Source organism: Carassius carassius, chromosome 45 (genome assembly GCF_963082965.1).
Source record: "Carassius carassius chromosome 45, fCarCar2.1, whole genome shotgun sequence".
In the NCBI taxonomy this organism is placed as follows: Eukaryota; Metazoa; Chordata; class Actinopteri; order Cypriniformes; family Cyprinidae; genus Carassius; species Carassius carassius.
In genome coordinates this window covers 15056818-15177246 of record NC_081799.1, presented here as the reverse complement: position 1 = coordinate 15177246, position 120429 = coordinate 15056818, and the positions used below count along the sequence as shown (strand labels likewise).

At 37.7% G+C, this 120429-nt stretch overlaps 2 protein-coding genes and 1 long non-coding RNA gene across 5 annotated transcripts; all 3 read left to right on the top strand.

The window, feature by feature from the left end:
* The first annotated feature begins 1072 nt into the window (after positions 1-1072).
* On the top strand, positions 1073-4234 carry LOC132127664 (uncharacterized). Its single transcript, XR_009427571.1, has 3 exons — positions 1073-1136; positions 2803-2898; positions 3659-4234. It is a non-coding gene; the product is annotated as an uncharacterized LOC132127664 (long non-coding RNA).
* A 16735-nt stretch (positions 4235-20969) lies between these two features.
* Positions 20970-93541, top strand: med13a (mediator complex subunit 13a). Its single transcript, XM_059539302.1, has 30 exons — positions 20970-21564; positions 30515-30749; positions 50828-50996; positions 61191-61336; positions 67206-67403; positions 67541-67735; positions 67827-67989; positions 69947-70060; positions 71924-72652; positions 75839-76055; positions 77870-77900; positions 78162-78283; positions 78578-78668; positions 79058-79260; positions 79525-79724; positions 80926-81839; positions 82562-82729; positions 82892-83115; positions 83408-83597; positions 83695-84106; positions 84295-84514; positions 85437-85628; positions 86479-86702; positions 87439-87581; positions 87860-88018; positions 88756-88941; positions 89078-89232; positions 90969-91133; positions 91804-91904; positions 91991-93541. The coding sequence occupies exons 1-30, from the start codon at positions 21499-21501 to the stop codon at positions 92121-92123; spliced, it is 6465 nt and encodes a 2154-aa protein (XP_059395285.1). The 5' UTR covers positions 20970-21498; the 3' UTR covers positions 92124-93541.
* An 850-nt stretch (positions 93542-94391) lies between these two features.
* Positions 94392-119487, top strand: ints2 (integrator complex subunit 2). 3 transcript variants are annotated; one of them, XM_059539310.1, is made up of 26 exons: positions 94392-94546; positions 94635-94791; positions 95419-95715; positions 95892-96030; positions 98658-98760; positions 98979-99092; positions 102612-102742; positions 102846-103016; positions 103103-103323; positions 103566-103691; positions 104626-104697; positions 105614-105728; positions 106999-107067; positions 107469-107603; positions 110908-111084; positions 111911-112019; positions 112855-112959; positions 113227-113391; positions 114185-114386; positions 114468-114593; positions 114702-114903; positions 114996-115277; positions 116204-116311; positions 116553-116658; positions 117061-117237; positions 118499-119487. In XM_059539310.1, exons 3-26 carry the CDS (start codon positions 95423-95425, stop codon positions 118669-118671), a joined length of 3621 nt encoding a protein of 1206 aa, XP_059395293.1. In that variant the 5' UTR covers positions 94392-94546; positions 94635-94791; positions 95419-95422; the 3' UTR covers positions 118672-119487. The 3 variants fall into 3 exon arrangements, with proteins under 3 accessions (XP_059395293.1, XP_059395292.1, XP_059395291.1); XM_059539309.1 differs by having other exon boundaries at positions 94392-94791; positions 95422-95715; XM_059539308.1 differs by having other exon boundaries at positions 94392-94791.
* The last annotated feature ends 942 nt before the right edge of the window (positions 119488-120429 follow it).

The following is a 120429-nucleotide window of genomic DNA, read 5'->3' as shown; positions in this document are numbered from 1 at the left end:
ACATTGAGAAGATTTTTGATCTTGGTGCAAGAAACCATTTAACTCACCTGTTCATGTAATAGTTGGTTGATTATGTCTCAAGGTGCCCTTATTCCATTGATTATTATGTTTCTTTTTTCCACTGTAGAGACACCAGCTGGATTCTTTTGCTTAACAGAGTCCATCTGCTTTCATTTTTGAATCATAATAGGCTATATATCATTTTCCTCTCTTGCCTATAGAAAAGCCATGTCTAGAAAATGTACTAGAGCCAATTTGAACACCTCCACTCATATCCACACCACAGCACGGTGTCTGTCCGTCTGCTCTGAATTTGAACATGTAGCATGCTTATGGGCTAACATCTTTCTCACTCCTTTTCAGGTTGTCACTTTGCTGTTTCTCAGTGTAGGTCTTTGTGATAGCTACTGTTTTTGTAAGTACTGTAAAAATAAGCCTAAATTAAAGTATTCATTTCAAAGTGGTTAAATGAGTTCAATAACAAGTGTTATTTACAGTATTTGTAGCATAATGTTGTTTACAACAAAAATTAACTTAAACTTGTTTCAACTTGTAAAAAGGTAAAAGAAATACTCTGACAAGTATTGAAACAAGAGTATCCCTTTAAATGTTTGATCTGACCTCTAGACATGACCTTTGTGTTACAGGAAAATTGGATATCAATTTTCCTGGCATTTTCTTTCCATGAAGCTATACAGTGGGGTCCAAATTCAGAGAACATATTGAATATCTGAGACTGTAAATCAAATTTAAACCCAGAACGTAGGATTTACATTTTTTTTATGTAATCATATCACTTTAGTACTAACATTCACATCTACACACATAGGTTCGTGATCAGTTGTCTAATCACCATCTACCCCAGACAGTGTTACAGACACTGTGTCCAGACATAGATATAAACATGCAATTTTAAAACCCGTAACAGCCTCATTCTAATCTAAATGTATGGGTCATTCAGTGTAACTGAGCATGTTAAATTATGCTTTAGGATAATGCAGTTTAATTTGTGGAGGAATGAATTTAATTACCTTGTTGTACATTTAAAAGATGATAATGTGATCTTGTTTTTCAGGGGCTGCTTATTGAACTGTCAGATATTTTTCAGCACTACAGATACCAACAGGTCTTTTAAGGTATGTATTTCTCTGTGATATATTGATAAATAAATAACCAGCAAGATCAATTGAACTGAAATGATAATTCCCATAAACACATTTAAGGCCTTTAAATCTGAGCAAATAATGTCATGAAATGAAATCTTGCAAAATATAAATATCTTCCACTGTATTTTTGTTTTAAAATACAAATATCTAACATCCTTAAATAAAGATATTTTTTAAAAAAAAGTTTACTTGAGATGCAAAAGACAGAAATGTAAGTATTTTTTCCGAGAACTTGAACAAAATGTATTAAGCGGCTTTATGCCTAAACAAATATAGACAGTGCAGAAAACTAGCTTTCCCTTTAAATGAAGTTGATTTTTCTGAACCCATTGGCAGATATTTGTTCTTATTATAATCTAAACTCACTTCATTTGGATTCCTTTCACAGAAAACAAGACCTTTTATCTTATGTCAATTTGATTAGTCAGTAAATGTGTCTTGATTTAAGAATCATTAGACATTTTCACTGGTAAACAAGACAAAAATACTAAGGAAGATTATCATTTATTTTTGCAGTGCGATCAGAAGATACAGTAAAAGTTATTGCCATTCTGATATTTGAGAGCCAAGTTGTTCAAACCTTAAGCAAATGTATTATTTTTTTTTAAATAATGAATTAAAAAGTAATGGAGATTTCTAATACAAATGCTCCCTGTACATTTAAATTTAGATGATATATTGACATATTGTGTTCCTTTAAATTTTTCTTTTTTACTTGGTCTTAAAAAAAGGTCTTAAATCTTACATTTACCTTCATAAAACCTGCAGAAGTTCTGTAGTATAGCGTTATCAGGTTTCATATAATGGATATATCAAGAGTAGTATTTGGATATAGTGAGGAGTAACAGACAAACTCACTCTCTCTCATATTTTATATCTCCTCTTATTTCAATAAAAATATACAATGAGCACATAAATTATCTATTTGAATTTTACCGTACTGCATTTGCGATTCCAAAAAACTCCTCTAAACGAGTATGGTCCTTTCTCTAACAGCAGATGGCGCTTCATAGCAAGGAGTGATTTGAACAAAGGACTCAGAGGAAATTTCTATATTGTTTATAAGAAAAAAGTACAGTTATAAATACAGAGAGGTTACATAATGCGAGTGATTTTTGTATATATATTTTTGAATTTTCAACTTTTTTTTTGAGAGAAGGTTATTTATTTTTCTATTCAAAAAATTAGCTTTTAACGCTTTTTTACCCACTATAACATTTTTAACATCTAATCGTTTTATTTACAAATTTATGTTTAAAATGTGTGTTTTTTTCAGGCTGTAAAGATAAAATAGATTGGGCCATAAGCATATATTTGTAAGCTAGACATGAACTAACAATAACAATTTTTGCATCCCCTGTTAAGCTGAGAGGCACAGGCAAAAATATACAGTAGTCCGATCAGTCCAACTGAAGTGAATATAACCTTGAGTTACAAGCTGAATATGATTTTCCTTCCTTTAAATATCTAATCAGGTTTGCCGGTTAGCCATTCAAGGTGTGAACTGATGATCTGTGATTGCAATTCAGCTGCAATTTCCAGCCATTTAAAAAAGCAGAAGACGTGTTTGATGTGGTTCTTTGTCTGAGTGTAATGTCTCATTTTCACCACCGTACACTCACACTCTCTCTATCAGAGCTCCCTTAATCAGCTTGTAGGTCAGTTACCATGACAACCTGATCTCTCGTGGACATGGTGCTTCATGGAGAGGAAGATGATCACCTGCCCTCAGGTGTGTGTGTGTGTGTGTGTGGTTACATTTTGCCAGACCCCCACTGACAGCCCCTCTTTTCACATTTATGATTTCCTCTCATCTGAAATGGAGATTATGTGCATCTGCCCTTCAATGAGGTTACTAAATAGCTTTTAGCTGCATGAAAACATGCTTACATAAATGTCACATAAATACATCTCAATCATCCCCATATTTGATTGATGGCTCTCTTGTAGTTGTTATGTTTAGCTGATATCCCCTTCTGCCTTACAAAACAGCAATATAATAATGATTGTTTTAGATAAATGATTATTTTGTGCAGTGTAATTTGTAGAAAGTATAAAGTGCAGATGGATGGATGAGCAGGTTGATGGCTGTATAGATATAAGAAAGATAAATGGATAGATGAGAAGTAGTAGTTTGATCATTCAGAACAGATAGATAGACAATGATATAGATGAGTAGGTTAATGGTTATATATTGGATGGATGGATGGACAGATGGATGGATAAGGAGGTTAATAGATCGATCGATCGATAGATAGATAGATAGATATACAGATAGATAGATTGATACATACATTGGTGTGCTTTTTATAAGGATGTACATTTGTTTGCTGTGTACTGTTTGTCCTCGTGATATGTGGACAGATGTCTTTTATGCTCTGTCTTTTTGTCCTCAGGGAGTTCGTCTTACACTCCCATTACTCTCAGTGCTTGATCAATGGCTCCACCTTCACACTGCAGTTATTAAGCAGAGACTTTCAATTATTTTACAGCGGGTCGTCAACACATCTCTCAGAGATACACAGTACAGCAAAGCACCTTTGTGTGTACATCATTATGCCTTAATTAATGTCAGCTTCCTGTACTTTAAATGTACATACATTAGCATATATCACACATGCTGAGCTGAATGCACAAGGTCGACTCCTATTGCCTACTATCGACTGACTTCCCTCCAGAAGGATTCTTTGATGAAAAGGGAGCGGGCAGCATGTCACAGCTGCTGCTTGACCTTTGGATTGTGGCAACACCGAGCCAGCATTCCAAACACGAAATATGAACATTCTCATGTCTGGAATTAGAAGTCAGACGTTAGACTAGTAGGCACTTTCCATGAATAGGGTACAAACACAGTGCCTGAAATGCTTGGAAAAATGTGAAAGTCATTGTTCAGGAGGTACTTAACCTTGAGAAGATGATGATTGTCAACCTCAGGAGGTCAAACCAAATTTTATATGAGCTGTTTTATTTTATATTCATCTTGCATGACATTTGCGGTTTGTGCAATCCTGTTACTAAACCCTAATTTGTTTGATTTCAGTTTTAAATAAAATAAGAAATAAATGAAACGAAGTCAATGGCTACCAACATTCTTCAAAATAAAGTCTTTTGTACTTTAAAGAAGAAACTAACTCAGCTGTCTGGAACAACTTGAAGGTGAGTAAATGATGACATAATCTTCGTTTTTGGCTAAAGTATCCCTTTAATAATTTTGAACATTAAAAAGGCAAATAAATAAACGAATAAACAAACAAATAAATTATAGTATATTATATAATATAAAATATCAAATTATATACTATTATTTTTTTACAGTGTCTCTTTACCACATTGAAGTGAATATCAGTTTTGTGTATATATATATATATATATATATATATATATAGTACAGACCAAAATTTGGACACACCTTCTAATTCAAAGAGTTTTCTTTATTTTCATGACTATGAAAATTGTAGAGTCACACTGAAGGCATCAAGGGTTATTTGACCAAGAAGGAGAGTGATGGGGTGCTGCGCCAGATGACCTGGCCTCCAGTCACCGGACCTGAACCCAGTCGAGATGGTTTAGGGGTGAGCTGGACCGCAGACAGGAGGCAAAAGGGCCAACAAGTGCTAAGCATCTCTGGGAACTCCTTCAAGACTGTTGGAAGACCATTTCAGGTGACTACCTCTTGAAGCTCAAGAGAATACCAAGAGTGTGCAAAGCAGTAATCAAAGCAAAAGGTGGCTACTTTGAAGAACCTACAATATGACATATTTTCAGTTGTTTCACACTTTTTTGTTATGTATATAATTCCATATATAATTCCACATGTGTTAATTCATAGTTTTGATGCCTTCAGTGTGAATCTACAATTTTCATAGTCATGAAAATAAAGAAAACTCTTAGAATGAGAAGGTGTGTCCAAACTTTTGGTCTGTACTGTATATATATATATATATAAATAGCTTTATTTTATTTTAATTACTTTTCTAACTGATTACTATTCTAACTGGACAGGACAGAATCACAATTTAAAAATGACATTTAAATCTAGATAACTTTCAAGCTATTTGAGTTGTATGTTAGATAACAGGTTATCAAAAATTTCGAATAGTTCTCGCAGTAAAAATATGTTGTTGTTGTTTTACCTCTAATGCTTAAAAAGTTGCAAAATCAGCAGAATCCATTTAGGATGGGATTGAAAATTGCCCTAAATATACAGTATCAGTAAACATACTGAACTCTGCTTTCTCCCTCTAAACAGGCCAAATTAATTTAATTACCATGTGTGTGTGAACAGAGCCATGGGAAAAACAAGACTGTAATTGCAAACACTACAGTCTGTGTAACAGGGAACATTGTGTAACAAGTGCGGCAGGTGATTTGTATTACTCTCTATGCACAACATCATGCGTGTAATGTCTCTCTTAGAAGTCACAAATCACAGAGCATTTGAGTCAAGGGTCGACCTAGAGCATCTTCATACCTTAATGTAAAAGCTCAGCTTCATAGCTGACAAACTGCCTTATACGTCAGGCTATAAATGACTCACTAAAGTTATTTATTTATTTATTTTGAGCATTTTATCTCACACTTTAATGAGCAATAACTCATTGTGATATGATATTTGCCACTGCTTAATTGCACATGAATAATTCAAACATACTGATGACAACATTGCTGTCTTCCTTCATTTTATAGCACCTGCTGATAATGCAGATGAGGTCTTTGGAAGCATAACGCTTATGAATCTTATGAATGTAAAAGAATCTGCTTTGGCTCTATCAGCATGGATTGAAATCCAGAACCCCCCCGATCAAGCCTTCGCTGTCATAAAGAGCTGCTCTCCCTCAGTCTGGCTTTGCGCAATGGCTGTGTGGGGAAGATAATCTCATTTAAACCATATCATCGTGAAGACTTCTCATTTCAGAACACTTACGGTCTACAGCGTGTGTGTGTGTGTGTGTGTGTGAGAGAGAGAGAGAGAGCAGTCAGCCCCTTCTCCTCCAGTCTAATAGGTGTGATTGCTCTACAAGACTGGCTTAGAAAATGTACTAGAACCAGTTCTCTTTCTTCCCTGTAAAAATGCATCTTTCCTTTCCTGAAGTGAGCAATTTCCTCCTCAGTATCCTTTACTGTTCTGGTCAAAGTGCTTTCCGAAGATCTTAAAATAAACTGCTTTTCACAGCCAGTGACGTCAACTCAATCTGGAAATATTGTGTCTTGATAAAAATGATAATTCCAGCTGTAATTTATAATGTATAAATTGACAAACATCTCTATTGTGTATTCTTTGCATTTTTATACCCATAATTGCCTCTGGCCAGTAACTTGTGTAATCAGACTGTAGCTGTGGTCGTATGGGTTTGCGGATCAGTGTGTGTGTGTGTGTGTGTGTGTGTGAGGGTTCAGGAGGGTTAGTGTGTTTCTCTGTAACTGTAAACCTTCTTTCAGCTGCTGCGAACTGTCATGCTGCTATTCAAGGGGTCTGTTGATGTGCATGCACCTGTGTGTGTGTGTGTGTGTGTGTGTGTGTGTGTGTGTGTGTGTGTGTGTATCTGAGAAATGATACAATGAGGTCAAACTGAGGTTGATACAACAAATAGTTCTTGGTTTCACTCTTAATGTCACTGGCTACAAATCAGCACAAGCTTTACAGGTGCCATCAGACACCGTTGATATTTCTGCAGTTTGCTTAATTGTCTCTTAATTTAATAGATTACAGTGAAATAACTGAACATTGCTTTCCATCTTAACTGACTGACTAAAAAACAATGTAACAGCATTTTTATTGATGACATACTGATATTTACCACATGACAATGAAAAGTTATTCAATTATAATTGTTACACATTGAAAAAATAGCCTGAATAATAACTATTATTACCAAATTTGCAGTCTTCCATGTACCAAACATAAAAAATATTGATGACTCTTTTTTTTTTTTTTTTACTGTGAAAACATGTAAAATATTTTAATAAAACAACAATAACAATAGCAAAATAATAATGTAATTATTGTTATTTACTATGTTGTTGTCTTTCCTAATGAAACCGCAAGTAAAAAAGGAAATACATCAACTTATTGATTGTGGTCTGTCGTATTAAATGTTCTTATATCACTTCCACTGGGTTTGTATATGAACACAATCATGATGAAGAGAGACTTATTTTGAAGCAATAAACAAAAGAGTGTTTCCTGCCACAAGCCACAAAAAGAGCCAACTCCTTGAGCGCTCTCTCTCTCTCTCTCTCTCTCTCTCTGTCTTTCTCTCTCTCACACACACACACACACACTCTTACTTTCTCCTCTCTTTTCACAACCCATTTCTGTCAGAAGGTACCCTGGCATTCAGTCCTGTGTGTGTGTGCGTTGAGTGTGCGTGTGCGAGCGTGACTCCAGAGACATGCCACGAGTGTGTATCCAGAGAGTAATCAGGTAATTGATCATACAGACAGGTAATCATTTGTGTGCCAGACTCTCTGGCTGCGACTGGTCGGCCAGCATTAGGGAAACGTCCTCAAACACAGTACACAGAGAAAAACAGTCAGGGAGGCCGGCGGAGAATTAGATCGAGGACATATTACAGAAATAGAATCCCTAGAATGTTGCCAATGATTTGCAAGGCCACAACAATTCTAAGAAATCTACATGTAGAAGTTACAGTCAAGCTAAGCATTTTTAATGATGAGAATGATTCATAAAGCGTCTTTGACACCTTTTCTGTGTAATGTACTGAGCAGATGGCTGGTGAACCTAAAAAAACATCTTCATTTGACTAAGCTAATATTTGTTCCATGAGATGTCATGCACTTCTTTAAAACATTTGCTTGGATGAACTAGAACAGAAGGCAAGGTTTTATATGAGTAACTGCGGAAGAGATCTTTAGAGAGCTGCTTAGACCCAACAGTGATTTACATCGATCGATATTCCAGCGTCAAACATTCCCATGGATGATAATGCTTTATGTTGTGGTATCTTGACAGTCATTAAATATTATATGTTTTACTCCTTGAGCAGGAGAGGACTGTAATGGAAAATGATCTCACCTGCTTTTACTTGTGGAGTGATATTCAACACACCCCAGTGACTATGATATGCCAATGTGAAATTTGTTATGTGCAGAAAAAATATGTAAATAATATATGCTGTATTACTGCAGAACCTGATATTTACCCAGGCCTGTACTCTTCCTCTCCATCAGTTCTTTCAATAATAATAATAATAATAATAATAATGTAATTAAGGATTATTATTATTATTTTATATATATATATATATATATATATATATATATATATATATATATTTAATTTAATATTAATCCTGACTGGTAAAAAATGTAGTAATATTATTTCAATAAAGAAATTTTTTTAGCATTTAGGCAGTCATTTAGGAGATAATAACAATAAAACTATGTGATAAAAATAAAAATGCATAATACTTGTATTACTATTAGTAGTAGTAATTGTGTCATTTAAGATTTTTTTTCACAAAACATAATAATAATAAAAATACAATAGGTATTATTTCTTAAAAACAATATTTAATTTTTACATTTATTATTTAATGATTCATAAGTAAAATTGTTTAAAAAAATTTATATTTAATAGTTACATTTAATATTGAAATTGATTGATTAAAAATGTTTTATTTTTTAGTAATTTTATTTCAGTAATAAATAACTTTTAAGATTAAAGCAAGTGTTTGTGAGATTAAAGACAATAATAATAAAAAATCATGTAATTTTAAATCTTTTTAAATATTACATTTTTACATTTATTATTTTATGTTTCATAATAAATTAGTTTTTTTTACATTTTTAATATTTATTCATTTAATTTAATATTTAAATATATAATTTAAATATATATTTTTGAAAATAATGTTTATTTAGTAATTTTATTTACAAATAATTATTTATTTAAATAATAATACACATAACAAATAGTTTAAGATTAAGGCAGCTGTTTAGGTTATTAATAATAATATTGTTTTATTATTAGTTATAAAACATTTGTGATAAACATACTAATATATAATAGGTGAATTATTATTGCTATTGTATTTTTTTATTATATACTGTAAGTTTTATAAATAAAATGTTATGTAAAAATTTAGTATTTAATATTATTAATATACATTATATATATACATATTTAAATTGAATGTTTAAAAACTCAATTAATAATAAATAACTTTAAGATTTAGGTAGTCATATTCATATGACTAAGATTTAGGTAGTCATAGATATTTATATTCAAAGGTGTATTTTATGGCCTGTAAGTGTACTTTAAAAGCATCCTCACACTGACATTTCCCCTGTGGCCTTAAGCATTAAAGAAGAGATCCACTGGTTCCTCCATCAACCCACATTTGCCCTGCATTTTTCTAAAGGTAAGTGACAGAAGCAATCTCAGCACATACAGTATATTCAGCCTGCTGTATGCCTTATTTACGAGCTGCACGAGTGCAGCACCGCGTCCCATTTGTTTCTTGTCATTTCACTGTCTGTATAGTTCAGATGCCATTATGTTCTTTTAGGAGTGATTCAGCTCCTGGCAAAGGGCTTTTACTCTTACTGTCCGAGGTGAGGATGTATTGTGCGCACCATAAAAGACATAGTATGAATTTATAGTGTATTCTAGCTACTAGTTGCAAATCTTCTGCACTCATCTTCACAATAGTGCAACACAATGTTCGAATGGAAGAAGCTAGTTTGTTCCAGTTCTATTAATGGATATTTGTATATCCGAAGACTATTTGTTCTGTGGCATTTCTCATCTTATGAGAGTTTTTCCTCATTCTGTCTCTCTCTCTCTCTCTCTCTCTCTTCTGGCACTGATTCCCACCAGGAGCATGTTCTTACAATATTTGACTGCAGGATAAGATCACTGTCTGCCAAACAGAATTGCCAAGTCTAGCATGAAACCAGGGCTATGGACTAATCACAAAGTTGAAAAGCAACAAAAGAAAATAAAGAAAGAAAGCAGCGCCGGCAAATTAATTTAGCCACAGCATGCCGCCACTGCGCACAGGAGAGAGTAAGACTTTAGGGGTTCGATAGGAGGAGGAATATGGGCGAGAGAAAGAAAAGGAGCTAGGGAGAGGGTGAGAGAATGGAAGATATTGAAAAGAAGGCAGAGAGAGAGAGAGAGAGAGTTGCTCCCTTTGTGTCTGTTAGGCGTGAGACGGGGGGAGAGGGCACCGGGGGGTCGTGCTTGTGTGTGTTTGTGTGTCATGAGAACCCTGCAGACGCTGCCCGCTGGGGGTCTGAGACAAAGTTGAAAGGAGTGATTCCCTGTGTGTTCAGAGAAATAGCACACTCTTCATTAATTATGTATTTCTCCCATAGAAAGCCTGGCAAACTCACTCAGACACCCAGCACTAAGCCGGCTTCCTGTAGCCATAAAGGACAAGCAGGAAGAGAAAAGAGGAAAGAATCGGAATGCAGAGAAAGTGACTTTTGTGACATGTTAAATGTGTGGAAAGCGACAGGTGATTGTAGTACAATACAATTTGCCATACTTTCACACTAATCTTTATAGTATTAATTCAGTTTATTGCAATTAATAGACAGCTGTACATTGTGAAAACCATAATTACTAATTAAAAATATTTAATTAACAACAATTCATTAAAAAATAATTGTATTATTATGTCTTCTAAATAAAATAGAATAGATCCTTTAAATTGTAAATTAATTCATTTTATTTAAATTTTATTAATGTTTCTCACAACTAGGACTTTATGTCTTGCGTGTAGACCTTTATAGCTAAAATCTATTATTTATAAAAAATGGCTTTTATTCTCACAGTGTGACAATTTCACTTTTATCTAATACTGTTATTTTTTTCATTTAAATTAATTTAAATATTTTATTTCATTTTTAGCCACAGAAAATGACCTGGTCTGCACTGATATTTTTTCAACAACAACAATAATAATTATTATTATTAGATTATGTTACAGATTATGTTACTGATAATAAAGTTGTTTAAGATTTTAGAATGCAATATTTGAGATATTATTACTAAACTGTATCTTATCATTATATATATTTTGCTATATGTTTCATAAATAATTTATTTGAAATATTTCATATTTAGTTTGATAGTTATCAATTATATTAATACTTAACTGTTAAAAGTGTAGTAATGTTGTTTTAATGATAAATACCTTTTTTTAGGCATAGAAAATGACCTAGACTGAATTAATTTCACTAGAAAAATACACTTTTGTTGTAAGAAATTGCTTTGAAAATCTTAATTTTTACAGTATAATGAAAAATAAACAATATCCTATGACCTAATAAAAAAAAAATTAAAAAAAAATAATCAGGTTCTCATGACAGAAAGACATAAACCTCAGTGCACCACCAACTAGCTTGAAAACAAAATGCTGTGAAGATGAGTTGTGCCCACAGAGGACATGTTTCACCATATCCCTGACATCTTATTAGAGGTTAGACTATTCAAGGAAACCTGTGTGTGATTGTGCTGGCCATAGCTGAAATATGGGTTGACTGCTGTTCCCGTATCTCTGAGCTGCTCTTCATGCTGGAATGTGTGTGTGGAAGAGCCCTCAAGCAAAAATATCGTTATGTAATCAGTCTGTGCAATTGAAATCACCAGACCCACATTAATGGTTTGAACACGATCTGGTGGACTCGTGTTCAGAAGATAGACTGAACACTTCAACTGTTCATCTAAACTCTTCCAGACTGTTGCTGGTTCAATCACACACTGATTACACAGTGCTTTTGCTTGAGGGCTCTCAGACTCACAACTTTCGCAGAGCTGGAGTTTACGAGTATGTTTTGTGTGAAAATGCATTTGAAGGAACTATCAAAACATGATAAACATGTTGATGATGCAAATAGGAGAGACTGTTTTATAAATAACCCCAAAATACAAGATAAAAGTTTTTGCACCTGCTTAAACAACAGAAACAATATTATTATTGTTGTTGTTGTTGTATAATTAATATTTATAAATGATTAGTTATTAACATTATTATTGTTTTTATTATTACTACTAATATTAGTCAAATATTATTCATTCAAATAACAGTTATTATTATTATTCTAAATATTAATTATATTAATAATTATAAAAATATTATTATTATAGTATAATAGTATTATTATTGCTGTAGTTATTATTGTTGTAATATTATAATAATAATAGTAATACAACTAATAGTTATTATTATTCTAAATATTGCTTACTATTAATTATTATTATTACTATTATTATATTATTATTAATACATATTTTTTGTTATTAGCATTATTATTATTACTGTTTTTATTATTACTATTATTATTAGTAGTAGTAGTAGAAGTAATAAATAAAAGTTGTTGTTGTTATTGTTGTTGTAATACTTTAATAAATAATAATATTAATACAAAGAACAGTTATAATTATCCTAAATATTAATTATATTGATATTGTTAATCATATTATTATTATTATTTGTTAACAGTAATTATACATATGTATTACTATAGTGTTTATTTAAAGTAATAATAATAAAAATAATAGTTATTCTAAAGACTGAATTCATAATACATATTAATTATTATGAATTATTATTATTAGTATTAATATTACAGATATAATGCAAATATAAATAATGATCACGATTGTTATTTTTAATGTAAGTGGGTAAAGTCCATTATAAATGATCAGTTAGTAGTAGTAGTAGTAGTAGTAGTATTATTACCTATTAGCGTTTTACATTTTTTCTTGTTTGTCTTGTTTAGACATATTGCAAATATAAATAAAATGATTATGATAATTGCTTTTATTATGTAAGCAGGTAAAGTTCATAAAATAACTAGAATAAGACAGTAGAGTGATATTTAATATCATAAAGATAAACTCGTATAAGATGGACACACACTTCCATATATCTATCAAGTTAGACTGAATTAGTAACAAAGGTGACTTTACTCGTGCAGTTATTAAAGCAGCTTACAGTACAGGGCTCTGCAGCAGCACTGATATGAGCATGCATTATTCATAAGCACTGAGCAAGTGTGTAAATTGCTTTGCCAGGGAGCATGTATAACAGTTTATGGTATATCTCTCCATGGCTAATTCTATAATACCATATTGATTCCAACCGTTTTCAATTTAACACACGTGCACACACACAGCGTCATATTGCACATTCTTGCCATTTCCTCCACTGAGCATATTACTATTTATCATCAGTGTTTATCGCATACTTGTCACACTTTATAGCTCTTTGTGTTAACACCCGTTAAATTGTGCCTTTTGCTATTGTGGTTTCACTCTTTCCAGGAGCCATCCACATGACAAGTGTTTCACTGATAGTGTGTGTCCACATTCAGATAAGAGTCAGTCTGTCACACACAAGTTATCCCTTCACCCAGTTACTGTTCAAAACTCCAATGTAATCTCTTTTACATTAAATCTACCATATTTCTGCAGCAATTTATTGTGTTTCACTGAAAAAAAGAAAGAAAAGTGTGAAATTAACAGTAAAAAGTAGAATCTGTGGTTGCCAGAACTTTACTGTTTTACAGATTAAAATTACATTTACAGTAAAAATAATATATTTATTTAATGTTAATGTTTAATGTTAATTTGCCCAATTACAAAAACCGGTTATTACCTTTATTACATACAATAGCCACCTTATAACATACTGAAACATTTTTCACTCAAATTGCTAAATTACACAAACAGTAACAAAGAAACAGCCTTTTTATGAACACATTTGTAATAAAAAAACTAAAGAAAACTAAAAAAAAAATATATATATATACATTTTATTTATTTATTTATTTATTTTTTGTTAAATTTACTCTAAATATGCATTTTTTTTAATTAAAAATGTAAAAAATTAAAAATGTGTTTCTTTGAATGCTTTTATTGTGTGGTTATAAATGGTACATATGTTTATTTTATCTATTTTTATTTATTTATTTATTTATTTTTCTGTACAGCACTTTGGTCAACTTTGGTTTTTGTAAAGTGCTTAACAAATAAAGTTGGTATGGTATGGTAAAACAAAAAAATCTGAAGTGCAAGGGTTTCAAAAGCATCTTTTCTACTCAGTTTTTCTACTTCTAAATGTCATGTTTAATTCAGTGTATTCTTTTTTGCTGTTTCTTTGTTATTAATTGTGAAATTTACTATCAATTTCTAAAGTGGAAAAAAAAACTCTAAACCATTTTTTTTTTCAGTGTACACGAAATATCCCATTAAATCTATAACAGTTTTTCAGCATATAGAATGAGAGCTTCGCTTTCATTTTTTATATTTCTTTTACGTTGAAATGACAATCATTTTTAGTTGGATGTTGGGGTTCCCATCGTATTGGCTGTAAATACCTACATCATCCTTCCGCATGTAACTCATGGTGAAATACCGTATCACTGTGGTCAGATGGCCAACCTGTGGCCATGTCCTCTGTGGCAGCATCCCCCTCCTCCTCTGACACCTGTCCTTGAGGATATCCTGGCAAGGACACGGCTACCCACTGCTTCATGTCTAATTGGCAGCCCCTGTACCCAGACACAAGGTGGAAAGTGCAGCGTGTGCATGCTTTGATTTAGGAGCGGACCGTGGTTTTAATTTGTCATTGATTCAGTCCTTTGAGACGAGCGGAGGGAAAGCAGGGCCAGATTGTGTGGGTGGCTGATTACTCAGTGTCTTGTTGGTTGTGGACGTCTCAGCATGTTTGGACTCCTGCAGGCTTGCTGAGGTGATGCTCACGGGTGTTATTTCTGGATTCCACTGAATGCTTGATGCGTATTTGTTCCCCTCGAGAGACACTTGTTAAAAATGTCAACAACAAAAAAAAAATCTACATTTGAGGTTGTGCTATTTTAATCTTTTTTATTTGACATCTTTCAGTGCTTTTACTTTGTTATATCTGTCATGTGCGCCGCTGATTTGACTGAATGTCAAAAGGATTTTAATCTTGGGGCTCTGTCCTCCACCTGAACATCTGCTGATGGAGCTCGGAGGAATATGTCTTACCTTCCGTGTAAAAGGTGATAGCTTTTTTCAAAAAGTCACACATTACATGTGTTTGTGTATGTGCACCGTCATTTAAAAGTTTGGGTTTAACTCTTCGGGAAAAAAAGGCTCTTATGCTCACCAAGGTCTTTATTTGATAGTACAGTAACACAGTAATATTGTGAAATATTATGACAATTGAACTTATTTCTATTTGAATATATTTTAAAATGCTATTTATTAGATAGATAGATAATGCCCTAGAAAATCTTAGTGAGAGGGCTTGGGGAAACATTCCCAGTTGTTTCCCCCTTATAATACAATGAATTAACTTTACAGTGAATTCATGTAGGCCTTCAACTGTCTGTCCTTTGACTGCAAAAATGCCTTTTTGTGCCCATATTGTGTCAGAAGTAAGTGGTGATGTGTTTATTGGTAGGAACTGCAGAGGAATGACAGAGTGAGCTGCCACAGAAGAATCTGCAGAGGTCAAAGTCGCTCTGCGATCCAGGGGCTGTTTCTGCTGACTCCTGCTTTTCAGTGGTGCTACTTACAGCTCTTCAGACGGCAGAAAACACAGCTGAAAGGAGGGCAGAGGCTCCTTTCATTAACTCTCCATTCATATTGAATTTATTAATCTCATGCTGTCTCTGCAGCTTAACTAAAAGAAGCCGTGATACTGCCGCTTTTCATCCATCTGCTCGTGGAGAGAGGGGAAGGGAGCGGGTACGAGAGGGAGAGAGGCGACATGATTTCTAACAGTGCTGAAACGGCAATAGACTACAGAGAGAGAGAAAGTGTGTCAGATTATTTAGCGTCAGGGATGTTCAGTTGTAGTTGTGTGTCTCTGGGAGAGGCAGCAGCCCTGCAGAACACCCCTCCCAACGCCAGGTGCACAACAAAAGCATCTGTCTTGTCTTCATTTGTGTACAGGGGAATGTTCCTGCTAATCTCCTGTGTGTTCAACAGTGTTTTCCAGACTTGCAGCCCTCTACTGTATATCACAGCAGCATCACACAAGCAATCCTGGCTCCTAATGCCACGTGATAGATCCAGAGGAGCAAATCTGTGGAATTCTACAGAACATGGTGTCAAAGAGAGCTGATCACACTGCACTCTAATTTGTAACTGTAAGCAGACAGCCATCGAAATGAGCCTCATCTTGTGCCCCTTCCACGCAATAGTTCACCATAAAATTAATATTTGATCAAATTTACTTACACTCAGGACATCCAAAATGTAGATGAGTTAGTTTCTTCATCAGATCAGTTTGGAGAAATTTAGCATCACTTATTCACCAATGGATCCTGTGCAGTGAATGGGTGCCGTCAGAATGAGAGTCCAAACAACTGATAAAAACATCACAATAATCCATGAGTAACTTACGACTCCAGTCCATCGTCCTGTGAAGTGGAAAGATGCATGTTTGTTGAATCGAATCCATCCTTAAGGTGTTTTCAGCTAATATTTATTTTATATCCTTTAATTTAAAAAATACAATAAAGAAATATAATTCATACATAACACAAATTGTGTGATCTATGAGCATATTTTAAATTTCTGAATTAAAATTAATTTAGGTGTACATAAAGTCAAAAATTTATGTGTGATGCATTTGTTCTAATATCATAATATATATATATATATATATATATATATATATATATATATATATATATATATATATATATATATATATATATATATATATATATATATATATATATATATATATATATATATATATATATATATATATATATATTTATTTATCAAAACTGTATACAGGTTCTGTTTTGGTTATAAATTGTGTGTGACTCTGCGAAAGCTTATATGAATTACTAATTCATGATATTAGCATTATCATGCATTTTTTAAATATTATTATTATTATTTTTTGTCTCTTATGGTTACCAAGGCTGTATCTAATTAATAAAACCATACAGTGAAAACACCAGTATTTGATGCTCAAGAAATATTATTATTAATCAATGTTACAGTGCTGCTTAATGTGTGTGTGTGTGTGTGTAAACCCTGCTACTTTTTTCAAGAAAATACTAAATAAAAGTATTCGTTACATTTAAAAAAAATTATCTTATTGACTCCAAAATTTTGAATAGTATTACACACACACACACACACACACACACACACACACACACACACGGAGTTTAAGGTGTATATGCTAACATGTATTTAAGGTGTAAGAAAAGTATGTTGTCTTTTATATGATTTTTAAAAAAAAATTTTTTATTGTAGACATACTGAATGAAAAACCAAGGAGCTAAAAGAGTGTTTAAAATGTTGCTGGTGTTCTGATATTGATAGACAGACCAAATAGTGACCAGTTTTCCTCCTGCTAACAACCTGCTGAAAACTCCCAGTGTGAGTAAGTGAGATTGTGCTATATATTTTTCTCTTAGAACGACAAAAGAGAAGGCTTTCCCAGAGTTCAGCTGAAAAGGTATTGACTGACACAATCTTCCACGGTTCAGGGGAGGTTTATGGTCGGAGGCAGCTTCCGTCTGTGGTCAGCAGGTCCTCTGTGCAAACAGATCCAGCACTGGGCATTTTCAGAGATGAGAGGGGCAGAGATGCTTGTTCAATCCTTCAGTGTTTCTAAACAAGGACATCCAGCGGAGAACTCAGCCAGGGCCACAATTACCCTCTAAATGACCCATTCAGTGGTTTGGAGCTCTTACCAAAATCAGCGTGGACCCTTACTGTGTACTCTGGTTCAGCTTGAAGAGATAACAGGGTATTAGGCTGATTGAGCAGAGAGGTCCTCACAGACCCCTCGTACAGGGTGTCTCCGCGGACTGATCCACACCTGCGATGATGGGAATGAGAGCAGCTGACATCTGGAACCGAGAAACTTCTGGAGAAATAATAACTCAAATGATGCAAGTTACTTAAATTCATTATAGTTAGACTTATTTAAAAGGTAAACTTATTTCAAGGGATTTTCGCACACGTACACTACCGAAAAGTTCGGGAAATTAAATAATTTTGTAGTGTTTTTGAAAGAAGCCTCCTGTTCTCACCAAAGCTGCATTTATATAGTCAAAAATATTGTAAAAATAAAATAATGAAATGAGTCTTCAGTGATCCTTCAGAAATCATAATGTGCTGGTGTGATGCTCAAGAAACATTTATTTTTACTGTCAGTGTTGAAAACTCTTTTCACTGCTAATTTTTTTTTTTTTTGGAACGTTTGGAGTAAGATTTTTTTGGGAACGTTTGGAGTAAGTAAGATTTTAAATATATTCAATATGTACTTCTATAATGAAATGCTTTCAAATAAATGCTTTTCGTTTAAACTTTTCAACTTAAAAATCCTGTAAAAAATGAATCACAGTTTTAAAAATATTTATATATATATATATATATATATATATATATATATATTAATCAGCAATGCTTTTAACACTGAAAATGATTCTGAAGAATCATGCATGTCTGCATATATTCTTATGTGTGCACTGAAAGAAGAGTCAGACTGCTCCTGTATTTACACGCATTACCCTTTTTGAACCTCTGAATCCCTCCTTGACTCCACTTGTGCTGAAAGGAGCAGGAAGGATATCACCACTTAGCCTGTGTAAACAGCAGGTCTGTTGTTGAACTGTGGACCTGCAACTCCTAGACACACATTCCACTGACCACTGATGAGTCCCGGGTCTGATGGCGCGTGTCTTATGTGCCCCGTGTGACAACATGAGAAAGTGTGTGTGTGTGTGTGTGGATATCAGACAAACTTTAAAAGGAACTCGTCAAGAAGGTGGTGAATCAGCTTTGCAGGCAGGACAGTCATAAATGCATCAGTCTACTAATTGATTGATTGATTGATAAAAATTAGATGAAAATTGACATTAAAACAATACATGTATTATTGTTAAAAATGACAATAAAAATTAACATGAATAAATGAATTTAAACGGCCTAAAATTTGATATGTCAATTTTTAAATAATTATACATACATTGTTACAAAATAGTTATGTAATGGACAAACAATGGGAATATGTGAGTGTGTGAGGGAGAGGTGTGCATGCTATTCTTTGACAGATATGTGTAGATATGATCTTGTAAATTAATGCAGCCATCAATCCACTAAAATTTTTCTTTGGATCCATCCTTCCCCTTCACATCAAAAGCCCTTTTAATTTCACATCTGACAAATATGTATTATCTAAAGTAAAATAATTTTATTTAGTGGACTCATTATTTGTATATTTGTACAAATCTATAGACCTAAAGTAATTTATTGTGAAGCACCAATGTGGCTAATAGGTTGTGTGCTCGTCAATGAAGTTTTCATTCTCTAAATGCACTTCAGCCAGACAAGCCCCACTAGCATTAGAAGAGCAGTGAATGAAGCTGGCATCTGATTATTACGTCCATGGGAATACATCTCACTTAAACTCTCGATTGAAAGTAATCTCATTCAGCCAGCTGCGTGTCTAACTATGTCTATAACACTTTGTGAATTTTTATATATATATATATATATATATATATATATATATATATATATATATATATGTACACACACACACAACACACACATATATATATATATATATATATATATATATATATATATATATATATTTAAATATTTCTTGTAATGGAACCACATAAAATGCAAGGACACGTTCAAGACCCTGAACCACAAACCAGTTTTAAGTCGCTGGGGTATATTGTAGCAATAGCACCCTCAGATTCCAGATTTTCAAATAGTTGAAGCTCAACCAAATATTGTCCTATCCTAACAAACATCAATATCCTAACATACGCATCAATGGAAAGCATATTTATTCAGGTTTCAGATGATGTATAAATATTAGTTTTAAAAAAAATGACCTTAGGACAGGGTCACGTGTCCAGGGTCACATATAGGCTATGGTGCAAAACATTTCTCACATTATCAGTTTGTTCACTATAGTTTAGAAAATGGCAATAAAATATGTTAAACTGTGTCAGAACAAATTCATCTGGATTATGTCAGATAACTTTGATAGAAAGGCATGTAATGAATTAGTCTGAATATCTGTCAGCTGTTAAATTTAAGTACACAATAAGATAATAACAAGTTAGGTCAACCAATTAGCAATGCTTAATTTTGTTCAGTCAGTGAAGTAAAAAAGTTTGCATTAGCAATTAAAGAAAAAGATCTTAAGCATAACATTGTCGGGCCAAAGTGTTTGGTCCCTGTATGTAGAATTTTTGGGCATATATGTCACAGTTTACTTTAATTTTGCAATCATCACTTACATAAATTAAATATAGTGTCCTACACCCACTAGTAAAAAAATATCAAAGACTATATCTGGTGTTTGAATAATTTTTGGTTTGACTATATATATATATATATATATATATATATATATATATATATATATATATATAATATTTTAATATCTAAACTTTAGCATTTTAATATCTAAAATGAATGCATTATTACCACTTATCTGTCTAAATATATAAATGTATAATAATATATAAAGCCTTGTATATCTGTATATATATCTGTAAAATATATTTGTATATATGTATTGAGGGATTTACATTTCTTTTAAAAAGGTTAAACAAAAGGGAAATATGCATTGGTTTTCCATTGAGTAAAACAAGTGCCCGACATACATAGCCAGGGAATAATTTGGTATTTAATAGGTTAAATGACCACTAGGTGGCGCAGGGTTAAAGCGTGCTAGTCGTAGTTGTGTTTGCTCAGCGGCGCCCCTAACGGCAGCGCCCGTCACTTACAGTGTTGTTCCGCCCCTCATGACCGCCGAGCAGCCAATGGGCTCCGGGAGGCAGAGTTCTCCCTGTGGCCGCCATTAGAGAAAGGAATCCATGAATTCAAATGGAAACGAGAAGGAACACAGACCGATTATACGTTTTTAAATGAAAATGAGCCATTTCATGTAGTTTCTAGTCACCTTTCGACGTTTCTAACGCGGAATGTTTTTCGTTTTTAAACCGCTTTCGGTGGGGATGGAGGTAAAATAGAGTCGTTTTTAAGCTAAAACCGATTTTAAGCCAAGGGGGAGGGGGGAGAGTTGCTTCTTTTTGCTCTCATTTTTTCTATTTTAATAACACATTCCTCTATTTTACATGTAATCTATCCCTCACAGCCTCGTCGACGGTTGAGGCCGTTCTTTTTTTATTCTAATTCGGGCTGAACGCGGGAGGCGCGAGCGATCGAATGGGGCTGTTGAATTCCATTCCCCCACCGATTGTTTAAAAATAATTCCGTTCACATTCGACTCGAATTCGGAGAAACGTTCTTTTTCTTTTTCCATGGAAAGCCCGGTGATGGGATGTACGAGCGCGCAGTAAAAGGATGAGTTCTTGTTTCGTACCGAACGGGGCCAGCTTGGAGGACTGCCATTCCAATCTATTCTATCTGGTAAGAGATTTAAAAACTAAAAGGAAAAAGCAGCCATTTTTAGCCGCCTAGCATGCTAACACCAGCCCCAGTGGAGAGAGAGAGAGTGCGAGTGAGCGAACAGGATCAGGGCCCAGTGTATGTGTGTAATTCAAACACACGCTGCTTGTTTATTTGCTTATTTGTAAGCTTTTCTAAAGAGATTACATGTTTGTAGTGTTTTGCACCAGATGGCTTAACGCAAACCGACTGTTTGTTTTGAGTTCATGTATTTGTAAATTGCACGTAACGAAGAGTGTTGGCAGAATGAAAGTTAAAATGTCCTTTTAGCAGCACTTTGTGCAGGTATAAATTACTCCGCTCATTTTTAAAAACGTTATTTTAGGAGTTGTGTAAAACAAAGCGTTTTATGCTTCAGTATAAACTGCATGTTCTTATGCACGGGGGTGTTTATATGTTTACACGCTGCTCTGCAGGCTTATTTCGGGTCATTCCATGAAAAGGTGCATTTCGTGTCTCTCTAATGAAGTTTAGCAAATTAAAAACGCTTCTTTAAGCATATTTTAAAAACAAACATTATTATTATTTTTACATTTTAATCTTTTCCTGGGAATGGCCTGTGTTTTTCAACTGATTGCTTTATTGTTAAATATGTATTATTAATTTAAATTTAGTTTTATACTTAATGTATAATAATAAAATAAAATCGTTGATACGTCGTCTATTTATTAAAATACTGTCTAAAAGTTGTATCCCATGCTTTACTGTTTCCATCTTAACTTTACCTTACTAAAATGATGTGAATTTCCATAATTCAGATTTTTTTTTGTCAATGACATTTTTCTTTCATTTTGTTTTTCAGTAGTCATCGTAATTTAATTTGTGCACTAAGCAGCCAATTATTGGAAACTTTATATTTGTAAACACATCTGCATTAAATTGCCATTTACATTTATAAACATTTTGCAGTGTCATGACCTTGAGCCAAACTCTAGAAAAAGCCAAATTAACCTGAAAAAACTTTGCATTAAAGGCATAACTGTATTCCTTTTTTTTAATTATTGTTTTTTTTATTGAGGTGAAACAATACAGTCTGTTTATGCTTAAAAAGGATGCTTAAAATCTTCCAGAAATTACACTTGGAATCACCCTTTTAGCTGATAGTTTTGAAAGATTTGATGCATTTGCATTAATCGCATGAGCCATGCATCAGTTGTTGGGCTTAAAATAACCAGTGCTGGGTTTGGGGTTTACCTCATGTGCAATAAGATACATGGAGTTTGAAATAGATGAGGCATTCCTGGAGCCTGCAGGGTTGTTTACAGCACTTTTCTGCTCCCTAAAACACACACACACGTTTACACACATGCTGACGTCCCATTGACTTCTATTGTTTTTTGATTAAGTTAATTATATTTCCTGTGGACCAGCCCTGCATTTTTAGCTTTGTAAACAGGCGTTATTTGTTTGGTGTATGCATGTTTTGCTATATTTTACTTTTTCAGAAACGTGTCCTTCACAGCAAAACAAGTACATAGACACACTCACGTGAACAGTGTCAAGGCCTTGTGGTGAATTATATAACTTCAGCTTATCCACTTTAATGCCTGCTGTGTTTTATTACTGCCACAGCACAATCTCTGATATTGTCTGAAGATGGATGGCTCCACTGAGAGCTTGTTTGCACACTTTGTTTGAATGTATTGCTTGATGATTTGAATATGAATAGTTGCAGTTTTACAGAAACTCGTTTGGACTCTCAGTCTCGGAAGAGGCTGTTTTTTTGTTATTTAGTTACAGGTGTGCCAACTAGAGGTCAACCGATATATCGCTCGGCCGATATTTGTCATTATTTAATATATCGGCATCGGCCGATATCTGTGTTTAGTAGCGTCAATTTAAAGTCAGGCACGTCGGCGGGCAGCCCCGTGTTATTGTTGCAGTGGAAAGTGCTGCTGCGCATGTGAAGGACCCCAAGCCAAAACTTTTGGAAGATTCAACAACAGTCCTTGGGAGAAAAAGGTAGTCAGAGAATCTCACTCTGTAAATGGTGTGGAGAAGTTGTCAGCTCTTACAAACACTGCAGCGTGATTGAGGGCTCCGTTACTCCGCCCCGCTCACAGACAGCACCGTGCTCGGAGAGACAGCTGTCCTGGAGCTGCCCAGAACGGTGAATGACATTTGTTCGGAAGCATGGTTTGATGCAGACAATAGCCAAGTTTCCATCCAACTCATTTGTATTTAGGGATGTCAGTATTTGATAATTTCCATGTAATGTTGTCACGATACCAAAATTATTGTTTCGATTTCGATACCTAGTCAAGAATTGCGATTTCGTAATTTTTGATACTTTTCCTGAAAGGGGAAAATAAACTCTCAAATATCATTGCTATGCTTTATTTTAAAACCGGAACAACATTCTAATCATATAACACACTAATAAATGAACAGCAGCATTTAGCAGCATTATCTCAGTTATCATGAGAAACATAAGAGTAATAAATTCATCTTGATTCTGAACTTTGAATAAAAATATGAACAGTGATTATATTAAACAATGTTTCTGAACTCAGAAGATTAAATGTCAAAAGATAAATAATATCAATTTAAGCAATGGCATTCAAGTTAAATATCAAACAGCAATATCTCAGATATTGTAACTTATTCTGTCAGTTGTGCAGCCTTTTCTTTCAGAGGAGAAAACTCAGCCAGTGAGCTTTAATGAGCGTCATCTTTAATAAGTGTCATCTTTTTCTGCCAGTTGTGGACAGGCGGCCACAGTATCACTTGTGCTCGCAGCCTAGTGATGTGCGGGTCTGGTTTTTTTCCAACCCGTGGGTCCCGCTTTTATGAAATGATTTGGCCCGCCCCAGCCCGCAAATAAAGTAAAATTTCTTTACTCACCCTGACCCACGCATCGGGACATCACGGAAGATACGTTGCTACTTAGACCTTCATATTGTAACCTTATCAAAGAACCTAATAAAATATGAAAATATATATTCCAAATATTTAATATAGGCTATATGATATTGCACTAGTGATCATTCGTCCGTGAATGAATCTTTTAGGTGAACAAATCGTTCTCGTTCAGGTAATCCACTGACTCATATTTCTCGTTCACTGAAGTTCCTCCCTCCACAGCAGCGCGCGAGCATGACGCTATTAGCAGCACATGCGCAGCTCGTGAACAGCTCTGTGAACTGTTTCATCTTGTCAAAGAGTTACTCAAGATGTGACAGAGCATGTGATTTGTTGAATGTAGTGAACGAATCCACCCTTCACTGAACGAGATCGAGAGATCTTCTCATTCGTAAATGAGTTTAATGAACTGATCTCGTTTATGAACGAAATGAATGAGTATACAGGGTCAGTGAGCCAAGCATGTAAATCTCGATCAGCAATCAGCAGATACAAAGCGTAGTTATAGATGCTGTGCAGATACGCTCGTTTTCATATTTAGCATACAGAGCATAACTACACGTTTAATCCCCGATTAATGTGAATATTATATATGAACTGTCTGACCAAACAATTAAAATGTTAATTATGCAAGAAAACCTCGTGCTTTGTTCATCTGAACAACTTATTTTAACTATTTAATGCGATTATGCACACATTTTAGTAAAGCCAAATCAGTTTATTAAAGCCACTAATGCAGCCATCTCGCTGTAGTGCTTTTTTGCTGCTTGCGTGAGGAGAAAAAACACAGACGTCCATAGGGAGGCACTGGAAGCGTGCGTTGCACACACCAACATGAAATACGTCTCTTACAAATGTGGAACGCAGTCATTCTTTGAAGTATCGATACTAATACATTTAGGAATCGTGACGTTTTTAATTTCCGAGAATCGCGATACTTTTGAAGCATCGGTGCACCGTGCAACACTATTTCCATGATCGATCGACGTTTAAATGAACGATCAATTAATAACCTTAATACTGCAAAATGGGTCTGCAGTGGTATTATTATTATGTGCAAAGTAGGGCTGTAGTCAACCAAAGAAATGCTTAGTCGACCAAGGTCCTCTCCTGTGCAACGATCAGTCGACTTAAAAAAAAAATGTTTTTGCATTTTGATTGAACATTTATTAAACAATTGTCATAGAGTATTAATAAAACAACAACGAAAAAACATCAATAATACATAAAACTATAATAATAATAATAATAATAATACAATTCTTTGAAAATTAAGTGATTTTTTTTAACTGCAAAGTGAGGAGCTCACGTCTGGCCACTGACTGGATCCCTTCAGTAATTCCACCGAGAGCATGTTGACAGCGTTGTCCGTTACCACTGACACCCGCTTCTCTGGTGGAATGTGGTAAGCGTCCGCGACTTCAGTGACATTTTCTCCCGTGTGCGCTGCTTTGTTTCTAACACAACGCTATTCATTTTACAGTCCGCATCGATAATATGGGCTTTAACTGTCATGTATGCCTCCATTCTAAGCGAAGATCACAAATCAGATGCGAGACCTACAGCCAGGGAGGATTGGAGTAACGGTCTTGTCTTGTTTTTTTTTTTTTTTTTAAATGCAGCCAGACAAAAGATTTAAATTCCTTGGACATTTTGTCGACAAAAGCCAAAACAAGTATCGTTCTAACTGAATGAATACAGCAAACCTACCTATATTCCTTACTGAGCGCGAAGCAGCAGTGCAGCCAGCCACAGGTACGGTTCCCGACTGTTCACGTGGTGCGCTAAACTCTGGCGCTGTTATGTCTAAATTAAAGCATTTAAAGTTTGTGATAAAACATAGGCTAATTATATTTAGAATGCAGTAATATATAACTGGTAATAAAAGGAATAAATATCAAGGAGTAAATCAATGAAAATTTCTTCATTGGTGAAAAAAAATAAGAAAAAAAATACAACAGGTCAACCAGTATAAATGTCAGTCGACCAAGACGTCATCGACCGATTAGTCGACTAAACAACTAAAGTTGACAGCCCTAGTGCAAAGCCACTTGGAAAAAAGTTTTCTCACCCGAATTAAAGGGGTTTTAGTCTGAATAAAATGCTAGTAGCAGGACTGTAAAATGAATAGATGTGATTATGATCATTTGATAAAATGAAGAGAGTGCGCCATACGTTTTAGATCATGTTACTTTGTTTTCCCGTCAAGGAGACCGCTGAATGCAGACATCCCAAGTCTCCCGGAAGTTCCGGGAGTCTCCCGCATATTGAAAGCGGCTCCCTGAGACCCGCAAATTAGTTAAAATCTCCCTGAATCTATACCGAGCGAGCAAAAGCGCGCATGCCTCTCTGAAATGACTTTTTGCAGGTTGGGATGTCTGTGAATGCGTCTCTTTAAATGGTTTCGTGGTGCTCGTTGTTGACACTAGTATTAAAAATAAAATGATTCCAAACGTAACTGTGGCGCTTGGGGCTGTGCTGCGCAGTCAGTGAACCGCTTTTTCACATCAAACATTTTATGCAAGTATTATGACCTGTACTTTTTTTGTTTGATCCTGTTCTGCTAAATATTCGATTTAGAATTTTTGCGTTCCGCTAGGCCTATTTGTTTAAAAAAATCCTGCATTTACAGAGCATTCGATCGAGACGCATGAGTGCGTGCGTGCGTGCATATGAGGATGAGCGAGCGCGGGTTTGACTAGATGTATTTGGAGGATTGCTCAGGTCTCGTTCTGCGCATATCCAAATGTTTCCACATTCGCAATGTATCTGAATGTTAAACTATAATATATATATTTTTTAAATTTTTTTATGTAAACTAGATGGAAAAGATCATCCTCTTCACATGAGCAAAAACGTCCTTGGCATAACAGCAAAGTGGACCGGTATACTACGGTCTATTTAAACTGACCAGTGTAACCTTTTATATGTTTGGTTGACTGTACTTTATTTTAATAATGAACATACTGCGATGTAAGTTTGAAATTAGAATGCACTTTAGATGTTCTGTGTCATTTATACCAAACACAAATGTTGCTGGTTGCTAGTGTGTTTGCAGCACTACTGTTATTTTTTTTATATGTATTTTATTTTTTATATTTCAGTTTAAATTATTTTTATTTATAACATTTTATTTTTTTTATTTAAATGTATATTTAAGTTTACATTTATGTTCCAACAAACTTGAAAAATTCTGCTTGATAAATGCTCTAAAACATATCGGCCATCGGCTATAGAAAAACCCATATCGGTCGATCTCTAGTGCCAACTTTTTCCCCCCCAATATCAATTACTTTTTTTTTTTTTGTTTTGTTTTTTTGTTAGTTGTGTGAAATGTTCAGATAATAAAAGCCTCACTGTATGATCACACAGAACAGTCCATCTGCATATTTCTCTGTACATGTAAGCTCTTAAAGTGTTTGACCCCGTTTTGTTTTGCATGGTGTAAATTTAGCACAACACTGTAAGGCTCAGCTCATGGGAAACTCTGTCTCACCTCAGCACACATTTGCTGCCTTATAACACAAACTTGTTTTTAAGTTTTAGTGCATAATATTAGCCAAGCAGGTGGAGTAAATATGATTTGAAATTGAGCAAGGAACTTTAATAAGCCTCAGCCAACATCTTTTTAGCCAACGGGATTTTATTAAATGTTGGTTTATTTTCTCTCTCTCTCTCTCTCTCTCTCTCTCTCTCTGTGTACACACACATATATATATATATTTATATATTTATTTTATCTAGCATAGCGATAAAAAAAATGTTAGAGGTGAGGATTAGCGAGATAAGTTTTTGGGATGCACCGATATATCATTCCTATATATTATTTTAAAGCCATAAAGCTTCTATCTGTATGACCATAAATTAACCATAACAATGGAGTGATCGCGTTGGTGCCTCACATGCACATACAACAAATTTTTGCTAATTTGTCATCACAGTCTGTTCATTATCAAAGTAAAATACAGTTAAAGAAACATAAAGTACCACTGCTCAATTTAAATAATCGGTATTACAGTCTGTGCCAGTGAGACCAGCGCACGCCTCACTGCTGATATAGCCTATATGTGAATGGTTATGTTTTACTTCGATAATGTGAGTGATGAACAAAGCCTAGTTTAGCATTCAGATACGTTACGAATATGGAAACATTTGGAGTTGTGCAGAATGAGAGAGGTAGGCTTCAGTGTCGTTTTTAAATGAATAATAATAAAATGCAACTACAGCCTAATTTTGAAGTAGCCTTTTTTTATCCATGCTGAATTTTTTTTAAATATCTTAAAATACTTTTGGACTTTAGTAAATCTAGAAAAGATGATGCTATATTTGCTATGAGGGAGATCAAGATTCTTTATTTTTTTTTTGTGTGTGTGTAAATAAAACGTGGTGCTTTATGCAAGTGACTAATATCGGTATCGGCCGAAAAACAAAAATCCTATCGGTGCATCCCTAGTCATTTTGCTTGTGAAAATCTTTTGAAGATTAAATCTTTCAGTTAAATGGATTGAAAACATTCACAGTTTTTATCTTGAGTGCATGTGAAGCTATTTTCCTGTCATTGGACGGTCTCCAGGGGCCACTGGTCTTTGAGCGCTGATTGACTTTTTTGAGTGGCTGAAGCTATGTGAGACAGACACTATTGATAAGCATCTCTCAGGAGTGAGAGCAACAGAGAAAGCGTCTGATAGTTTCGGGCCGTGCGATGGAGTGCGTCTCCAGGAGGTGGTTGGTTTGACTTCACCTGTAGCTCAGCTGTTTGCTTTGATTCTCATCTGCATCTGCTGTCATTCCTGGCAGTGCTTGGAAGACTTCTTGTAAAACTTCTGTGTAAATGGGAGAGAGAGGAAGGAGAGATGTTGTGACAAAGGATGAAGTTATGTGGAAGGCCATGACCCAACAAACCACTCAAGTTTATGTGGAAGTCAAAGGAGCCAGATTTTTAAGCCAAACGTGACTCCTGCCCTTAAAACAGACACTCTTTCCACTCTTTTTTTTACACTCTTTTTTTGTTGTTGTTTCTAATTTTAGACTATATTGAATTCCATCAAAAAAAAAAGAAAAAAACCTTTTTGGAAAACAAGAATGTTGTGCTGGAAAAGTGGAGTGCTTCATGAGGCTGTTTACTTTCCTCTTACATTTCAGCCAATTTCTTCTTTATGCCTTTAAGGCTATTCTGACTTTTCCCCCCTCATCAGCTGTCAACAGTCTAAAACTTCGACCTCTAGATTTGTCCCATTTTTAGTTTCAATTAACACGTGTGTAACAGCTTTTACTGCTGTATACTTTTTTTCTGTACATCCTCTGCAGATGTTCTCTTTGCATATTTTGCAGGTGTTTGATCTGCACTCCTAAGTCAGATGAAAATATTTTCCAACAGCTGCAACAAGTTTCACTTTGCAACAAATGAACATTATTGTGAACATGACTGTAGTGTAAATAACTGTCGTTTTCCATCTCTGGTTTTAACTGCCAGTGCATATGAGAAAAACACAATTTTTAAGCTTGCCATTAGTAAGGTTTATAGATTATAACAATTAATGGTTGTTTTTGTCCTGATCTCTTTATAAATGCAGCCGTCCAGTTTATGAAAGCGGAGGTCTGCATGAACTGTTCTGCCAAGTCAATTAAGGATATGCATAACATAACATAACATCACATCATTTTATTTGTTAATTTGCCCTCATGAAGTGGTTGTTTTTATTCCCTTCAATATTTGTTCCCATTTTCCTTGCTTTTTGAATTTATTTAAAGTCTTTCTTTTCTATGCCTCTCTCATTGTTTTTCTGATCTCTCATATCTGTTTCGAGTATGGCTGATCTTACAGCGGATCGTTAAGGCAGGATTAACTCCTGGGCCGGGGTCCATTAAGTATTTCATAGCTCGAGTGCTGCTGTTCCAGGGTCTGTTCCATCACATCAGTGCCGTTTATCTTCGGGCTTAAAACCAGATAATAGATCAGCACTAAGACTTTTAGGTGCTGCCGAATGCGTGTCTTTTCGCAGTTGGTGAATTGCCCGACAGAAGCTAATGTAGTCTCTCTTTCTCACAGGCTGATTTGACAGGGATAAAATGGAAGAGGTACGTGTGGCAGGGTCCGACCTCAGCGCCTATCCTGTTCCCAGTCACAGAGGAGGACCCCATCCTCTGCAGCTTCAGCCGTTGTCTGAAGGCGGATGTGCTGAGCGTGTGGAGGCGGAGCCAGAGGCAGGGACGACGAGAGCTCTGGCTCTTCTGGTGGGGTGACGATCCCAACTTCTCTGAGCTCATCCACCACGAACTGACAGGTAAGCTTTTAAGTGCAACTTTGAGAACCTAGGGAGCTGCCCACAAAGATAGCATCTTTGAGCATTGTCGATTGGTGCTTTTATATCAAGTTAATATACACATAAAAAAGATGGTTCAAAGGACTTCTCATTGGAGCCAGTGAAACACCGTGAGCTGCCTACCTAGATCCTGTATAGGCAGCTCAATGTGTTTCACTGGCTCTAACGAAAAGTCCTTTGTTTTGTGTTTTTCAGTTTCCTTTTACCTTTTCGCCCACTTTATCTCTCTATCGACTGTGGTCTCTCTGAAATTCTTCCTCCTTCCTCTCTCACACCCACACACTCTTTGCGTGTGCATTTTAGTTACTTGTCATCAAAAAGTGCCGTAGGCCAAAGCAAAGATCTTCGGTTATTGTTTCTATAGTCCCAGTTTAGCAGTCAGCGCCTGTTGCTTGCGGATAAACCTAAAAAGTATGCCATTAAGTTTATACAAGCTACAATATTTTAAATGGTTACAAGAAGTGTTAGAGTGATAAAAGTGGATCAAGAGTCTTCTGTTGTGTTTGAACCGACTGGTCTGAAGGTGTTTGATTCATCTCTGTTGAAGTGATCACCTGTATATCTGTGTGACAGAAATGATGTGAAATGCCTTTATAATTGTGTTTTCTTTTAAGATCAGTTCTCGCTCTGCTAACCCAGACCTGAGGGTTATTGTTGGGTTAGTGTTGCATTGAATGAAACAGAGCAGCAGTCTGTGTGACTGTGTCACATCTCATCCGTTGTATGTGAGTGCAAATCTCTTGGTTTGATAAAAGACAAAAGAAAGGAATAGGAAATATACAAGAAGTTTGGCTTCATTTTTATTTCTTAAGCTCTTTGAAGGATGGAATAATGAAGAGCATCGAAGCATGAACGAGCAGAAAGCATCATGGATGTCTGTGGAAAATATATTTTCCACCTTTCTGTCCCCGTTTTTTTTATTCTTTCCTTTATGGACATGTCCCATCATTATTCATGCCTTCTTTTACAGTGAGGAAGAGAAGGAAAGAAAAATAGGATGATATCAAGAAATAGGAAGAGGCGATTAATTTTTTTCCTTTTGTCCATTGACCCTCCCTCGTTACCATTCATTGTGCCTGAGGAAGGACAGAAATGGAGCCTCATGGGGAAAAGAATGACCAATTCACCCATTCCATAATATCCCTCTCCACGAGAGATATTGCTGTATTTTTCATTCGTTTGTTGAGATGCCATTGCTATAATGGCTGCATCCCAGTTGTGCTTCATGACTCTCAAGAGGAAAAGTCAAGACACGTGCTTCTCTCTTCCTCTTGACACCTCTTGTTTATTTCTTCACTTGTTGGTCTCCAGAGCTGTGGGAACCCTGTAATATTAAGGAATTTTCAAAATGGTGATTTTTGAGGTTTGGAAAAGTAGTTTTTAGTATGAATTTTTTTTCAAGTTAAACCCTGCTCTAAAATATTTATTTGTAAAGAGATTGCTGATCTTAAATAGCCAGAAAAGTCAAGGAAGACTTTTAATTACTCATAAGGTAGGGCTGGACGGTTATGGCCTAAAATCAAAACCTCGATTAATTGAACATTTTACCTCGATTACGATTAATGAATGATTATTTAGTTTCTGTTTTGTTTTTTTGCCCTCATAGTTCACTGACAAGGTTTGTACTGTAAATATGATTGACTATTAGCAGTTATTTTATCTATGTTCGTTACATTTCTTATTAGGGTTGGGTATCATTTGAATTTTATCGATTCCGATTCTGCTTATCGATTCCGATTCTTATCGATTCCTATTTTCGATTCCAATAAGATAAAAAATTAATTAAAATTAAAATTAAGTCAAATATTAAGATGTAAAACATTTTTACAAAGTATTCTGTTGCAGCTGAATAATGAGCAAAAATCAGCAGCCTACAAAACACTGCAAGAGGAATTTTGCCTGTGCTTTAAAAAATACCATAGCAAAAACAACTAGATTGATATAAATTTCAAATATTAAAGTGTTAAAGACAAGTAAACAGTCAGTAATAAGATAGGAACAAACAAATCAATTAGCAATCTCATAAATACAACTAAACAAAATTTCAGGTACAGAAACTGTAATTAAAAGTTTAAAAATACTGCATAGTTTTCTTTTTATAAATAAAATAAAGATTAATCAAGTAAAGTTATTAAATATATTCAGTCAAGATCAGTGAATGATTTTCTTTTGTTCTTTGATTAACAGTAATGACAGGCAACGTGATTATTAGGCTGTTGTCTCTTTAAGCAAAAACACTGTACATGTGTGTTTTCTTTCTCATCTGTTTGTTCACGTAAAACAAAAACGGCTACGTTTATGATGATATACTGATGTAGTTTTCTGTATCGTAGTTTCGACTCGGAACAACCTTTTCTACAGTTAAAATACACAGAACAGTCCGAGAACGGACACAAACCGGGAACCCGCAGTGCGACCGCCGACCGCTGCTCTCTGTGCACGCGCTTGTGCTTCATGTGCGCTGCACACAAACATGCTATAATAAGTTTTGAGATTCTAAGCTACTTTAATGATAAATCACAGGACAGCGCTGACAACTAGTTTCTGTGTTCCTCTGTGCGTGCGATCTTCACATCTACTGTTTATATGAGTGTTTGTGCCACAATGCAGCTGCGCGAACATGGTAGCTCGAAATAATAATACACATCCGACCGTCTAATCGCTTTAATGTCCAAACCATAAAACAAATACAACTGCCAAAGTTTAGTGAAGACGCAAGGCTCACAGCTCGCGCGCGATCACTATGTGTTGAACCAGCATTCAGCTCCGTGTTTTGCTTATATGCCACTAACTGGAGAGCAGAGTGGCTACACACGCCAAGGGGGAAGTGTTAACAGGATTAAAAACCAAAATAACCGACATGGGAAAATTGTCGGTTAGAGGTTATGAATTTCGGTTTTGATTACTTTTCGATTAATCTTCCAGCCCTATCATAAGGTGTTGGCAAAAACTGTCAGAAGAGCATTGATTTTATTGCAGTTTTATTTGATCTCCGTGCTAATCCAGATTTTCAAATGTTGCATTAAGATGTGTACTTAAAATTTGTTCCTCTTGTAGGCATCTGTGGTTCTCTGTTTATCTAATTCAGGATCAGATAGTGTCAAACAGCCTGTGTTTCAGGACTAAATGTTATGCCTGCGGTCGTCTTGAGATCAGCAGGGTCATAGCCACTTGACCTTCTCTCCTTGCTACAGACGTGTGAACCTGCTGCTTGTTCAGCATCTATTGACACACACTTCTTGATGTCTTTTTCACAATCACACATGCAGTCGTCTTTCTGCCTGGCCCTTGTACAAACACAGCGGAGGCCCACGGGATGCAATAAAGATTAAGCTCTTAAGACATACACACGCGTAAATATATTCGCCTGTGCTGGAGTACAGAGCACCTGATTTAGATCCCTACTGGCACCCTGGCAGTGAAGGTGTGAATCAGTGAACAGCAGGTCCTGTGAGACTTTCAAGGGAATAGAGAGAGAATGAGAGATGGCACTACCACGTCTCTTTTTCGCTTCACTTGAGGAACACGTGTCTCAGAAGGTTTCAAGAACCAAATGAACGGGCCGGAAGTGTCTTGCTGTAACTAAGCCTTGTGCCAAAAATTCAGCACAGGGGACTGTTTTTTTATTTTATTTTAAAACTGTTCATACGTGGTGTTAACTTGCATCTCAAATACATCTCTTGTGAACACTTATCACATATTTTGGCAGTGTTACTTGATGCTGATAGTCCAAACATACGCTATTGTTCAAATGTTTTGGTGTCGGTAATATTTTTTAAATGTTTTTGATGTCTCTTATGCTCACTAAAGCTGCAATTATTTTAAATAAAAAATACAGTAGTATCTTTTTAGCACCATGATTAATTTACAGTTAGCAGGCGATCTGACCAGTCATAACGCTGAATCTGCTATCTTGTCCGACAAACAAATCAGACAGGAGAGTAGATTAACAAGGGCTGACTTAAACTTGAAAAATGTTGTGTATTGACGTCTTTACATGGTTGGAATAAAATACATTCTGATGTTCATTAAAGTTTATTTCATTAGCATAAATAAATTAAACTGAACCAAATTTCAGGTACAGAAACTGTAATTAAAAGTTTAAGTGGAAATGCACAGAACAGTGTGAGAAGGGACATAAAACCCGGAAATCGGCACTGAGACTTCTGCTCTGTGTGCTTGCACTTGCGCTTCAGATGTGTGCGCTGCATGCAAACAGGGCGCAAGTTCTTTCTGTTCCTGCAACTAAATCGTTTTGAATCACATTAAAATGTGATTGCAGGAATTGTTAAGCAGAATCAAAATGCATGCGTCTGGAAATTTGGAACTGGTTTTTGATACTCAACCCTAACAGTTACTAAGGGTGGCGGAATGCATTAGCATTTACATTACAAATACAGTGTGGTCACATGATTTTTTGACTTGAGTGTTGTAGTGTTGTCAAAAGACCCGGTACTTCGGTACCAAGTCGGTACTAAAAAAATGAAAATGTCACGGTACCGGTAGTACCGAGGTCCCGTTCAAACCCGGTTCTGGATGCATACAGCGATATTATTTCCGCGAAGCAGAAAACGCGGACGGAATCTCAAAATCCAGTCATGAAAATGAAACTTACATTTTAATATGGACAGTCACGGAATTTGTCAAAGTTAGCATAAATTAATCAAATCAAATCTCCATATGGACCAGTATCTGTAAATGTTAAGCCGCAAAAGTTGGTTGAAATCTGCATCCTGCATGTTCTGCATGCATGTCTGTGAATGAATGAATGGTTTGTTTAGTACATAGACTGAAGCGCATGACGCTTGCAATAATGAGGACATACAACATCACCAGAACTGTTCTGAGTCACTTCACAAGCATTTTACCGTTTCATTTGAGTAAAACCAGTGTCAATTTAAAGGTATTCACGGAAAACCGTCAAAACAGCCTCAACATTGCAAGTAAATCACTCGCATATGTGAATAAATTTTACTCAGGGCGAGTAAATTATGTCTATTGTTAGCCATTGGCTAATAAGTTCTTAGATTTTACTCGCCAGTGTGTGTGTGTGTTCGAGGCTATTATAAGATTGGCGCAGATATATTTTCACTCGCTGAACACTGACTGAGCGCTTCAGAGTTCTCTCTCCATCAAGCGATCTGTACTTTTCAATTCATCTCAATGGACGCACAGTACACCTGTATTTGCCTCTTTTACTGTCTATGGTATTTGCCGAACTGTAAACTCTGTGTGAAGGAGCACGACTCGCCGTCGCTTTGCTGATAGCTCTGTTTCTCACACATGCAAAGAGAGAGAGTCTTACCACGCTGAATCGACATGCTACATGTAAACTATATTCTTGTCTTCTCCTGTCAAAATAATGGAGTTCATTTAGAATTATTCATATTTTCGAACAAGCAGAAGATATGCCGGTTTCTCCGGTAGTGGGCGGAGCTAATGCGCAAATGCAATTTCATTGGCTGGTGCTGATCCCTGTTTTGATTTCAGCAAATCAGTTCGACCGAACGCAGACAACTTGATTAATATTCATGAACCCAGCAGGTCATCAATCCATAGTGCATTGTATATTGTCAGTATGGTAGAATTAGTAGTATTATTATCTTTTAATAATAATTATGATCTATTACTTTTTTTTTTTTTTTTTTTACAGAAACACTCAATGAACAAAAATATCTTAAGCATCACCACCAGTCTTAATTTCAGATAAATGACAAATATGCATTCATTACAAATTCATTTTTAGATAAAGGCATTGTGCTAGAAATATTATTATTATTTTGTAAAATGTATGTGATACTGCTACTACTTTTAATTAAAAATTAATCACACAATATTTCTTCCATGTTTTAATTTTAATAGCAAATCCCCTTTATTTACAAAAAAATAAAATGTGTTTAAATTTCATAAATTAAAGACAAATTAAATTTGGGTGAAACTTGTTTACTGTTTTTCATAATTATATTACTTGTAGAAGAACTTTAAACACAATTGTAAATAAGTATAAAGAATGGCATTGGTTTTATGTTTTGCTTTGGTACCGAAATTGGTACCGAGAACCGTGGATTTTCACTGGTATCGGTACCGAATACTGAAATTTTGGTACCGTGACAACACTAGAGTGTTGTTTGTTAAGCATTTACTCCTGTAATCAGCTTTGCCCACTTGTGATTGGATGTTGATACAATAGTGTTACTTAGAGGCTTTGTCTGGGTCTGTTTCAGCTGTTTCAGTTTCAAATGTTGGTGTCTCTGCATGTTTATGCATCCATGTTTGTTCCTTCTCCCCTCGTGACAGCTTGTTAAAGTCTTAAAATTTTGCTGCAAGTGCCATTCCTGTCTCTTAACTAATCACTCCCGTCCCAAGGGAAGAGCAAGTGAAGGAAGAACTTGACGGATCTTCTGAAGCCTCATATTTAATCACCGAGCGAGTGGAAGAAAACATGGAGTGCTGTTTCGGAGATGTAATGAGACAGGAGGCCATTTGGCTGTTTGAGAGGCAACTTTACCCGACTCTGAATGGAACGGGGGAGAGAGCCAATCCTAGTGCTCCGCTTGCTATGTGATGGAATGATCTGGAATAACTGAACTGCCATTGGAGTAAATGAGCATCTCTTCTGCAGACCACGGCCCTCTATTTTTATGTAAATGTCCGATCGCCTCCCCTCCCCCCTGCTGCTCTCTGTTCCCGTCGGTGGCGCTTGCTGATGTCGGTTCTATCCAGGGGCATCCACAGAACGAGACATGAATAAGGTCCTTTTTCCCTCCTCCTTTCTGTCTTTCTCTCTCCTTCCCCTCTGCTTTTCCTCTCTCTCCCTTTTGCCTCCCTTCTCTTTTTTCCCTTTCCTCTCTCTCTGATCTTTTTTGCATAGAAATTAAGGAGCTGTAGTCTGTCTGTAAGGGTAATTGCTGTAGGGCTCATTTCTTCCTCATTTTTCCTCCTCTGACACTCGTCTGCTACACTCTCTCACTCCCTCCCCCGTTTGCCAGTCTCCCTGTGGTGCGAGTTGTGCTGGCAGCTTCTTTCTCCCTCTCTTTTTCTTCCTGTTCTCTCCCCTCATCTCTCTCTCCCTCCTCTGGGTTTTTTCACGAGGGCTACCTTTACCTGAGGGCTTTACCGCATAGCTCAAAGACAGCTGCTGGTGATACCCATTATGCTGGCTTACAGGCTATAAAATTAAGCTCATAGTCATTCCGACATTTATTTTGTTTAAATGACATGTTTAAATTTATGATTTGAGAAAAAAAAAGAACTTTCCTAAGAGTATAATCTTTAATATATTGTCTTACAGTATAAGACCATATACAAACATTTGTTAAAGATGAAATGTGTGATTTGAGACAAAAGTGTCTCTTAAAACAATTTTTGGAAAGGGGTTTCCTGCTAATTTATTTACTACTACTACTAATTAGGGGTGTGCACGGATAGTCGAACATTCGAATATTCGTTCTGCTCTAATTACTCGGTAAAAAAAAAGGTTCACAATAAAACCTAATTTGGTCACTTTCTGTGATTTCTCCATGGCATATTTGAAGATGTATGCAAGCAAAAAGAATTATTAATGAATGAATTAGGGGCCGTTCACATATCACGCCTAAAAACGCGTGGAAAACGCTAGGCGCGCCGCTTTCTCCTTCTTTCCAAAGCGCTCGGGCAGAAGCGCTCCTGAGGCGTCTGCTGTTGCTAAGCAACAATGACGCGCTCTCTCCACGAAGACGTGGAAATTTCAGAAAAGGATAAATGGATTTGCAGCACTAAAAATCGCTTGCAGTACTCTGCTACTTGATTTATTTCAAAATGGCAATCCATATACAGCTATGATCAACTGTTCCTTCATCTTGGCTGAGCTTTCAACATTGTTATGGGAAAGGATGAAGCTGAATGTTTAGTTTTTGTCGAATGACCTGCGGTGCGCTTGCGGCATTCTGAAAAGTTGAGATGTTTTTAACTCGATGCGCTGCGGACGCGCCTGGAAAAAACGTGCGCGTCGCGGCCGCATTTCTTCCATTATGAGCGCGCATACCGCGCGCCTACATTGGAAATAACGAACTTGAGCGCGCAAAAGACGCGATATGTGAACGACCCTTAAGAAGTGCGTTCTTCTACAGTACTTTAAATATGCCGTGGAGAATCACAGAAAGTGACCAAATTCAAGAACATTGTTGCGGCATCTCTCAAGCAACGAATAAACACCGCTAACTTGGAGAATGCAGTGAAAACTCCTCTTCTCACGTCTGCCCTAGACCCTCGGCACAAACATCTCAGGTTTCTCGTTGAAAACATGAGAAGTAAGAAAACAACACTTTTTTTGAACATTATCGGAACATTTTCCTTGATGCGAGTGGTGCAGATGCAGCCGCCGAAGAGGATGCAATGCCCACTCGTCAGAAAAGGCTGAGCCAGTTCTTCAGTGATGATTACAGAGAGTCCAGCCGAGACGAGTGGGAACAGTTCTTGCTGGAGCCATGTATTCCACCAGATGAGGATCCCATTCAGTGGTGAAACGAAAACACAAAGCGCTTCACAAAACATATTCGCTTAGCACACCGTTATTTGTGAGGTCCGCCAACGTCTGTGCCGTCAGAGCGCGTTTTCTCCACGGCCGGCCTTATTGTTACCAGACTAAGGAGCCGACTTTCCCCCGATCATGTTTACATGCCTGTGTTTCTTAACAAGAACATGTAAAACATAGAAAAAATAGAAAAAAAGATTTGCTGACAGTTTAAAGTTTCAAAGTGTAGCTATACGTTCTACAGTAGCCTAATTGCTGCAGGCTGCTTTACGTTTTTTCTTTGTTCACCACTATTTTTAAAAAAAAATTTTATCTGTACTTTTGTTTGTTTGAACGCATTGTTAAAGGTTTTCAGCTACAAAACACAATGTGTAATGTTCAAGCTTATTGTGTGTAAGCTTGTTCAAAATGACGGAAACAATTAATGTTGCTGAAAAATAACGTCTGTCTCATTAAACTTAATTTAAATAAACAAATATTCGAATATTCGTTTTTTGTGAGCTCAAATATTCGAATGTGATATTTGTGGAAAACGCCCATCCCTACTACTAATTATTACTATTATCATAATTGTTTTTCATTCACAACCAAATTTTATATATTTACTTTTTCCTTTTACAGCCTGATTTTATTTATTTATTCCCTGTTTGACAACCAACTAACCAATCATTCATTAATAACAGTCAAAAATATTGGCGAAACCTATTTTGGGTCAGTCTTAAGTTTTTGATTTGTGGGCCACTATAAAACTAACTGCTCCATGTAGTATAGAAATTACACACTGCACCTATAATATGTGTGCGAGTGTTAGTTGGCACAGTAAGTCGAGTGCACAGGGAGCCTGTCAGTCGCAGTAATTACAGATTGGCCTCAGAGAGTCCCCCACCAACATAATGACAAAAGGTGGTGAAGAAAACACTTTACTTAGTGTTTGTCCGGGTGTCACGTAGGCCATGACTCTTATGCATACTGGTGGTGTGCTTGCGGCTTGACTGGAACTGTTTGTCAGACACATGAGCCGTGCATTTAAGAGCAAGAATCTTCTATTGGCAAGCTGTGTGTAGCGTGAACCCTCGGGCCACAGAGCTGAGTCGCTCAGAGAAAAGGTTCTTTGAAAACATGTTGGATCCCATCGACACAGAGAGAACTGAGTGCACTGGAGGAGATGATGTCTGTTGTTGCCTTTCCCTGACATCACTGCATGTCTGAATACCGTAGGGATGTTCGAAAGTGAGATCATCCCAGGAAGGCCATTTGTAAACCCTCGGCTTGCTTCGACCTTTGACCCATGACTGGAGAGCTCTGCCTCCAACAGGAAATGATGTCAGTGCAAAAGGAAATAATACAAGTTCCTTTGCTTCAGAAGGTGTGTTGTTATCATTCTCAATTCCCCCCGGCCTTACGCCGTTTCCTCCGTTTTAAACAGACTTTGGATACCATAACAGTCAAGCAACGTGATCAGACAAACAGACATTGTGCCAGATGCCTACCAGAAAAGAGCATGGGTCTTGTACAAACACATTCTGTTTAGTGATAAAAAGACATTTCTAGGTCACCTGAAATTGGTGTTATTTCATTTGTTTTATTGAAGGAGAAAGATTTGGGTTGATTTACACTGCTGGTGGTTTGCTGCTCGCAATAACACGTAAAGCTCCTCTTTGTTCTTCTCTCCGCGTGTGTGAGGTCTGATTTGTATTTTTCCCCCTGTTAATCTTGTTGTGCCGTTTGACAGGTTAAGGGCTTTGTGCTGCAAGACTGTGTGTTATTTCTGTAATGCAGGGCTTTGGTTGTTTCTGTTGAAATGTGCAACTGCTGTTGTCAATAACAATCTATTTTATGCTCTTACCGGTAATGATTGCAAACATCAGTTTACATTGTGCTTGAAAGTTGCATGTTTTTGGCTTAATGGTCAAGACCTGCAGACATGTGAAATAGATCAATGACTATCTGTCCCTTTTAGCGGGAAGGAACCTGGTTTAAACCTATTCATGAAGGTAGTTGGAATGTCAATGAGGAGCATATTCAGTAGGGATACACTGGTACAGAATTTTTGGGAATAGATCATTTTTAAACCTTTTTTCCAGGATTCTTTAAAAACAAAGTTGAAAAGAAGAGCATTTATTTGAAAAATATATATTTTTTATAACAACAAAAAAATCTGCTTTCACTTTAGATAAAATGAATAAATTTTATTGGCATAAAAGTATTAATTTATTTTAAAAAACTGTCAGAAATGTTGGTGACAAATAAGCTTTAGTTTCATAATTTATGAAATATGGTCATAATATAAGAACTGGTAAAAGTGTCATAAATGGTATTGGCTTTAATCAGTATTGATTATTGTTCCCATTAATCCGTCTCTGAAATAAACTTACAATTTTCTGTGGTCAGACTTGTTCACACTGTCTTGATGATGCATTAACTTTTGTATTTAATTCTCCAAACCAAAGAAAAAGGGAGCCTTGCCTTCTCTTCCCTCCATCTTTATGCTTTTCTCTTCTCAGCATTTCTCTCTTCCTTGCTGTGCTCTCCTGTCATCTTTGGAAATAGTCATTAATTAGGAATTGAAGCTCTCTGGTCCTTGTAAGTCTCCGCTCTCATATTCAGAGAAAAAGAATAAACAAGAGCAAGAGAGAAAGAAAGGAAAGCCAAGGGCACAAGGAGAAGAGAAAGGGATGGATGTGTTTGTGTGTATGTGTGTATATATATATATATATATATATATATATATATATATACATATATATATATATATATATACATATATATATATATATACATATATATATATATATACATACATACATATATACATACATACATACATATATATATATATATATATATATATATATATATATATATATATATATATATATATATATATATATATACATATATATATACATATATACATATATATATATATATATATATATACATATATATATATATATATATATATATATATACATATATATACATACACACACACACACACACACACACAGAGAGAGAGAGAGAGAGAGAGAGAGAGAGAGAGAGGGAAGACCAATTACAGTAGAGGATGAAGATGAGCTAGAGAGAAATAAAGAAAGATAGGGGGAAGAGACAACAGAGAATAAAAGCAGGAAGAAAGAGAAGAGGCTCCTGTAGCGCACGGTCCTGGCTCTTCCCTGGTCTGGCTCAATCCCTGGGGGCCAATGGTTGAGCAGACATTAATCTCTCTGTTTAATGACCCTACAGCTGATCTAATGACTCCTGCATAGGAACCTGTGGCTGTGGGGAGCAGCTCTACACTAAGGGGCAGGGCTCACTGTCCTGCTATTATGAGCCCGTGTGTCTGAGGGATGATAATATGGTGCTACTGCAAGTGATCTGAATAATACAGGGGACTGCTGAAAAGACCAGCATGTTGTGGTCAGGTTAGGGTAAAGCTCTGTATTTCTCACTCACTCTGCACATTTGCAATAGTTATGTTTTTGTATATGTGTATAAACCAGGGATGGAAATTAACTTTTTTGTCCACCGGCCACTGTGGCTGGTGGATTTCAAAATCTACCAGCCACACAATGTTTTTACCAGCCACTTTCTTGTTTTTAACCAACAATGTGTAAATGCATGTGAAAATGAATACAAGATCTACAATACTTAAGCAGTTTATTTAATCTCAAGTCTCAATGAAATACTGACATTTTCTCTTTCAGTGATGCTCAAAAATGCTGCCTATCTAGGCAGCTTAATAGGTTTTGAAACAGCCGACTCTTGCTGAAGCAGCTCATTCTCTCAACTCCGTAGCCCAACCGGATGATACACTGCACTGTTTTTGTACGCATTAATAATGTTGTATTTAATTCCAAAGGAAAGGATTCAAACATGTGTAGTGATACAATGTTGTTTCTACATAACTTACAACATTCTACGGACACCTTGGCAATTGAATCGCCATTGGCTAGTCATTATTTTAGTTTACTTGCCAGTCAATCAAGCTTTATAATAATCAAGTATCACTTAAGAATAGAACTTTAGTAATTAGAAGTAAACTTGATAACCATGTTTGAATGCTTATTAGTCGTTTTAACTGAACATTTTAACTGGACTGGTGGTGGTGCTTTTTTGGTCATTCAGTGTTTCTGTAAAAAAAAGAAAAGAAAAAAATATATATATATATACTGATAAGATAATAATAATACGATTCCTATAAAAAAACTATAAAACACAATAAGGATTACTAAGGATTAATGAGCTGCTGGGTTAATGAATATTAATCAGGTTTTGTGTGTTCGCTCGAACTGATTTGCTGAAATCAAAACAGGGACGATAATAGGTGAGCGCCAGCCAATGAGATTGCCATTCGCGCATTAACTCCACCCACTACCGGAAAACCCAGCTGTTCTTAAAAGCTGACGCCTTTCATAGGAACTCCGTTATTTTGACAGGAAAATACAACAAATAATATTGTTTAAATGTAGCACGTCAATCCCCTCTTTCTCTCTTTCTCTGTGTGAGTGTGAGAGCGAGCGCTGGCGATTTGTGCTCCTTAACATTAGAGTTTACGGTACATTATACAGGTGCGTTGCAGATCCATTGAGGGAAAAAAGCACAGATCGTCTGACAGAGAGTGTTCGCGAGTGAAAATATCTGTGCTAAACTTATCCTCCTACTAACACACAGGCGAGTAAAATCAGAGAATTTATTAGCCATTGGCTAATATGAGACATCATTTAGTAGCCAGAATTAAGATTTAGTCGCATATTCGAGTGATTTACTCACAATGTAAAGGGTTGACTTACTAGCCACAGAGATTATTCTGAAAAAGTACTTGAAGACTGGAAATAAAATGCATCCCCCGGACAGCAGTTATTAGACACGCGCGATAAACACAAACTGTCCATATAATCCAAAATATTGCATAATGCTGGAGGAAAATGAACTTACCGGGGTTTGACAGAGACGTGACATTATGCGGAAACTTGTGCGCGATAACAAATTCAACTTCACGCGATCTTGTATATCAATGCGATGTCCGTTTTTTACGTCTCCCTTCATTATGTCTAATGTGACCACGCCCCCGCGCTATTCAGATTCAAACTGAAGCGCGGCTTGAATACACCCACACAGAAGAAAAAGCAGCGAGACTGTTCAAGTTTTTTTATTTTACTGTTTGCTTCGCGATGAGAGGAAGAAGACATAATTCACCCCAAAAAGATGCGAGGATTTGAGAAATGGATTTCCTCAGAAAAAAAAAATGAAGCACTTTATTCAGCAGAGATCATAAACATGAGTAAGTTTCTTTTTGTTTATTTATATACTTGTACTAGTTTTCACGTAACGTGTAAACATTTTACTAGTTAGACTTTTTCCAAACTATTAATTCCTGACTAAATGTATAATCAAGTGAAACATTATGTAGTTTCAATAACAATATACAATACTATACCATTCAAAAGCTTGATGTAAATAATATAAATGTAACAAATAAATTTAACTGTAACAAATGTAACAAATTTTTTTATTTTTTATTTATCCCCCCTAAAAAACCTGAAACATATTCTCAGCACTTTTCAACATTAATAATAATAATGATAATAATAATAATAATAACAATAAATGTTTTTTTTTGTTGTAGAAAATAAGATTATTAAAAGGATTGTGTGACTGGAGTAATGATGCAAAAAATTAGTTTGAAAGTCAGCTTTGATTGTTCCTAATAAACTGTTTAACTGCTCCCCCAAGTGGATATAAAATTATGTTGTTGGATAATTAAATATATTCTAAATAAACTACAAACATAAAATTATATAGATTTATTTTGTCCTCACATTCTTTCTTGTAACTCTTCCCTCTCAGTGACACAGCTGACTGAGAGGCTCATTATGCAGCTCATTATGCAGGCCTTTGTCTTCTCAGGTGTAAATCACAATTATATTCATGATAGTTGACGCCTACTCGCATATGACTTTTACCAACAAAAAGTGTCTTAGAAAATTTAAATCAATATATTGTTTTCTGTAAGTGAGTAAACAAGATGATTTTCACATAATTTGGAAAGAAAAATTTTAGGCTACAAGCTCCAGTTCTCAAAAATCCCGGGAACCATTGTTTCAAGTGTTTTAACATTTTTAGTTTTTCACTAACCCGCATAACATTTTTTTTCTCAAAAACCCAATCATGTACATACATGCATTTAACATATTATTATAGCCCAGTTTGTGCTGATTACAGTGAGATTAGACTTTAACCATTTAGATATTTATAAGAAACTGAAAAAAGCACAAATGTCAGGGCATGACAAAACTTCTCCAGGCCCCAAAAATACCCTTAGACTCCAGAAGGTTAATGACATTGTTTGATTAAAAATGTGTGTTTGTGTGTGTTTCACTCACTTTCCTGATGGGTGTGACTGATGCGCTGCAAACAGAGAGCTGTGTATCTCATTTCTGTTCGCCTTCAGAATTTCTTTAGAGAATTGGCAGTACATTCATATGACAGACGTAAGTGCCGTTATGTACCAAAGCCTTGTAAACAAAACGAACGGTTCAAAAATGTAAATATATAAAAGTGCAGAGAGCAATGTGATGCATTTGCCGCCTTCTCCTGCAACGTTGTTACTAAGCAATGGGGTAAACAGCTGCTGTCTTGATGATGCAAATGAACCGCAGTTCAGTCCCAAATAATATAATATGAACACAGTGAAAGTACCCTTAATGTGCACTCTTAATGTAAATTCAGTTTGAATATGCGTTTCTCAAAATGTAAAATGTACCTTAAGAGGCAGCACTGTTTATGCATTTATTATGAATTACTCCTTAATAATGTTTTGCTCTTCAAGCTTAATATGTTTATTTCAAGGGTGTTTGTGCCATTTGTGCCCTGCAGTCTTTTGAGCGCTTGTTTCTTTGTAAGTCAGCTATCTTCCTCTCTTTGTGTCTAGCGCTCTGTGGGCAGTGGTTAGACCATACGAGACAAGGTCATAGGGAACGCTTGATAAAAACCAGGTGCCTCCTCCCCACAGTAGAAAAAGTGAACACCATGGTTAGGATTAAAGGAATGAGTTGCCATTGACACTCAAAACAGCAGATTTTTTACGGCAGCTATTTACATTAAAATGTGAGTTGCATGATTTGCCGTTATCGAAAGTGGAAGTGACAGTGATGCCTTCATCGGTTTTCCATCATCTTGGGAAAACACTTATTAACTAAAGCTGAGATTTCATACTAAATCATACAGTTTAAAATCAAGGTTGTCATCCAAAAGCAGTAGTGTCATTTTTATGCCATTTCTGCATCATTAAACATAATGTGGTTTTAGATGGGTTTCCCAAATACCTTCTTTTGCATATTTAACTGGGTTTTATGAAATTATCATCTTCAAATCATAGGCGTGATTTTTTTTTTTTCTTTTTTTTTTTGATGTTACATGAATAGGAGACTTTTATGGACTCTGAGGTTAACTCTTCTTACCATGAATGATCCGGTCAAGAGTGTGTGTCTGTGTACAGCTGAAAAGTAGCTGGGCCTGTACTTAGAGTATTATAAAGATGCATATGACAGCCAAAACCACCTCATTTTCTCTCTCAATCTCTGCATCTCTTTCTGATTTGACAAAAGGCAAGGTGTTTCATTGTTGCCAAGCTGTTAGTCAAATCAATGACATCCTTTAAAAGTGAATTGTGGTACTTGCTGCCTTTTCAGAAGACATCAACGAATTATAGATTTGCCTTCTGGCCTGATTCCAGGTCTTCAGCTGCGTTCAGTCTGCGCTTTTTTCACCATATGCAGACACACTCTGACTGAATGACCTTATGATGTGGACCACAATGTATCCTCTGTGTCGGAATGATCTGAATGTACTGTGCTTTTACTGATGGTTGATCAGAGTTCGCCACGAGTTACATTAGTTTTTATTTAAACATTTATATCAAAAAGCAATCATAAGGAAAAACATTTAGAGAGTTGTCAGCTGCAACTAGTACAGTATGATTGGTTAGGAAGATGTGTATGTAAATTCAGCTTCTTTTTGCATGCAAATAATCAAGTGTGTTTTTGTTGTCACATAAAACTAAATGTTTCTGATTTAGGACACTGTGGCAGCAAATATGTTGTCAGACGTCTGCGGTGTGGGGGAATCCTATCTAGTTTTTTGTTACTGTTTTATCAAGTGGATTTTCTGTGTTTCCATCTGCAGACCAGTGGGCGGTCAAGTGTGGGTGGGTGGGTGGTGTAATGCGTGCAGCCCCTGGGTGCTCATGGGAGCTGTGCTGCACAGAGACATGTTTGAAAGGAGCTTAAGAGCTGCCAGATTTAAGCAGTGACTCCTAATGAGATTACTGAAGCATGGAGGCCACAGCCGAACGTGATCCAGAAACAAACCAGCGGTCGGATTTACGGCCCCGTTGGACACTGTACCTGCAAGACTAGTCTGTGCAAGGCAAGATGGCATTTGTTAGAATCAGTGCATCAGATTAATTAAAACTTGTCAAATCAAATCATTTTCTTTTTTTAAACTGCATGAACAGAGGCCACTTTTAAATTCAATTAATAGCCCAAGCTTTTAATTGATTTAAATTCAGCAGGACCTCCTGGATTGTTTAAAATTTGAGTGATTAGGAGCATTTAGTTGCATTGCTTGCCACATTTAGGTTATTTAGACTTAAAGGGATACCGTATTTTTTTGGACTATAAGTCGCACCTGAGTATAAGTCGCACCTGAGTATAAATCTCATCAGTCCAAAAATACGTCATGATGAGGAAAAAACATATAAGTCGCACTGGACTATAAGTCGCATTTATGTAGAACCAAGAACCAAGAGAAAACATTACCGTCTCCAGCCGTGAGAGGGCGCTCTATGTCTTCAGTGTAGACTACAGGAGCACTGAGCAGTATAGAGCGCCCTCTCGCGGCTGTAGACGGTAATGTTTTCTCTTGGTTCATGTCTCTTAGTTCATTTCTCTTGGTTCATGTCAAATTAATTTTGATAAGTCGCACCTGACTAGAAGTCGCAGGACCAGCCAAACTATGAAAAAAAGTGCGACTTATAGTCCGGAAAATACGGTAGTTCACTAGGGGTGTCAAAATGAATCATTACGATGCGGACGTGGACGATTCTGCATCGATGCAGTAATAGACCATAATCAATTATAGCCTATGATGTCATTTGCATATGCGCTTGTCACACGGGTATTAAAAATGCACTCTCTATTTTTTTTATTGGCATTTTCCCCACATATGGCACGTGTGTGCACTAGAGACAAACACAGCGGACTGCACAGAATATGCACTGTGAGATGTGCACATTGCTTGACCGTGCTTCCATTCCCTGTTATTTTAGTCTTTTACTTTAGATATGCTTTCATTTCTGCCATTTGGAGTGCAGTGCGTATTAGATGAGCGAAACTCATGCACTGTTAGATAGGGCTGTAGCTATCAAATATTTTAGTAATCGAGTATTCTACCAAAAATTCCATCGATTAATCGAGTAATCGGATAAAATGTGTTTTTGCTTAAAGTGCAATATTAATTATGCAAGATAAAATAAGACTCGGAGGGACCGGACGTTCAACATGGACGTTAATACGCACACATACACACACACCGAGACTGTTTGGTGATACAAGAGTTTATTGTAATTATTGATCAGAGAGTGAATGAAATGTCATCCAAACGTATTAACGTCCATGTTGAACGTGCGGTCCCTCCGTGACCGTCACAGGCCTCTTAAAATGAACAACTTAGTTTCCTTTTTTAGAAAATTTTTATTTTTTAAATGCATAGAATGCAATGCATACATCAAAAATAAACATTTAATTAGTACCCATTGTTTCTCTGTCTGTACTTGTACTGTGAACAATGACAAGAAAGTTGACAGATGAATTAAGTGCATTCAAGTGCCATTCAGTTGGGGTTTTAAATAAAGCATTTTCTGAGATGCACATTAAACATTAAACACATAAAACATTAATTTAATTTATCTTTTAATTATTGAAAATTAACAACTTTTTGGTAAACAAAGGGGATTTACTATTAAAAATAAAACATGGAAGAAATGTTGTGATTTAAACCTTTAAAAAAAAAATTTTTTTTAGTGGTAGGCTATGTACATTCTGCTGAACAATAGTCTTTAACCGGACTTTTATTTTGACGGGTTGACGTACCTTTACAGTTCTGTGTATGTGATGTGACGCTAGTTTTACTCAAATCAAACGGTCAAATGCTCATGAAGTGACTGTCAGAGCAGTTCTGGAGATGTTGTTCATGTGTTCAAGTCCTAGTGAGACAGCAGACGCTGTCCGCTTTTAACTGTAAAATCCGTTTTGATGACTGGATTCCACAATTCCCTCCGCGTTTTCTGCATCGCGGAAATCATAGCGCCCTAGTTGTGGTATGCCAGCTCTATCTTGCAATGGACACACGCCACTACGTTCTCTTTACGTTTGCCCGCGCCCTCAAATCAAAACACTGCTGACACCTTGCAATATCTCCTTCCGCTTTGTGGGTGGCGTAAACGCGTTGTCACATTAAAAAAATCATTGTGAAAGAACCTGACGTGAGATTTAAAATAAATTAAAAGAGGCTTCGAGGCAGAGGAATTTGCCTCTATCAATTTTTGTAATCGAGTTACTCGAGGAATCGTTTCAGCCCTACTGATAGACTTTCATGTGTGCCTTGAGTTAGTTTGTCCTGAAGCTTGTGACTACGGTTAAATGCACTTGCATCTACTTTTATGATACAAAATTGATGTAAACACAGTCAGTTATGTTTTCAGAACAGTACAAAATATCCGATATGTGGAAATAGATATGTACGTTAGTTTGAATGCAGTCTATTAAAGCTGCCAGAGTATATGATCTCATCAGTAATAATCAAATGGCAATAATGCTGAGAAAAAAACAAAACAAAAACTAGGATCATCTATGATATTGTTGCCACATTTTTTGTTAACATCTTCTATTTAAAGCTGTCTCATTTGTATTTGGCCAGTTTGGAGAAAGTCTCACCAAACCTGAACAGCCAGGGAACTTGACGACATTTGTACAAATGCGGATGGGTCAAATGAATGGAGATGGCTCCAGATTGGTGATGTAGTAGTTGGTTTCCCAACAAGGTCCATTGGCCAACACAAAATTAATTTGCTGAATGCAGAATTAACTATTTTCCTGCGCTCAAGCCTGCCAATCTAAAGGAAACGCGGTGTATGGCGTTTGAGGTAATTTGTGAATTAGCCTACCATAGACTTAGTCTAAATAAAATTTGTATTATGGTTGTTATAGAGTGTGACGTCACATCAACTGTCACAGCTCTGTTTGTCTGTATGAGTTACAATTAATACATTTGTTGTTGTATTTTTTTGTGTGTAAAAAAAAATCATGTAAATCAGTTTTTGCAATCAAATCTGCAATCAAATTTTTTTTGTGTGTGTTCTGTCACTCACTTCTGCAAATTGCATTCCTGTACGAACGGCAGATCAGCTGTTTATAGACCGCAGCGGGTTGGTGACCGGGTCTCTGTGTGTTTGTTCTCTCCACAGGCGAGGATGACGGTGTGTGGGAAAGCGGTCTGTCCTACGAATGTCGAACTCTTCTCTTCAAGGCCATTCACAACCTGCTGGAGCGCTGTCTGATGAACCGTAATTTTGTGCGCATCGGAAAATGGTTTGTCAAACCCTACGAAAAGGACGAGAAGCCCATTAACAAGAGGTAAGACTTCTATTTCATTGACTTGCATTAGAGAAAAGCTTGTTTATGAAGCTCAGGTTTCTATACAGAGTAAGATCTAGACCAGGTGGCTTCAAATCAGCCAAACTTCCTTCACAGTCTGATACCAGAACGTGAATAATATTGCTGTCAAAGAATATTTACATACTATCTCAGTGGGGATTGGAATACAGACCTGGTTGCTTATCCAGAGATTGGCTACTTGCGCTATGGTGCATTAACATATATATTTTTTAAATGCTGTTCTCAGGCTGCAATACACTCTTGTGTGTTTGTGTACATTAGCTTCTTCCAGCCGTGCAAGCGCTCTGTCTCCAGCTCTGGATTTCTCCCTGTCAGCATCTGTGCTCTTTGATAAGAAACTGAGACGACGTGTGTAGAGGTGGAAAAAAAAGAGCAGCTTGGCTTTTCTCTGCCCTCTGCCACAGTTCTCTCCTCACAGCAACATTTATTTGCGCTCTTCTCTTCTCTTGCTCAAGGTCATTTATACACTCTATTAGCACAGCCAGACAGCTTTCAAGTAGGTTCATAATATTTTTTTTCTTTTTGTCGCACTACAAATCACAGTAAAGGTTGAACGTCTTCAAATGCAAAGCAAGATATATATTTGAGGCCTTGTTTATTACTGAAATTAATATTTTAATCCTAGAGTCTTTGAATTTGAAGGATCAGAGGCTGTTTGTTAAACATGGTTAAAACACACATTCCTTTGAGGTCTGTTAACAAGGCTCCAACTGTGAGTCTGTGTGTTTTATAGTCTGCAAATCACTGCAAAATGACACAAATAAGGAACTACAGTATTTCCTCCTTCAGTTCACCCTCTTTCACTCACACACAGGCACTTTCTTTCCCTCCCTCTTTCTGTTTGTAGTGTGTGATGAAGAATCAGCAGTCATAGAGATCCAGTGTATTTTTTTTTTTTCCTAATATACTTTTTTTTTTTGCCACTAGCATTTGAAACCAAATAACCACAGCATACAGACTAAATTATTAATTGCATACTTGCATATTTAATACATACTTTCAACTCTTTGTCCCTTTCTTCTATTGTAAACTGCTAAAACGTATAGACTACTCCTTAAATTATCGTTCAAATGTTTGGGGTTTTTAATGTTTAAAAAAATCCTATGCTTACCAAGGCTGCATTTATGTATTCGGAAAATATAGTTAAAACAATAATATTGTGAAAAATTACAATTGGTGTAGTCTTCTATTTTAATGTTTTAAAATTGTATTTATTCCTGTGATGGCAAAGTTGATTTTCAGCAAACATTACTCCAGTCTCCAGTGTCACATGATCCTTCAGAAATCACTCTAATATGCTGATTTAGAGCTCAAAAACATTTCTTATTATTTCTTATTATAATGTAAAAATGAAAGATTAAAGTAATGCTTAAAAAAAATCCACAAATGTTTGAACGAAAGTGTATATTTAGGCATAACCCTTAATGTCAAAGCACCACATTTAGAGTGACATGAAAAACAGCCAAGTATGGTGACCCATACTCAGAATTCGTGCTCTGCATTTAACCCATCCAAAGTGCACAAACACAGCAGTAAACACACACACACCTTGAAATCTGAATCCTCATTTTGTCATTAAGAGACAGACTATGTGGTAAAACATCTTCATGTGTGTCAGTGGTCTTTTTGTATGAGTTTTCACTCCCTACATCCCTATGACAAGATAATATGAACTGAAGGGATCTGATTCTCAATCGGTGTTCACCGAGCCTTTTAAATAACAGACTCAGTGGCAGAGGAGCAGAGAACATGGTGTAGTAATGGGCTGTATGGTGATTACTATTTCTGCCTGCTACACTGATTCCCAAAGCCTTCTTACGTTTCTCTTAGTGCCAAATCCCTCAGTGATGGCCTGTGTGTTCAAGTCTTAAGCGTGTGTGGGGTTTTTTTTCCACCAAGGAGGTGTTTAATTTTGTCTCCAAAGAGCCACCGTAGCAGAACACACACACACGTGTCCCTTAGTGAATATCACCTGTCACAAATATGGCAGTGGGTTCCTGCATGCCAAAGAAACTCAAAACACCTCTGATTCCTCACAGGACTTCATTCATAAACTGGCAGGGCCATCTTAACGGAGCGGCTACCACTTATCCTTTTTGAAACTAGATATTATAATCTTGTGATGCCTACATTAATTTGTAAGCATTTTCTTTTGTTCAAAAGTTTGGGGGAAAAAATGAATACTTTTTTTTGCAAGGGCACATTAAAATGATTAAAATTGACGGTAAAGACTTTAATTTTACCAAAAAAAAAAAAAAAAAAAAAAAATCAAATAGATGCTGTTCTTCTGAATTGAAAAATTTGTTGAAATGGACAACAGTTATTATAAGTTGTAATATTTCAGTGTTATTGTTTTAACTGTATTTTTATTTAAATACAGGCTTAATGAGCAAAAGAGATGACTTTTAGTATTTGTAAACATCTTATCGTGTACATGTTTTATGATTGTTTTTCATTCATTTACTCAAACAGTAAACTGACTGAACTGCTGTGAAGATAGAACTCAAGCTGAACACCGAGCCGAGCCAGATAATGAACAAAAGATTGAATGACTCGTTCAAGAGTCAAGAACCGGTTGCATCGGTTCTCAGATCACCAGTAGTTCTTTCGGACAGTTCGATTCAATAAACCGGTTGAAGAAAACGGTTCACCGGTTCTTTTGCGCTCGACGTAATGACGTCATTGGCGATGATTGCCCTTCATTCAAGCCTTCGGTTTACCCGCGCTCATAACATTAGCACAGAATCAGTTCAGAATCAATCACCAAAAGAATCAGTTTGTTTCAGACGCTCTGTGTGTCGGTCTGCTTCACACTGAATCACACAACACGTGCAGTATCATCAGCTCCTCAGTTCTCGAATCGGACACTTCTGACAGAAACGGTTCTTGACTCGAGAACGAGTCAGTCTTTTTGTTCATTATCTTGCTCGGCTCTGTGTTCATCTTCAGTTCTCTCTTCACAGCAGTTCAGTCAGTGTACTGTTTGAGTAAATGAATTACTCCGGGATATTGGTTTGTTTGAACTCAGTGGGAGTGTCAGCCACATTAAAAAAGTTAACAGCTTAAGTCATTTGTGGATTGATGCGTATTGGAGACGCAGACAGTTTAAAATGATTCAGTTCGATTTGGTGAACTGGTTCAGAAAGATCCGGTTACATCGAATGATTCGTTCACGAACCGGATATCACAAACTGCTGTGTTTTGAACTCTCTAACAACAGACACGGAAGAGAAGACAATGCTGAATAAAGACGTAGTTTTTGCTATTTTTGGACCAAAATGTATTTTCGATGCTTCTATATATTCTAACTGACCCTCTGATGTCACATGGACTACTTTGATGTTTTTCTTACCTTTCTGGACATGGACAGTATACCGTATACACAGTTTCAATGGAGGAACTAAGAGCTCTCGAACTGAATCTAAAATATCTTAAACTGTGTTCCGAAGATGATCGGTGAGTTATGAGGGCGAGTTATTAATGACATAATTTAGATTTTTGGTGAACTAACCCTTTAACCTGTGTGGACTGTTTGGATTAGGAAGGTGTGTGTAAAGAGTGGAGCCCTACTTGCAGTGCAGACATACAAGCTTGTGTTCTCTTTTGAGGGATTACCTTAGTAAACCTGTTAGACTTCAGGTCTGTGTTGTCCCCACCTTTGCTTGTCCTGACACCCGCCCTCCAGATCCTTCTGCACGGAAAACACAGATAGCCTCTGCAGCGCCGCTGGCTTCCTCTCTCTCTTTCTTTCCCTGCAGGTTTTTTTCAGAATTTCAGCTCGTGAGTAAACCCAAACCCTTCCTGTTCTGTTCTGCGCTGTGTTGTCTTGCGTATGAGCACAAAGTGTCTTGTGGTTTTGCTATAATTAGAGGATCTGTGGGGTAGGGAGCTTGGAAGCCAGGCTCCAAGGAATGCCAGAGAGTTTGTTTTGTTGTATTAGATCTTTTATTTATTTATTTTGAAATGGTTAGCACACTCCAGCCATATGTAGAGCTGTTTAGTTTGTGTGTGTTTGTTGTAACTATGCTCAGTCACTAGGCAGTTCTATCATTGGTTGGCTGTACTGTCACATGGCGATGCTCTGTAACCAAACCCCAATGTGTTTTAGCTGCTTACATCATCCTTCATACAGGTCAGAGCTGTGATCGTGCGCATTCTCTCTCTCTCTCTCATGGTGGGTGTGAGCATCAGATCTGTTACCATGGCTAATCCACAGATCCAGTGTGTTCTTTTATGGGCAGTGTTCACGGGGGAGCTGGGTGATGCGTGAGCCAGTGCAGAACATGATGCATCCCTTGCACGTCACTGCACATTACTCAACAATTATTGTGGTGTAGTGTCGCAGTCATACTGTAAAGGACTGGTAAGATGCATCTGTGATTTTTCTGTTTGTTTAGTAGGGTGGCGGAGGAGATCGACTGCGGCTGCAGCACTGAATACAGCCATCAGGATACCTGCCTGCGTGAAACCTCATACATTTCTGCACATCTGTAGATACCCACAGCAATCTCACGTAATAAAATCATGCACTTGCGTAGGCACAAAATCATTTGCATGGGGAAATGCATGCACGGTCTCCCTTGACATGCACACCTATGACAAACTACAAGCTAGGATGCTTTTATAGGGGTTTGCACACAACTGTCACAAACGCGTTCACACACCAGTAGATGCAACATCTTTTCAGCAATGCAATTCTGCAGAGAATGAAGTGGCATGTGATCTGCTGTGTTTATCTATTATGAATGAACTTGCTGTAGCTATACTGCTAAAAGGATGAATTTGTCCACAGCAGCTTTCTTTGTCTCTTGGTCACAACCAGGCCCATCTTTGCGTCCATGTGACGTCTATAATTTGCAAAGTAAAAAAAAATCCAATCTCTCAATAAATGCATGTTCAATAGTGAAGCAGTAAAGGAAGATTCTGGATGCACTTGGCAGAAACTGAAACCAATTAATTAATCAAATATTTTTAATCAACACTCAAATAAAACAGAATTGTGTAAACATTTAAACTGAACTTCATACCATCAGAATTTTGTCTCTACTCCAATTTGTTATTTAAATGTAAAACTTTAAATGGTGGCTGTAATTTTGTTTTCATGAAGTACGTTAAATAATGAAGACAACTGGTTAATTAAAAATATAATGATTTTTTTAATAGAGTGCATATATTTGAAGTGTTTTTGGTCATCTTTATTTTACAAATTTACAAACCTTTAACTATGACCTCAAACCCCTAATTTGCTGCTTATTAATATTTAGTAAGGTAGTTGTTTAGTTTAGCTATTGGGTAGGATTAGGGATGAAGAATATGGTCCTGCAGAATATTTCCTTTAAGTACTAATAAACAGCCAATATGTTAATAAAATAAATGCTAAAAAGCAACTAGTTAGTAGTGTGAATCGGTCCATATACTGAAGTGTTACCATTTTTTTCTTGTTGTTTTCTAGACTAAGTTTATGTGGACTACCTGTCACCAGAGAGTTGTTAATTTTTATGAAAAATTTCAAACTTTAAATAATAAATATGGATGGATGAATCATTCACAATAACATCTAGCATTTAGAAAATAGGATGAATTTTCAATTCATGATGTCATTCTAGTCAGAGTTTGGTGCTTTGTTTCTCAAATGTTTAAATACTTTAAATGTAGTAAAACGGGGACTTTTCTACATCATTGCAGTTTGGATGGGAAACAAACAGTAGATCCAGCATGTGTGTGTGCAGAATTGATTCATGCTGAAACTTCAGAGGCATGTCCAGATTATATCATTTATTGTCTAATAACCATTTTTCTACCCATCATTTCTGGACTGGTTCAGATAAACTCACGCTATAGTAAATCTGGGCTGGTGTAAATATAGCTCCTCTCCTCTGCTTTCTGAGCTCAGACTTATGTGAGATTCCTGACATTCCAGAACTCCTACTCTCTCACTTCCCATTCCTGTTCCCCACTCATGAACACACACACTATACACTGATTATAGATTTTGGTCAATGCTAAAGTGTCAACTCCCTTTCTCCAATTTGATCAGTTTCTCTCGCATGGTTTCGTCTCCTCCTCAGATGTTCACTACACTCTGGCCTTGACTGAAGTTCCTGTCTTTGCTTTAAGGGAGTGTGTTTGTGCAGAGTGTCCTTTGTGGATAGATTTACAATCCGTGGCGATGTTCCAGGGTCTCCGGTCTGGCACCTCCCCTTATTTTCAAAATGAATGTTGATTAAAATAGTCCTTTTTTCCTGTAAAGTTTAATTTCGAGGTTGAAAATTTATGGGTGGTGCATTGAGAAAGTCAGAGTGGAATGGACTGCTTTAGAGGGGAGTGTTGGCTCAGAGATCATTATAGAGTAAATCTACATCCACTTGAATGCAAAAAGAAAGAAAATTCAGTCTAGCTGTCAAATTTTTGTGGCTCAGAAATTACAACTTTAAAAGCCAAATAGGTATTAGGAAGTGTCAGTATTGATTGTTTTTTTTGTTTATTAGTTTTAAAAACTAATTTCTTATAAAGTGTTCAAAACCTATCCATGTGCAGCTGTTGTGATAATCTTTGTAAAGATTGAGAGTCTCCAAGGCTTGCAGCCAATCAGGTCCTCTTTTAGTTCAAACGTTGGCTTTGTATTTAGTGAAAGCCTTTTATATAAGATCAATAAACAATTAATTAGCATAAGTGACTGTTGACTAACAAACGTTTTGTTTGAGAAAAGTCTCGCCGGGTTTGTTCAGCTGTTATGACGAGGCAAACAGCTAAAGCACGCAGAATACGAGCTCTAGTCATCGAGTCTAGAGGCTTTTTAAGTTCTCTTATTGACTCTAAGCGCTTGGTTTAAAGGCCACGCTTTATAATTGAGTGAGAGGATGTCCTCTTCTGTGTGTATAAAGGCTTTGTTTGGAGAATCTTTTGATGGATGCAGTAAACCGTGTATGTTTGTGTGTGTTAACTGCCGTTACTCTGTGGTCGACTGCTTTAATTTAAAGGTATTTCGGATAGTCTCAGTTCTCTATTTGTGGTAAACATGCTGCTGTTAGTAATGCACTTCAGTACTTTGGCTGACGTCTTCCAGGGCTTTGGTTTGGAGAGAGAGGGTGTGTAACGGCATGTTCTACAGTTGACCACCTGATCTAGCTGCTGCTATTGGTCAGGTGATGGAAGACGGACAGTTTGTCATGTGGTTTAAAACCCATGTGGTGTGTTAAAGGGGTAGTTCGCTCAAAAGTAAAAATGACGTGAAGAATAAATGACAGAATTTCTGATGTTTGTCCTGACTGTTACCACATAATTGATCGTTTAACATTAACAAACGGCCATTTTTTTTGTGTTATTTATATACCATTACAGTATTTGTTAAAATTTGAATTAGCGTTGATTTTCTGGTTTAATTTGAAGTGAAATTTACAAATTGATTTATTATAGCTTTTTTCCTAGTTTTCATAACACCACATAACACACTCATAAGACTAAAGCGGGATTCTTCCAGTAGCTCTTTGAGCGCTCAACATGACAAGACAGTTAAAAGCAAGACAATTAGATGTAAAGTATTTTGGATGCTTTTCAGACAACTCTGCCAAGGGGCCACAGACACCACCTGTTTTGTGTGCCTGGGTGTGCTGTGTGTCTAAAGTCGTTGAGTTGAGATGTGAGGTGTGTTTGTGGGTTTGTAGTAGGGGTTTGCAACGCCCTGACCAGAGCCACTGCTTTCAGGAAGTCAGTAACAGCCCAATACAACAGCTGTAGAATGTAACCTCGCTTTTTCTCTTACTTTCTCATGAGGTTTTTCTCACCACAAGCTGTTTTTAATTTTGTTAATGCTCTTTTTCTTTAGTCTGGTCTTTTTTCCCTATAAACCTTCCAAATAGGTTCATGTTACCCATTTGTGACCTCTTGACCTTTCTTTTCTATCTTTTTAGCTGGAAATGCAATGGATTAGCTTGTGTCTTCAGGAGTAGAGATGTCCAGAGCTCTACTTTTGGCCCTCTGTTTAGTAGTGCGGGGAGCATAAAACCGTTTTGCAGTTGCATTTGTTAGAAATACAGTACCGTTTAAAAGTCTTTACTCCAGTCTTCAGTGTCATGATCCTTCAGAAATCATTTTAGTATGCTAATTAACTGCTCAGAAAACATTTCTTATCAATGTTGAAATTAGTTGTGCTTAATATTTTGTGGAAACCTTTTAAATGATTTTAAATTTTTAAAATTAAAATCATTTAAAATTTAAATCATTTTAAATGATGATTTAAGGTATTTATTATTGAAAAGTTCAAAAGAACAGCATTTATTTGAAACATGAATCTTGTGTAACAGTCTTTGTCTATTTTCACCAATTTATTAACTCTACTGAAAAGGAGTGTTAATTTCTTAAAATATACAGAACCTAATCTTTTTAATAATAGTGTATGTTTAAGTATTTTTATTATGCTATATTTGTCTTTGCTTATATGTGACAAACAGCACAGCTGAAGATGACATTGAATTCATCTTTGGTAACTTTGTGATGATGAGTTGCGCAGGGATAAGGTGTCACAAGTTGCACAATTTGTGATAAGTTTTGCTCTTTTTACTTTCTCTTTTTAGTATATTGTTTTATTTGGTGAGTGTTAATTGTGGATCCTGGTTTATCATGAACTCATGAATGTCATGTTTTTGTTTTGGGGTTGGTCAGTGTAGCACACACTGATTGCTCTATCTGCCGCTGAATAGAGAAATTCAGGAGCATGCTGTTATTGAGCTCAGTGTGTGTGTAGACCATGTGATCAAATGTGATGGTGCAGCAGAATTTAGCTCGCCCAGAGAGCCTCCTTTTGTGTGTGTTGTTGTTGAGAAAGTTTAAGACAGGTCTGTGACTGAAAGCAATGGCATTAGACCGCAGTTGCAATACTACCTCTACAGGGGGCAGTCTACTGTAAAACATTAGGCCCTAGCAAAGTCAGAGAGCTGTAGAAATCCAAGGGGTCAGTGTGGTGTGTTCACTCGGTTTAGATGTGACGTAGTTGCAAATCAGTGTCTGTCTCTGTGGGTTAGTGGCTGAACCTCGTTTATGGTTCTCACTCTAAATGCAGATGTTTGGCTAGTTTCCATACTGATGGCATGCTGCCTATACTTTGTTTTTGGAGAGACTTTCTTTGGGTTTATGACCATCATTATAAATGAGTTGGAGCAAATAACATTGTACTGCACAATGGCCAGTGATGCATATTCAGAGTAAGTGTTGTGGTAGTTGCTAAGGTGTTATGAGTGTCTGCTATAGTCAGAAAAGCAAGTCTTTGTTATTCTTATCCCTAGATAAGAATAGATAGTGTGCTTTCCTCCTTCAGTGCAAGTTGTTGTCATTTTAACATGTTCAGGGATAAAGTCTAATTGCTTAGAAAATTAATAGCATACTTCTTAACAAACCACATATTTGAACAAACTTTGTGTGATATGAAGTTTAATACTTGGGTTTAGGGGGCTTGTTCAGATGTCTAACCTTAAGTATGAGCAATAGTAAATGTGGAAATTGTAATTATAAGTGTAATTAATTCATTCAGGGACTTGCCTTTATTTCGCAAATGTTTCCTTTTGAAGCTTAATGCAATGACATTTCATGGAAATACAAGAGAGTAATTTTGCCAATGGACTAGTTTTGCTTTAAGATGCTTTAATACCTGCAATGATTCCAGATCAGCAGAGCAACTCTAATGCACCGTGGAACGAAGGATTTTAAGCACATATTAGAAAGCTGGCGTAGTTTGGACTGATTTTCACAGAGCTCAGGCTTTACAGAGCCCAGAGTGTGACTAATTTAGAATAAGTTTTATTGTCCTGTTACATATATTAAAGGTCCTCATGCATATTCATGAGGAGAAGGCCCAAACACAGTGTAATCCTTGAGGTCAAAGAGCAGACACTTGCATCTCAATGGCATGTGATGTTTCTCACGCGTTTGAGATATTGACAGTACTGTTCTTAGAGTTACAAATGAATCAGATTCTTTCTTAGGTATTGAATGATCAAATCAGATGGTGATTAAATGATTCACAAGAGTTCAGTGACGCTGATTATATGACTCATAAAGTATGTTGGCTGTTTATGATTAATCCATGTTTTCTTTTTCTTTTTGAGGCACATGTGCTACTGTTTAACTTAAACACCTGTCGCTATCTCTTTTTCTCAGAGAACACCTGTCTTGCTCTTTCACGTTCTTCCTGCATGGAGACAGTAATGTGTGCACCAGCGTGGAGATCAACCAGCACCAGCCCGTGTACCACCTGAACGAGGAGCACCTGACACTGGCGCAGCAGGCCTCCAGCCCATTCCAAGGTGATAGAACACACTTTTTTATTTAATGCTTTTAAAATCATTTTTTCCTCTCTGTCCCCTTCTTTTGTTTCTCCTTTGCCTCTTTCTCTTTCCAGCATTTCCTTTCTGATCAGAAACATGAGGTTCATAATTAGGAAAGCCCAGTGGCATCCTGTCCTAGCTTAAAAAAGAAAAGAAAATGGTGTTAAGAGACCGTTTCCTGTTTTAGGTGCTTGGGGAAGAGGAAAGTGTTCTTCATTACCGGTAACATGAGCAGTGCTCAACGTACTAATGGTATATGCACATCTGTAAATCTTTAAAATGTTTAAACTAGGGCACAGAGACATGTAAAAATTGTAATCAGTAATGTTTTTTTTTGTCATTTTTGCCCCGATATTGTTTAGAATCATTTGTTAAATGGCTGTTGATATTGACATATACAATAATAATAACCAAACCCCAGCCTAAACTGAAACAAAACTACCGGTATATGACTTTTTTTTTTGTAACAAAGTATTAAAGGGATAGTTCACCCAAAAATGTCATAAGTTACTCACCATCATGTCGTTCTGAACTTGTAAGACCTTTGTTCATCTTCGGAACACAAATTAAGATATTTTTGATGAAATCTGAGAGCTTTCTGTCCCTGCATAGACAGCCACACATCTAACACGTTCAAGGCCAGAAAGGTAATAAGGACATTGTTAAAATGGTCCATTTGAAATCGGTGGTTTCATCTTAATTTTTATGAAGCTACTAAATACTTCTTGTATGCAAAGAAAACAAAAATAACAACATAAAGTCGAATAGTAAAGTTAAGTGGAATTTCCAAAGGGATGTTAGTGATAGTCATGTCTGGGCTTCTTCGCCCGAAAACGGGCGAAAACTTGAACGTTTTGAAATGTTTAATTTTTTTGCTTCATCGGATGGGGATGAAACTTGGTGACTTTTGTTGTATTACCTATATGAACACACAAAAAAATCAAGGAGATTATTCTGATATGTTAAAGGGTCGTAAAAAAAAAGTCACACTTAGCTTCCTCCCGCTGAAAACGGCCGACATAGGAAATGAATGGGAAATACGAAAAAATAGGAAAACTCAGAGAAACTTTTGGTGGTACAAGCTACAGATCAGCAACTGTGCTGAAAAAAAGTGTACAGCAATGAAGGGGTGACACTCTAGAACATCAAGAGTGCAAATAAGACCCCCCCTCCACACACACACACACACACACACACACACACACACACACACACCCACGCACACAAACACACACACACACACACACACAGATAAACTGGCGACTGCAACAGCAAATTTGTAGAATATTCCACATAAAATCAATAAATGAAAAAAAAAAAACTTGCTCAAATGCACACACACACACACACACACACACACACACACACACAGAGAGAGAGAGAGAGAGAGAGAAAGAGAGAGACTGGTAAGACTGCAACAGCAAATTTTGAGAATATGCAAAAAATAAATAAATAAAAAATACAAAAGAGACTCTCGCTCAAATGCAACACACACACACACACACACACACACACACACACACAGAGAGAGAGAGAAAGAGAGAGACTGGTAAGACTGCAACAGCAAATTTTGAGAATATGCAAAAAATAAATAAATAAAAAATACAAAAGAGACTCTCGCTCAAATGCAACACACACACACACACACACACACACACACACACACACACACATTCACTCACACACACACACACACACACACACACACTGTGTTCCCTTTCAAACCAAATGCTATAGTTTAATGGTAATCATAATGCAAAACCTGATACTTATCTAAACATTTTTGTTAAAAAAATAAAGTAATCATCTTTTAGAATATCTAAATGTATATCTAAATAAAAAAAAAACGAATAAGATAGAGAAATCATATCTAAAACAACAAAAGGAATCAAAAAGCCTTTCTATATAGGATATATAGGAAGCTATAGGCAGCCTACAGGCTGGTACAGGACATTACACAAAAGTGGCTATTTTTTAAAGCCACTAGATAAAGTTCTTCTCCTGGAACATTTTTTTTTTTTAGGCTGGCACTCTATTTTTTTTTAGGCTGGCACTCTATGTGAAATGCTGCACTTATTGAATTTTTTTTTAAATAAATATAAAATAAAAAATGATATATTAATTCTAATGGAAAAAATAGCTCATAAAAATTATATAATTAATGCAAAGTATCATAAAAATTCTAAATAATAATCAGAAAACATTATAGAACAAAAATATATTTGATTGGTTATCCTGGGAAAAAGTAAAGTACAATTTTAAGGCTTCGCCCTTTTTCGGGCGGGAGGAAGCCAAGTGTGACCCATTTACGAAGAAGCCCAGAGGGTTAAGGAAGACGTTTTGCCATTTCTGATGATGTGTACCTGGGTGGGAAATCCTTGCATTTTAGGAGATTTTAGGCCTTTTCAAAGTCACCATTATTTTCTCAATCACATTTCCCTCCAGCAGTCTGTCACTCACATGAGATCGCAGCAATTAGCAAACAACAACAGTCCAGTCAATTCCTAATGGACAAAATCAAGTCCCACCCTCCTTTTTTCCCCTTCTTTATTTGTTTGGAAAGCCATTTTACTTGGATTTATGTCACTTTAGGGAGGAAAAGACGATTGCAATTTCCGTTTCATGCTGACTTTAAGACCGTACCTGGGATTTCAAAGCCCTCAGTTGCTCTTAAGCACCCAAGAACTGTCAGTGGGAAATATTCCTTAGTTTTTATTTTGTGTCGCTCACTTTTGAATGAATTTCATCCAGTATCATTCATTTTAGCTTGGCTGGTACGCTGTATTGACCAGTCTACATCATCCACAGCCGTGCACTAGATCACATCTTCCATTGTTTCGCATAATTGAGATTGTTTACAGTTCCTGCGAATTAACATTTTAAAAACATAATTCATCCTTTTGATGGGGAAATAACCTTTGCAGTGCATCAGGAATGTGTGATGTGTCAATTGGAACCAGCTGACCTTTTTCTCTCTCGATCTCCTTTGGTCTTCTGCTCACCGTTTCTGACAGTCTTGGATTAGTGAGTGTGCGAGTGTTGCGACTATGACCTCATAAAGAGCAGTGAAAGGGCTGTAATGAACTCATAGCTCACTTAACCGAGCAGAAGAGAGAGGGGGAGAGAGACTGGTAGTGCACAGATTGCTTGACAGAATAAATGTGAGGTGAACAGTGTGATATTGGAATACATCTGTTTGCCTGTTTGTCTGAAAACGGCTTTATATCTGTGTGATGCCCCCGATCAAATGCGGACCAGAGCAGCAGACCTCTCTCTAATGATAGCCAACGTTTGGATAACTCTTTAGTGGATTCAATGCTTCAAGCTCCCCTGCCATGCAAATTATGATCTTCTGCCTGACCACCTCTCTGAAGAGCTCAACGTGGGGCTTGCTTTCTGTAAATATTTTGCTTATCAGCAGAGACTTTTTTGATGTGTTGTGACAAGAATTCCAGCCCTCACCTTGGCTCGATCAGTGATCTGCCAGATATTAAAAGAGCCGTTTCTGCCGAGCCGCGTATGTTTTATTACATCTGGTTACAGCTTGTTTTTTTTTTTTTTTTTTTTTTTTATAATGCATTTTGGAGGCTTATTTTTTTGAAGCAAGGATAACGATCTCTGTTAGAGCGTTTATATTTAAGCCGCCTTAACCCATTAAAGATAAATCGTGCCTCCTTTCCATTTGTATAGTATCCCCCTTCCCCCATTCCCTCTTCCCATACCTCTTCCGGATGGACGGAGGTGTCCTCTGTCATTGTGGCTTTTATGGATTTGTGTGATGAAGGCCATGGAATGAGCCGGCTAATGGAAGGACACGGGATGGATTCTTCCGCTCCCTCCTCCTTTTTCTCCCTGGAAGCTCCTTCCTCCTCCTAACCCCTAATACGTGGATCAATATATCAAGGCAGTTAAAGAAACATACAAGTACAGAATGAGATTTCCTTGGGAAAATTTGTGACTACCTACCTCAGTGTTTAGTTGATTTTTTAGGCATGAAAGCAGCATGTAACAGAGCCACTCTTGAGAAAATTAAGTGTTTTGGTAAGATACCAATAGAGTGAAAACTGATGCTGTTGCTTCCACATTTGTGCTTCACCTTGTCTTGCACACTTTCCTTGTCTTTTTTCACCCTATTTCTGTCTCTCTCCTTTTGAACGACCTGTTTATTTAAGTTGGTTTCTGGGCTCAGAATGAGCACTGCTTGGCAGTAACTGGAGGCTGTGTTGATATGAAAGGCTTTCGGAAAGTGTCTGAGAGAAAGGAGGAAGTAAAGAGACCCGGCTGCAGTGGAGGAGTCATTTAAGACCACAGTTAATGAGGAACAGAAGTGGAGGGAGTGGTTGAGAGAAAGCCAGGCAGGAGTGTTTGTTCAGCGTTCCTCGCTTCATAGACTCATTTGCTTTGGCCCTGTTCTGATTACACGCTCTTTAGTCTTCATGTGTTTCTGCTAAATATGCAGGGCTTTCTACATTGTAAGAATCTGTTTAGGGTACTTTCCAATTACAACTCCAGATAAATGGCACTTGATTGTGTTTTGTAGGTTCTTTAGCTACTATCATGTTAATACAAGTACCGTATTTTTCGGACTATAAGTCGCACCTAAGTATAAGTCACATCAGTCCAAAAATACGTCATGACGAGGAAAAAAACATATATAAGTTGCACTGGACTATGTCGCATTTATTTAGAACCAAGAACCAAGAGAATTGAAGAACCAAGAGAATTTCTTTCGGTCCATGTCAAATTAATTTTGATAAGTCGCACCTGACTATAAGTCGCAGGACCAGCCAAACTATGAAAAAAAGTGCGACTTATAGTCAGGAAAATACGGTACTTGCATGCGTAAACAACTAATAAGGATGCTAGGATAGGTGATTTACTCAATATGGTTATTCAGCAATGCATTTTACATAGTCTTGCTAACCCATTTTGTGTACCAGCTAGTGCTGTCACAATCATGAGTTTATTAAATATCATACAACTAATTTGTAGCTAACAATTTAATAGCTTTTTTGCTTTTGTTGTTCACAGTGTAAGGATAAGGCACGAACCTTTACATTTTTTTTCTTCTCGATTGTACATTGAGAACATCGAATTGAGCACTCAAAAAAACTCAAAAGCATGTACAAATAATACATTCCGTAATCTGTCGTCAGCATGTTTCACATTTAAATATTTGCGGGAATTTCGCACGTTACAAACTCGGAAACTGCGGGGAATTATGAATAATGTGCAATCCCACGCCGAAATTCAAGTCCTGTTGTATTTAAAGACAAACATGCATGTGTATATTTCAGAAAAAGTTTATCTTTGTATATTAAATATATTTATATATAATATAAATTATATAAATATATACATTTAAATGCATGTAAATATTTTCAAAATAGGCCTATATACTGTATGTATGTGTAATAATATATACATAATAAATAGACATAGTACACACGCATATTATGTAAATGAAAGCTTTTATTTTGGATGCGATTTAATAGTTTGACCGAACTCTATATATATATATAATTTTTTTTTTTTCTTGTGTGTGATAGCTTTTTCCATTAACACTGTAAAAAAAAAATAACAACAATAATTGTTATATTGTTAGAGTAAAAATAAAAGAAACTAATTATAACAAAATGATAATAAAATTCCCTTGGTTGAACTGCAGTCGGTGATTGAGATTAAAAGCGCACATTATTATCTCAAATAATCTCTATTAGATCAGATAATCGTGACAGGCCTCTGTCCCAGATTCTTGACATTTATGCCAATGCTGCCCAATATCTCTTGTGTTCTGTGCTGTAGGTAGTGTGTATGACTAAATTAACTTTTCTTATTCTCGCTGTAGTGATTCTTAGTCCATTTGGACTGAACGGGACATTGACCGGTCAGTCCTTCAAGCTGTCCGACCCTCCGACACAGAAGCTCATTGAAGAATGGAACCAGTTCTATCCCATCAGCCCGACCTCCAAGGAGAGCACAGAGGACAAAATGGAGGACATCGAATGGGAGGATGACTCCCTGGCAGCAGTGGAAGTGCTTGTTGGTGGGTTGAAATAAAATATATTTTACTTAGAAGGCTAAATGAACCAGTTGCATTGTTTTGCAATGTTTGCTGAATGTTTGTTTTTTTACCCCCAAAGTGTGCATTCATAAGGTGTTCATGTGTGGCCGTTTCTCCAGGTGGTGTGCGCATGGTGTATCCTGCATGTCTGGTGTTAGTCCCACAGTCAGACATCCCCACTGTAACACCTACTGGGTCCTCGCACTGCACAGCTGTCTATTCAAATGGCCATCAAGTCCCTGCCTCAAACCGTGACCCCGCAATTTCTTCAGTGACCCTGACTCCTCCCACCTCACCTGAGGAGGCTCAGACAGGTGAACACGCCTCAAACTTTTGACTCTATCCCATGCCCCTCTCATTTCCGTTACACTCTCAAACTTCTTGTCCTTTTCTTTCTTTCTCTAGTTCACTCTCACTCAGCACAGAAGTGGATGCGGCTGCCGGTGGCGATGGATGGATTCAGTGTTGACAGCACCAGTCATCACGGTGGCAAGATTCCACGCAGGATGGCAAGTCAGGTGGTTGAGAGCGTTTGGCAGGAGTGCAACATCAACCGAGCTCAGAACAAGTAAGTGTGCTCAGAGTAAATCTGAGATCAGATAATCTCATTTCATAGACATGATAAATCAAGCATAGACCAGCAATGCCCTATTAAAACTGGTGCAAAGCATATTTGAGCCACATAATGTTTTATTAGTGATTATGGCTAACATTTAACAAAAACCCACCAATTCACTATCTCAACAAATTAGAATATGGTGACATGCCAATCAGCTAATCAACTCGAAACACCTGCAAAGGTTTCCTGAGCCTTCAAAATGGTCTCTCAGTTTGGTTCACTAGGCTACACAATCATGGGCAAGACTGCTGATCTGACAGTTGTCCAGAAGACAATCATTGACACCCTTCACAAGGAGCTGACCAAACCACATCCACTTCAGAAGGAGCCACTAACATTCATTGCCAAAGAAGCTGGGGTCAAGGCATACAGACGTGTCAAGGAATTTGGCTACAGTTGTATTCCTCTTGTTAAGCCACTCCAGAACCACAGACAACATCGGAGGCGTCTTACCTGGGCTAAGGAGAAGAAAGTGACGTGACATACAGCCAAGTATGGTGACCCATACTCAGAATTCATGCTCTGCATTTTACCCATCCAAACTGCACACACACAGCAGTGAACACGCACACCGTGAACACACATCCGGAGCAGTGGGCAGCCATATATGCTGCAGTGCCTGGGGCTTCAGTGCCTTGCAGGGCACCCCAGTCAAGGTATTGCTGGCCCGAGACTTGAACCCACAACCTTAGTGTTAGGAGTCAAACTCTCTAACCATTAGGCCAAGACTTCCCCCAACTGTTGCCCAGTGTTCCAAAGTCCTCTTTTCAGATGAGAGCAAGTTTTGCATTTTATTTGGAAACCAAGGTCCTAGAGTGTGGAGGAAGGGTAGAGAAGCTCATAGCCCAAGTTGCTTGAAGTCCATTGGTAAGTTTCCACAGTCTGTGATGATTTTTGGGTTGCAATGTCATCTGCTGGTGTTGGTCCATTGTGTTTTTTGAAAACCAAAGTCACTGCACCCATTTACCAAGAATTTTTGGAGCAGCTTTTTGAAGATGTTGATTTCATTTTCCAGCATGATTTGGCACCTGCTCACACTGCCAAAAGCACCAAAAGTTTGTTAAATGACCATGGTGTTGGTGTGCTTGACTGGCCAGCAAACTCACCAGACCTGAACCCCAGAGAGAATCTATGGGATATTGTCAAGAGGAAAATGAGAAACAAGAGACCAAAAAATGCAGATGAGCTGAAGGCCACTGTCAAAGAATCCTGGGCTTCCAGACCACCTCAGCAGGGCCACAAACTGATCACGTCCATGCCATGCTGAACTGAGGCAGTAATTAAAGCAAAAGGAGCCCCTACCAAGTATTGAGTACATGTACAGTAAATGAACATACTTTCCAGAAGGCCAACAATTCACTAGAATGTTTTTTTTTAATTGGTTTTATGAAGTATTCTAATTTGTTGAGATGAATTGGTGGGTTTTTGTTAAATGTGAGCCAAAATCATCACAATTAAAATAACCAAAGGCTTCAACTACTTCAGTCTGTAGTCATTGTATTTAATACACAAGTTTCACAATTTGAGTTGAATTACTGAAATGAACTTTTCCACAACATTCTAATTTATTGAGATGCACCTGTATACTGTTAATGTTTGTCATTTCATTAATTAAGCTGATAATCCTACCTGTACTGTACTACCTATAATGACATGTCTTTTCTCAAAGAGGTCGATGTGCGTTCAATAAAATTGTTGAAATGGCAGTCAAAAATATTTATAAACTTTTGTGTAACCACAACTTAGCACTATGTACACAGAATTTGACTTTCAAAAATAAACTTACACTGGGAGATATTTACTGGACTAAAACGTACAACTAGCCTCAACAAAGTACCATAGATCTTGTGATTTAGAAGCCATTCAGAGAGTTTAATTCCAATCTTTTTTCAATGTGTTTTTGCAGACGGAAATTCTCTGCCACAGTCTCAAATGGGACCAGCGAGGAGACGACGCTGATGAAAGTGGGCACCTGGGACTTTGTCGACTCCACACAGAGATCAAGCTGCAAGTGTTCGAGGTACAAACATGAACATTCACTCAGTCCTGTATTCTCATGGCTGTCGTTGTTTAACCATGCTGCTGCTGCTGCCACTAATCACTTTTCAGTTCTTGTAGTGTCCTCTGTCACTCTGTAAAATGACAGGCAGTACATTTGTCACAGAGTATTAAATAAACTTTTTGTGAAAACCGGAAAAAATGATTTCAGAGTGATGGTGACATAAGTCCTGCTCTGATTCTTTTATTTGCTTCTCTGATAGGGAGTAGAAATTAATTTAATATTCAGTGTCTGCATGTGTTGGATGTATATCTATATATAATGTATCAGGCTAGACTTGCAGCTCAGTTGGTCCTTCCACTTGCATGTAATTGCATGGTTTTGTGGCTCCATTGTTGAGTTTTTCTTGTAATCATCTCATATTCAGATTTAGAAGTATCTAGAAACTTTTAAAGAAAAATGAAATCATATGTCAAATATATTGCAACTTGGCTTTGCAGCATAACAGTTAAAATACAATTTTGATTTAGATTTTGACACCAAGCATCATTACAGAGCTCCGAGTATGAGTTTCATAATTAAAGAGGGCAATATCACCTTTTAATTAATGTTTGTATGTATTATTATTGTTCTCGGACCTAATGTCACATAGTGCTGTGTGGTCATGCTGTTAGCGGTCTTCTCTTTTTCTTCATTGAGTAGCTGTTCAGTTTAGGCCAAGAGAAGGCCAGGCACCATGGGACTGTTGTCATTTGCCAAATATGTTTTTTGGAAGAGACCCAGCATGAGAGGTGTGATGAAACTCGGAGTCCCCCAGTGAAGTGAAAATAACCATGCGTCGACTAAAAGCCTTTCTGCTTGTTTAGCATTCTGCTTGTGTGTGAGTGTGAGTTGTGTGTTATTGTTTTGCGTACATGTGAAATGCTTTTGACTGTGTGAATAAGAAAGGGTATAATTTTACCCTTGACTCACCTGTGTTCTGGATGTAACTCTTTTTAGCTCTTAAATTTGTGCAGTTTGTTTAAATTTGTCAGTTTGTGTAGGTATACTTATGTTTCTATATAAATCTACTGCTCTATGTATGTACTATATATCTTATTGACTCTAAACTGTCACATAGGTCTAAATATTCACACCATCTCAGTTCCAACCTAAGAGTAGCCTTTGGATTCTTTGTTTACATAGGCAGGCTAAATTACCCAAACTCCTCACACTACACGTGAACTACACGCTTTAGACTCTTTCAAATACTAACATGCATACATGTAAAACACTCTAAAATATCTGAAGGGGACTGATTTTTTTCTGGCTTTGTGACGAGTTGTTGTGAAAGGCTTGCATTTTAAAGGGATGGATGAAAGCAGTGTATTTAAAGCTTTCGTTTGTAGCTACAGGCTTGTGTGTTGAGATACTGTAAAGCTTGAGATGGTGACTGCCTCTCAAGAATTAAACGAGAGACACTGTACAAGGAAACCCACAGGGAATCTCTGGCAGCTGCTGGGCTTTACATATCTCTGAGAAAGCGTGGACATACGTTATCAGGTCAGACAGTCTCTGATAGGAGTGGAGTGCTTGTTGTTAAAAGGGTGGTTTCTTAAACCTGTCCTTAGACTCGACAAGCAGAGAATCTTTACTCAGTGTTTTTTCACAGATCCAATAATAGTTAGGAAATTCTAAATAATGAGCTAATTAAGAAACTGTTACATTTCTCTGTTACAAGTCTCAAGGGCCTATTAAATCTGAAAATAAATTTTGTGAACTCTCAGAGTGAAAAGAAATGAATAAAAAACATGATTTCTGGTAATAGTGCTTCTTGTTAATGATGTCATCAGTTCATAATTCATCACGTGTCCGTTGTCTTAAAATATTTCTTTATCTTATCAGGCACAAAACCCTGAAGCAGAGAGCAAGCAGCACGCCTGGTCAGCCGCCCACCGCTGGTCAGACGCAGCAGCAGCCCATCAAGCACAAAGCTGGGGAGAAGCCCGAAAAAGGTGACAAGCAGCAGAAACGGCCGCAGACGCCCTTTCACCATCGCAACTCAGTCTGTGAAGATGTTTCAATGGAAACCGACACTTCTGCGGGTCAGCACTTGGCTCTTAGAGGCCAAGAGGGTGGAAGGTTTTCTGGGCTTCGCCCATCTGATGTGAGCTCTGGCACAAAACCTCCACAACTGCACAGCGGGGGCGGAGCTACTGTGGCCAACAGTGGCCAGACAGAGATGGTCGGCTCTCCTCAGCCACCGCCGCTGAGCCCTCACCCTTGCGAACGTGGCGAGGAAGCCTCAGACACCATTAAAAACCCCTCCACACCACACAGCCAACATTTTTACCCTCCTTCCTCAGAGCCATGCCTCCTGCCCCAAAAGGGCCCAGATGATGCCCGTTTGGAGCCCCTCACCCAACCTTTTCCCCCTGCGTACCCCGAGCCCCTGGAGCCCACTCCGTACATCAGTGCAGCAGTAAACCTGGATGACGATGGGAGCCACGTGCCATGGAGATTCTTCAACCTGCCCCGTAGGAAAGATGCAGAGTTTCCCACGCCGTCACTACCGGGAGATAAACTCAGAGAGGAGGCGTCAATCGGAGCTGAAGGGATTATGTCTGTTACTGAGTGAGTATCACATATATTTTCATACAACACACAATTTCATGCGCACACTTGAAAGTACATTTCTAAGCCACCAAGCAAATATAATAGAGAAAACGCTTCCCTCTATCATTTCATGGATTGAATAAACAGACAACTATATGTAAATTATCCATTATGATTAGATATTGTCCAACAGGGTGGACCAGTTTACTGAATTCCAAACAGATGTTGATATGCAAATTTGGGTCGTCATACTCATTGATCTGATAAACTGGTTTCTGAACAACCCATTTTTGCAGGCTAGTTTAAATGAGCTTTTTGATTGGGAGAGACCTTTTGCAATCTTTGATTTTTGGCTGCAGTGTTTTCAAAGGAAACGGGGGCGAGGACCGTAATCCTGTTTTCTTCCATATATGTTCCCTTTAAGACATATTTTGTTTCCATTCTCTTTTAAAACCTCCCTGAAGTCTCAAATAATGCAGTGAACTGAAAGTACATATCTTTAGGATTTAGAGCTCCCCATAACCTGTAAACAGCCAGGAGGATTGCATTGTGCATTTGTGTTGTGTTATAATGGCTTAAGTGACTGTGATCCTAAAGTGAGAACGGGACCACCCTGTGGACCCCGTTAATCCCCTCCGTTCACAGCTTTTTATTTCCAGCAGCCAGAGTTTGTTAGTGAGAGTCCCCAGTACTGAACTGCAAACGTCCCTGTCTGTTTGTGAGCCGTGTTTTGAAATAGCTGTGATGTAGCCTCATGCACCACTCACTCAAACACACACACACACACACACACACACACACATATAAACACACTCTTGTTCTGTGTCGAACGTTCTTTCTCTTAGTGCACACACCATGTTAATCTCTCGTGATGCACCCTTTTGACATCACACTTCACTAATGTGCAGGCCCAGCACTGTTGTGAACTGGGAGATTAATGGGTCCATCTTATACGTCCATACAAACACTCATGTTTAAGTGAGGATTTAGACTAGAAATGGACATGATATACCTTTAAACAACAGCTTGTGGACCTTAAGGATTTATACACGAAAGAGACTTTAGGATACTACTATTCTTTACTCTCTGTAAGATGAAGGGGTTTCTGCTTAGCATATATAACGCACACTAATGTTCAAAAGTTTGGAGTTGGTAAGATTTTAGTTTTTTTAATGAAGTATGCCATGTTCACCAAGGCTGCATTTATTTGATCAAAACTAGAGTTAAAGCAGTAATATTGTCAAATATTATATTTTTATATATTTTAAAATTTGATTTTATTCCGGTGTTGGCATTTGGCACTGATACATATTCTGCAGCTATTATGCCCGGCTTCAGTGTCACATGTTCCTTAAGAAATTATTATAATATGCACATGCGGATTTGGTGCTCAAGAAAAAGAAATTGTATAATTTTGAAAACTGTTGTGCTGCTTAATATTTTTGTGGGAACTTTTTTTTTCCTGACTCTTTAATAAATTGGAATTTTAAAAGAAAATATTTTTGTAACATGATAAATGTATTTAATGTCACTTTTGATCAATGTAAAACATACTTGCTGACAAAATTTATTTCTTCAAAAAAATAAATAAATAAATAAATTACTGATCCTTAACTTTTGAATGGTAGTGTATGTAACCTGATAAGAGAGTGCAATTGTCATAAAAATTAAAACCTTTTTTTTTTATGTTTTTTGTTTTGAATGACATTCACTTTTGATTTTTTTAAAATGGGATTGACGTCAAAAGTCTTTCTTTTTCCTACAATAAATAATAAACGTGAAATGAGGTTGTGTTCATATCCACACAAGCTCAGCACTTGACACTCTTGTAACATGCACCAACCCTTCAGACTTCCAAGAAAAGCACCAAGGGAACTTGCCTCCCATGTGGTTACCTTGATTTAAAAGCACAGTCATTTGACACTGGTGCCAGTGCTGTTTGATGACATTCTCCAACTAAGTCGTGACATGTTTACTTGTGTGAAGAATATCTGCTACTGTACATCTTATCTGCTTTCTCCAGAAACGTAATTCAACAAACGGTTACCCTCACTGCTTTCAATAGACTCAAAGTTGTTTTAATCCAGTTAGCTCCATATTTTTGCTAATACATGCTGAATAAAATTCTCATGCCTATACTGTGAGGAATGCACATTCATCGCATTTTCCCACTTTGTATTTTAAAAAAAGAAAGCATTTGGTTTTTCGTATAGTCACATCTATTAACATGAAATGGCGTTTGTTGAATCTGTTGAAAGGGTAACATTTGTTGGTCGTTTTGATATTTGGCAATGTGTGAGAATGTTTGGACACGTTTGTGTGAATAATTTTCATGTAGTATGAACCTTTCCTCTAAACTGTTGCGGATGAAAAGCAACGACTTTATGCCCCTCATAAATTCATGAAGCAGCAGTGTTATGACAAAATGAAGTGTACACATCGCTCAGCCGTGCCCTTGTCTTCCGGGAAGAATGTTTGTTGATAATATTAAGTTAAAAAATATGTGCCCCCAATCCCTCACTAGAAACAAAAAATGGCTGTTTTGAAAATGTTGTTTTAGTGTGGGTCCTTCACAGATATTTGATGTTTTAAATAACGCCGTTTCCTTCAGCAATTTTAGACATACAACATTCCTGTACATTGCATCTATATTGTTTCCACTGTACGATCGTTGTTTGCCTACACTTGCCCAAGATTAGGAAAGCGTGGTTTAGAAAGCTGTCTCTGTTGGCCACAGCGAGATGTAATGGTATGCAGTGCAATCCCAGTATTCACTTTGCTGGTGTCCTCTTGTGTCTATTCTGCTGTTAAGGCCAAGTGTAATCCCTGTGCTCTCTGGGGTCTCAAAATGGGTTTAATCTCTGGCCAGTGCCTCGGTCACCCCCCATCAGAGCTACAGCGGTCCGATCTGTGTGAAAAGGACAGTGGCTGGTACATACCATTTAAATAACACAGAGGGATTTTACATAAGTAAAGATTTGAGAAACATTGATTAGAACTTCAATAGCATTATCATTTATTGTCAACTAGCATAGGTTTTCTGTTGTGCTATGAATGTGTTAATTTCACTCGATATGATCTTTTAATATGAAATTATTGCCCACTTGATTGGTCTGGGAGATCTAATTGTGTCTGTGCAGTATGAGGGTACCAAGCAGTGTATTATAATTCAGTCGCGGTTTGACCTATTTTTCTTTTGTCCAGGTTAATGGTTGCCTCCAAAAGGCCGCTCAAGGTCTCAGATGAACGGATCCAGACGTACCTGCAGCGACAGAACCAGTACCTGGCTGCAGCCATCACAGACGGGGACCACGAGCCTGAGGTCGACCCCTATGCTTTTGTTGACGGAGATGTTAAGTTCACCTTCTCGGATAAGAAAGACAAAGCTGGGGGAGAGAGAGAACCAGGGAAGAAACACAAGGTGATACATTTTTTTGCAAGAGATGTCCCATAATTCAGTACTCTCTGTGATGAATTGATAAACTGAGATAAACAGTTTGGGGTCAAGTAGTTTTTTTTTTTTCACTCTTATACTCACAGAGGCTACATTTATTTGATGAAAAATACAGTAAAACAGTAATATTGTCAATATAATACAATTACAATTCATGTTTTTTTTTCATGAATTTTCAGCAGCCATTACTCCAATCTTCATTGTCACATGAGCCATCAGATATCATTGCTAATACGCTGATTTGGTGCTCAAGAAATATTATAATTGTTGTGCTGTTTAAAATTTCTGTGAAATCCAGGAAGCCATTTAAAAGAATAGCATATTTTTTTATGCAGCATTATAATTGTTTGTACTAGCACTTTTAATACATCCTTACTGAATAAAGGAATTAATTTATTTTAAAAAGCTTATTGACTCCAAACATTTGACTGATAATGTAAGGGTGCTCTTCACTTTTCATAAGCTAGTTTCATTTTCACTTTGAATTATGCAACATTAACGGAAGTAAAAAGGGCGAGTACAGTTTCACATGGACTTCTGTTCCATGTGAGAAGGAATTTTAGACAGATTCTCTATTGGCAGTGTAGCGTGTAATATGCTGGCATCATGTCTGCTGTCTTCAGCTCATGGGAGATTCCCATCTGAGATCTGAATCTGACACCCTCAAACGTGGAGGAGAGAGCATGAATAGAGGGGGCGAACACAGTCTCTCCCATTCCTGTTGGATTTTCACACATACTTTAAGTGTCTTTCTGGCAGCTCTGAAGGATTTGTAAAAGCTTTTTTGGTACCTAGTCTAAGAGTTACACGTCTCTTGGTAACATTGCATTTACTTTTTGCTGTTACAGGAGAGGTTTAAGTAATGTAGGCCATATGGTGAACCCCAATTTAAACAAAAATGTATAACAGGCGTGTGTCTGTTACGTGTAAACACACACAGCAGCTTTCAATTGTCGTAAAATACATAGAAAATTGCTTTCTTAACTCCCGTACCCCACCCCAGGGTTCTGCTATCGATTACGGGGCGGAGTGATTTGCATATACAGGCGTTTATTACAGAGTTGGTCATTAGGATGTGAAGTGTGTGCATGGAGGAACAGATTACACTCTTTATGCAGAGAGACGGCCTGCAGTGTAATGAAATTATGCACGGCGTAATGAATCTCTGCATAGCATGCGGCTTGCATTGTAATGGTGGCTCTGAGGTGTGGAGGTTGCATGGCGGGCAGGTTAAGGGTCTGGGGTGGGTTTGTAAGGAGCTGAGGGAAGGCTGCAGTCCCATTAGCCTGTGCGGTTTTCTTGAATTATATTATTATTTATTATTCTGTGAATCAAATATATAATTTGGTTGGGAAATATAAATATGGTTCCACACTCACTCAGGTTCTCTCTTTCACACACTCCCTCACTCTTCTTTTGCTTTCACCTTGTCTCATTGGTTGGCTGCTTCTAGGTGATTGTTAACAAACATGTGTTTATCAACCTATGCACTCTGGACTGTTTTCATCTTGTGTTTTGTGGAAAAGTTAATCAGTGTGTGCCTAATATTGAGGACTACACTGAAAAGAAATAACAAGTACATTTACTGGTTTTATTCGTGTCAAAAAACATTCGGAGGTTAACACTTTTTACAGTATACGTTTTAGTTTTGTCTCAACTCATTTGCGATTGACATGTCAAAGTACATTTTGGACCCTGCATATCTAATCTAACACAACCTTTGTTGTGCATCATATAAATGTCTCTTTTTAAAACTTGCTATCTTATTTTATCTCTCACAGGGAGAAGATGGCAGTGCTTCACTATCAGATGGTAAGGACTGTCCTGTTACACTCCAGTGACTCTCTCTTGAACCCCTCTCAAACCCTGAGTCCATTTATTTTATTTGAAATAGTTTCCCTGTTGACAGCCTGGGTCAGTTTAGTGTATTGTTGCCCATAAAGGTTAAATGTGTTCGCCGAGTGAGGGAAAGGGCTTGTCCTGATATGGTCTCAAGCCCAGGCTGTGGTTACGCTAGATAAAGCTGGAGAACAGGCCTGTGTGTTAAGCTTTGTCTCTCTTTCTATCTCTCAGATGCGCAGCGGGCTGCGGCCCATAACCGGGCTGCTTCCACCAGCCTCATACATGATTCAGACCTGGCAGTCTCCTTCAAAGACCTGGACAACCTCTTCAACTCAGATGAGGACGAACAAACAGTTAGTATTAAGTTATCTTTCTATTATGTCTCCCCTTTGCGTCACTGTGTGATAAATTTAGCTGTTTGGGCAAATTTTCACAATGACGTGAAGGCTCGGAGCTGATTGCTGAAAGTAATTAGATGTTAAAAAAATATAATCAATATGTAATCACTGATAAAATTACCATTGCTCAGCTATTTGAAAATAAGGGTATATTGCAATGGAAATGTTTTTTTTTTTCTGTAGAGAAATTGCTGTAATTTTAATAAAATCATAGCTCTGATTTTGGCTAATTTGTGTATGTCTCCATAGCCTGGAGCACGGAGAGCTGTAAATGGAGCAGATGAGAAGTTTGGCAGCAAGGAGTCGAAACCAGCCACAATGGACTCTGGCCCCTGTATAAGTGAGCACAGTCTCTGTCTCTAAATATACAGGGTTTACTTCATCATTCAAGCTCTGTGTACTGCTCCCTGCTGGCCATCGACGAATTTTACATTGCAAGCAGACAAGCAGTACATCATGCACATTTCTTTGAGTGGGAACAGTGTGTTAGTTTTCTTTAATGTACAGACATTAAGGGTTCAGAAATACTATATGCTTTTATATAAATTAATCAAAACATTTTTTAAAGTTTTTTGGCAACTTTGACATGTCGACAATAAATGATTTTGCTTTTCGTGAGAATAAGTAGGAAATGAGACAATTTATTATACATACTATAATATTTTTCTGCATTTATCCTGCATCCTTCCACTTACATGTCATCTTTACCTCTGTTCATCCATCCCTCAGGCGCGGCTGATCTACACCAGATGTTCCCTACGCCTCCATCTTTAGAGCAGCACAACATGGGTTACTCTCCCATGAACAAAGAGTATGGCTGTATGGAGCCTGGCTCTGGCCTCAACATTCTAGATGGCTCTTCTGCTCTCAGTGGTCAGTTTAAAATCGAGGTGGAGGAGAGTTTCTGCAGCCCCAAACCTTCTGAAATCAAGGTTAGATGAGTAATAAGACTGCTACACCATGTCCTAACCATGTGCGGTCCTGTACGTTTCCATTCTCTACTGACAGCAAAATGCTGTGCCAATGGGATTTCACTCCATGTTTGATATTAGGAATATTCTTGCAGCTAAATGAAATTAGCTTGCATGCATTTACTCAAGTGCTCTCTATTATTTAATTTTATTTTTTTTATCAAACTGCTATTGAACTGGAATGACACAACAGCAAACTGAATATGGTTTTCTCTCTCTCCTCAGGACTTCTCATTTGTGTACAAGCCTGAGTTGTGTCAGCTGTTTGTGGGCTGTTCCATGTTTGCCCCCCTGAAGTCTTTGCCCAGTCAGTGCCTGCCCCCTATCAAACTGCCTGATGAGTGTGTTTACAGGCCCAGCTGGACAGTGGGAAAACTGGAGCTACTCAACTCTGTACCTGCTATGACCATCTTCAGCAAGGATGGGTGAGTTTCACATCTGCTGTGAAATGTACTGAACTTAAACAATTAATTCTGACAGTAACAAACAAACAAAAAAATTAAGATTTTAATATATATTTTTGGCTTTCATTGTCATCAATACTGGCACAATGAAAACAAAATGTCTTTCCCTTTTGTTTTTTGGGTTAAATACATTTTCTGCAAGATTCACCCAAGAACTGTACATTCAGACTCAGTTTCAGTTACACCCACACACCTCTTGTTCTTAGTAATGGCGAATAGAGAATAAAATAGAAGAACAGGTGTTAACGCGCTTGTAATTAGCCTGTCAAATCCATCTGCTGCCACTGTCTTTTTATTTTCTTATATTTAGAAGCTCCTTATCTCACAGCTTCTTCACTGTCCGCACTCAAGCGAATCTGTTTCTCGTGGACAGGTTTATTTGAATAGCTGGTGTTTGCTCAGATGACCAAATCTGATTGTTATCAGTCATATTCTTGTCGTCTGGTTTGCTTTTTCATGTGATGTTATGAACCTGTGTCAGGGTCAGCTTCAGCTATGCTCTTTCATTCTGTTAATCTCAAATTAGACTTGAGCTTGTATTGTCTCTTTATACTGGCACTGTATCTTAACAGATGAAAAAAATAAATGGATAAAGCTATTTTCATACATTAATCTCAGAGAGCAAATAGAACGTTTTAGGACACAAATGGAATCATTGTTCGTGGAAATTATATTTGCTGTCGGTAGAAATTTTGTGAAATCCAGAGAGGAGGTGGGGTGTTGTGAATGGTCGATGACAGGGCGATAAGTCTGGTCATAAAGTCCACGTTTGTTGGTAGCTGGTTAGGCTTCTTTTATAACCCACAGCAGCTGAGGGGGAGGGCCACCTCTTCAAAAGGGGGACCTTCAAACCCCTGCCTGTTTTTAAAGGCCAACGGGAGCCACACTCGGCATTCTCACACACGTATGGTCCTTGTGGCACAAGCTGTGCTTTCATTTCTTGCACAGCTGCCTGTTGGACCGTTTGTCTAAAAATAGTCCCACCCCCCAGAGGTCTTCTTGGGTTACAAGTACATTACTGCAGCTCATGATGTTAATATCCAATAATCATCTGTGGTAATAAAAATAAACGAGATGTTTTAAATGTTGCTCACTTGTTGTAGGGTTGACTTCAGTGATGTCCCAATTAACCCTTGTCTTTTTCTGCTTTTTTGCACTCTAGTGAAAACAATGCTATGGAACAAGAGTATATCCAGACGTACACCCCTCAGACCCACACACCATTCTTGTCTAACAGCGCTCCGCCCAGCAACAGCGGCACGAGCATCCTCCCATCCCCTGCCACGCCTCGCTTCTCAGCTCCCACCCCTCGTACCCCACGGACACCTCGGACCCCCAGAGGTCCAGCCAGTGTGCAAGGTTCCCTCAAATATGAGAACTCGGACTTGTATTCGCCGGCCTCGACGCCCTCCACCTGCAGGCCGCTCAACTCTGTGGAGCCTGCGACGGTTCCCTCCATCCCCGAAGCCCACAGCCTATACGTCAACCTCATCCTGTCGGAGTCTGTCATGAACCTGTTCAAGGACTGCAACTTCGACAGCTGCTGCATTTGCGCATGCAACATGAACATCAAAGGCGCTGACGTGGGCATCTACATCAGTGACCCCAACATGGAGGCCCAGTATCCCTGCCTGTGCGGTTTCAGCGCTGTTGTCAACCGGCGCTACGGTAATGGCTCCGGCCTCTTCCTGGAAGACGAGCTGGATATCATCGGACGGGGTTCAGACGTGAGCCAGGAGGCGGAGAAGCGCTTTGAGGCAATACGGAGCACGTCACTGGAGAAGACAGAGAGTGGAGGCAAGGATCGAGTCCCGGACGAGCTTATCTCTGTCCTGCAGGATCAGTGCACTAATCCCTTCTCCCCTATGCTGGCGTTGGACCCAGAGGGACTGTCTTCCCAAGGGCCAGGGGGTGCCACTGTACCACCATGTGTGCGTGTGGAGGAAAGGGACTTCCACAATGACTGTTACCTGGCTCTAGAACACGGGCGGCAGTTCATGGATAACATGTCCGGTGGGAAGGTAGATGAGACGCTGGTGAAGAGCACTTGTTTGCACCATTGGGCCAAACACAGCGGTGAGAGATTAGAGCATGTTCGCCATTTGTTCACTTCATTTCTGTTTAAGCTAAACATCAGTACTCATCATTAGGCTTGTACTTCAATTATTACAGATATGATCATAAAAGAAGGAAGACATTCACATTTACAAAAGAGAAGATAGCCATGATAACTTGAGGTCAAAATTGATCCTACTTTAATACACATTCCTGGTCTAACTGTGAGCAATTATTTGTTATCAGTCCTTTCTTTTATAGTTGACTGCATATTATCATTTATGTGCTCTTCTAGTGATGCAACAATTTCAGAAACCAAAAATACCAGAAAAATAATAGAATTTTCTGTTTTTGAAAAAAAATAGCTAAAATCAAGGATTGAAATATTGCTTTAGGATGTGTTTTGTCTGTGGCAGAATTTATTTTATTGCACATGTTGTAGATTGTACAACAGGTAAACATCTCAGCAGTGTGGACACACTTCACTGTGACCAAGAATGATTGCAGAGGAGCTATGTGTAAAATAGTTTTGACTAAAAATATTGAGAAATATCTCATTTCTGAACTTTATTATTTACGAAGTATATTTTCTTGCCTAAAAGAAAACTTTTTTGATTTTGGTAAAGGATTTGTTTCTTTGTATTATCTGTGTGCTACTTATGTTTATATATGGTAGTACATGTTGAATATTGAGTACATGTATTAAACTCCCTAACATTCTCTCTCTCTCTCTCTCCCTCTAGCTGTGGATGTGAGCGGGCTGTGCTCTCAGGATGTGTTGAGAGTTCTCCTCTCTCTTCAGCCTGTTCTTCAGGATGCCATCCAGAAGAAGAGGACTGTTCGCTCATGGGGGGTCCAGGGGCCTCTCACATGGCAGCAGTTTCACAAGATGGCTGGAAGAGGGTCTTATGGTAAGTAGCAAGGGCACTTGTTGAGCAAAAAGGCCTTCATGATTTTTGGAGTGGAAATGTTTAGAATTACCCATTGACAAGATAGTTAGTAGACTTTGAAATTGCTGGCGGGACAACCTTGATACCACACATGTCACTCTCTATTGCTTTATTTCTTTTCAGGCACTGATGAGTCTCCGGAGCCTCTGCCCATTCCTACCTTCTTGGTTGGGTATGAATATGACTTTGTGGTGCTGTCTCCCTTCGGCCTGCCCTATTGGGAAAAACTACTGCTGGATCCCTTTGGCTCCCAGAGAGACGTGGGCTATCTGGTCCTCTGCCCGGACAGCGATGCTCTCCTGTCTGGAGCCAAGAGCTTCTTTAGAGAGTTGACAGCGGTCTACGAGGTCAGAGAGTCTGTCAGTCTTTAATTTTGTCTCTCACTGTCCTCCTTATTTTAACACGGAAGTAGGCTATTTCCTCTGAATGGGCGAGACTTCCGATTCATTAGCCTATATAAGTAAATAACTAGAAGAATTCAGTAAACCGTAAAATATTTTTGCAACAAACCAGTGTGATAATGAATACAATAAATTAAAATAATTTGATGTGACTGACATTAGAAGCCTTGCAATTTTTTTTTTTTTTTCTGGATTCTCTGACTTGCTTTCTGATTGGTATCTTTCTGCTTCTGCCTAGTCTTGTAAGCTCGGTCAGCATCGACCAATCTCCAAAGTGCATGCTGATGGCATTGTAAGGGTGGGTGGAGCAGCTGCCAAGAAGCTCTCAGAACAGCCAGTCAGTGATTGGTTCCTAAAAGCAGCTAGTGGCAGCAGTGATGCATTTGCCAAGCTCAAACTGTTTGCCCAAGTCTGCAGACACGACCTCGGTAAGACTCGGTTCTCTCTCTTCGTTATACCTTCTGTCACAGAAATGTATCAAAGAGTACTTCTCACTAATCTTTATCTGGTTCCCTGTTTCTTCAGCTCCATACCTCGCTACACAGTCTTTGGACAGTTCTCTTCTCATTCAGCCAACCCCTGTCCCTTCTTCCACCCAATCATCTTCCTCGCAATCCTCAGGCTCCGCCTCCTCCAACTCCCAAACCTCAATGGCCTCCGGAGGCTCTGCCCTCAACAACAACAGTGCTGCCAGCAACAGCGGCTCAGGCCTGCCAGACAACACCAATAACACCCCCTCCTCCTCAGGCCCTCAGGGCAGCAGCATCCAGTCTGCCAAACCCAGCTCGTTCCCTCCCTTTGGAAGCATGGGAGTCCAAGGTAACAGCTCCCAGTCTGGGGCTCTGGGCCAGCAGGCTGTCACCCAGAACTCAAGCCTCTCTGGAGACAATTCAACAGTCAACAGCCAGACTCAGGGGCCATCTGAACCACCAGAGAGGTACACAATGTACTTGGTGCCTTTTCCTAATATGTATCATTGATTAATATGTCGTCATGTATAAATTGAAGTCCTGTCAAAATGTAATATAACTTATAAAACTCTTAAATACTAGGGTGTAACTTAGGTTAATCGGGTTTTGTGTTAAAAGCATACTAAAGACCCTTCCCTTTTCCCATTTTAATCAGCACTATGGAGAGAGAAAAGGTCGGAGTTCCTACAGATGGAGATTCCCATGCCATTACATATCCACCTGCCATCATGATCTATATTGTGGACCCCTTCTCGTATGAAGAGGCGGAGCCAGGGGTGTCACAATCAAGCATGTGGACGCTGGGACTCCTCCGCTGCTACCTGGAGATGCTGCAGGCCCTTCCAGCTCACATCCGCAACTCTGTGTTTGTACAGGTAGGTACAGCAGATGATACTAGACATCATTTACAGTTGGACACATCTTTAAAGGGGACATCCGATGCTACGGGCACTTGTACAAGTTGTTTGAACTGAAATGTGTGTTGGCACAACCACCCTATAATGATAAAAAGAAGTGTTTTTTTTTTAATCCACTAAAACGTTTACCCCTTTCTCAAATCAAGCCAATCTCAGATGCCTGTCTGTGTGATTTCACATGATAGTTTGATTGACAGTAGAGTTTCAGCACAGATTGGACTGGTGTCTTACCTTAGACCCGCCCTGAGTGAGCCGTCATCAGCCCACCATTGTTTCACCTCTGGAGCAGATGTAGACAAGAAGCGATTGAGGTGTTCTGTTGTGGGATGTAACAATGAACATAGCAGTCGTCATTTACTCCCAGCATTTGACCAGCTGAAGACGCAGTGGATTACATTTGTATCTGAAGGGAATGTGCCCCCGACCTACCTAAATGTGTCTATCTTTGCGCGAATCATTCGTAATCCAGCTTCACCTACAGAAGAAATATAATATGTTTTTGTTTTGAATTTTTGTTTTTGTTGTTATGCGAAGTTGTCAAATTTTTGTGAATTGTGGGAAAAAATTATTTTTATCCAGTGAATTATGAATAACTGGAAAAGAAATTTAATTGGTTAATTAGAGCGGGAACCCTGAAGAACATTTAGCTCTTAAAACTTACAAAAATACAGTTTATTGTATAGAAACTAGGAGTGTTGGGCAAATATTGTTGTGTAAAATGGGGGACCTTGAAGTCAAAAGAATTGAGAACCACTGATCTAGTGTGACTTAATTTCCTTCGGTCTCAAATAGACAGCTATAGGAAAGAACAGCAGATACGATGTGAAGATAATAGGTGAAACAAATCACTGTTTTATATCTATGCACTTTGTGTTCTTAGATTGTCCCCTGTCAGTACTTGCTCCAGCCTGTGAGGAGTGAAGAGAGGTACCTCTACGCCCAGCACCTCAAGTCTCTAGCCTTCTCCGTCTTCACCCAGTGCAAAAGACCCCTCCCAGCCTCCACCAACGTGAAATCACTGACGGGTTTCGGCCCCGGCCTCGCCCTCGACACTTCCCTCAGGAACCCAGATGTGAGTGAGGTTCAGCAGATCGATTGGTTGACATATTCAGTCATATCCCTCAACTGTAAGTCGCTTTGGATAAAAGCGTCTGCAAAATGACTAAATGTAAATATTAAAAAGCAGTTCCCTTTTTTGTTTTATATAAATGGGTAGCTCAGACAGTCTCCAAAGCACCTTAAATATAAAAAAAGAGTACACATTAGCATTGCTAAAGGGTCTGTCACAGCTCCAGGCTGGCGTGTTAAAGGGCCAGTTCCCAGTGCCAGCAATGTCAAAATGAACACCCTTATTTGAGGCTCCCGGAGCCCATGGTTCTGACCTCTTCCATAGAGCTCCTGCCCTGGCAGCCCATTCAGGCTCTTTAACTCAGTGCTGTATGAGAACTCAGTGACGTGTGGAGACTGTTACACTGACCTCCCTGTCCTGGAACAAAACCAAAGGGGACTCGCACAACCCAACAGTTCTCTTTCCATTATCTGCTTGGGCAGCTCTGTGAGACCTCCCTAATGGGATCCGGCATGCATGTTTTGGCAGAGGAATCCGAACGCTCCAATTGCTCCCCTTTCTTCACCGAGCTATTTGTAGAATCCAATTTTCTCGCTACACACACTAGCACCATTTCTCCCACCCCACTTCCTTCCCCACTCACAAAAGAGATGTGACTACTTGGTGGGGTTTATTGATTTCATAAGAGAGGAAAAGGTTATGTTGACATGCTTGGGTATGAGGCTGATGGTTTGACCTTAGGCCCTTCACTTTTGTCCTCTTGTCCTGATCTTTGCTGTTTTTATAGGGGGAAAAAAGTGTCAACTTAAGTTATGTCACTATTTTCCATTAACATATGACTTTCCTGCCACAGAGACCGGAGTGTCTACGATTGTACACGCCACCCTTCATCCTGGCCCCAACGAAAGACAAGCAAACGGAGCTGGGTGAGACTTTCGGAGAGGCGTCTCAGAAGTATAACGTCCTGTTTGTGGGCTACTGCCTGTCACATGATCAAAGATGGCTGTTGGCTACCTGTACTGACCTGTATGGAGAGCTGCTGGAAACCTGTATCATCAGTATAGACGTACCCAACAGGTGAACTACAAAAAAATGCCCTCACTCAGTAACGTTGTGAGATATGCAGGTGATTTGTAAAGTATGCAGAATTAATTGTTCACTCAACACTTCAGAAAAGTGTAATGTCTGGAACCATTATCACCACCGTAGCTATGAGAAGTGAGAGACCGGACACCTTTTTAACACTTTTACTGTCATCTCCATGATGTACATTTTAAGTAGAACAAATTTACACTTTTAACTAGTTTAAAGGTACTGTATGTATGTTTTTGACTCCACTAAAGCATAACAATGCTGTAGTATGTTTGCAGATATTTAAGAAACATGCTAAGTTAATATTTGTTTATCTGAAAAACAATGCTACAGTCAATTATTCTTCTTTGAAAATGTGCCTTCTGGGACGGAATTTCGGTCTTCGTTTTGGTTTGTTAACCCGCCCACTTCCAGTTTACCCCAATAGTATTTTGGCAGCCCGGGTTGCCAATTGGCGGTAAACACAGCGTATTTCATTTAAGTCATGGAAGCTGGCAAACGAAAGTGTTGGTCTCGTCAATCTGGTAACCTGCATGTGCATCAAGTCTAAGGAGGAGGGTCCGGGTGAAAAAAACCCTCTCCAATATTTTGAATTTGGACTGCAATACCTAGTTCAACCACTCAGTGTCAATCCTACATACAGCACCTTTGAGGATGTTTTAAAAATATTTGAAGCATTTGTGACTAGAGGTTTTAAATGTTTCTGTTTTAATCATCTCAGAGCAAGAAGGAAAAAGGGATCTGCCCGGAAGCTGGGCCTACAAAAGCTTTGGGATTGGTGTCTGGGTTTGGTTCAGATGACATCATTGCCATGGAGAGTGGTGATTGGCCGGCTTGGACGAATAGGGCATGGAGAGTTGCGAGGTAATGCCCATGTACAATGTTTTTTAGGCTTTTAACCTTGAGAGTATTCATAGTTTTGACTTTAGTGCTTACTGCTTTTATAAAATGATTGCTACATGTATTATTATTATTCATTATAACTATAATTAATATTATAATTAATTATAGTTTTATTCAAACAAGGGAAATTCATTAAGTGACATCCTTCTAGGCAATTGACTGATCAGCATCCTGGAGTGCACATCCAGTGTCCATTTTTTTGCGCAGTAATGAATTTGATTCTTTTTTCCCTATCTCAGACTGGAGTATTTTACTGAGCAAACGGAATCTACAGTCAGTGTCTCGGAGGCTGAAGGAGAACTGTAAGCTGTGCGGGATCTCAGCAGCTGACACTCCCAGCATCCTTAGCGCCTGCCTTGTTGCCATGGAACCCCAGGGCTCATTTGTCATCATGCCAGGTAGAATCACACTTCCTGTTACTCTCCTTATGGTCTGCATGTTGTCTTCCTTATTTTTTTATGCCTAGTTTGATGCATTAGCTGTAATTAGTGTGCATAGTTAGTTTCTGCTCTATTTGTGGCACAAAAGGGAATTGTAAAAATGATGACGCTTTTCTGAAAACTCTCCAGACTTAATATTAAAATGCATTTTAAACTGGATTGGAATAGGATAAATAAACATAAAAAAAAATAAATAAAAATATAACCCTTCACTGCTGTAGTCGTGCATCTCTTTGCTGTGGATGTGAATGATAGCTTCAGAGTGTCATAACGCATGTGTCTGCTGTCCCTATCTGATATACACTCCTGTGTGTGTGTGTGTGTGTGTCTCGATCTCATAAAACACTTTTCTGCACTACTATTGATTCCTGTGCCAGTGTGATGATACCGAAGATCAATGGCTTTATTTGACAAAAGCTTTTCATTCTGTCATAGTATCAAGATGTATTGGATCTGATGGATTTTGCCCATCACTCACAGAGCATCAGGGTTTTTCTTTTCTTTTTTCATACTAGGATGCCTATGCAAGGAAAAATCGAAAAGATAATTTCGATTTCAGTCAAACCTGATTCAGTAATGAAAATAACAGCTAATAATATCTTGCACTTCCATTAATGAATCCTTGTTTCTCTTGATCACATATTCAATCTGTCAGTCTGTCATTTTAATCTTTTCTGTCTCTTGTCTTTGTCCAGACTCTGTGTCAACAGGTTCAGTGTTTGGTCGCAGTACAACTCTGAACATGCAGACGTCCCAGCTGAGCACCCCGCAGGACACGTCTTGCACACACATCCTAGTGTTCCCCACATCTGCTTCTGTGCAAGTCAACAGCTCCAACTACCAACATGAGAACATTGAAATTGCCTTCAACCCTGGCAACGGTGAGGAATAACGCTGTCTTTTTTCCAGTCTATTTACTTGGTAGATTGTGTTTTTGCCCTACTTGAAGATTTTTCCATATTAATTAGTTGCATGCCAATGCAAATAAACTATACTGAATCCCTGCTTCATTTTCAGATGGATCAGATCCAATGGGAAGCATCTTGTACTTTCTGGAGCAGGAGAATGACCTGGTCGATCCTGACATCATAAATATCCTTCCTGCCTCACCCACCACGTCACCAGTCCACTCACCTGGATCCCAGTACCCCCACGGAGGAGATGGGAGCAAGGTAGCTAAGATTGAACATGAAAAGGAACAAATAATCAGCATGTTAAGAGAAATGGCATGAACTTTGACTAGCACCCCTTTTCAGTTTCAAAGCTCTTTGAGCTTTTTAAGGTTTTAAAAGGACATTTCATATAACAATGGTCATTTACTCACATCGTTCTAAACCCAAAAGACTTCAAAACCCAAATTGATAGAGATGTTCCGATACCCTTTTTCTCTTCCCGATACCGATTCTGATACCTGGGCTCAGGGTATCTGATCCGATAACTGGTGTGTGTATCTGTATATACAGCTGTATATACTACAAGCCCTGTGTAAATTGCTAGAATTATTTTATGGTGTGCTTCAGATTTATCCCTTAATAAAAAATGAACAAATACTTGGTGAACTTATGTATTTATTACAGTATTTTTATTATCTGACATGAATTTGACAGTAATATTATTTATTTTCTTAAGCAAAAAAGTACTTCAAATGCAGCCAAAAATCTAACACCGCAGTTTTACAATATAACTGTATAAAAAACTGCAACAAAAAAGTCTAGGAATATAAAAAAATTATATATTAATCAGATAATCTCTTTAGAACAAAACAAGTAAAAAACAAGCAACCGTCTAGGCATTATTATTATTAATAGAGACGTATTATTATTACTACATAGAGACATAGTTAAATCTACTGTAGGCTACAACAGTAGCTTAATATATTGTCAATTTACTCACGTTAAACCGAACATTTATTTTGATGGGTTGCCATGAAGATCTTTGAGTGTCTGTGTTTATGATATGACAGTTTTCTCAAATGAAACGGTAAATTCTCATGAAGTGACGGTTTATGCGTTCGTGTTCTCATATAGTGACACATGGCAGAGACTACAAAACAGCGAGCTCCCGCGCATCTGCGCCCGTCAACCACAGAGATGTAGAATTTGCAGGAGTAATATTTAAATAGTATTTTGCAGTTTAATATTCACAGACACTAGTATATATTCGGCTACAGTCTGGAGCCATGCGCTTAGACTAACACGGAAGTGACTGAATGCAGCTGCGGGTACCGAATATACTCGGGAGTCGCTAACTTACTACCGCTACTACAGAGACACTGGTATCATCACATTTTTTAATTTTCAGCACCGACTTGGTAGTGAAGTGGCAGTACTTGTGGCATCCCTAGTTGCCGTTTTACTGTCTGGTTGGTCCAGTCTGAAAAACTGCTAAACGGGACATACTGCTAACCACTGATCTATAATATAGAAGCGGCTTCACTGTCTGTTGGCAGTTTAGAACGCGATGAGCGATCCAATCATATATAGATCAGTGCTGCTAACGCGTTTTCATTTCTTCTTTGCTGCTCTAAACAGGGGTTGCTCGTAGCAAGACAGCACAACTTCCTGTGTTTGCAATGTATTCTGAGCAGCGAAGAAGAACCGTGCAGCGGTTAGGCAAAGCTAGCGGTCATAAAGGTCTTGTTTAAGAAAATGGTATGGGATCGGTATATGGGTTCATGTACTCGCCGATGCCAGAATTTGTTGTGGTATCGGTGATATTTCCGATTCTAGTATTAGAATCGGAACAACTATACAAATTAAGATATATTTAATGAAAGCTAAGAGAGGCACTGAGAGTAGTACTGATTTACCGAGAGTGATTGTTGCTCACTTTATTGTAACATATAAAAGTGTCTTTTTTATTTCTTCTTTTATTTTTGGGGCTCATTTCTATCTTTTCTTCTTTTCAGGGTCAAAGTACTGACCGCATGGAGTCTCATGAAGAAGCTCCCAATATCCTGCAGCAGCCATTAGCTCTGGGCTATTTTGTGTCCACGGCTAAAGCAGGTCCACTGCCTGACTGGTTCTGGTCTGCGTGTCCTCAGGCACAGAACCAGTGTCCCCTTTTCTTAAAGGTATTTTCTCCTTGCCCATAATGCAGATCTTTCTCTTTTGGGACTTGTACATAATTGCATCAGATTTCTTCAGCAAAACTTGATTCATCCCTAAGGAATACTGTAAATGTGCAAAATGGATATTAGATTTTATGCAGAGCCAACAAAATGTTGGTGTTTAGAATGTCATTTTCTCCAGAAAGCAGTGTGATACTGCACCAATCTACCTGTCATGCTTTATCCAGGTCACATGACCTTATGTTTCCTCCTCATGCAGCATTTATAGAGAAGCCTGCAAGGGGGGATTTTCAAATACTTCAGTACTCAGAGATTGGGCCAGACTGCTGTTAGTGTGTATAAGAGAGAGCAGGAGAGAAAACACCCAAATATATGGAGGGAATTGAGCTCGCAAAATGTGTTGACATTAATTATTAAGGCAAAGCATTTGATTTGATAAGCAGCTTTTCGCTTATTATTGACTTGTACACAATTAAAAAGTCTGGAGCAAACCGTTCCCTGAATGTTTCTGGCATATTGTGTTTACTTGTTCATGGGCTTGTCAATTTAATTCATAACAAGCCCTGACAATGAGAGGAAATGCTCGGCTTTGTAGCTTGTTTTGGGTGGGCGTAGATTAATGGATTCTGTCGACTGAAAATTTCTTCTTGCCTCTCTCTTTCGCAACTCCCAGGCCTCTCTACACCTTCATGTGTCTTCAGTGCAATCGGATGAACTTTTGCACAGTAAACACTCTCACCCTCTGGACTCCAATCAGACCTCTGATGTTCTCAGGTAATGTTCCTCTAAGTGTCCGGGAAGTAATATCATTCAGTTTAATGATAGCGAATGCTGAATATTCCAAAATGTTTTTCTTTCAGATTTGTGTTGGAGCAGTACAACGCCCTTTCCTGGCTGACCTGTGACCCTGCGACCCAGGACCGCCGCTCTTGCCTGCCCATCCATTTTGTAGTGCTCAATCAAATGTACAACTTCATTATGACCATGTTGTAACACTCGCAGAGCAGAACTGAGAGCAGGATTTTATCAGGGAATGAAAAGAGGAGAGTGAAGAAAAGGTGGATCTGAAAACAACTCAACAGATAACTACGGTGCTGGACTTTATATGTACGCAAGTTACAGCGGAGATGATCTGGCCATCACTACACCTGAGACCCAGCACTGTGGAGGAGAGTCAGGCGTCTGGTGTTTAACACTCACTCAAAGTGGAAAAAGAGGAGAAACGGAGGCCGTGGAGGCCAAAGAAGAAAGACGGAAGTGCTGACTGGTGGCGTACTACATCCCTGGATCCACGGGTACTACAACGGTAGTGCGCGGCTCCATGGTTAGCATGGATTCGGCCAGTTCTATAATCGATGTGTATGGAGAAGTAACCTGTATAGAGTCTGCTGGAAAGGGACTTTGATGCTCGATGAAATGAGAGAATGAATTCTTTGTTTTAAGACCTCTAATTCCCTGTTTCTTTTGGATGGGATTATATCCAAACGAAATGCCTGCATCTGTCTTATTTATTGTAAGTTTTTAATGTATAATTTGTCTGATTTCTTAACCTCTTTTATATATATATATATATATATATATATATATGTATATATATATATATACACACACAAGTTCTAGAAGGTTTGTATTGCCTTCCTGCTTTAAAGCAATTGGTCAAAAATATATGTACTCCTCTTAATTACAGAAACAAACCAACAAAAAACCCACTAAAAAGATGAATAAAATAAAGTTGCGGTAGGTGGCTTTTAGAGTATTATTTTTTGTAAGGGAGATTATTTGTATTGTAACGATGTACAGAGGAGACCGGACGGGGGTTCCTGTCCATGCCTTTGCGTGTGGACACAATTACAGCTAAGCTTTAGCTGCACGGGACTTGTACAGCAATGAAGTTCACTGTGTTTAAAAATAAAGAGGTACATTGTCGTATATTGTATTTTATACCACACATTTAGACACAAAAAAGAAAAACTGCAATATATAAATAATTATATATGAATGCCGCACCAGCCTTGGGTGGCACTGCTTCTGTTTTAGGAATAAAAAGTCAACTTCATGTTTTTCCTGTGCTTGTGTTTTTTGGGGGGAGGGACTGTGATGTGAAATCCAAAATTTGATTGTTGTGAAGGAGACATGTGGCTTTGAAGAAGATAAAGATCTATAATAATGCTTAGAAGTTCATCCATTTCACTTCACCTTGCCCTCCCTGGTTGGCTCTCCTGCTTGCACCTTTTCTGAGTGATAATGGACACGTTTAGACCAAAATCACTTTTCTTTGAGTGTGACAAAGAAATGTGTGGTGTAAATGGACTTAACCAGATCTGGGTGCCTGTTGGAAATGCAGTGTTTGTGCACAGAGAAAGATCTATTTCCTGTATCTTACTCTGTTCAGAATAAACTGTATGCTGATATTCAAAGACCCTGGGAATTCTCTTACCTCCCACACCAGTTCTACATGCTTTCCAAATACAAGTGTGTGATGAACAGCATGTAAAGAGCTATAGGGTCAAGCACTCTTAGGTCAGAGTTTACACTGCATGTGTGATGGTTTCACAGTTTACCCTTTGTGAAAATCAACTATAGAAGATCCAGGGAAGCATCCATATTTTAAGGAAACATTGATCATCATTGGCCTAGTAATAATTGAACAATGCAAACACATTGTGAAATGTATTGTGCAAACACAATACATTTGCAAACTGCCACTTTACAATGTTTGCAGTTACTGTTGACTGATGACAAATACCATATTTTGCTTAATGGAAAAATATAAATACATTGATCCAACCATTCTTGTTTAGGTTGCACCAGTGTGTATTGTGGTCTTACTATGAATGCTACATTTAAAATAGAATTATGATAACTAGTAAATATGAATACACATACCACGTGTAGGCCACGTTTACTGTGCTAATTTTAATAAAAGCAAACTCAATAAATGTGTAAAAAAAAAAAAGTTTTATAATTAAAAAATGTGATTATCTGTTAAACAAAAGAAAACATTTTAATGGAAAAATGTTTCCGAAAAACTGACCTTGCTACTTGCGGCTATCATTTAAAGGTTAAATTAGTCTCTGTCCGTTATTCTGTCATGGTTTTGTCTCAAACCCAAGATATCTGTCTACGTAGTAACTAATTGGGCATCACAGACAAGATATTATTTACGTAAAAAATATTTTTTATCTTTGTTGTAAATGTTCCATATTTATTACGCTGTTAAGACAATGAAACTATGAACACGTCAGTGATGGCCAAGGTGTCTAGGTAGGCGGCTCACTAGGTTTTGAAACGCAGTCAGAGTTCAGCCTACACACCGATCGCAGATGAGCGCTTGTGCTAAAACAATTCACCATTCTACCTTTCAGCTTGCTGTCAGTAAACAGTCTGCGGGACGTAGATGGTTTTATGCAGAATAAGTAAATTATATGAAGTATTCAAATATTAATATTGGAATTATAGTACTTAAGATAGTCACATCTTGATGAATGGATCTCTTTTTATTAGCTCTAGCAGCTAACCTGTTAGCTTACCGGTGAACTCTACTGTCTTAACCGACGACGCTCAACTTCCTGTAGGCGTGAGAAACACGAAAGACCGCGGTCTCGCGGGCCTAATAAGGGCTTGTGTTTCTGCTGTAGCCAGCGGCTCTGGTAAACTTCAGGTAAGTCGGTTCAACTACTGTTCCACGGTCCTCAATGATACAAAATACAATTTTATTAGATTCTGATAAATTAACGCGCAAGCTAAAGAGTTTGATACGTTAAATATAACTTGTTGTTTTTCAGTGTGCTGTGCATCTGAGGGCAGTTCTCGTCAAACATTCTAAAATAGAATTTTTTTAAATCTTTTGTTTTTGGAGCAACAAATGTTAAAACGTGAATATACATTTTTATAAATACACCTAAAGTAAACTCACTATTATACTATGGAATTGTTTTATTACCATATTTATATTCTATATTATTTACAGTCTTTTACTATATACTTCAAATAATAGCATATTATTACCATAGTGCATGTCCAGAACATACGTTTAACATTGTAAGTCATGTTAAAACCACAGTGCTGTTTTGGTGTGGGTTTTAGTCACAAATGGCACCAAAAAAATAAATGAAACAAAATTACAGTTATACTTCATTGAAATAAATAAGTCCCGTAGTCATTTATTATTATGATTTTACAGTAATAGCAATAGTTGTACTAACTTATATGATGTAAAATATGGTTATTATAAACTTTTTTTTTAATCTGAAATGTTTGCTTTGTCTTTCCCTTTCATTCTTTGCAGCAGAATGGCAGACAGTGTCAGTCTTCAGTTTGTGAGCCCATATGCATTTGAGGCCATGCAGAAGGTAGATGTGGTCAGACTAGCAGCTTTAAGTGACCCAGAGCTGCGGCTCCTGTTGCCCTGTCTGGTGAGGATGGCTCTGTGTGCCCCTGCAGATCAGAGTAACGCCTGGGCACAGGACAAGAAGCTCATCCTGCGACTGCTGTCAGGAGTGGAGGCGGTAAACTCCATTGTTGCACTGCTGTCTGTGGATTTCCATGCTCTGGAGCAGGACGCTAGAAAAGAGCAGCAGCTGAGGTGAGTTCAGAAGCTAGAAATTGCTTTCATGTGGTCGTTCTATAGATTCCGTTCATTGGCAGAATAAATCCGATAAGTAAGTCTTTCTCAGAATTGCTCTGAGAAATTGAGAGAGGTGTTTTTGAGGGAATTTTGCTTAAATTTCGGATGATTCTAATTATATTTTCTCTCTACAGACATAAGGCTGGTGGCTCTAATGGCGAGAGCATTCTGGTCTCTCAATTGCAGCATGGTTTGACTCTGGAGTTTGAGCACAGTGATCCTCTCAGGAGACTCAGACTGGCTCTTAGTGAACTGCTGGCCATTATGAACAAGGTTTAGTATGCTTCTATTTACTTCTGGATAATGATCTGTCCTTTAAAAGTGAAGTGTATAATTTTTTTAATGTTAAAATATTTTACTATAGACAACTGTAAGTTAGTACAGAAATGTGTAATTATTTTATTATATATTATTTCACAACATAAAAAAAAATATACATATTATTATATATTATATATATTTACTGTATGTATATATATATATATATATATATATATATATATATATATATATATATATATATATATATATATATATATGGAGTTTATTGTGCAAACACCATTTTATTTCATTTAAAAAATATTTTTTTTATTGTGTTATACGTGTTAGTAAGCTTTTTTGTTAGTTATTTTTTACCTAATCAAAATAACCCGACTGCAGTTTGATTGAGATTAATTGGAATGCACAATGACACACCAAGATTTTTGAAAATTGTTATCCGTCTTTGCAAATGAGCTCTTCATATAAACACACACACACACACACACACACACACACACACACACACATATATATATATATATATACAGTACAGACCAAAGGTTTGGACACACCTTCTCATTCAAAGAGTTTTCTTTATTTTCATGACTATGAAAATTGTAGATTCACACTGAAGGCATCAAAACTATGAATTAACACATGTGGAATTATATATGGAATTATATACATAACAAAAAAGTGTGAAACAACTGAAAATATGTCATATTGTAGGTTCTTCAAAGTAGCCACCTTTTGCTTTGATTACTGCTTTGCACACTCTTGGCATTCTCTTGATGAGCTTCAAGAGGTAGTCACCTGAAATGGTCTTCCAACAGTCTTGAAGGAGTTCACCCGAGAGATGCTTAGCACTTGTTGGCCCTTTTGCCTTCTGTCTGCGGTCCAGCTCACCCCTAAACCATCTCGACTGGGTTCAGGTCCGGTGACTGTGGAGGCCAGGTCATCTGGCGCAGCACCCCATCACTCTCCTTCTTGGTCAAATAGCCCTTGATGCCTTCAGTGTGACTCTACAATTTTCATAGTCATGAAAATAAAGAAAACTCTTTAAATGAGAAGGTGTGTCCAAACTTTTGGTCTGTACTGTATATATATATATATATATATTCATACCCCATAATTTTTTCACGTTTTGTTATGTTGCTGCCTTATCTTTAACTGCTTTAAATGACTTATTCCCACATCAGTATACACTCCACACATTATAATGGTAAAGCAAAACCATTATTTTTTTTTTACATTATTTAAAATTAATAATAATAATAAAAAAAAACTTAAATGATTCCATTGCATATGTATTCATACCCATATCTGGGACAGTTGAAAAGTAGCTCAGGAGCATTCATTTTGCTTGTAGATGTTGCGTCAAGCCACACATCTGTGGAAGAGTTCAGAAAAAAAATTCTTCTTCATTGAAGGGTCATAGAAGCATGTAGTCTCTGTTACACTTAACGGTAACAGAGTTTGAAACAACAGTAACAGAAGTTTGAAACAGCCATGTCTCTTTCTAGAGCTGGCCTCCTGGCCAAACTGAGAAACTGATGGAGAAGGGCTTTTGTTAGTGCGGTGAACGAGAACCTGATCGTCACTCTAGTTGAGCTCCATGATCATGTGTGGAAATAAGAGAAATCCACAGGAGGACAAACTTCACTGCAACACTACACCAATCTGGGCTTTATGGTAAAGTCTTAATCTTCTCCTCGGTGGAGACAAATTAAAACACACTTGGAATTTGCAAAAAAGCACCTAAAGGACCCTCATACTCTTGAAAAACAAGATTCTCTGGTCTGATGAACCTCAATTCTAAGCATCATGTTTGAAGGAAACCAGCTCTGCTCATCACCTGCAGAGTATCACCCCAAAAGTAAAGTGTGCTGGTAGCATCCTCTTGCTGTGGGCAGTAGAAGGAACGCTCAGTGCACCAAAATACAGACTCTGTGAATGTCCTTGAGTGGCCCAGCCAGAGCCTAAGCTCAAACCTATTCAAATATTTCTGGAGAAACCTGTAAATGTGCATCTGCCCCCATCCAACCAGACAGAGCATGAGAGGTGAAGAGATGAGGAGAAGAATGGCAGATAATTGCCAAATAATGAGGAGTAAAAAATTGTCAGCATCAAAAAAATAAAATAAATACTTGACTGTAAAGGTGCTTCAGCTAAATGTTTAGTTAAGGGTGTGAATACTTATACAATACACTTAATTCAGTTATTTTTTTAATTTGCGAAGTTGTGATTTTTGTTTTAGTTTTGTCAATATTGTGTATGGCGTGTAGATTGATGTGGGACAAAAAGTAATTTAAAGCAGTTTAACATAAGAAAACATAACAAAAAGTGAAAAAATGAAGGCACTGTGTGTGTATGTATGTGTATATTGTTATTATGTTTTTGTTCGAATAAATGTGGCCTTGGTGGACATAAGAGACCAATTCTCAAAACATGAAAAATACCAACCCCAAATAATATAGCTATTATGATCCTTTTAGCAAACTGAAAGACAGAAAGAAAGAAATGAAAGGGCTACATGTATGTTTTCCTCAATATTTCATAAAGATGTTTGGAGAAGATGTTTGCTATCTTTAATTTATTCTATCACACACCGTGTTCAAATATTTTCCTGTGTTCAACAGGTGGCTGACTCTAATGGAGAGTTTTTCCTCCGGTCCTCTGAGTTGTTTGAGAGCCCCGTGTACCTGGAGGAAGTGGCCGATGTTCTTTGCATCCTACAAGCAGGTGAATGGTTCAAAGACCCAATCTATGACACAATCATCATAACATCTGTAAACATTTCCTTCAGCATGTCAGAAAAGAAAAAACTTGCTAAAATGATACTTCAGCTATGCCTGTCATTTGTCCTGTTTTGTCCTTTATTTACTGTCTTTGAAGATAAAACTATAAATTCGTCTTAAACAGAAAATATCTATATTTTTTTATTTATCTGCTCCCAATAGAGCTGCCTTCTTTGCTGCCCATCATTGATGTGGCCGAGGCGCTGCTTCACGTGCGGAACGGAGAGTGGTTCCTGTGCCTGCTGGTGGCAAATGTCCCAGACAGCTTCAGTGAGGGTATGTCCATCATCTGCTGAAATATCCAACAAATATCGAATCAAAAACAGTTAAAAATGTCCATTCACACTTTTAATCCATTCACTTTCCTGTCGTTTAAAGACATGTAATCAGCACTTATTAGATGTACCTTTTATTTACACGTGCCTGGCCTTACTGTGCACATTTAATCAGACATGTTCATTTGTGACCCGTGCTGGCAAAGTGAGTCGGAATACGGAATGTAGTTTAATTTTAAACTATATGCAAAAAAAGGTTGAATTTAAGGTTTTCACCAAAATGAGTTCATTAGGCCCTCCTCGCCTAGTGATCCCAATGCTCCAAATAGTAATTAAACGTCTAAAATGATCTTTATTTGTACCTTTACTTGCAATATTGTGATTAATAATATAGAAATGATCATTGAGAAAAGAAGTGGAGAAAAAGATGCAATGTTGCTAGGTGAATTTGCTTTGGAACTTTCAGAGAACATTTTTTTTTTAATTCATTTTGAAGGTCTTTTAATGTGAAAATAAATGTGAATGTGAAAATAAAAATAACATATTTTTTTAAAAAATTAGCTATTTGCTATAAATCATTTTGCCGGCACAGGTCACATTTATAAATATTCCACATTATCAAAGTTCATCGAATTGTGAATTCACTTTTAAATAGTTGGAGTTGCATTCAGGTGTTTCTAGGTTTTGGATCAGGGGTATGTAAATTAGTTTTCTTTTTAAAATTTAAAAATATGTTTAGTTTTTCTTCATTTACTATAAATCCACGTGAAACTCAGTTTTACTTTACATTTTATCTGCCTTATGTGGCCATTGCACGATCATCTAAAAGGTGCAGAATTTCCATTTTGATGAGTATGGCAGGGTTGATTATGTGAAGTTTGGGCATGGGTGTGTTTGTGCACCTCTTTATGTGTGTATGTAGGTTTTCCACAGAGATTCTCTAAGTGGAAATAAAAACATCTCGGAGTCTGTGCTATCTTTTCATCACTCCTGGGTCCTTGTTGAGTCAATAGCTTATTTGTGTGAGACTCCATTCAGAGCCAGTTTGAAATGTTTCGTATTATTGAATGGCCAATTCTCAAAGCTGATTACCTAGACAGGATCTTTCATTGGGAGAATATTCCGCTCAAGGCTGAATCATTAAGGGAAAGAGCTTATCTATGGAGATGCACTGTAATCAGATGCAGCATGAATTGTGACAGACTCAGCTGCGGTTTCCCTCAATCAGGAGTTTTTTCATAAGGGGCTATTGAAACTAATATCATTCCGGCATCCGTCATAAAAGATTCTCTGTAATTCTAATCATTCAGCGTGGCAAAATGTCATCTGTGGTTAAAATCACATAGTAAAAGGTAAACTGATATTTTACTTCAAGTTGAGAGGAGAGCTGGATTCCAAGCCAAATAAAGAAAGACATTTGTGAAAAATATTTTTAAATGATCTCATCTGAGTTGTAACATAGTAGTTGTGATGATCAGTCAAGTTTAGCTGTGGTGCTCACATGGACTCAAAGTATCAAATCTGGTCTACATCTTGTCCCAATAAACGGTGGCACATATAATATTTGGAAAAAGCTATGTGTTAGCATTTCTGTTCATCTTAGTAAACTGAGACTGAACCATGTTAACCAGCCCATTTCTTTTTTCTTGATTGAATGTGTCTTTCAAAAAAAAAAGTGAAAGAAGCCTCTTCTTCTCACTCAGGATGCATTTATTTGTTTTAAAAAAATGGCAAAAACAGTAATATTAATACATATACCAATTAATAATAAGAAGAACTTGTTAGTTCATTCCTGTGAAATGAAGCTGAATTTATGCAGTCATTACTATAGTCTTCAGTGTCAAATGGTCTTTTAGAAGTCTTTCTAATGTGTTGATTTGGAACAATTCTTATTATCAGTGTTTAAAACAACCTTTTTGGTACATGGTACATTTTTTCAGTGTTCTTTGAATAGAACATTAAAAAGAATAGAATAGAAAATCTGAAAAAAGATGTCCTTCGTAACAGTTTTTCTTGTATTTATTTACTGTCACGTTTGATCAGTTTAATGCATCCTTCCTGAATAAAGATTTGAATTAAATCATTGTAACGATATCAACCTTCATATTCATCCGGAAGAAGGAGGCGGGAACCGGCGGACAATCAAAAACATTTTAATAACAAAATAAACACAAAACAGCGCACCAGCCCCTCACGGACGACTGGTGCGCATAAAATAAAAACCAAAACACAACTAAAAGCCCAGGCCTGGTCCTCTCTCGTCCTTCACTGTCGTCGCTCCAGTTTTATATCCTTCCATCTCCTCCATGGGCCTCGAGACCGGTGGGTCGAACAGGTGTAGCTCATCTCCAATCACTCCCCCGGCCTCGCTCCCATGTCCCTCGGCCCCGCCCCACTCGTCACATACCCCCATCGCCCCTCGCAGGCCGGGGGGTACTCCCGAGACTGCGCTCTACTCCCCCCCCCCCCCCCTCCCTCCGGGGGGGCCGCTCCCGGGGACCTGCGGGAACCTGGGGGTAGGACAGGCGAGGCGAGAGAAAAGGAGATGGAAGGAGGAGCGACAGAGACGAGAGAGGGGAGAGAGAAAAAAAAAAAAAAAAAATTCCGGTTCCCAGACGCACCGCTGCTCGGCCCTCCACCAGCTGGGTGATCTCCTCCGCGGTGCCTGGCGGTGGCACTGGACGGCCCTCGGCGGACGGCACGACACTCCTCCGCCGCCCGGTGGACGGCGACGGCTCCTCCGGTTTTGGGCAGCCGGCAGGAGTCCCCCGTTCCCTGCTCCTCCCCGTTCCGGCGGAGGCAGCAGGCTCCGGCCACCTGGCGAACGGCGCCGACTCCTCCGCTCCCTCACGGACGGCAGCCGTCTCTCCACATCGTGGGCGGCCGGTAGCGAGCTCGCCCGTCCCCGGCAACTCGCTCCAGTCCACCGCCTCGAGCGTCCATGGCGGCACACTCCTCGCCAGCTCGATGGCACCGCGGATTCACCACAGCGGCGAGGGATCTTCAGCAGCGCGTCCCTCCTTCTCCCGGGCTTCGGCACCACTGTAACGATATCAACCTTCATATTCATCCGGAAGAAGGAGGCGGGAACCGGCGGACAATCAAAAACATTTTAATAACAAAATAAACACAAAACAGCGCACCAGCCCCTCACGGACGACTGGTGCGCATAAAATAAAAACCAAAACACAACTAAAAGCCCAGGCCTGGTCCTCTCTCGTCCTTCACTGTCGTCGCTCCAGTTTTATATCCTTCCATCTCCTCCATGGGCCTCGAGACCGGTGGGACGAACAGGTGTAGTTCATCTCCAATCACTCCCCCGGCCTCGCTCCCATGTCCCTCGGCCCCGCCCCACTCGTCACAATCATTATTTATCTTACTGACCCCAGACCTTTGCACTGTACTTAATGTATGTAATAAAAATACAACAAAATTAGTATCTTTTATGTGGTTTTCAGGCTGCTTAAAGTTAAAAGCAGCACATTTAATCGAAATAGCTTATGTGTCCCTGTGTCTCCAGTGTGCAGGGGTTTGATAAAGAACGGAGAACGGCAGGATGAGGAGAGCGTGGGTGGGCGACGCAGGACAGAAGCTCTCCGGCAGCTGTGTCAGATGAACCCTTCTCAGGCTCTGAACATCAGGGCCATGGTGGTGAGTCTCAAGCATTATACCACCTGTCATGCTTGGTAATGGACAGCAGCTAAATTGATCAGAACCAAGTGTCATTAAAATCAAGCCCTTGGTCCTTTCACAGGTGGAAGAGTGTCATCTTCCAGGTCTGGGCGTTGCTCTAACTCTAGACTACAAGCCAGACACGGCAGATGAGGCGGTTAGTCCTCTTGTGTCTTATGTCAGCGGACTACTCCTGGGCACCAATGGAAAAGTGCGTACCTGGTTCAGTATGTTCATTCGCAACGGTCAGCAGGTAAGGAGGAACAACAGAAACACGCAGACAATTGATGATAAGCTGCGTTGTAAACACATGAAATTCATGTATGTGTCTCACTTCAGAGGAAAAGAGAGAGCAGCTCAGTGCTGTGGCAGATGCGGAGGCAGCTGCTGTTGGAGCTGGTGGCCATCTTACCCCGCTCCCGCAGTACCCACGTTCCCAACGACAGCGACATGGACTCCGAGAGCAGCTCGGGGTACTCTGGCCTGCGGGAGGAGCATGTGGTGAAGGCCAGTGCACTGCTGCGGCTCTATTGCGCACTTATGGGGATTGCTGGTCTTCGGTATGCTACAGCTGACACACATCAGTTTTTTAAAGTATAAATAGGTGGTAAAGTAACTCTTAACCATGAGTAATTTAGATGCTTAAGGTGCTGATTTTCCCTTGGTTCTGGCTTCATTCCATTGTGAGGTTATGGAAGTTAATTCCAACAGTTTATTACATTCAGTTCCTAATGACACTGAATACCTCTTCCAAATGTTGCGAAGTTTTAATGGTTGTTACAGATGTGTTTTCTTTCCACAGGCCCACAGATGAAGAGGCGGAGCAACTGTTGCAGTTGATGACCAGTCGTCCTCCAGCCACACCTGCAGGAGTGCGCTTTGTCTCCCTGTCCTTCTGCAAACTGCTGGCGTTCCCTACTCTCGTCAGGTACACACTTTGACACTTATACTCCACCTAAATAAGGATTTAAAGATTTAAACGGTCATATCATACTTCATTTAAAATGTTCTCATTGAGGTTCAGTCGTAATGTGCCAGAAACCATTATAATTTAGTTTCACAGTTTTCCACCCCCATTTTAATCTGTGCTAATGCTGATCTTTTAGTACTTCTGAAACTCTTCTAAACTGTTACACTACAGTTCAAAAGATTGTAGTCAGTACAATTCTTTTTTGGACAGTTAGTAATACTTTTATTTAACAAGGAGGCTTTGAATTGATAGAAAAGTGACAGTAAAGGCTTTTATGTTTTTACAGAGGGTTTGTAGTTCAAGTAAATGCTGTTCTTTTGAACTGTCATTTTCATCAAAGAATACTGAAAAAAAAATACATCTCGGTTTTCACAAAAATAATTTTACTCAACATTGATAATAAGAATTTTTTTTGGCCTCCAAATCAGCATATTCACATGATTTCTGAAGGATCATGTGACACTAAAGACTGGAGCAATTGTTTGCTGGAAAGTCAGTTTTGAAAGAAATTACAGGAATAAATGACATTTTAAATTCAGTTATTTTAAATGGTAATAATTTTTGCTGTATTGTGGATCAAATAAATGTAGAGCGCAAGAGACTTCTTTTTATAAAACAAAAAAAAACATTATAGACCCCAAACTTGGACAAAAGTGAATGTCAAAAGATCAATGAAAATATTTGTTGCATGACATGACCACTTGAAATATCTAACATTAGCAAGCACTTTGTATTTTCAGTAAACATCAACATTAGCACTTTAATGTTCTGTCACTTAGTTATGTTTAATGTGAAGTTCAATTCAGTTAAATTCTTCTGCAATAGTTTTATTTACTCAAAATCCTTAAACCCAGATGCATCATCGTGCTGTTGTTGTTTCTTCTCTCTGCAGTACTCCGGAACAGGAGCAACTGATGGTAATGTGGCTCAGCTGGATGATAAAAGAGGAGGAGTATTTTGAGAGGTACAGAAGCCCTTCAAACCCATAACAACCAATTAATGCATTTTACAACATACTAAAAATGCCAGTTATTTTATGATTCGGCAAGAAGGAAATCTTCTGAAGAAGTTTACAGGAAACAGAATCGTTCTGCTTATGTACGAACCGTCTGTTTATCCTTCAATCCAATTAGTTTTAGTTCATAGAGAACTATTTAAGAAGTACTTGGAAATTACATTTTGTATTATTTTCAAGTTCTTTGTGTCCGCAATTATTATTCCTCTGAGGTCTGCCCAGTCTGGAGCATTCAGACCCACTTCTGTTCTAGATAAAGGCAGTTTGGAAGCATAGGCTGGTGAGGCAATATGAATCTTAGCCTGCAGTACAGGCTTTTTTTTATTTTTTATTTAAAGGCTACTTTTTTAGTAGACAAGAAAAAACGAAATGTGTTGTGCAAACATAAAGCATTTCTGGTGAAATGTGGTAAATGTGGTCAGTATATTAGATAATTTTATGCTTATAAAAGGGAGAGGGGGAGAGCATGAATGATGAAATGAAAACAGATGGGGTTAAGCTGAGGTTAGGCAGTGACAGGCTTTTTCAATTTAATAACTAATAAGCAGCTGATGGGTTATAAGTCATCTCCTGTAGCTTGTGCTCCTTGTGACCCACTATGATTGGAGCGCTTATCCACACTATAAATTTAGATATAAATGTCCATCGATGCACAGCCGAGGGGGTGTTTGTGGTTAGTGTTATCATATATGTGAAGCCCACTGTAAACCTGGGGGTTGATACGTGTCTATCTGTTTGTTCTATATAAAAATTTAAAAGTTTAAATATGGACTCTTTTTAAAGCATTTTCCCCTTCTACTCATTGTCTTCACTCTACATTGCTTTTCCATCCTCCTCTTATCCTCCCTTCTCTTATTCTTTCCAGTGCCGCCGGTGTCTCTGCCTCTTTTGGAGAGATGCTATTACTGGTTGCAATGTATTTCCATAGCAACCAGCTCAGTGCCATCATCGAGCTGGTTTGCTCCACCCTTGGGATGAAGGTGAGTTTAAGCAATCAGTTGGTCAGCCAATGAATAAAACCTACAGTAAAGACACTTCAACACTAATCTGGGGGCATTAGGTTTCCAAGTTATTATTATTAACATCGGATGTAGTCATGTAATTTATTAAGATGGGAGTGTCTCTTGAATGTAATTGGATGTCATATATGTTTGTGCTGTGTATGCATGTGAAAATTGAAAACAACTGCATTTGTTTGAAATGTAAGTTTTTACTGTCCCTTTAAAACAACGTTTCCTTTCTGGATTTCTGCTTGTTTATTAAAAAAAGAAAAACTCATAATGTCCCCAAACTTTTGAACAATGGTGTATATGATTAGGGAATTCTATAATGAATGTGCACTAGGTAATGCATTAAGTGAGAATTGGCCTTTTAGTTAGAGTAATGAGTGTATAAATGAGTGTTAAAAATACATTCCACAATCGCAGATGTTTCTATCCCGGTGGGTTTAATTTCACAGAGGACCCCAAAGATAGCCGATGAAAAAGTAGCTAATATGCGCTGTAATTTTTTACCAAAGTTGTGTGAGGACACAAAGACTGGAATTTCACAGAGTACATCTGCGAAACCCATATTTCAAACAAACCCATCTGAATAGGAATTTTAGCTGTTTCAACTGACTTACCTAGACAGCCGCTTTGGACATTCTGAACATTTGATTTTTAGCTTATAATGAGCAAACATGCTTTATAATTAAGCAAATTAGTTTTTTATTAGACACAATTAATTAATTCTAGTGCCTACAGCAGTAGGTCAGTCTATCCATCAGGGGTTCACTCTAGAGGTATTGGGGTTTTTGTTTGTTTCTCTATAAAAACAAGTCAAATTTAGAAGCAAACGAAGGGGGTACTTAGTCCTGTTTACTTTGGGGCTTAAATGCCAACATTGGTTAAATTCCAAAATTAATCCTCTAGGTGTAAAACATCCATTATACTTAGCTTGCACTGTAAAAGTCACAGAAGAGAGGGTGTTAATTGGTGGATTTATTGATTGTTAATGTCTAGGAACATGCACATCCCAGAGAAGGCTAAAGTACGTCTGTGTAATATGTTATTGCCCTTAGCTGAGTCGTACATTATTGATGTGGTACAGATAGATGAGTCATGGAGGGTTTGTTTAGCCAGAATGAGTCACTTTCGGCATTAAGAAAAAAAACTTAATGTTTTGTTGAATAATTTTTTTGAAGTTTCTAAACCTTGTACAGAGTTTAATCTGGTTGAGAACTGTCTTAAACTCCTTATCCTTCCTCAGATCGCCATCAAACCCAGCTCACTGAGCAAAATGAAGACCATTTTCACTCAGGAAATCTTCACAGAACAGGTGCCTCTTTCTTGACACTGGATTGGTGGTGTTTTAATGCAAAGCAGCCGTTAGCCTCTCATAATTATGAGTAATGTTTTTGTAAAAATAATTGTGTGCTTGTGAGTATGTGCAATTTATTTGACATATTGTAAGAACTGTGTAGGCACGATTTCAAACATCTTAATTACTAACAGCCTGTCATATTATTACATGCACTATTATGGATATCCTTTCCTAGCAGCTATCTTTGAGAACTGCATACTTGGCATCTGTTGAACATGGCAGTCTAACGAATTGAAACAAAGCACTTTTTGTCATCATGGATAAGACATCTGTTGAATATCTTAAATGTAAATGTAACTGCATAATTGTGGCATCAAGATGGATATAGTGACAAGTGGATTTTTGTGTTGTCACAGGTGGTCACAGCACATGCTGTGCGAGTGGCCGTTACTAATAACCTCAGTGCCAACATCACAGGATTCCTCCCCATCCACTGCATATACCAGCTCCTGAGGAGCAGAGCCTTCACCAAACACAAAGTGTCCATAAAGGTAATCCGTAGAATACTCTTCTGACTGTGTTGTTTCTGTTCTGTTGGAATTGTTGTGTTGTATTCCTTTTTTTTTATTATTCTTCAGCAGAATAAATCATAAGTATGTCTACTTTCATTTTGCTATAATAACAAACAAAAAAACAGATGAGAAACACACACACACACATATATATATATATATATATATATATATATATATATACTCTATTATTATTTTATATTCTTTATATGTGTGGTCTATATCCTATATTCATTCTGTGGTATATTATTTTTTCTCTGTTCGGGTCTGTTGTTTTTTTCTTCTGATCTTTTTTATTTTTGTTCTGTTCCCATCTACTTTATTTTAGTTTCTTCCAACAATTTTTTTTTTTTTTATTTCTTTTCTGTTGTGTTGTATTTGTTCCATTTGTTTCTATTGTGTTCTGTTTGTTACATTCTAGTTACATATGCTAGCTTGTTCTATCTTATTATGTTTTATTTTGTTTTCTGTTATTTTCTAGCTAGACATTCTATTCTGTTGACAACCCTCTATGGACACCTTGGTAATTGAATTGCAAATTTCTTAAGCCCCTTTCACACTGCACGTTGGACCCGGCAAATTGCCGGAACATTGCTGTGTCGCCTTCTGTGTGAAAGTAAACACGTCCCATTCCGGCATTGATCTCGGGTCGGGGACCTAGTAACATTGCCGGGTTCAGTCCCGGAATGAGCGCTGTGTGAACAAAAGCCAGATCTTATGGCCTGTCGTAGTGATGACGCACGCTATCGCGCGACTCTTTTACCAGCTGTTTTGAAGGAAGATCAATGTTCACGACAAAAAAATATGTGCAAACTGTAATGAAGCAGTGATCAGTTAGTTCCTCACTCTCCGCGCTGACGCTGAGATCGTTCGCCAGCTTCAATGAAAGTATAACGTGCCTAACGTTTTCGACTCGTACATTACACGCCACGTGTCGTTACGGGATCTTTACGGGTTGTGTGTGAAAGCATGCACATATCCCGGTTAATCACTGGCAGTGTGAAAGTGCACAATCTAGCGACCCGGGAACAATTGCCAGAACACTTTACCCGTGTATTTGCCGGAATGGCAGTGTGAAAGGGGCTTTAGTTTACTCACCAGACTGATATACAATATATGTATATGTCTGTGTGTGTAATCAGAATTAAAATTTGGAAACCATGTATTAATGCTTATTAGTCATTTTAACTGAACTTAGAACTGGTGGTGGTGCATTTTTGGTCATTCAGTGTTTCTGTATGAAAATGGGGAAAAAAATTAATAATAATGAAAAGATAATAATAATACTACAAGTTCTACTAAGAACAAAATAAGATGCACTAAGGATTAATCAGCTTCTGGATTCATGAATTTTAATCAGCTTGTGTGCATTCGCTTGAACTGATTTGCTGAAATCAAAACAGGGACTATAATAGGTGAGAGCCAGCCAATGAGGTTGTCGTTTGTGCATTAGTTCTGCCCACTACCGGAAAACCGACAGTTCTGAAGAATTACAAAGGAACTCTGTAATTTTGACAGGAAAATACAGCAAAGAATATTGTTTACATGTGTCAATTCTGCATGTTATGAAAGACTCTCTTACTCTCTTAGTTTTCTTTGCATGCAATGGCGAGGTAAAGCGCCTTCACACTAGAGTTTACGGTGCGTCAAATACAGGTGTGATGCGCGTCCATTCAGATGAACTGAGAAATATCACAGATGGGGTGGGCGAAACTGCAAATCGATCCGTTCCAAGTAAATAAAGGGCTAGTATCCCCGATACTGATACCAATGCAGATAATTTCTTCATTTAAAAACATACATTCAAATGACCAAAATATGACAGCAATACATAAAGTTTCATGTTAAGTATTTTCCTCCCATAGAAAATAGTTATAAAGAAAGAAAAAAAAAATGTACGTGACTTAATGCATTAAGAAAGTAATATTAGAATATGCAGGCAAGCACCTCAGGGTATGAATGCAAAGTGTATGCATGTAAGTGTTTTCCTAATAGAAAACCATTATCTAAAAATAAAAAAACGCACAACGTGGCTTAATGGTTGAAGACAGAGATGCTGTATAAAAAGGACAAATTCTGTAAATTTAATGGGTCTGGATTCCAGTCTCACCCACTTTTCAGCAATTTTTATCTGTGCAAAACAGCTCTTTTTGCTGCTTGATATTGTAAACCGGTGTTTCTTACCATATTATTTTAATGTATTGTATTGTATTAGTTTTAGACACATAGGGTGGATAGCACAAACAATTTTACTTTTTTTTTTTATTGCACTTTTTTTTTTTCTCTTTATTTCCATACTGTGCCTAATGAAGCCGAAGTCTAGCACATTCACCGAAAAAATCTTACTTCCACACTGAAAATTGAGATGGATAAGTTGGTGCTTGTTCTCACAGACATGTCTACTCTTTGTTGAATGTATTGAGCAATGTATTAAGTCTAGAGGGGAGAAAATTAACCTAGAGTATTGATCTCATCAGGCTAGTATTGATCCGATACCAATACCAACGTATGTATCGATATTATAGATATTAGGATCAATCCGCCCACCACTTATCACAGATCGCTTGACAGTGTGTTCAGCGAGTGAAAATATATCCGTGTTAAACTTACTCCAAAGACTGTAGAACTACTTTGCTTATACTGAGCCTCCACTCGTGAGTAAAAGCTGAGAATTTATTCATGAGGATTGTGTTATTTTGTAATGCATTCTCATTTACTTGGTTTCCTATTTCCTGTTTTATTCTATTCTGTTCTATTACTTTTGTTTGTTTGTTTATTCTGCTCTCTTGTTTGTGTTCCGTTTAGTTAAATTTTATTGTATTGTAATTCTGTTGTTGTTTTGCAGTCTGTTTTGTTCTGTTTTCTTTCCTGTCCTGTTTTGTTTTTCTGTTCTCCTTTCTAACGACACTACATTACTCTGTCGACTCTGTTCAGTGCTAGTATCGACTTGAATCCTTTGGGTTCTATTATCTGTTTGACTGGCTGGCTCCTCTCCTGACTCATGAAAAGACACTCCATTGATTTAATTAAGGATGTGGTTTTTGAATGTGGGAGCGCATCGCCCGGCTGATCAGAATGTTTCCTCACTATTACATTGTCAGCCTTAAAGGCTGGAATCTGCATCCTCTAGAGTCAGTAAGCCATGTTATAGCTATTGATCTGTTCATTTGGAAAGATGATTTAATCACCCGAGTGCCAGAGGTAGATGATTGGATAATTCACTTATTCTGAATGATCTCTGAGTGTCTTTTTCTTTCTTTCTTTCTTTTTTTTTTCTTCTTAGGACTGGATCTTCAGACAGCTTTGCGAGACGACTACTCCACTCCACACTCAGCTTCTTCCATTAATTGATGTTTACATTAACTCCATCCTGACCCCTGCTTCCAAAACCAACCCTGAGGCCACCAACCAGCCAATCACAGAGCAGGAGATCCTTAATGTTTTCCAGGGCTTAGCAGGGGTGGGTGGAGCTTAAGCGTCTTTTTGATAGCGTTGACTGCAAAATCTCAAAAAAGAAAAAAACTAACTTTGATAAATGACTGGCCTGCAGTAGCAAAAATCAGTTGCATAAATGTTATTGAAGGTTATTTTTAGACCAATGGCATCTGGATATTGCAATATGCCAATATGCAATAAGTCAAAGATTCAGATTTTTTTTTTAAACGATAGAAGCAAATGATGTTGATCCTTGATAGAAGCATAATTAATATAGGTTAAAAGGTACTTTAAAACAGCTGAGGTTTAATCATATTAAAGACCTGTTATCATGTGTGGTCTGTGGTAAAGTATAAATCACTGATAGAAATTAATATTATAATTTTAACTGCATTTACATTATTGGATGAGAACAAAATTTGAACTGAATTCAGCTTGAAAATGACACTAACTTTGCAACCCACGCTGTTTTTGAACTAAATTTGATCAACTTTGAACTGACTTGAGCTGAATAATGACACTGTTGTCTAATGTAGAGCTGAATTGAAGTTTGCAACATTGACAGTTATTAAACTGCATTGATACAATGTTCTAAATTTAGCTGAATTATGGTATTATTATCTTCTGTCAAGCTGCTTTACAAGTAAAATTGAGTTTGTTTCATAATTTTTTTATATTACAACATTAACAGTGTTATTTTCATGTTTATTAATGTGAAGCTTCTGTGAAACGATCTGTATATTATAAAGCGCTATGTAAATAAATGTGACTTGTCTAAATTATACACTGTATATCTCCAGATCTGTTTGACCTCTCTCCATCTCCTCCTCTAATGTTTCTGTCTCTCTCAGGGAGATGGAGGGAAAGTCCGTTCACAGTACACCATCACCACCCAGTTGCTCATTCTCTATTACATCCTGTCATATGAGGAAGCTCTGCTCGCAAATACAAAGACATTGGGTAGGTATATTAAACAATTTACTGACATAAGTTAGGTGAAATGTACTTCATTTTAGTTTTTATTTTAAATTAACTTTTTTAGTTTATTAGCATTTTTTTTTAACTTTATTATACAATTGTATTTAATTTGAAGTTAGTTATTTGTATTTTATTATAATATTACATTTTATGGACAAGGATGGAGGGAAACTTCATTTTAAATGTGAATAGTATATTTCCTGTTTTACATTTGCATTTAGAATTCACTTTTTAATTAACAGTTTAATCAGTTGAAAAATATGTTTTTGAATGTATTTTTTTAGTTTTTAGATTTGTGTTGTGTTTTCTGATTTCGTCTTCTCTTACAGTCTTTTTCTTTGTTTAATTTTAAATGATTCAACTATTAAATGATAGTCTCTGAACAATAGGATTTAATAATTTTATCTCCAGGTAATCTGGTGAAAGCTCGATTATGTAAGTTCCTGTCTTGCCACCCAGAGTGCTGTTATAATATTAGGATGAGAGTGATACAGCTTAGCTTCTTGTTCTCTCCTCTGCATATTAAATTGCTTCAAACTCACACCAATCACCTGCAGTTTGACTTTGCTTTGGAAGCCTCTCATCGGTTATTAGAGCGGTTACTCTTCAGTGTTTATGCACACAGCTCTTCCCAGAGTGCTGTGCTTATTTAATCTCTCTCTATCCCTCTCTTCTCCTCTATCATTCTGGAGTAATGATGCCCTTTGGCTGTGCTAATGAACTGGAATACAATGAAAAATCACCTGTACATGAGCTGCACCACAGAGGCCTATTTTTAACAAACAGCCTGATAACCATGCGTTCTCTCTTCTCCCAGCACTTATGCAGAAGAAACCAAAATCCTACTCTCCTGCCCTCATGGACCAGATTCCCATTAAACACCTCATTCGCCAGGCCCAAGGACTGCAGCAGGAGCTGGGAGGTAAAGGACACCCCTTAACCTCCATTGCATTTATATAGATTAAAAATATGTGATAATACAAACCTAGTTAGTTGCATCACTAGATGCTATTATTTTTCTTATTACATGACACTGATACTTGATATCTTTCTAAAGAGATGTTTCATCAATTTTATGTGCATTGGATTACAGGCTATATACATGCAAACAGTGAAAATGCTATTTTATATATATATATATATATATATATTAGTTATAAACTAATTTGTACTTGATTTGATTTTTTAGGCTTACATTCTGCTCTTCTGCGTCTACTGGCCACAAACTATCCTCACCTGTGCATGGTGGAGGACTGGATCAGTGAAGAAGAAGTGACTGGTACTCTGCCTTTACTGAGGAAGATGTTGCTGACATCCTCATCCTGCAAATACTCCCAGACACAGCTACGAGAGGGTAAGAACCTCACACTATCAGCCCCTTAGTTAAGAGCAAAATGTGGAAATCACATTTCTCATGTGACCAAGATTGCATTAAAGATTTTCTGCCAAATACTACATTTTCAAAATTTGACTTGTAATTTAAAAATCATTTTGATGGATCCATTTTTTACACAGTAAAAAACATTAATATTGATTTAAAATGAAGAAAAGGGGATATGTCAAAAGTCAGTATTGGTTATATCAAACACAAGGTCAAAATAAGGACCTTGTATGTAAAAGTTTTTTTTATTTTTTTTATTTACAGTTAACCTGAGTAAAAATAGAAAAGTTGTTGCTCAGGTGGATTCTGCAAAAGCAATTAGCACATCTCTGCTGTACAATGTTTTTCTCACGCAGTTTTCACACTACAGTAAACCAGACCACTGAACTCTTCATTGGGACTCATAAGGCCCTTTGGCACTGGACGAGATCACAAGTGTTTATTATGGTCTATGATATGAATAGTTTGTTGTTATAGTCTGACCTTTCATGTGCATGACTCAGTTTTGCACCTGCAGAGTAATGAGCCTGAAGGTGTTTCTGTATTCATACAACACTGCTCTGACAGGCCTGTTTCTCCACAGGACTCTTGTATTCACAGACGGTGACAGGATAATGCTATATTTAATGAGAAAAATCTAATCTAAATCATTCAAATATTTTACATTTTTCTTTCAATTAAATGTCGTCATTTGTGTGTGCGTGCGTGTGTGTGTGTTTTTATTTTTTATTAATCATTTAATAAAAAGCTTTTTTTTTTTTCTTAGCTTTCCAGAATGTTCTCTCTGGTGGGCCCAGGCTGCTGCGTATCCTGGAGCACCTGACGCTGCTCTCTGCGGGAGATCTGATCCCATACGCAGAGGCTTTGACTGCCAGCATGGGGCTGCTCTTAGAGGACGCCGTCTCTCGCAGGATCCTACAGACTGTTAACAAACTCTGGATGGTACTTAATACAGTCATGCCACGCAAGTGAGCCTTCCTCTGTGTTTAGTAAAAATGGAAGGGAATCTTCCACTTTAGCACTCGTTCTAAGTCTCTTTCCTCTGTCAGGCTGTGGGTGATGACGGTAAACGCTTTGCAGCCTTCAGTAAAGCTCCTGCGGCAGCAGAAATACACTCAGAATGATCTGATGGTGGATCCTCTCATCGTCCTGCGCTGTGACTCCAGAATCTTCAGGTATTACCTGCTTGTATAAATGCCTGATAAGAAAAACCCTATAAAGAAATTCTATAATTCATGCAAATCTTAGTCTTACTGAAGGAATGTGTGTTTGTTCTCATGAAGGTGTCCTCCACTAATGGACATCACACTTCATATGCTGAATGGGTACCTGTTGGCATCTAAGGCCTACTTGAACGCCCACCTGAAAGAGACTGCTGAATTTGAGCGTCAAGGTCAGACTGTATCAAACCTTGGGCTGGGTGGCCAACCTGATACCCCTGAGGTCACAAGAGAGGAGCTGAAGAACGCTCTGCTGGCTGCTCAGGTAGACACATGCACAAACACATCTCTACTATTGATCTCTGAATCACCAGTTTGTGCATTTGGCATATTTGTGTTGTTTTTGTCCACCTTCAGGACAGTGCAGCAGTGCAGATCTTGCTGGAGGTGTGTTTGCCGTCCCCTCAGGAGGAGCTGCAGCTGGGAGGAGGTGGAGGAGCAGACAGCCTGTTGAGGAGCGTTCAGTCTGCTTCAGGTATTCCCATGAGGAAGCAGGTGGGCGACGCGGGGGCCCAGGGGGAGCGCGAGGCAGAGGGCGGGCTGCTCAGTGACCTGAGGGAGGTGCAGTGTCTCATCTGCTGCCTGCTGCACCAAATGTTCATCGCAGACCCCAACATTGCCAAACTAGTACACTTTCAGGTAATTAAGTCTTTCTGTTACAGTACTGCCATCACCATTATGATACATACTTTATACTTACATGCAAAATGATCATAAGACACAGTACACACACAATGTGTTTTTTTTCCCCTATATGCATTTAATATTTTTATGTCATGTATTTCAGAGTGAAACAGGATATTCAATAGGGAAAAAAATCATTGTATCCATTGGGAATTGATTAGACTGATTAGTGACAAGTGTTCTCTGTAAGACAGGTGGGTGGAGGGGAGAGGTTCAAATCAAGTTACAGTACTGTTCAAAGAAATTAATGCTTCTATTAGCAAGGATTCATTTCATTCAAAAAAGTAGTAGTAAAGACATTTATAACAATATAACAGATTTTGGTCTGAAATAAATATCAATTTTTTTTTATCCTTAAATCTATATCACAGTTTTCACAAAAATATTAAGTAACTCTGTTTCTTGAGCAGCAAATCAGCATATTAAGAATGATTTCTGAAGGATCGTGTGACACTGAAGACTGTTGTAATGACTGCTGAAAATTCACATCATAGGAATTAATTACATTTTTAAATATGTTGAAAATCGTTTTAAATTGTAATATTTCGCATTCTACATTTAAATTTTTTGGTATTTTTGATAAATGCAGCCTTGGTGAGCATAAGAAAATTATATTAAAAAAAATCTTTCCTACATCATTAGCAAATTTAGCAGGCACATGTATTAAACAATCGGTTCATTTTCATCTTGACTTGAATAGTTGTAAACTTAAATGAACTATGAAGTACGTTTTAAAGAATAAAACAGCCTTTAGGTTTTTGTGAATTGGTTTCAGATAAAGGAAAACCAAATCAAAGAACTCTCTAATTGGGTTCTAAAGCACTAAAGGTTTTCTCTAAAGCACTGAAGGTTTTCTAAATGTTCTTTAAATGTTTCTTCAGGGTTATCCGCAGGCTTTGCTACCTCTGACGGTGGCAGGAATTCCTTCCATGCACATCTGTCTAGACTTTATCCCAGAACTCCTTGCTCAGCCGCAGCTGGAGAAACAGGTAAGCATTTCATTTGTTATCCCATGAATATACACAGAATATAATTTATCTTTTTAGAATTTAGTATGCAAGACTCTTTATAGCTTTATAGTATGTACTAAAACTTAATTTAGAGCTGTATAGATATAAGTTGAAGTATAAAGAGTATGTATTTTGCTACCCTAATCACAGACACATGGTGAGCCCTCAGGGTTGACCTCTGGGCTTGATGCTAATGGGAGTTTTGTTTTGTCTGGCACAGATCTTCGCCATACAGCTGTTGTCCCATCTGTGCACTCAGTATGCCCTGCCCAAATCCCTCAGTGTGGCACGTCTTGCCATTAGTGTGATGGGCACCCTCCTCACAGGTAGAAATAACTCTTTCATCTGTTGCTTTATCTCTTTAACCTTCTTCCATTTTCTCTTTACCTTGGTCTCTGTTCTTATTCATTTATTAGGGCTGGCATTTTATTAAAGAATGTCTAAAAATAACACTGATAATTGGAGATATCAGACCATTACCTTGACTTCTTTTGTAGCAAAAACCAACCTCTGCAAACTCGTCCCTTTATCTTAGTTCATACTGCCCTCTGCTGGCCACTTATTACTGTCTGTGACAAACCTTCATCTGCTGTGTTTTTGAATTATGCATTAGCCATCCATTTATTGTTTTATTGAATGGAGTACCAGAGTTAAATCCTGCATGTGATTCTGAGATATATATATATATATATATTTACTTAAGTAAATATTTTTGGTATCTTTCACAGTGCAGACCCGTGCCAAGCGCTTTGCATTTTTCATGCCGACGCTGCCATGCCTGGTTTCGTTCTGCAAGGCTTTCCCCCCACTCTTCGATGATGTCATGTCCCTGCTGGTTCAGGTGGGACAGGTGTCTGCTGCTGATGTCACCACCAAGGCCAGAGATATTGACCCTCTAATAGCCAGTGAGTGTATTCTTGTCTTATTTGACTGAACTGTTTTAAATTTGTATTGATCAATGGCTATTGTATGGGGCAGGGGCAAGGCAAGATTTTTAATTATTTTACTCCGTTCAGAGTCAGTGCATGCCGACTTTTTCAGGTGCCTTTTGTTCTTGAAGTATTTTTTCCATTCATTTTTTCCATAGGTTTTTTATAAAAGTTGGTAAGACTTTACAATAAGTTTCATTAGTTAACATGAACTAGAAATGATCAATACTTCTTCAGCATTTATTAATCTTAGTTCATGTTAATTTCAGTATTTACTAAAGCTTTATTTAATTTAATTTACTAATGTGTTCTAATGCAGATTACTTAATGCACTTTGAACTAACATGAACAAACAATGAACTTAACGTAACTAACATTAACAAAGATTAATATAGAGTGTAATAAATGTAGTGTTCATTGTTCATTCATGTTAATTAATGCATTAACTATTGTTAACGAATGACACCTTGTTGTAAAGTGTTACCAAAAAGGCTTAAGAGCTAAAGAGTTAAAAGCCAAGAACCAAAACCAACTAACAGCGAGGTGAATCACAACATTATTAAACAACCGCAAAAAGCCATCAAAAATGAAGATTTTGACATTTGAAATAAATAATTTATACATAATTGTCAACTGCATATTAAAGCTCAAAGTCCTTTCTTTAGTTTTCTAATTATATTGATGTTTAATTTAGAATAAAATATATTTATTATATTAATATTGCATTTAAATAGTCATTGTATTCAAACGGTAACTAAAATATTTAATTATTATATTATCATCAGATTTAACTTGATAGACTCCCAACAAGACTTGTGTTAGTGACAAGTGACCTGTGACCCCATCACAGTTAAAATAAATGAATATCCACTTGCAAATTCAGGTAGCCCAAATAACTTAGTTTGTTTTCACTCACTTCACTTTTGGGTCTGATAAAAGTGATTTGAGACTGACTTTCAAGTCTGAGGACCCTAACTGTTTCTGCAGACTTACGCAGACAAAAAATGGCATTCTTTGGAAGTTTAGAGTTTTTGCACAGTCTGTTGAGCACGTGAGCTTCTGTTTCAAAGTGTTCCATTCCTTCTTTGTTCCTTTATCTTTTATCTAAGAATCAGTAATATGAGGTTATCTTTTCACAGTTCATTTCTCAGTATTTATCAAGACATGATCACAATATGCTGTGGCCAAATCATGTAGCCCTGGATTTAGATCTAATCCACTGTGCTTTTGTGTTTAGGGCTGCAGTATGTGAGACAGAAGCCACAGGAAATACCACTGTCAGAATCCAAATACTCTCTACGCAAAAGGTCTGCAGAGGAGCTGGGTGGAGCCGATCCTGATGTACAGCTGTGCTATCAGATAGAGGCCACCTTCATGGACATCATCAGCTCCAGCACACAGGCACTGTGACAACACAAACAGACAAATAGAAATGTTAATGGGACTGTTTGTCCGATGTTAAGGTCAAGCCTCATGTTACAGAAATCTGCTTATGAACATGCAAAGCAGTATAATGATAGATGACTTGCAGCTGTTGGACTAGTGCTGGGACCATTTCAGTTTAAAGCCAGTCCGCTCAAAACACTGAACGTGAATTTTCTCCTCCATTTTGGCATACCACAAGTTATGCAAACATCTGGAATGAAGGTAATGAAAGAAATTCTAATTTGATGTAGTTTTACGTAAACTCTACTTATATGGTATAAATGAATAGTCAAATCAAACCCATTAACATTTTTTCCAAACAAAGGATGAGATGTACTGAAAGATAAAAATATAGATTGCAATTCCATATTCTGTTGCCAGCCAAAACCGCCATCTATATTTGACTCAAAACGACGTTTGACTTTCCAGGAAGCGTCTTTTAAGTCTTAAGTGAATCGGACTTTCATTCTCTAGCCTGTCCTGAAGTATTGGAGTAATTCTGGTCACTAAGCAGCTTGCTGTAGATTTAGTAGAAGGCATTTTCTAAATAGTGTGTTAGTTAAGTGTGTATTTGAGTGTGCGACAAAATGTGTGTCCAGGGCACTTAGCAGTGATATTATTGGTCTGTTTTCTAGACCACCATTTAAAAGAGTGTTTTCTTGGCTCAAATTCACTGTTTCTTGAAACATGATGTCTGAATTGTGTTTGTGACCTTGGTTTTGTATACATGTCAAATCTTATGCTGTATTAAAACATCTTTTCGAAAACTCCGATACATCATTAAAAATATAGTAAGAATTACACACTTCAGGATTTTTTTTGCACAAATTGAGGAGGAAATATGGCTGGCATTCTGATCAGATTGAGGTTGCCAGGTTGGCAAAACAAAACTCCAAGTCACAAAATGCACCAACAGGACACTGAACTAATATTTTACATATATGCCCTGATATTAATTTATCCTTTATCCGTGGTGAAAAAATAGTGTTTAACACATAGATCCATGTGGGGGCGCTCTGGTCACATGTAGAATCACAGGATCCGCAGCCTGGAGTACACATGGCAACGCTTATGCATGTTCAATGATGAAATGATCAATCATTGAAACATAATGAAAAACTTGGCCATTCACATGCTCCTTTTTCTCCAGAACAATGGCTTTCTGTGTTATGAGAGCTTTAGAAAATGCTCTCATTTAATTTGCAATCAAATTTGGCCCAACATACTTAACATTAAAGTAGAAAAATCCAGTAAATACAAGAATGTACTTTTTGTAGAGCCAAATTACACCATGAAGTTTGACCTAACCTTCACATTAGCTTTTTTTGGAGTGGTTGAATGAAAATCTGTCATTCTTACCCTCATGTTGTTCCAGGCAGACCTACTTTCTTCTGTGGAAATCAAAAGAATTTGTTTTGAAGAATGTTGCTAATAATTTTGGTTCTCAATAACATCTATTGTATGGTCTGAAAAAATATAGTAAAAGTCAATGAGAACTAAAACTTTTTGGTCACCAACATTCTTAGAGTTAAGACTTAAAGGTGAATAAATGAGGACAGAATCAGGCTCTGGTCTTTTTTCTTCTTTTTTTTTGCCTCATCTGGATCACTTTTGCAAAAAAATTATATATATCTTGTAATGTCCCTTTAAGAAGCTGTGAAGTTTCTCTTGTCTGATGTGCAGTATGTGCTCCTATCTAAGGATAAATAAAAAACTACGGCATCCAAATCTGCCCATAGGGTG

Coding starts and splice junctions, on each gene's coding strand:
- med13a (XM_059539302.1), top strand. CDS start 21,499: ATGAGTTCTTGTTTCGTACCGAACGGGGCCAGCTTGGAGGACTGCCAT. Junction 21,565..30,514: donor ATTCCAATCTATTCTATCTG/GTAAGAGATTTA, acceptor TCTTTCTCACAG/GCTGATTTGACAGGGATAAA. Junction 84,515..85,436: donor GCAACTCTGTGTTTGTACAG/GTAGGTACAGCA, acceptor TTGTGTTCTTAG/ATTGTCCCCTGTCAGTACTT.
- ints2 (XM_059539310.1), top strand. CDS start 95,423: ATGGCAGACAGTGTCAGTCTTCAGTTTGTGAGCCCATATGCATTTGAG. Junction 103,692..104,625: donor GCGTTCCCTACTCTCGTCAG/GTACACACTTTG, acceptor TTCTCTCTGCAG/TACTCCGGAACAGGAGCAAC. Junction 114,904..114,995: donor ACGCTCTGCTGGCTGCTCAG/GTAGACACATGC, acceptor GTCCACCTTCAG/GACAGTGCAGCAGTGCAGAT.